Source organism: Mytilus trossulus, chromosome 9 (assembly GCF_036588685.1).
Source record: "Mytilus trossulus isolate FHL-02 chromosome 9, PNRI_Mtr1.1.1.hap1, whole genome shotgun sequence".
NCBI lineage: Eukaryota > Metazoa > Mollusca > Bivalvia > Mytilida > Mytilidae > Mytilus > Mytilus trossulus.
The window spans coordinates 64,384,885-64,529,063 of NC_086381.1; the positions used below are offsets into that span (position 1 = coordinate 64,384,885).

A 144,179-nucleotide genomic window follows, 5' to 3' on the forward strand; every position below is an offset into this window, starting at 1 on the left:
TTACTGACACCATATATATCGTATTAGGTCACTAGCACAGCGTGTAACGAATTTATCTTACTGATTATCTTCACAAGTGGTATTTTGACTAGCGGCCTATCAAAGTGATCAAGTCTTCAATACTTAGTATTCAGATCCTAGTTCTATTTGTCTATTTGTATACAGAAAACAAATGCCAACCATATAAACAACTCATTTGCTTTAAATTTGTTTTATGAATTTATTTCAATCGTTCACTACATGTATTATTTTCTTTGTCTGTAAATCCTTTCAAGGCAGATTTCTTTTTAGCTCACCTGGTCCAAAGGGCCAAGTGAGCTTTTCTCATCACTTGGCGTCCGTCGTCGTCCTGCGTCCGTTGCCGGCATCCGTCGTCCGGTGTCCGTAAACTTTTACAAAAATCTTCTCCTCTGAAACTACTGGCCCAAATTTAACCAAACATGGCCAAAATCATTATTAGGGTATCTAGTTTAAAAATTGTGTCCGGTGACCCGGCCAACCCAACCAAGATGGCCGCCATGGCTACAAATAGAACATAGGGGTAAAAGGCAGTTTTTTGCTTATAACTCAAAAACCAAAGTATTTAGAGCAAATCTGACACGGGGTAAAATTGTTAATCAGGTAAAGATCTATCTGCCTTTACATTTTCAGATGAATCGGACAACCCGTTGTTGGGTTGCTGCCCCTGAATTGGTAATTTTAAGGAAATTTTGCTGATTTTGGTTATTATCATGAATATTATTATAGATAGACATAAACTGTAAAGAGCAAAAATGTTCAGCAAAGTAAGATTTACAAATAAGTCAACATGACCGAAATGGTCAGTTGACCCCTTTAGGAGTTATTGCCCTTTATAGTAGATTTTTAACCATTTTTCGTAAATCTTTAATTATCTTTTACAAAAATCTTCTCCTCTGAAACTACAGGACCAAATTGAACCAAACTTGGCCACGATCATCATTGTGGTATTTAGTTTGAAATTGTGTCCGGTGACCCGGCCAACCAACCAAGATGGCCACCATGACTAAAAATAGAACATAGGGGTAAAATCAGTTTTTGGCTTATAACTCAAAATCCAAAACATTTAGAGCAAATCTGACACGGGGTAAAATTGTTTATCAGGTCAAGATCTATTTGCCCTGACATTTTCAGATGAATCGGACAACCCATTGTTGGGTTGCTGCTGCTGAATTGGTAATTTTAAGGATATTTTGCCGTTTTTGGTTATTATCTTGAATATAAGTATAGATAGAGACAAATTGTAAACAGTAAAAATATTCAGCAAAGTAAGATTTACAAATAAGTCAACATGACCGAAATGGTCAGTTGACCCCTTTAGGAGTTATTGCCCTTTATAGTCAATTTTTAACCATTTTCCGTAAATCTTAGTCATCTTTTACAAAAATCTTTTCCTCTGAAACTACTTGGCCAAATTAATTCAAACTTGGCCACAATCATCTTTTTGGTATGTAGTTTAAAAAATGTGTTTGGTGACCCGACCATCCAACCAAGACGGCTAAAAATAGAACATAAAGGTAAAACGAGTTTTTGGCTAATAACTTCAAAACCAAAGCATTTAGATCAAATTTGATTGTGATTAAATTGTTTATCAGGTTAAGATCTATCTGTCCTGAAATTTTCAGATGGATTGGACAACCTGTTGTTAGGTTGCTGCCCCTGAATTGGTAATTAAAAGGAAATTTTGCAGTTTTTTGTTATTTTATTTTGTATCTTGAATATTATTATAGATAGAGATAAACTGTAAACAGCAATAATGTACAGCAAAGTAAGACCTAAAAATAAGTCAAGATGACCAAAATGGTTAATAGACCTCCTAAGGATTTTTTTCCCCCTTTATAGTCAGTTTTTAACAATTTTCATAAAATTTGTGAATTTTTATTGACATTTTCCACTGAAACTACTGGGCCAAGATCATTATAGATAGAGTTAATTGTAAGCAGCAAGAATGTTCAGTAAAGTAAGATGTACAAACACATCAACATCACCAAAACACAATTTTGTCATGAATCTATCTGCGTCTATTGTTTAATATTCACATAGACCAAGGTGAGCGACACAGGCTCTTTAGAGCCTCTAGTTTTTGTTTTGAAAGGAAATAATTCCTTTATGCCAATAATAACAACAAAAAATTGAATTCTTGGGCTTCTTTGATATGCTGAATCTAATCATGTACTTAGATTTTTGATTATGGGCCCAGTTTTCAAGTTGGTCCAAATCAGGATCCAAAATTATTATAATAAGTATTGTGCAATAGCAAGAAATTTTCAATTGCACAGTACTCAGCAATAGCAAGAAATCTTCAATTGCGAAGTATTGTGCAATAGCAAGAAATTTTCAATTGCACAGTATTGCGCAATAGCAAGAAATCTTCAATTGCACATTATTGTGCAAGAGCAAGTATTTTCAATTGCACAGTATTGCGCAATAGCAAGAAATATCTAATTGCACAATATTGTGCAATAGCAAGAAATTTCAATTGGAGTTATCTTTCTTTGTCCAGAATAGTAGTTGAATCAACTTAAATCATTGTTTTATACAATGTATATTCACTTTTACTACCAACTGATAAATTAAAACAATCTTTACCATTCAGTGATAACAAGCACTTTTTTTACATTTTAATATTTTATGATGTATTTAAATGAGTAATTATTGTTGCAAACGCCATTAGAAATTTGAATTGAGATCGGTTTTGGAATAAAGGAAAGGGGGATATGAAAAAAAAAATTGGGGGGGGGGGGGGGGGTCAATTTTTCTCATTTCAGATTTCATAAATAAAAAGAAAATTTTTTCAAACATTTTTTTGAGAGGATTTATATTCAACAGCATAGTGAATTGCTCAAAGGCAAAACAAAAATTTTAAGTTCATTAGACCACATTCATTCTGTGTCAGAAACCTATGCTGTGTCAACTATTTAATCACAATCCAAATTTAGAGCTGAATCCAGCTTGAATGTTGTGTCCATACTTGCCCCAACCGTTCAGGGTTCAACCTCTGCGGTCGTATAAAGCTGCGCCCTGCTGAGCATCTGGTTGTGTTTTTGTCTGTTTTTCTCATACTTTATGAAATAGGTCTACTGTATTTGTTGTAATGAATGATTGTAAGGTGTACATGTCTAGCGAGCAGATGTCATCTGACCTTGACCTCATTTTCACGGTTCAATGGTCAAAGTTAAGTTTTTTTATTTCTTGTCTTTTTATCTAATACTTTATGCCATAGGTCAACTATATTTGGTGTATGGCAATATTTTATGATTTATATGTCAGTGATGCAGGTTTTATTATACGTGACCTCATTTTCATGGTTCATTGCACAGTGTTAAGTTTTTGTGTTTTGGTCTATTTTTCTTAAACTATAAGTAATATGTCAACTATATTTATTGTATGGAAGCATTGTTAGCTGTACATGTCTGCCTGGCATGGGTTATCTGACTTTGACCTCATTTTTATGGTTCATTGGTCTTTGTTTAGTTATCTTGGTTAATGTTAAGTTTATGTGACAGTTGTAATAAAGCTTTATACTTAGGACTATCAACATAATATCAATGATTAGTAAAGAAGGCGAGACATTTCTGTGTGTGCACTCTTGTGAAGGGTTGTGGCATCTTTTTTGTTTTGAAAGGGAAGTTACTCCTTACTAACCCATTTGGTTACTTACCATGTATGGTGACTAACCATATGTGTTTAGGGCACCCTTTAATATCAAATATACATGGTCACCAGGTGTAGTCCTTTAACCAATCATATCTCTATAAACCTGTAGGAGGAAAGATAATAGGTAATATAGATATGCTAAGAGAACAACAACCGTTTCAAATTAAAAAAGTATACAGTTCATCTATTTATTATTTTATATGATGCAATTAATCAACGGTAGTGGAATTTCAAATATGTCTTTACAAATGAAAATATACTTATTCTTAAATTCATATTCTGAAATATACTTCCATATACTAAAAGAATACCTACAATAAGCTATCATTTCATAATTTTCAGATGGGATCGAGTCAATCCACCATTTCTAAAAATGTGAGTAAAATATGTAGATAGTGCTATTTACTATAACAGGTAATATATGTAATGATATTGATAATTGATTACAAATGAAGGTGTTGACAGTTATTGTTTAAAGTACTATATTTTATTTAAAGTCTTTTAATATCATTTTCTCCTTAAATACTCAATTGATCTTTTGATGTTTTGAAAACGGTTCTCGTGAAATTTTGTATTTTAAAGGAGTTTGAGGTCACGTATTTGACCAACAGCTGTATATAGTTTTTGTTTGAATATGGTCAAAGCTAGACAATCTAAGATACGAGTAATTCAATAATAACAAGCTACATATAATCAACATTTAACATAATTTTCAGTTTGAAATATTACTTTATTTCGAAAAAAGATGTTAAATATTAATATTCAAAAAGAAGAATATGGTACTGTGATAGGAACTAGGAAGCAGAAAATAAAAAAATTACAATAACTAATTTTTTCATTCAACGACAATATTAAGACCATTCTCTCCTGGAAATAGACGGCCCTGCGTGATTTTTGATATATAGAAAATTAACAGATCAATATCTAAGACAGCATATCACAAGATAGACAGTTCCATCATTGGTGTTTTTGTGCCCCCGCCGTTTCGGGAAACTTATACACAATGCTTATTACCACATACCACATATAAAATTTGAGTTTTGGTGGCGTCACTTTTATCATGTCTGATTTTACCCCTTTACAAATGGAAAAAATGCTGAATTTTTGTTCCCGTTCACTAACATAACTTTACCTCGACCAAAAAATAATGAAAATTATACACAATTTGAATTTTGGTACCGCTTTTGAGTATTGTCTCTTTAAAGTATTTAATACATGCGGTGGCATCATCTGTGTCCCGTAAACACGTTCCCCATTTATTTTAGTTTAATTTAGTTATCAACTTACTACAACGATTCATATCGCTTATACATTTGTAGTGTTGCATTTTCAATAAATATGAAGTTTTGTCTAATTTTGACGACATTGATTAATCATTCTCCTAATTACGTGTTGAATGTATTAAATATGACTAAGATTATATACTGAAAAGAACACAGTTAGGAGAAGTAAAATACCGTTTATACGAGTATAATAAGTTATATATGTGCTTCATTAGTTTATATGATGCAATTAATCAATAATCTGTACAAATGAAAAGATACGTCTCTACCTGTTTTTAATGTGCTATTTTTTGGCATTTTATAGCTAGCTATGCGCTGTTGGTATTACTCATTGTTGAAAACCGTACGGTTACATATAGCCGTAAACTTCTATGTCATATTGTCCCTGGTAGAGAATTGTCTCATTGGTATTTATGGAGCATATTCTGATTGTTATATCCGTAAGTTCATTTTCTGTGTTTACAACAAAATTTATGCATGTTTAAAACCTATATAAAATCTCGGATTTTATCATTTTCAGATGGAAGAGTTAAGGCAAAGATTTTTGGCAAAAAACAAGGTGAGTAATGTATAGTAATACTATATACTATAATAGGTAATATAGATATGAAAGATAACTGATTGTAAATAAAGGTATTTAAAGTTATTGTACATTGGCTATATATTATCTAAAGGTAGTACAACAGTCGAACTCCGACCAACAGTCGAAAAACATTTATCTCGACTTAATTTGCACCATAGATCTCGACAATCTTTTACTTATTCTATAGCTGAAAAAGTATTCTCTCTTATAGATATAAAGATACGATGTCTTTTTGCGGTGTTGCATTTGCAATAAAAACGGTAAAAAGGGATTTATTTTAACCTTTCCGAATACTTATATTTTATGGAAAAACAATGAAGTCAAAATATTAATCAATATTTCATAAACTTTTAAGGTCTTGTGTATACATTTTTCTTGTTACAGACGTATCCACGAGGCCTTATGTTTTACCCTTGTCTGTCCGTACGTTCCAAAGTTGGTTTCCGATCTCTTTATGTTATAAAACTTATACAAAATGCTGATTAACAAAAAAAAAACATGTTGATATTGAAATTTGGTGGCATCACTTTCACCGTTCTTGAGTTATTACCGTTAAAAATAACCGTCGAGTTGTTTGTTTTAGTTTTCTATCTTAAGTTTACCTCAACCCTCAACCAAATGTTATGAAATTTGTTCACAATGCTTATTACCACGAAGTACAGACCAGATTTGGATTTTTGTAGTATCACTTATACTTTTCTAGAGTTATGCCTCTTTATAAACAGAAACATTGCTGAATTCTCGTTTCCGTTCACTAACTTAAGTTTGACTTAAACAAAAATTATAAAAATTTTACACAATGCTTATTATCACAAAACACATATAATATTTGAATATTGGTACCGTTTTTGAGTCTTGTCCTTTTAAAGTGTTTGCATGTGGGGACTCTTCTATGTTCAATGGTAACTTTCCCTATATGTTTTTGTTTAATTTAGTTATCACCTTACTACAACGATTCATATCTTCTTTTAAAGTGGTAGTGTTGCAATATAATAAATATTGAGTTTTGTATGATTTTGATATTGATAAATCATTCCCCTAAAAATATGTAGATGTATTTAATATGAATAAGAACTTATAATGAAAAGAACACGGTTATGATTAGAAGAATACCGCTTATACGAGTATTATAAGTAATATATATGTGTTCAGAGAACGGAAATTGTTTGTAAATAAAGATGTAAACCGTCAAAATATTCGACGGAGTGCTCCATTAGTTTATATGACGCAATTTATTAGAATAAGCACAGTTTCAACTGTTTCTATACAAATGGAAAGATACGCATCTATTTGTTTTTAATGTGTAATTATGGGGCTTTCATAACTGACTTTGCGGTGTTGGTTTTACTTATTGTTGACAACCGTATTGTGACCTATAGCTGTTAAATTTTATGTCATTTGTAAATGGAAGAAAGATGTCTCATTAGTAATTATAGCACATGCAATTGTTTTTATATCCGTAAATTCATTTTCTGAATGAGTGTGTTTAAAACAAAACTTATGCATATTAAAAACCTATATAAAATCTCTGATTTTATCATTTTAGATTGAAGAGTTAATACCTAGGTGTTTGATCGTAAAAAAAGTGAGTAATGTATAGTAATACTATATACTATAAAAGATAATATGATATGAAAAATAACTGATTGCAAATATAGGTGTTTAAAGTTATTGTAAAATTGGCTAATTGTTAATGTTTGTGTCATTTTGGTCTTTTGTGGATAGTTGTCTCATTGGCAATCATACCATATAAATCAATATTTTATATATTTTATCTAAAGGTAGTATTACAGTCGGGCTCAGACCAATAGTCGTAAAACATTTATTTGTACTTAACTGGTCCATAGATCTGGACAATCTTTTATTTTTTTTATAGCTGAAAAAGTATTCTCACTTATAAAGATACGATCACTTAAAAAATATATAGGCTCATTAACTTCCAAAAGCTTTGTCTTCCAACTAAGATAAGAATGGCACATTCAGGGCAAATAGTTGTATATTATGGAACAATAAATTCCGGAAACGGGACGCTGTTTTTCAGAATATCTTCCTTTTAACCACATATACCAAAGCCACGTCAAAGGAGACATTATTAAGATTCTGTTTTCAGTTTTTCATAAAGATTCTCATGTCAAATTATAAGAATATAGGTGTTTAAAGTTATTGTAAATTGGCTACTAGTATATATTATCTAAAGGTAGTATTACAGTCGGACTCAGACCAACAGTCGTAAAACATTTATTTCTACTTAACTGCTCCATAGATCTGGACAATCTTTTATTTTTTTATAGCTCAAAAAGTATTCTCACTTATAAAGATACGATCTCTCTAAAAAAATATAGGCTCATTAACTTCCAAAAGCTTTGGCTTCCAAACTAATATAAGAATAGCACATTCAAGGCAAATGGTTGTATATTTTGGAACAATAAATTCCAGAAACAGGACGCTATCTTTCAGAATATCTTCCTTTTAACCACATATACCAAAGCCAAGTCAAATAAGGTATTAATAACATTCTGTTTTCAGTTTTTCATTAAGATTCCCATGTCAAATTATAAGAATATAGGTGTTTAAAGTTATTGTAAATTGGATACTAGTATACTAGTATATTATCTAAAGGCAGTATTACAGTCGGACTCAGACCAACAGACGTTAAACATTTATTTGTACTTAACTGGTCCATAGATCTGGACAATCTTTTATTTTTTTATAGCTGAAAAAGTATTCTCACTTATAAAGATACGATCACTTTAAACATATAGGCTCATTAACTTCCAAAAGCGTTCTCTTTCAACTAAGATAAGAACAGCATATATTCAGGGCAAATGGTTGTATATTATGGAACAATACATTCCAGAAACGGTACGCTGTTTTTCAGAATATCGTCCTTTTAACCACATATTCCAAAGCCAAGTCAAAGGAGGTATTAATAAGATTTTTTTTCAGTTTTTCATAAAGATTCTCATGTCAAGTTATAAAAATATAGGTGCTTAAAGTTATTGTAAAATTGGCTATATATTATCTAAAGGTAGTATTACAGTCAGACTCAGATCAACAGACGTAAAACATTAATTTCTACTTAGATTGTCAAGATTATGTTTTCAGTAAGCGGTTATGATCAGAAGAATACTGCTTATACGATTATTATAAGTAATATATATGTGTTTATAGAACGACAATTGTTTGTAAATAAAGACGAAAACCGTCCAAATATTCGACGGACTGCTCCGTTAGTTTATATGACGCACTTTAATAGAATTAGCGTAGTTTCAACTGTATCTATACAAGTGGAAAAAAGTGCATCTAAATGTTTTTAATGGGTAATTTTGGGGCTTTCATTGCTGACTTTGCGAAGTTGGTTTGCTTTATTGTTGACAACCGTATGGTGACCTATAGCTGTTAAATTTTATGTCATTTGTAAATGGAAGAAAGATGTCTCATTAATAATTATGGCACATGCAATTGTTTTTATATCCGTAAATTCATTTTCTGAACGAGTGTGTTTAAAACAAAACTCATGCATATTAAAAACCTATATAAAATATCTGAGTTATCATTTTCAGATGGTACAGTTAAGGCAAGGATTGTTGGCAGAAAACAATGTGAGTAATGTATAAAAATACTTTATCCCGTACGAAAAACTTGATACATACTCAAACCGGACAGTAGCCGTACTGTAACCGTACTTATAATAATCATTTAGACTTTTCTTTGAATTGCTTATAATGGATAACCCGGCTGGACTTTCAGCGAAATTAGCCGTAAACCGGCTCGAAATATTTAAATTAGCAGGAGTCCGGTGCAGAAAGTCCAGCTGGACTTTCATAAAAGTACGTCTGAAAAAATTCAGCCGGCATTTCTGGCAAAAATATGGCCTCTATATAGTTCAACCGGACTTTACAAAGCCCGGCTAACTTTAAGAAGTCCATCTGAACTGTTAAATGTCCAGCTGGAGTTCAGAAAGTTCTGTTTGACCTTTAAAGATGACCTCAACAAGGGCTGATCCACACAAAAAGGGGGGTCCGTCCTGACAGAACCCTCTCTCTTGAACCACTTCTGCTTAGTTTTTCTTCAGATGGTGGATTCTTCTGATTTGATATGCATTCCTTGTAAGAATCTGAAAATAAAAAAAAAAAAAAAAAAAAATCAGATGCCATTATGCATATATACTGCTTATTTCTTTTTCTTTTTTCTACTGTCTTACTGGCAAAACCAAGAAATTTGGAATTGTGAAGCTAAATGCTTACTCCTAAAAACTTGTGGTGATAATTATCATGATTATACATGTATAATAAGACTAAATAACTTTAAAGTGCATACAAATTAAGTAAAGCTTTGAAAATCACTAAAACTGATTTTTTTGCATGAATAACTATTTAATGTAGTATTTTTTTAATTCTTTTTACTCTTCAAAAATTAAAATAAGCAATTTATAACGTTGTAATTATTTCATAAATAAGTTGAAGAAAAAAAGAGCATCCGACTTATAATTATAAAGATACGATGTCTTTTCGCGGTGTTGCATTTGCAATAATAACGGTAAAAAAGGATTTATTTTAACCTTTCCGAATACTTATATTTCATGGAAAAACAATGAAGTCCAAATATTAATCAATAGTTTAGTCTTGTGTATACATTGTTTTTCTTGTTACAGACGTATCGGCGGGGCATTATGTTTTACCCTTGTCTCTCCGTACGTTCCAAAGTTGGTTTCCGATATCTTACTATAGTTTGCCTCAACCAAATGTTATTAAACTTATACAAAATGCTGATTAACACAAAAACCATGTTGATATTGAAATTTGGTGGCATCACTTTCACCGTTCTTGAGTCATTACCGTTAAAAATAACCGTCGAGTTGTTTTTTTTAGTTTTCTATCTTTAAGTTTACCTCAACCCTCAACCAAATGTTATGAAGTTTGTTCACAATGCTTATTACCACGAAGTACAGACCAGATTTGAATTTTGGTAGTATCACGTATATTTTTCTAGAGTTATGCCTCTTTATAAGCAGAAACATTGCTGAATTCTCGTTTCCGTTCACTAACTTAAGTTTGATTCAAACAAAAATTATGAAAATTTTACACACTGCTTATTATCACAAAACACATATAATATTTGAATATTGGTATCGTTTTTGAGTCTTGTCCTTTTCAAGTGTTTTGCATGTGGGGACTCCTTTATGTTCAATGGTAACTTTTCCAATTTGCTTTTGTTTAATTTAGTTATCACCTTACTACAACGATTCATATCTTCTTTTAAAGTGGTAGTGTTGCAATATAATAAATATTGAGTTTTGTATGATTTAAATATTGATAAATCATTCTCCTAAAAATATGTAGATGTATTTAATATGAATATGAACTTATAATGAAAAGAACACGGTAATGATTAGAAGAATACCGCTTATAGGAGTATTATATATTTGTTCAGAGAACGGAAATTGTTTGTAAATAAAGATGTAAACCGTCCAATTATTCGACGGAGTGCTCCATTAGTTTATATGACGCAATTTATTAGAATAAGCACAGTTTCAACTGTTTCTATACAAATGGAAAGATACGCATCTATTTGTTTTTAATGTGTAATTTTTGGGCTTTCATAACTGACTTTGCGATGTTGGTTTTACTTATTGTTGACAACTGTACGGTGACCTATAGCTGTTAAATTCTATGTCATTTGGTAAATAGAAGAAAGATGTCTCATTAATAATTATGGCACATGCAATTGTTTTTATATCCGTAAATTCATTTTCTGAATGAGTGTGTTTGAAACAAAACTTATGCATATTAAAAACCTATATAAAATCTCGGATTTTATCATTTTCAGATGGAAGAGTTAAGGCAAAGATTTTCGACAGAAAACAAGGTGAGTAATGTATTGTAATACTATATACTATAATAGGTAATACAGATATGAAAGATAACTGATTGTAAATATAGGTATTTAAAGTTATTGTACATTGGCTATATATTATCTAAAGGTAGTACATCAGTCGGACTCCGACCAACAGTCGAAAAACATTTATGTCGACTTAATTGCTCCAGAGATCTTGACAATCTTTTACTTTTTCTATAGCTGAAAAAAGTATTCTCTCTTATAGATATAAAGATACGATGTCTTTTGGCGGTGTTGTATTTGCAATACAGTGTTCCCGCCTGCCCTAAATAGAAGGGCGCCCCGCCCTTGGTGCCCTTACCCCCGCCCTTCTGCCCTCCAAAGCCAAAGAATGCCCCCTTCTGCCTTTTCAAAAGATACATTTTACAAATTTCCTGCCTTCTGGCGTTTCCGGTAAAATTGTTACCTGATTGTGTAACACTAATTAACTGACAATAGGATTAAGTTAAATACCTAATGCCTTTGGCAGTTTTATCACCTCTGCTAATGATTGTTCACTGCTAATTAGTGGATTTAAGATAATTGAACAAATACTAGATATTTATTACAGAATGAAATTCCAACATGGTAGCCATTTGTAATGTTTACGTATCATAGCATATGAACACATAAAAAAAAAAAAATTTAAAACAATTTAAAAGGCATACTACATGTAAGTTTTGACTAAATTGGTAGAGTGGTAAAAACGTTTTGTTTTATAACCACTAGTATGAAATTAAAAGAAGACCCAGGGAAATTTGTATTTGAACATAATAAGATTGCACCACTTCCTGTTTTAGTTCTTGTATTATAATCCTCCTTACATAGGAGCGCTTAACAAATGCTTTTATTTTTTTAACCATAATGGAGTTTATACCTACTGTAATATATGCAATTTATTATTGCATCATTATAATATAATCATCTCTTGTATCACCTGTTATATTTATAAAACTCCCTACTTAGGAGCACTTTGGTGTGCACTTCTTAATACTTTTTTGTAACAATTTAAATGATTACAAGTTAGGTAACTTTCAATAACACAAATACTATATGTCTAAACAAGTAATTTTAAAGTAAATAATTTAATTACATAACAAATTCAATTTTGTTTAGCTCAATCTTTCAGAACTACTTGTTTATTTTTTATAGACTTGTATAATTAAGTTATATAAATTATAAAATTAAAAAAAAAAAAAATTCTAAGGGTTTTTTTCCTGATCAAAATGCACAGTTTGCATAAATTTACATCAATTAAAATGATATGCTTTGTGTCTTGGTATGATAATTTGATAATAAAAAAATCTTACTGGAACCAACACTTGGAACACATTAATTTTTGAATAAGGTTAAAATACAAGTAATGTTCTGCAGCTGAGCCTTGCAATATATACATGTATTCAAGGTTATTAATACACTGCCAAACAGTGCCCTTACAATTTGGGTTATTGCGCTAAAGTGCCCTTTCAGACAAGTAGCACCCTTCTGCCCTGAGATTCAAGCTGGAACACTGCAATAATAACGGTAAAAGAATTTAATTTAACCTTTCCGAATACTTATATTTCATGGAAAAACAATGAAGTCCAAATATTAATCAATATTTTAGTCTTGTGTATACATTGTTTTTCTTGTTACAGACGTATCGGCGGGGCATTATGTTTTACCCTTGTCTCTCTGTACGTTCCAAATTTGGTTTCCGATCTCTTACTTTAGTTTGCCTTAACCAAATGTTATTAAACTTATATAAAATGCTGATTAACACAAAAACCATGTTGATATTGAAATTTGGTGGCATCACTTTCACCGTTCTTGAGTTATTACCGTTAAAAATAACCGTCGAGTTGTTTGTTTTAGTTTTCTATCTTAAGTTTACCTCAACCCTCAACCAAATGTTATGAAATTTGTTCACAATGCTTATTACCACGAAGTACAGACCAGATTTGGATTTTGGTAGTATCACTTATATTTTTCTAGAGTTATGCCTCTTTATAAACAGAAACATTGCTGAATTCTTGTTCCGTTCACTAACTTAAGTTTGACTCAAACAAAAATTTTGGAAATTTTACACAATGCTTATTATCACAAAACACAAATAATATTTGAATATTGGTATCGTTTTTGAGTCTTGTCCTTTTCAAGTGTTTTGCATGTGGGGACTCCTTTATGTTCAATGGTAACTTTCCCCATTTGCTTTTGTTTAATTTAGTTATCACCTTACTACAACGATTCATATCTTCTTTTAAAGTGAAAGTATTGCAATATAATAAACATTGAGCATGTTGAGTTTTGTATGATTTTGATATTGATAAATCATTCTCCTAAAAATATGTAGATTTATTTAATATGAATAAGAACTTATACTGAAAAGAACACGGTTATGATTAGAAGAATACCGCTTATACGAGTATCATATGTAATATATATGTGTTCAGAGAACGGAAATTGTTTGTAAAAAAACGGAGTGCTTCATTAGTTTATATGACGCAATTAATTAAAATTAGCGCAGTTTCAACTGTATCTATACAAATGGAAAGATAGGCATCTAATTGTTTTTAATGTTTAAATTTGGGGCTTTCATAGCTGACTCTGCGATGTTGGTTTTAATTATCGTTAACAACTGTACGGTGACCTATAGCTGTAAAATTCTATGTCATTTGGTAAATGGAAGAAAGATGTCTCATTAATAATTATGGCACATGCAATTGTTTTTTATATCCGTAAATTCATTTTCTGAACGAGTGTGTTTAAAACAAAACTTATGCATATTAAAAACTTATATAAAATCTCGGATTTTATCATTTTCAGATGGAAGAGTTAAGGCAAAGATTTTCGACAGAAAACAAGGTGAGTAATGTATAGTAATACTATATACTATAATAGGTAATACAGATATGAAAGATAACTGATTGTAAATATAGGTATTTAAAGTTATTGTACATTGGCTATATATTATCTAAAGGTAGTACATCAGTCGGACTCCGACCAACAGTCGAAAAACATTTATGTCGACTTAATTGCTCCAGAGATCTCGACAATCTTTTACTTTTTCTATAGCTGAAAAAAGTATTCTCTCTTATAGATATAAAGATACGATGTCTTTTGGCGGTGTTGCATTTGCAATAATAACGGTAAAAGAATTTAATTTAACCTTTCCGAATACTTATATTTCATAGAAAAACAATGAAGTCCAAATATTAATCAATAGTTTAGTCTTGTGTATACATTGTTTTTCTTGTTACAGACGTATCGGCGGGGCATTATGTTTTACCCTTGTCTCTCCGTACGTTCCAAAGTTGGTTTCCGATCTCTTACTTTAGTTTGCCTTAACCAAATGTTATTAAACTTATATAAAATGCTGATTAACACAAAAACCATGTTGATATTGAAATTTGGTGGCATCACTTTCACCGTTCTTGAGTTATTACCGTTAAAAATAACCGTCGAGTTGTTTGTTTTAGTTTTCTATCTTAAGTTTACCTCAACGCTCAACCAAATGTTATGAAGTTTGTTCACAATGCTTATTACCACGAAGTACAGACCAGATTTGGATTTTGGTAGTATCACTTATATTTTTCTAGAGTTATGCCTCTTTATAAACAGAAATATTGCTGAATTCTCGTTCCGTTCACTAACTTAAGTTTGACTCAAACAAAAATTATGGAAATTTTACACAATGCTTATTATCACAAAACACAAATAATATTTGAATATTGGTATCGTTTTTGAGTCTTGTCCTTTTCAAGTGTTTTGCATGTGGGGACTCCTTTATGTTCAATGGTAACTTTCCCCATTTGCTATTGTTTAATTTAGTTATCACCTTACTACAACGATTCATTTCTTCTTTTAAAGTGAAAGTATTGCAATATAATAAACATTGAGCATGTTGAGTTTTGTATGATTTTGATATTGATAAATCATTCTCCTAAAAATATGTAGATTTATTTAATATGAATAAGAACTTATACTGAAAAGAACACGGTTATGATTAGAAGAATACCGCTTATACGAGTATCATATGTAATATATATGTGTTCAGAGAACGGAAATTGTTTGTAAAAAAAGATGTAAACCGTCCAAATATTCGACGGAGTGCTTCATTAGTTTATATGACGCAATTAATTAAAATTGGCGCAGTTTCAACTGTATCTATACAAATGGAAAGATAGGCATCTAATTGTTTTTAATGTTTAAATTTGGGGCTTTCATAGCTGACTCTGCGATGTTGGTTTTAATTATCGTTAACAACTGTACGGTGACCTATAGCTGTAAAATTCTATGTCATTTGGTAAATGGAAGAAAGATGTCTCATTAATAATTATGGCACATGCAATTGTTTTTTATATCCGTAAATTCATTTTCTGAATGAGTGTGTTTAAAACAAAACTTATGCATATTAAAAACTTATATAAAATCTCGGATTTTATCATTTTCAGATGGAAGAGTTAAGGCAAAGATTTTCGACAGAAAACAAGGTGAGTAATGTATAGTAATACTATATACTATAATAGGTAATACAGATATGAAAGATAACTGATTGTAAATATAGGTATTTAAAGTTATTGTACATTGGCTATATATTATCTAAAGGTAGTGCATCAGTCGGACTCCGACCAACAGTCGAAAAACATTTATGTCGACTTAATTGCTCCAGAGATCTCGACAATCTTTTACTTTTTCTATAGCTGAAAAAAGTATTCTCTCTTATAGATATAAAGATACGATGTCTTTTGGCGGTGTTGCATTTGCAATAATAACGGTAAAAGAATTTAATTTAACCTTTCCAAATACTTATATTTCATGGAAAAACAATGAAGTCCAAATATTAATCAATAGTTTAGTCTTGTGTATACATTGTTTTTCTTGTTACAGACGTATCGGCGGGGCATTATGTTTTACCCTTGTCTCTCCGTACGTTCCAAAGTTGGTTTCCGATCTCTTACTTTAGTTTGCCTTAACCAAATGTTATTAAACTTATATAAAATGCTGATTAACACAAAAACCATGTTGATATTGAAATTTGGTGGCATCACTTTCACCGTTCTTGAGTTATTACCGTTAAAAATAACCGTCGAGTTGTTTGTTTTAGTTTTCTATCTTAAGTTTACCTCAACGCTCAACCAAATGTTATGAAGTTTGTTCACAATGCTTATTACCACGAAGTACAGACCAGATTTGGATTTTGGTAGTATCACTTATATTTTTCTAGAGTTATGCCTCTTTATAAACAGAAATATTGCTGAATTCTCGTTCCGTTCACTAACTTAAGTTTGACTCAAACAAAAATTATGGAAATTTTACACAATGCTTATTATCACAAAACACAAATAATATTTGAATATTGGTATCGTTTTTGAGTCTTGTCCTTTTCAAGTGTTTTGCATGTGGGGACTCCTTTATGTTCAATGGTAACTTTCCCCATTTGCTATTGTTTAATTTAGTTATCACCTTACTACAACGATTCATTTCTTCTTTTAAAGTGAAAGTATTGCAATATAATAAACATTGAGCATGTTGAGTTTTGTATGATTTTGATATTGATAAATCATTCTCCTAAAAATATGTAGATTTATTTAATATGAATAAGAACTTATACTGAAAAGAACACGGTTATGATTAGAAGAATACCGCTTATACGAGTATCATATGTAATATATATGTGTTCAGAGAACGGAAATTGTTTGTAAAAAAAGATGTAAACCGTCCAAATATTCGACGGAGTGCTTCATTAGTTTATATGACGCAATTAATTAAAATTGGCGCAGTTTCAACTGTATCTATACAAATGGAAAGATACGCAGCTAATTGTTTTTAATGTTTAAATTTTGGACTTTCATAGCTGACTCTGCGATGTTGGTTTTAATTATCGTTGACAACTGTACGGTGACCTATAGCTGTAAAATTCTATGTCATTTGGTAAATGGAAGAAAGATGTCTCATTAATAATTATGGCACATGCAATTGTTTTTTATATCCTTAAATTCATTTTCTGAACGAGTGTGTTTAAAACAAAACTTATGCATATTAAAAACCTATATAAAATCTCTGATTTTATCATTTTCAGATTGAAGAGTTAATACCTAGGTGTTTGATCGTAAAAAAAGTGAGTAATGTATAGTAATGCTATATACTATAAAAGATAATATAGATATGAAAAATAACTGATTGCAAATATAGTTGTTTAAAGTTATTGTAAAATTGGCTAATTGTTAATGTTTGTGTCATTTTGGTCTTTTGTGGATAGTTGTCTCATTGGCAATCATACCATATAAATCAATATTTTATATATTTTGTCTAAAGGTAGTATTACAGTCGGGCTCAGACCAATAGTCGTAAAACATTTATTTGTACTTAACTGGTCCATAGATCTGGACAATCTTTTATTTTTTTTATAGCTGAAAAAGTATTCTCACTTATAAAGATACGATCACTTAAAAAATATATAGGCTCATTAACTTCCAAAAGCTTTGTCTTCCAACTAAGATAAGAATGGCACATTCAGGGCAAATAGTTGTATATTATGGAACAATAAATTCCGGAAACGGGACGCTGTTTTTCAGAATATCTACCTTTTAACCACATATACCATCGCCACGTCAAAGGAGACATTATTAAGATTCTGTTTTCAGTTTTTCATAAAGATTCTCATGTCAAATTATAAGAATATAGGTGTTGTATAAAGTTATTGTAAATTAGCTACTAGTATATATTATCTTAAGGTAGTATTACAGTCGGACTCAGATCAACAGACGTAAAACATTAATTTCTACTTAACTGCTCCATAGATCTGGACAATCTTTTATTTTTTTATAGCTCAAAAAGTATTCTCACTTATAAAGATACGATCTCTCTAAAAAAATATAGGCTCATCAACTTCCAAAAGCTTTGGCTTCCAACTAATATAAGAATAGCACATTCAAGGCAAATGGTTGTATATTACGGAACAATAAATTCCCGAAACGGGACGCTGTCTTTCAGAATATCTTCCTTTTAACCACATATACCAAAGCCAAGTCAAATAAGGTATTAATAACATTCTGTTTTCAGTTTTTCATTAAGATTCTCATGTCAAATTATAAGAATATAGGTGTTTAAAGTTATTGTAAATTGGCTACTAGTATATATTATCTAAAGGCAGTATTTCAGTCGGACACAGACCAACAGACGTAAAACATTTAATTGTACTTAACTGGTCCATAGATCTGGAAAATCTTTTATTTTTTTATAGCTGAAAAAGTATTCTCACTTATAAAGATACGATCACTTTAAACATATAGGCTAATTAACTTCCAAAAGCGTTCTCTTCCAACTAAGATAAGAACAGCATATATTCAGGGCAAATGGTTGTATATTATGGAACAATACATTCCAGAAACGGGACGCTGTTTTTCAGAATATCGTCCTTTTAACCACATATTCCAAAGCCAAGTCAAAGGAGGTATTAATAAGATTTGTTTTTCAGTTTTTCATAAAGATTCTCATGTCAAGTTATAAGAATATAGGTGCTTAAAGTTATTGTAAAATTGGCTATATATTATCTAAAGGTAGTATTACAGTCTGACTCAGATCAACAGACGTAAAACAATAATTTCTACTTAACTGCTCCATAGATCTGGACAATGTTTTATTTTTTTTATAGCTGAAAAAGTATTCTCACTTATAAAGATACGATCACTTAAAAAATATAGGCTCATTAACTTCCAAAAGCTTTCTCTTCCAACTAAGATAAGAATAGCACATTCAGGGCAAATGGTTGTATATTATGGAACAATAAATTCCAGAAACGGGACGCTGTTTTACAGAATATATTCCTTTTAACCACATATACCAAAGCCAAGTCAAAGGAGGTATTAATAAGATTCTGTTTTCAGTACGCGGTTATGATCAGAAGAATACCGCTTATACGATTATTATAAGTAATATATATGTGTTTATTGTTTGTAAATAAAGACGAAAACCGTCCAAATATTCGACTGACTGCTCCATTAGTTTATATGACGCACTTTAATAGAATTAGCGTAGTTTCAACTGTATCTATACAAGTGGAAAAAAAAATGCATCTAATTGTTTTTAATGGCTAATTTTGGGGCTTTCGTTGCTGACTTTGCGAAGTTGGTTTGCCTTATTGTTGAAAACCGTATGGTGACCTATAGCTGTTAAATTTTATGTCATTTGTAAATGGAAGAAAGATGTCTCATTAATAATTATGGCACATGCAATTGTTTTTATATCCGTAAATTCATTTTCTGAACGAGTGTGTTTAAAACAAAACTCATGCATAGTAAAAACCTATATAAAATATCTGAGTTATCATTTTCAGATGGAAGAGTTAAGGCAAGGATTGTTGGAAGAAAACAATGTGAGTAATGTATAATAATACTATATCCCGTACGAAAAACTTGATACGTACTCCAACCGGACAGTAGCCTTACTGTAACCGTACTTATAATAATCATTTAAACTGTTCTTTGAATTGCTTATAATGGATAACCCGGCTGGACTTTCAGCGAAATTAGCCGTAAACCGGCTCGAAATATTTAAATTAGCAGGAGTCCGGTTCAGAAAGTCCAGCTGGACTTTCATAAAAGTACGTCTGAAAAAATTCAGCCGGCATTTCTGGCAAAAATATGGCCTCTATAAAGTTCAACCGGACTTTACAAAGTCCGGCTAGCTTTAAGAAGTCCATCTGAACTGTTAAATGTCCAGCTGGAGTTCAGAAAGTTCTGTTTGACCTTTAAAGATGACCTCAACAAGGGCTGATCCACACAAAAAGGGTGGTCCACCCTGACAGAACCCTCCCTCTTGAACCACTTCTGCTTAGTTTTTCTTCAGATGGTGTATTCTTCTGATTTGATATGCATTCCTTGTAAGAATCTGAAAATAAAAAAATAAAAATAAAAAAATCAGAAGCCATTATGCATATATACTGCTTATTTCTTTTTCTTTTTTCTACTGTCTTACTGGCAAAACCAAGAAATTTGGAATTGTGAAGCAATTTAATAAAAGAATTTAACTTAACCTTTAACCTTTTCGAATACTTATATTTCTTCGAAACACAATTAAATCCAAATATTAATCAATAGTTTAGGCTTGTGTATGCATTGTTTTTCTTGTTACAGACGTATCGGCGGGGCATTATGTTTTACCCTTGTCTTTCCGTGCGTTCCAAAGTTGGTTTCCGATCTCTGACTTTAGTTTTCCTTAACCAAATGTTATTAAACTTATTTAAAATGCTGATTAACACAAAAACCATGTTGATATTGAAATTTGGTGGCATCACTTTCACCGTTCTTGAGTTATTACCGTTAAAAATAACCGTCGAGTTGTTTGTTTTAGTTTTCTATCTTAAGACTTCAACCCTCAACCAAATGTTATGAAATTTGTTCACAATGCTTATTACCACGAAGTACAGACCAGATTTGGATTTTGGTAGTATCACTTATATTTTTCTAGAGTTATGCCTCTTTATAAACAGAAACATTGCTGGATTCTCGTTTCCGTTCACTAACTTAAGTTTGACTCAAACAAAAATTATGAAAATTTGACACAATGCCTATTATCGCAAAACACATATAATATTTGAATATTGGTATCGTTTTTCAGTCTTGTCCTTTTAAAGTGTTTTGCATGTTGATACTTCGTCTCTGTTCAATGGAAACTTTCCCCATTTGTTATTGTTTAATTTAGTTATCACCTTACTACAACGATTCATATCTTCTTTTAAAGTGGTAGTGTTGCAACTTAATAAATATTGAGGTTTGTATGATTTAAATATTGATAAATCATTCCCCTAAAAATATGTAGATGTATTCAATATGAATAAGAACTTTTAATGAAAAGAACACGGTAATGATACTTATACGAGTATTATATATTTGTTCAGAGAACGGAAATTGTTTGTAAAAAAAGATGTTAACCGTCCAAATATTCGACGAAGTGTTCCATTAGTGTATATAACGCAATTAATTAAAATTAGCGCAGTTTCAACTGTATCTATACAAATGGAAAGATACGCATCTAATTGTTTTTAATGTGTAATTTTGGAGCTTTCATAGCTGACTCTGCGATGTTGGTTTTACTTATTGTTGACAACCGTATGGTGACCTATAGCTGTTAAATTCTATGTCATTTGGTAAATGGAAGAAAAATGTCTCATTAATAATTATGGCACATGCAATTGTTTTTATATCCGTAAATTAATTTTCTGAACGAGTGTGTTTAAAATAAAACTTATGCATATTAAAACCTATATAAAATCCCTTTGATTTTATCATTTTCAGAATGAAGAGTTCAGATTAAGGTGTTTGGTCCACAACAAGGTGAGTAACGTATAGTAATACTATAAACTATAATAGATAATATAGATATGAAAAATAACTGATTGCAAAATTAAGGTGTTTAAAGTTATTGTAAAATTGGCTATATATTATCTAAAGGTAGTATTACAGTCGTAAAACATTTATTTCTATTTATCTGCTCCATAGATCTGGACAATCTTTTATTTTTTTATAGCTGAACAAGTATTCTCACTTATAAAGATACGATCACTTAAAAAGTATAGGCTTATTAACTTTCAAAAGCTTTGTCTTCCAACTAAGATAAGAATAGCACACTGGGCAAATGGTTGTATATTATGGAACAATAAATTCCAGAAACGGGACGCTGTTTTGCAGAATATCTTTCTTTTAACCACATATACCAAAGCCAGGTCAAAGGAGGTATTATTAAGATTCTGTTTTCGGTTTTTCATAAAGATTCTCATGTCAAATTATAAGAAATAGGTGTTTAAAGTTATTGTAAAATTGGCTACTTGTATATATTATCTAAAGGTAGTATTACAGTCGGACTCAGACCAACAGTCGTAAAACATTTATTTCTACTTGACTGCTCCATAGATCTGGACAATCTTTTATTTTTTCATAGCTGAAAAAGTATTCTCACCTATAAAGATTCGATCACTTAAAAAATATAGGCTCATTAACTCCCAAAAGCTTTCTCTTCCAACTAAGATAAGAATAACACATTTTTGGCAAATGGATGTATATTCAGAAACAATTAATTCCAGAAACGAGACGTTGTTTTGCAGAATATATCCCTTTTAATCACACAAAGCCAAATCAGTGGCGGTATTATGAAGATTCTATATTCATTTTTTCATAACGATTCGCATGTCAAATTGTCATAAGAAATCACCTGAAAATTTACTGAAAAGAAGCATATGGTACTGTTAAATGGTAAAGAAAACAGAAACGTAAAAAAGTACAATACCCCATATTTTCATTCAACGACAATATTAAAATAATTTAATTTTTGATTTTGACTGTCCTGCATAATTTTTGAGGTAAAAGAAATTAAAATAAAATCTTGGACAGCATGGCAAGAGAGTCTAATGGATGTTTTCGTTTGATTAAGTGATCACCTAAAAAGTGTATCATATCATGTCTAGCTCACCTGGCCCGAAGGGTCATGTGAGCTTTTCTCATCACAATGCGTCCGTCGTCCATCGTCGTCCATTATCGTCGTCGTCCGCCGTCGTCGTCGTCCGTCATTTGCTTTCACAAAAACCTTTCCTCTGAAAATACTGGGCCAACCAAACTTGGCCACAATCATCATTTGGATATATTGTTTAAAAAAATGTGTGGCGTGATCCGGCCAACCAACCAAGATGGCCGCCATGGCTTAAAATATAACATAGGGGTAAAATGCAGTTTTTGCCCTATAACTCAAAGCATTAGGAGCAAATCTGACAGGAATTGAGTTTTAATCAGGTCAAGATCCATCTGCCCTAAAATTTTCAGATGAATCGGACAACCCGTTATTAGGTTGCTGCTCCTGAATTGATAATTTTTAGGAAATCTTACTGTGTTTTGTTATTATCTTGAATATTATTATAGATAGAGATAAACTGTAAACAGCAATAATGTTTAGCAAAGTAAGATTTACGAATAAGTCCATATGACTGAAATGGTCAGTTGACCCCCTAAGGAGTAATTGTCCTTTATAGTCAATTTTCATTAAAGTTGTAAATTTTTACTAACATTATCCACTGAAACTACTGGGCCAAGTTCATTATAGATAGAGATGTTAGTAAGTAGCAAGAATGTTCAGTAAATTAAGATTTAAAAACACATCACCATCACCAAAACACAATTTTGTCATGAATCTATCTGCTTCCTTTGTTTAATATTCACATAGATCAAGGTGAGCGATACAGGCTGTTTAGAGCTTCTAGTTTAAATTTGCTGTGCTGCATTTACAATAATGGTCAAACGGAGGCCTCATCTGTGTCCCATGAACACATCCCAAATGCATTTCATTATGCCGTTTCCGCTACAAGACTGGAAAAATTATGTTGGGTCACATAGAGGAATTTGCTTTTGTCAAATATTTTATTATATTTTCTTCACTATTTTGTATTCTTTTTGTTTATTATAAATACTCCCTTTATGATCTACATTTCATAAAGAGAATTCGAATAAGTACAATTCATATTTAGAAACCGTATTCTCATGTTATGCCATAAAACTTATAGATACTAAATTATTACCTTCACTAAAGCTTTGACCTCATCAATTTTAGATGCAGTCTGGTGAAAGCATAAATGTAATGTCTAGAGAATTTGCAGTACGGAGACCAGTGAGTAAAGTTTTGAGAAGTAACAGTTATGAACACTTTAACGATCGAAATGAGAGAGAGTTCATGATAGGAGAGAAAGTTCGTTTTGATGGTCACCAAAGTAACATTGAAACCCCTGAGAAAATGGGAACCATTCATTTAGAGCAAACCGCAACTAAGGCAAAACTCGAAGCCATGGTAAGCAAAATACCGTAATACTACGACAGCAATTAATTGAAATATGACAGATATTAAATCAAGAATTAAATAGAGAGTCATAATTTTCAGTATTGCAATAATACACAGTAACACGCTATTTCAAATATATTCAGACAAATAAATATTTACAAATCCGTCAATAAAACATAGTTATAGCAATAACTAAAGCAGCTTTTCAAGATTGACTCTTCTAAATGTGTGTTTTTGTTTGATTTAGTGATCACCATGATGCATTAATTATTTCTTTTCTTAAATATTTGTAATGTCAAATTTAAAATAAATTGTTGTTGAATTTAATTTGATTGAACCTTTCCAAATTTTTATTCCTCTTTCCGACATATGAGATTCCATCATTTTAAATTATTCTGGATAACACCTCAATATCATATCAAAGTCACATGTAAGCATTAAATTTTCACTCATAACCCCCCCCCCCCCTTTTTTTTTCAAAAATATTTTCAATATCAAACATTGAAACCATATTGTTTTTATTTTTAAATACAAATGTGTCATGCGTTATAGCATTTTTCACAATTTAAACTGTTAATGAATATTCGTAAATATGGTGAGTAAAATTCCGTTGATAAAGCTATTAAAGGTAGTACAAGTTTTAAGTGATACAATGATACACAGGTAAATGTAATTTATAATATTTATTTTCAATTCACAAATTTATGCATTTCCGAAATATGTTCTTATTCAATACTTAAAACGAACATTTACTGTTGGATAGGCGAACCTCGAATGACAATTCTTGACTATAATATTACAATTTAAGCGCTAAAATTCTAGCATAAAGTTATCATAATTGATATAACTTCAACCGGTAATAACCAATGTCTAGTCAAATTAAACAAAAACATGTTTTGATATGAACACATGTGCTTAAAGTCAACAAATACATGGTTCCCAAGTGACCTTTCTAAATACATATACAACATAGTTTTATTTGATGTACGATTTCAAGATTGACTATTTCAAAATGAGTTTTTTATGTGTAAGATTTATTTATCACCTAGTTAACTGTAAACTTATATATAAATTACCCTTAAACACTTGCAGTGATAAATTTTTAATATTGTTGAATTTAATTTTAGCTACCTCTACAAATACTTAATACTTCTGGTAACTTATGATGTCCCAAGTTTAGTACTCGTTTCAAATTTGTCACGATTATATCTTATCATTTTATTTATGACACCAAAGTTACACAGAAAACACATCCACTCTTTACCTTAATATTTTGAATTTTAAAACATTTAGAAAATAATTCTTCGTAAGTTTAAAAATAAATTGTGGCATTTCTGTACATATTTTCTATCTAACTATTAATATTTCATACAAAAACAGGTTGTCTTGCACTGTTTTATATGTCAATTTTGTTCTTTAGGATTTCCTTAATTGTGCCCCCTCTGTTGTGTTATTTGGTGAACAAACAATGGTTTTGTGATATTTGGCAGATATCTTCGCAGATTTGTTATAATATTTTCTTTAATATTTTGTGTAAATATTGATAAATATGATTAACTACCTTTTTCAGGTAAATTCACACTTAAATATTAACAATATTAAATGTATCAATTCATCTATTCTAGATGGATACAGATGTACTCAGAATTGTATTGCTAGGAAAAACTGGAACAGGGAAGAGTAGTGTGGGTAATACTTTGATAGGTGAAAGTATTTTTCCAGATTCAAGTAATTTTCAACCCTTGTCCAATCTAGCAGCGAGGAAGTCCATACAAGCGGAGAACAGTCGTTTTGGTCGTAAGATTTGTGTGATCGATACCCCTGGTCTTTTTGACAGTCGTTTTCCTACAGAACAGGTCAAGAACGAAATTAAGAGATGTTTTTCATTGGCGACACCGGGACCACATGCTATACTGCTCACAGTAAAGGCAAGTCGATTAACAAAAGAGGACATTGAAGTTTTCGAGACATATACCGATATGTTTGGTGAATCTTTTTTGAATTACACTGTTGTCGTTTTTACCCATTTTGATCACTCGAAACAAATTGAAGGAAAAACTAAAGATGAAGCAATTGAAGACTTTACCAAGTCTTTTCCTGAAACAGTGAATCGGTTCTTAAACAGAATCAAAAATAGATATTTAATGCTAGACACAAGAGGAAATGATGTAGAGGATGAATCGAAAGCATTAATTTTTTCAATTAAGCAGATGATAACAGATAATAAAAACGGCTTCTACTCCTACCAACACTTTATTGATTCAAGGAAATCTCAAACTACAGCGGAAGGTATGGTCGCAGATGAAAACAGAAGGCAAAAGAAGAAAAAAACCAGGAGACAGCTAACAAGCAGCTTTCGTCAGAAGGCAACGAAGAGAACACATTCTAGATTAGAAAATGAAACCGGCGCTTCGATGGTTCACGATTCCAAAAGAAGGTACAATTGTCGTGCATAGAACGTTTATGAATAGAACACTGCTGTACAGAAATTGCACACGATTTACATATTTTAGTAACAAAATATGATAAGATATATTGTGTAACTGTGTTGTTTCTCTCCTTTACAGTTTGAACACTTTTTTTTTGTCTTTTATGATTTATTTTCTTCTGATTGATAAAACAAACTATATAAATATATACGTTCCGAGCGGTTTTATTCCTTATTTTTGATGTCGTGTTACAGTTTTAATAAGATTAACATGTATTCATTTTATTGGTGTTGGTTTTATGATGAGTTTATTTGCAAGAGAACTAATAAAAAACAATGCAAACAAAACATATTCATGCAGTAAAAACCATCGGAAATATATCATTTATGTTTATGAATATTGGCTTCATTTTACATCAATTTATAATTTACTTTTGTGTGTTATACATATTGAATATGTAAGGTTCATTATTTTGCTGATATGGAATGGTATGTTGACTTTAAATTGACATTGGCAAACAGGAAACATGGCTTATAACACGCAAAGTGAAACCGAGTTGACGTCACTGCTGTACAATAAATGATTGTATCCTGATTTAGAAAAAGTTTTCGCAATTTGATTGGTTGATATTGTCTTTATAGATTGCACTGATTTTGTTTATCAATTCAATTTGAATTATCTCCCTTATTCCATTGACTCATTAAAAAAAAACTTTTCAATATTTTTACATTTATCACGGTTTATATTTGGTATCTTAGTACATTTGATTGATACTGTCCAAATGATTAATACTTCAAAAACTATTTCAATACCGAAAACAAAACCAATAGATATATAAATTCCTGTGTTTGGACAATTGCACACTGTGTGACTAATAATATATCTAACTGATGTTCTAACGAAACATTAAACGTTTAAAGAATATAAAAAATGGCAATATGAATGGACATTTGCCATAAAAGAAAATAAATAAATCTGACTCTAAAATAATTATCATTTATAAAGTAAAATAACAAAAATACTGAACTCCCAAGAAAATTCAAATGATAAAACACATCAAACAGATGAACAACAACTATCATATTCCTGACGTAGTACAGGCATTCTCAAATGTAGAAAATGGTAGATTGAACCTGGCTTTATAGTTAACTTAACCTGTCACTTGTACAACAGCTGCATCAAACTTTGTTGTATCAACAACGATGCCTGAACAAAATGTTACAAATAGGGGACAACAACAACACGAAATCCACCTAAAACAGGGGATCAATTCAGGTACTCCGGAAGTGTAAGCAGATCATGCTCCACATGTGGCGTCCGTCGTGTTGCTCAAGCTATTACAAAGCCGGTAAATAGTCTAATTCAGAAGGCCACAAGCGTGAGAAGGAAACAGGATTGTAGTGACGTCATAAGGAACATATCTGTATAACGGTCAACCGACTCGTGATGGTTTCAAATTCACCATTTGGAACTCTTCAATAAAAAATGAAAAATGCACAATTGGGCAGCTAAAATCATCTCTAATGTCGTGAAGTTTTGTTTTCAACCAATCCTCATAGTCTATTTCTAGTTATAAGTCATAACCAAATGGCAAAATGAAATGCTTAAACACATCAAATGATTGGATAACAACTGTCATGTTCCTGACTTGGTACAGGCATGATATTATGTAAAAAAAAAGGTGGATTGAACCTAGTTTTATAGCTCTAAACCTCGGACGTGTATAACAGTCGCATCAAATTTCATTATATTTATAACGATGCGTAAACAAGACAGACATAAAAGGTAAAATTGTTAAAGTATGAATACATCCATCAATACCGATCTGAATCAAAACAAAACAAAGAAATATATAACCAAGAAGCACAAAAAAGGTAATATAAAATTGAACAACCACATGTGTTACTACTTATATAATATTCATTTAAAATTTAAATTGAACCCAAATGTCTGCATATGGTTCCGCGTGTCTGATGTTGGAATGACACGTCACGCAGGAAGAGATATAAAACATTTTTGTCGTTCAAAGTATTTTCAATTTTATAATAATGCAATAACATAATGACATTATAATAGAACAATAACATATATAGTGGAAGTTAACTACAAATAAAGGCAACAGGAGTATACAAAAAACAAAATCGGGGTAACAAACTAAAACCGAGGGAAACGCATTAAATATAAGAGGAGAACAACGACACAACACTGACATGTAACACACACAGAAACAGACCAAGCATCAGACAAAATCCCAGGAGAATAACAAACATAACATAACAACCAAATACATGAATATGGGATAGACAAGTACCGTGACACGTCTTATCGCAATGTGAATTCACACTAAAAAATATGAGAAGACAAACGACGCAACGTTAAAATGTAACCATACAGAAAGGAACAATTAAATAACAATGGCCATCTTCCAGCTGACTTGGTACAGGGCATTTCTAATGGAAAAAATGGTGGGTTAAACCTGGTTTTGTGGCATGCAAAACCTCGCACTTTAATGGCGTAGTTAAAAATAATAAATGTCAATGTACAAAACCACGTCACATGTACCAAAGAAACACAAAAAGTAGCACACACAAAGCACTAAAGCAATAATGATAGACACCACACACAAGACATTTAGATTTTTACTTGCTAACGGGGACAGTTGAAGTCTTCCTCACGAGCGGGAATTTTTGCTGACCTTTTGGTGGCATTGTGATGTTTTCAGTTCTTAAGGTCAATTCGTTGTCCATTTGAAATCTTTCGTGGTTTTTACACTCAATTTTATAGTTAAGATATAGATTGGAATGCCATTTCAAATCAAGCAGAGTGCGATTATTTTTGCAATTTTTAAAAAAGCTGCGATAATCATTCAAATGTGTAGATCTGGGTTACACCAATGTTAACCTTTCTTTTATGTTCAATTACATCACAATTAAGGATGTTCGCTTTTAATGTTTTTGGAATTTTTGTCAGATTTTCGGAAACCTCTGGTTTTATCCATTTAAATGGATTAACAAAAAGTGACCCATTGACCCCCATGTTTCTTTTATAAATTTTTTACATGTATAATAATAAGCCATCTGTGAAAGTATTATGAACTTATTTTTTTTTGAATAGTTTTTAGAACTTTAACCTGTTAATTATAAAGCTAAGAGAGAACATTTCCCGCCAAAATTTCCCCTATCAAAATATACTAATGTGATGGAAATCTTGTTATTTTGAAACTGAGTGGCGAACTTCCTTAAGAAAGAGTCAAGGACCAATATTGCGATAAACAGTTTTATTTAATTATACCGTGATATTTCATATTGTGGTATCTTATTGCCGTAAAAGAAGAGATGCGAATGACAACAAAAAGGCTTTCAAATTCATAAATCGAAAATTAACTGACAAAGCCATAGCTTAAGGAACCAACCAACAAACAAAACAATAGTACATAAACTAAAGATTTAGCAACAAGAACCCATCAAAAACTGGAAGTGAAAGGGGTGTATCAAATCTTAATATCTTTTCTGGGCGGCTATTATGAATAGATACACCGCTTTACCATTGTTTACTGATCATCAGTAACAAACATTATGTGGTCTGTAGCAATTTTTTTACGGCTAAGAATGAATATAGGTTTACAAAATTGCAACTTTACATTTAAGAAACATTGTAACCATTTTTTGGGAAAGACGGCGTCAAGCCGTCAATCCCCTATGGGGTTGACCAGAGTGACATTCCCTCACATCATTCATTTTGTTTTTATAGTGTGGAAACCCCCAAACAAATCTTACTGAGATTGATGAGATGGAGAGACACAAATGAAGAGATTTACTTTTAACACTTTTTTGCACATTTCCCTTCTATTTCTCTAGAAATTATCGTATATTGAGCTCTCCTTTACACTATTTACGTTACTTTCACAATCCGGAAAAATCAGTATGACGAGATTTTCTAAATATATTCAACCTACATTATATTTTATAGTGACGTCATTGTTGGAATGCCAAACTACGCAGAAGCAGGGGTATCCTTCACTGGTTATTTAAATCACTTTCAAAGATTGTGCAATAATTAAAAAAAATGTTTTTGTTAAATTTAAACATAATTATGTTTGCTGTAGATGAATCAAACATCAACATGCAATACTTTAATTTGTAGTTCAAACAACTTTCAAAGTCCGAGGGGCTAAAAGAGATTGGGGAGAGAAACGATTTTTTTTGGATTTTTTTCCGTAAAACTCTGTTTTAATAATCTTCCTCCAAATCAGGAGCACCTCAATTTATGAGTAATTATCCACTAAAATAATCACTTAAAATGAAAAATTTGGTATATGATAAGTAGTCTTCCATTAAAACTAAATTTTGTGTACCAACATAATCATTGTAATGGTAACAAAAAAATTACAAAATATTGTATTTTGCAGTTTAAATCTATTTATTCCTGAAATTTTACAAATATTTCAAAATGTAGGATTTGGAAACAAGCTTCACACAGTTAACATCAATCATTTTGTCTTGTATTAGTACCTGTATCCCTGTGATGAGAGTTGTAACTGCGAACTTAATCATTGGAAATTTGAAACCGAATAGATTTTTCAGTCCTAACTTTCTTAAGAAAAAAATTAAAAAATCTTAAGAGTACTGTCACAAATCACAAATAAAAAAAGGAAATGGCCCTAGCCTGCAGTTCAGTGGTACACATTTAAGATTTAAAAAAATATTGTAGTTGTTGTTAAATGACAGAATTCAACTAGTTGAAATTTAGATAATTAACTATCAACTTTAATTGAATGTTTATATGTTTATATTTAGAAGGTGCAGATCTCTTCCATTGGTCTAAATTGAATCCGAAACAAAATTACATTAAACAACAATTGATTTCAATATTGTCAACCTTTCTACATGTTCTAGCTGTTCTTTTTTTTCATTCTTTATATGAGGACTATCAAAAGATACCCCCCCCCCCCCCGAAAAAAATAAAATATAAACAAGCACCGTCTTTCCCCTCAGAGCTATTCAGCTCTTTGATTTTGTAAGATGCTGAAAGCTTTAGATGTTTTTTGCAAAAAATACCAACCACATGAACCAGTCAGAAATATCTTTCGTCAACATTTATAGATTCAACTAACATTTTTTAACAGATCGAAAAATTATATTTTTGAGAGGGGGATCAAGGGCTATAAAATTACTTTCACCGGCTAAAACAGTGCTTTTTAATCAAACGGAGCCTTTGTGAAATAGAACAACAGGATGATGTGAATTTATAATAACTTTGACTTCAAACTGGATTTTCCGAAGAGAAAAAAAGCTATACTTACTCTTTAATCTCGTTCTAATTTGTTGGTATTTCGGAATTTGATGCTACTTTAAATATTTCCCCTACTGTTTATCATATACATGGTTTCTTATATTTGAACATATGTTCTTAATCGCACTGATGAAAAAAAGAACCGTCAAGGTAACATTAAGAATGCATGCCATTATTTCAAGACGATGATTGTTCCTTCAATCTTGCTTCAAAGGACTAGCTGGAGAACATAAAAATAATCAAAGCCATGAATGAATTGTTTTTTATTTAATCACTTGAAATGTTGTGAATGAACTGACATATTTTGAGTCATAGTTGTATATTAAAAATCGTAAAAATGTCTCGAACAGCTAAAAAATAGTAGACAAAATATCGAACATGCTATAAACAAGAATTGTCGTCTGTTTCATTTAGGTCCTTTCAACGTTTAGATCGATGTATTTGAAGATTTTATTACATAATCACTTAGATATTAAGGTAAAACATGCCAATGATTTAGAGGAAAATGTTGTTTTCTGATGTCCGAATATAATATAATATAATACAAATATGATTAAAACTCAATACTTTAAGGAATTGCAAAAAAATCAAAAGCTCAAGGAGCGTCTCCTAATATTCATTCGAATCCACACTCAGTACTAGGTAACATCGCTCTGAACATGTTGCCAACCAAGAAAGAAAAAAAAAAGAAAAGAGAAAAAACTAAAATCAAATTACAATTTTAGATTTTGCAACTTGAATCTTGATATAACATTAGTAAACGAACTCAAGTGCTCTAGGAGGGTAAGAATTTACTGTTCATTAAGTATAACCTCTCAGATATTTTCAAGAAAAGATGTGTTCGCCCGCAGTAATTTGTTGTCACAGTAGCAGATAAAAAGTATATAATGAAGCTACAATAAACTATAACAAAATTACAAAACAACGGTACCAGCTCCCTGAGCTTATATCTTATGTCACGTCTCTTTTCTCCTTCAAATATTGGAGCATTCCTGATGAAGGTGAGTACAGAAAAGCACGTCAGACGCACGAAATTGAAACAAAGAACAAAAGTTATACTTGCTTTTAATGAAAGACGGGAGATAACAGAGACGAACGCAGAGAAATAGGCAGAGATTGTTAAAAATGGATATCGAAAACAATATACCATTTTCACAAATCAAAAGCAAATTTATCAAAACCCACCAAAGAGATCTGCAGTTTTGCGAAACTCTGATGTTTTGATTTATTCATTGACATGTTCCTCTTATCACTATTGATATAAAGTTTGCAAATAACTGCGATGGTGATTCGTTAAACTTGTTATATTAATACCATATAGCGCATATTTGACTTTTTCGCCTTAACATGTATATAACATGTATAATAACAATAGTAATACTCATCGGCCATATACTCAATTCTAGTTTTAAGGAGGTGTGCATTTTGTTTATTAGAACTAAGTAAAGTAATCAACAAATTTCGACTGACACTTTATTACTACAAGCAAGACTTATGATAATAAGTTTGATATGAATATAAAAAAAGTAATAAAAAACACAAACATTCCAAGAAGTCATTCTTTTTAAAATACGTTTTAAAACCTCATCAAGCTTTTAAACATCAAATTCCATGATTGTTACAAATCTGTCGAAGTTTTTGTTAATTATCACTGTACTCATTCTTTTTCGTTAAGCAAAGTCTCTTAAAATAATCCTGCCAATGCTCCAGAAAGCAAACACAAAAATATATCAAATACATCTGAAGATTTCATTGATTATAGTTGTAATTTAGACTATTTGCTTTACAGTTGATTCATACCTAACAGTAGTCATCTTACGTTTTTTGTATCTATTTAGCCTATTCTTATATATCTGCTATACAAAGGAAGGAATAAAATAAAGCATTCAGTATGATATTTCATTCTAAAACTCATGTGTTGTTCTCTTGTAACTGTTGTCAAACAAGTTGATACGTTTTGTGAATTATATTAATCAAATTAACTGACATTTGCTTATATGGTTTAATATAGTTATATTTAGACAAATATATATAAATAGATGGTTATATATTGAACGGTTTATATAATCTGATTATATATCAGTTTTTAACAGATTATGGAAAATATGAAATCCTTTGTTTTTGTTTCATCCCAAAATCTCAAAGTTAAATCTATTACGCAGTATAAATAGTTAATAGATTGTTTTTGACATTTCATATTTTGATTTAAGAAAATTTATTTATTTTAGTTACTGATGAATGATAAACACGAAATAATTTATTTTTGAATTTAAATTCTGATTACCAGAATATTCACAAAAAAACCTGACCCTTTGTCATTTTTTATTTTCAATATACTTGTAGACAGATTAGACATAAAGTAAACTAAGCAATACAAAAGCAGTGTTTTTTGTAATAAAAGATCATGATGGGTTTTGCAGTCATGATATAGTTCATAAGAGATAGCTGATTATGGTTGATATTCTGGAAGTTCAAGTTTTGTCATTTGCTTCTCGTTGTCAACGAGTTGCTCACTTCTGGCTTCTTTGTCTTTCTTCTAAAATATATAAAGATCGAAAATGGTCATTTGTTCATGTTTCAAGTGAGCATCACAAACTGCCATTACTAATTTGTATGAATTATAGTTTCTTCGTCAAGATTCGAAAATTACATTAAGACGAATTAAACAGCTTTCGTCTTTTCTTTTTCGTATTGCTAACAATAACTAGCACATTGGTCTTAGTGGCAAAACATTTCGATATGATTAAGTTGTCAAAATACACAATAAATCTAAACGCATAGAGAGACAAGAAGGTCGGTAAAATTGTACACTGTTATTTATGATAGATGCAACATAAAAAATACATTTTACGTAGAATCAAATGATGAAAAGTTCAGAAAAGTTCGAATATTGTCCCTTTTTTCATAATGAAGTAGTATTTAGGAAATAATCAATCAACACACAAACATTGTTTTGCTCTATGGTCGGGTGGATGTCTCTTTGACACATTCCTCAATTTGCCTTCTCAATTTTATTTTAAATTAAACAATCATACCGCTAGTTTGCATGGAGCCCATGGTGATGCACAGCAATAAAGTGACGCAGCAACAGATACAAGGAATTCTAGGAGGCATATAAAGCCAGTTATGACAAGCAATTCCCTGTTGCTATCACGCTACAAGTTAAATAAAACAAAAAAACAAATGAAGACACAAATATTCCAATTCAAATTGAAACTAATGATAGATATATATAAAAGGTTTGTAAATACACAGAGAAATGTTGGAATTCCTGCATTCAATATAAGATAAGTAAACATGATATGAGCATAATGAGTGTAAAGGAGAAAACTTTCTATCCATGTCATAATGTATAAAAAGTCAACAATTATAGGACGCTATTCAATACGTTCTATCGGTTTGTGCGAATTTACCCAATGAAAAAAAATACGTTCATTTAAATTGCAGTGGAATTCCTAAACACATATTTTGTTTGAAACTCTTAAAAATGTTGGTTTATAGGAAAAAGGTAAATATGGATCATATATTGACAAGTTAATGATAAAAAGTATTTCTAGCTCATGTTTCGTGTATTTTGCAAGAAGTAATTGCACGAATTGTACTTAAACATAATGATAGTGCATGACAAACAATTAAAATATTATGATTTGATCTCTCTAAATATAAATAGCATATCTAAATGCCATGACGATTAAATGTTGAAAATATGTTTGAACTTACCAGTATATAGTTAGTTGTTGCTGCACCAATAATAATGGGTACGAACAATGATGTCGCCATAATGCTAAAAACCATGAATACCACTTTCTATGAAAAAGAAGGAAATAACAATCAGATGTATCTTTTGATATTCGTGTCTGCTGTTGTTTTATTTGCAGCTTTCAATATCATAAACCAATTTGTAAATAAATGTCGGATTTCTTCCTCCATTTTTTGTGACCAGCATTCCAAAGAAAATTATTTTAATATTTGATTTACTTACTTATTTTTTTTAAAAATGCAGACATTTATAATATGCACTAAAACATTATGCCGTTATTTAATGGTTTGTTTTTGGTAATCATATTTGTTTTTAATTTATTGTGTTGAAAATCAATCATACAGTTAGTTTTCTCGTTTGAATATTTTATGTTTGTCATTTCAAGTCCGTGAAATACTATGGGAATAGGTCATCATCGTACGATGCCCTATACTTGCTAACTTCTACACCAATTGGTTTAAATTGGAGAGTTGTAATTTCATAACCAGTCACATCACATCTTGTAATCTTATTAGAACATTTTTTTTTCCTAGTAGGAATTATCTATGATTTACAATAACTTACAGTTCTTATCAAGCTGTAGTCTGCATTTCTTGCCATATAAGCTGGGACAATTCCTGTGACAACAATCTATAATAAATAGAAACATGAGAAATAATACATTTATACATTTCATGACGAAAGATTGTACACCTAGGATTACGATTTACAAAAGTTGCCAATCTTTTCCAAACATCAAATATGTAAACCCACTATCTAAGCTAATGTTTTTGTATGAAAATCACTGTTTCTTTTCATCTTGGTTAACAGATTTATTGATATAAAAAAGCGTTCTCATAATTAGGCGCTGCATTTCCTGTTATTAAAAACTCAAATAATAATAATAATAATAATAATAATAATAATAATAATAATAATAATAATTAAACTGTCAATTGTTCTTGAACAATTGAGAGGTCTTTCCTTTTTTAATGTAAGATACATGTTCCAACAGATGTAGAATGTATTGAAAAGGTCAAGGTGAACCTTAAAAAGCTCGAAAACACACTAAAAATCCTTTAAATAAGGTTAAAAACACTAAATTCGCTATCCTGGACATGACCTTGACCTTTGACCTTTGTCAAGGTCATTGGTTCCAAATGCCATTACTGAAGACCCCATGGGTCTAGGACCTTTGGTTATATAGTAAAAGCTAATTTTGTCTTTTCAGAAACCTAAAACAGGCTTTATGCCCCTTAAAAAAAGGTCAAATCTCTTCGGTCAAAATGTAACAAAGTTGCGCCGTAATGACCCAAACATTTTCCACTATTTGAATTCTCTGTAAGTATTAAGGTTGCTGAGATTATACCATAACAAGGTGTTAGGTCAAAGGTCAAGGTCAACATATAAATTTGACCTTGAGATATTTTTCGAAGATACATGAATTGATGATGATTGGTGAAGATCCTAGGTCTCTACGACTTACGGTTTCTGAGTTTTGGTGGTCAACCGACACCGGTTAATTTTCATAGGGGCATAACCCTACCAATGAGTCGTTGAATCTTTTCGATCCAAATGTAACGAAGAACCGGGGTCTGGTCCTGAACAAATTTCACCCTTTGTTTTTTCTCTACCTTTTACGGTTACGGTGTTGGAACGATAACAAGGTTTTTTGGTTTCGGAGGGATAACTCCGAACCGACAAAATTTTTCGACTAACAGGGTGAGTTCCGGATAGGTATTCATGACACGAATACAAAGTGTGAATATGAAAGCGACACGTCTTACGGTTACGGAGGCTAACTTCGTCAAAGTTTGGCGGAACAAAAAGAATAATAATAATTAAACTGTCAATTGTTCTTGAACAATTGAGAGGTCTTTCCTTTTTTAATGTAAAATACATGTTCCGACAGACGTAGAATGTATTGAAAAGGTCAAGGTCAACCTTAAAAAGCTCGAAAACACACTAAAAATCCTTTAAATAAGGTTAAAAACACTAAATTCGCTATCTGGGACATGACCTTGACCTTTGACCTTTTGACCTTTGTCAAGGTCATTAGTCTAAAATGTCATTGCTGAAGACTCCATGGGTCTAGGACCTTTGGTTATATAGTAAAACCTGATTTTGTCTTACAAGAAACCTAAAGCAGGGGTTATGCCCCTTAAAAAAAGGTCAAATCTCTTCGGTCAAAATGTAACAAAGTTGCGCCGTAATGACCCAAACATTTTCCACTATTTAAAACTTCTGTAAGTATAATGGTTTCTGAGATTATCCCATAACAAGGTGTTAGGTCAAAGGTCAAGGTCAACATACAAATTTGACCTTGAGGTATTTGACAAAGATACATCAATTGATGATGAATGGTGAAGATCCTAGGTGTCTACGACTTACGGTTTCTGAGTTTTGGTGGTCCACCGACACGGGTTAATTTTCATAGGGGCATAACCCTACCAATGAGTCGTTGAATCTTTTCGATCCAAATGTAACGAAGAACCGGGGTCTGGTCCTGAACAAATTTCACCCTTTGTTTTTTTTCTACCTATTATGGTTACGGTGTTGGAACGATAACAAGGTTTTTTGGTTTCGGAGGGATTACTCCGAACCGACAAAATATTTCGACTAACAGGGTGAGTTCCAGATAGGTATTCATGACACCGATACAAAGTGTGAACATGAAAGCGACACGTCTTACGGTTTAGGCTGCTAACTTCGTCAAAGTTTGGCGGAAGAATAATAATAATAATTAAACTGTCAATTGTTCTTGAACAATTGAGAGGTCTTTCCTTTTGCAATGTAAAATACATGTTCAAATAGACGTAGAATGTATTGAAAAGCTCTAAAACACACTGAAAATCCTTTAAATAGGGTTAAAAACACTAAATTCGCTATCTTGGACATGACCTTGACCTTTGACCTTTTGACCTTTGTCAAGGTCATTAGTCCCCAATGTCATTGCTGAAGACCCCATGGGTCTAGGACCTTCGGTTATGTAGTAAAAGCTGATTTTGTCTTTTCAGAAACGTAAAAGAGGCTTTATGCCCCTTAAAAAAAGGTCAAATCTTTTCGGTCAAAATGTAACAAAGTTGCGCCGTAATGACCCAAACATTTTCCACTATTTGAATTCTCTGTAAGTATTAAGGTTGCTGAGATTATACCATAACAAGGTGTTAGGTCAAAGGTCAAGGTCAACATACACATTTGACCTTGAGATATTTTTCGAAGATACATGAATTGATGATGAATGGTGAAGGTCCTAGGTCTCTACGACTTACGGTTTCTGAGTTTTGGTGGTCCACCGACACCGGTTAATTTTCATAGGGGCATAACCCTACCAATGAGTCGTTGAATCTTTTCGATCCAAATGTAACGAAGAACCGGGGTCTGGTCCTGAACAAATTTCACCCTTTGTTTTTTTTCTACCTATTATGGTTACGGTGTTGGAACGATAACAAGTTTTTTTGGTTTCGGAGTGATTACTCCGAACCGACAAAATATTTCGACTAACAGGGTGAGTTCCAGATAGGTATTTATGACACCGATACAAAGTGTGAACATGAAAGCGACACGTCTTACGGTTTAGGCTGCTAACTTCGTCAAAGTTTGGCGGAAGAATAATAATAATAATAATAATAATAATAATAAACAGAAGAAATACAGTAAGGTCTTTCCCTTTTGTAAAAGGAAAGACCTTAATAATAATAAACAGAAGAAATACAGTAAGGTCTTTCCCTTTAGTAAAAGGAAAGACCTTAATAATAATAATAAACTGTCAATTGTTCTTGAACAATTGAGAGGTCTTTCCTTTTATAACGTAAAATACATGTTTCAATAGACGTAAAATGCATTGAAAAGCTTTAAAACACACTGAAAATCCTTTAAATAAGGTCAAAAACACATAATTAGATATATGGGAATTGACCTTGACATTTGACCTTTTGACCTTTGTCAAGGTCATTAGTCCCCAATGTCATTGCTGAAGACCCCATGGGTCTACGACCTTTGGTTATGTAGTAAAAGCTGATTTTGTCTTTTCAGAAACCTAAAACAGACTTTATGCCCCTTAAAAATAGGTTAAATCTCTTCGGTCAAAATGTAACAAAGTTGCGCCGTAATGACCCAAACATTTTCCACTATTTAAAACATCTGTAAGTATAATGGTTGCTGAGATTATTCCATAACAAGGTGTTAGGTCAAAGGTCAAGGTCAACATACAAATTTGACCTTGAGGTATTTTTCAAAGATACATGAATTGATGATGATTGGTGAAGATCCTAGGTGTCTACGACTTATGGTTTCTGAGTTTTGGTGGCCAACCGACACCGGTTAATTTTTATAGGGGCATAACCCTACCAATGAGTCGTTGAATCTTTTCGATCCAAATGTAACGAAGAACCGGGGTCTGGTCCTGAACAAATTTCACCCTTTATTTTTTTTCTACCTATTACGGTTACGGTGTTGGAACGATAACAAGGTTTTTGGGTTTCGGAGGGATTACTCCGAACCGACAAAATATTTCGACTAACAGGGTGAGTTCCAGATAGGTATTCATGACACCGATACAAAGTGTGAACATGAAAGCGACACGTCTTACGGTTTAGGCTGCTAACTTCGTCAAAGTTTGGCGGAAGAATAATAATAATAATAATAATAAACAGAAGAAATACAGTAAGGTCTTTCCCTTTAGTAAAAGGAAAGACCTTAATAATAATATTAGTAATAATATAATAATATTATTAATAATATAATAATTATAAAAATAAAAATAGTAATGATAATAATAATAATAATAATAATAATAATAATAATAATAATAATAATAATAATAAAAATAATAAAAGAAATATTAAATACAAATATGAAAATTTTGTTTTTGTTGTTATATAGATAGAGGAATAGTGGTGTGAGTGCCAATGAGACAACTCTCAATCCAAATAACAATTTAAAAAAGTAAACCATTATAGGTCAATGTACGGCCAGAGCACAAAGCCTTGGCTCACACCGAACAACAAGCTATTAAGGGCCCCAAATTACTAGGGTAAAACCATTCAAACGGGAAAACCAACGGTCTCATCTGTATAAAAAACAAGAAACACGTATAAATTACATAAACAAACGACAACTACTGTACATCAGATTCCTGACTTAGAAAAGGTGCAAACATTTCATATTTACATTTTTGGCAGAACACAGCTTTTATAAGTTATTTTTAACACGAAAATATAACTGTCTTGGTGTACTCACCTATACCTACGTTATTACATTTCTGTAATTACAGAGTTTGACGTTTGCTAAAATTCTTATAAACGTCGTTTAAACCTACCCAAATAGCAGACACCACGGATCCTCCATCTAGTCCGAGCATAATGGTTTTCTTATCAAACGTAAATGTAGGTATAGTGGCATTTGTAATAACAACTTCTATATAAAAAAAATGTAATGTATCAATTTGTATGATAACAAATAATTATCGGTGAGATATAACTTATCTTCATGTGTGTATATTTACATTTATTGCAACGATTTACACCAATTACATATATTAAACATCATTTCTAATGTTCCAAGTCCCTGTATATTGCATGATGATAGATTTTGAATACTGTAAATTCCGAAATTATTGAGTGCAATTATTATTGCGATTTGTCATTTTAGACTAAAAAGCAATTCGAATTTTTGCAATTTTGTTAACAAAATCCTGTTTTATTCATATAAAAAAAATTAGAATGCGAGTTAGAATTATTGCAGATATAACCCTGTCGCATTTAACTGTAAAAATCGTATAATTCTGAATGTATTGTACCATTAAAGAAAAACAAACCGATGCGTATTGGCGAAAAAAAAAATCTCCATTCAATTTTCATTTATACATTCGTACATTTGTTTAAATATTAAACAGCGACCAACTAATGTAATAAACAACAATTATTATGATATTCAAGTGAAAAAAGATATACCTTTCTTCCCTAAATTGTCACAAAATTTCTTGTCGATTCCTATTGAAACGAATGCCATGATTAAACAGCCTAAGCCAAGAAGTATCTGTATTGCACCATATCTTTTGAGAGTAGCACCCAATCGTTCCTTTGCAGTGACAACTTTCGATTCCATGGTATAGAACTTCATAACTAGGCTTTTTCAATCCTATTAAAATGAATCAAATTCTCTTCATCTTTATACTTTTTTGCTTTACAAATGTTTTGATATGAGCGTCACTGATGAGTCTTGTGTAGACAAAACGCGCGTCTGGCGTACTAAATTATAATCCTGGTACCTTTGATAACTATCTATATCTAAATAAAGTGATAGATTACAGGATTGAAATTTGTATTTGCGCCAGACGTGCGTTTCGTCTACAAAAGACTAACTTATGACGCTCGAATAAAAAAAAACAGTTAAAAAGGCCAAATTAAGATCGAAGTTGATGAGCATTGAGGACCCACTATTCCTAAAAGTTTTACAGATAATATGATATATTCCTGAGGTAAAGAAAGCCTTAGTATTTCAAAAATTCTAAATTTCGTAAACAGTTAATTTGTATTTATGACCATACCAATGATAATTCATGTCAGCACAGAATTGACTACTGAGCTGGTGATACCCTCGGGGAATAAAAACTCCACTACCAGGAGCATCGACCTAGTGGTTGTAAAGAAACTCATCGTAGATACCAGGACAAAAATGTTATATTTATGCCGATTGCCCGTTTTAACCAGAAAGGACTGAAAAAAATAATATTATTGATTGAAATTTTCAGATTTAAGAATATATTATAGTATGGGTTACGGCAATAGCAAAATACCGGTATGGTAGGGCATACAAATCCTGAACATAAAAAAAGTAAAATTTCAAGAAATGATTTAATATTTAAATACAAGAAAAATAAAATCTTAAAAAGATAATGGCAAAAAAGGACATAATTGTTGGGAAAGAAATGGAAGACAAACGTAAGGGTGGACTTGTTTTCATGAGCAAAAACACATCTCTGTAAAGTTATCGTTAATGGACAAAAATTCAAAATCAAACTGTTTGAAAATCAAACGTTTAGCAGAGAACGTATTATGCTATTTAGTAATTGCGTTTGGTATTAACTCGGACATGTAAACATGGTAAATACCTAGAATTAGATACATTATCAAAACGTTAAATGGAATGTTTACCAAACTTTTATTTTTTTTGGAAATACTAAGGATACTTTAAGGAGTAGATACCCGTTGCTGTTTTTTTTTTAAATTTTCGGAATTTCGTGTCGCTTTTCACTTTCGTTCTTTATTTGGCCTTTTTTTTATGTGTATCATTGAAGGATAAAAACTATTTTTTATCTTATTTTCCAATTTGAATGCATGATAAAGACTTGGTAAAATCGAAAAAAAAACTTTTTGAAATCCTTCTTTCTTACTGTCAATAAAAATTCTTGTTTTCATATCAAATGAAAAGACTAGATCATATTTTACATTCCTTAGAAAACATCCAAATAATCATTTTATAGATCGAAGTGGAAATTGATATGCATTTGTCCAGAGAAGAAAAGAACATACAATGTGCTTCGTTCCTAACCAAAGCATTTTTTATGTATCACATCGATCTTTGACCCTATGGTAATAATGTCTACTATATCATGCTAAGAATTTTAAATAATGATTTCTGGATATATAAAATTGGAACAGTTATAATAAATATATATGATATAATAAAAAAATAACCTGGGTTAGCACTTTAGAAAAGGCAAAACAATCAGATGGACAACTGCATTACTTAAGCACTTCTCATATCTAAATTTTTCTTTTTTTACTTTTCTTGATACCTTTACTTGGTTTTAGACCGATGTAAAATTTTGTCACAATCATAAATATTGGAATCTCCTGCTCAAGTATTTTATATCGATTTTGTTTACGGCAGCGATGTTTAAATACCGAACAACTGTTTAAACAGTAACAGAACACCACCTTTTATTGTTCAGAGATTTCAGATCAGAAATTTAAATGGTCATTAAATCTTTCTAAATCGTTCGTGTTTTCACCTTTATCTCTTGTTAAAATATTTAATTGAACAATTTAGTAATATTCAGTTAAACAATTATTTATCTTTGTCCTTTATTAAGACTTACCGATTGGCTAGCTCAATGTCAATCTGGATCTGGAATTGCAGGATGGATTCTTATCTTTAAAACTCATCCGCAGTACATGCTATTTTATACAGGCATCAATATCCCGTGACCAGGCTTCTTGACATGTTTTCAAACCCGTGAAGTTTCAGTTCACAGGCCCTAAAAAGTTATATAAGTAGTTATGTAATAAAAATTAACATATATTCGCACATTTTATAAACTGCTCTAAATAACTTATTTTTTCACCAGATTTTACCACTCGTCAGCATTTTTTCATTCGATTTTAATATTATGACATGAGAAACTAACCGAATAAATGCAACTATGTGATGGAAATATAAATGAGAATTGTTTGCATACTAAATAGACTTAATTACATAACTAGTATTTGATAAAGCATGTTCAAAACCTCAAATTAAAATTTGAGTTTTAATATTTGAAGTTTGAATTTGATATTTAAAGATTCCTGATAGAATTATAAGGGGGCATTAAATTTTTTTCCCCATTTTGTTATTGAATTGTATTGTAGGATTTGAACATGCCTGCTGCCGATTATGACAAAAACGGTTGCTTCCGACAATCATATCACTAGCATTTTAATATTATTGATTAAAATCATACATTAACACCAAAAAGTATAAATTTCCATTCAAAAATATATTCTTGAGAACGATGGAAAAAAAAATATTTTGGTAGAATGCATACATGTCTTCAAATTTAATTGCATACGAATAAGAATAAGAAAAAGAATATTTATCTAATCCAATTAAAGGGCCCGTTTCCGAGCATATACATATATATAATATTAATTATACAGTAAATTTTAAATAACTATACGCTTACTAGATGGTGTTTGAAAATAGATAATAAAAGCGGATTAATATTTTATGTGAACATGATCCCAATTATTGCAATAACAGTAAAGTTGTTTGAGATACACTTAACGAATGCACGTAATTTACATATGATTGTATCTTGTACTACAAATAGTAACAAGCTTTCATTATATCATTTTTCACGTTAATAACATTAACGGTACCAATTGTCCTGCACCATAAGCGCATTACCATAATACATGTCTCTTCAGTAATGCTCGTGGCCACAATATTTGAAATCCAAAGCTTATATAAAGGATGAAGAGCTATAATCCAAAAGGTCCAAAAGGTATAGCCAAATCCGTGAAAGGAATCAGAGCGTTGCATGAGGGAGATCCATTCCTTAATTTATAATAATTTCTAACATTTTGTAACAGCAAATTTTAATAACACCAAAAAATCCGTATTTTCATGCAAGTACCGAAGTACTGGCTACTTGGCTGGTGATACCCTCGGGGACTAACAGTCCACCAGCTAAGGCATCGACCCAGTGGTAGTAATAACATTTACGGTACCAAAATATTTGAAATCAAAAGCTTATACTGGCTACTGGGGTGGTGATACTATAATGTTGGAATCAGCTAGAGGTGACAATGATTATTTTAGCTATCTAAACTATTATATTGAAATATTGCTACGATTACTTAGAAAAGGCTTGTATATTATTTTTTTCTTGTTTGCTTGAGGAACGAGATGGGGGACCTTATTGTATTTTTAAGCCTGTTTCAAGACAATATCAACATTAAAGCAGAGAGTTTCTGTCTAGAGAACAATACCCGCACCATTGATTCTCTCATGCAGGAAATCTTCCCCAGCGTTTACATTTACCCAGTAAATTAACTCAACATAGATACTAGGATTACAATGTTGCAAGTGTTGTACGCAAGACGCTTGTGTTGTCTTAAAACAGACTAATCAATTGAGCTCGAACCAGAACGTCAGTACGACGCTGATGAGCATTGAAAACCAGCCAATCTTATCTTTTCCTTTCTGGCGTAGAAAATCCTTAGTATATCGAATAATTTAAAGTTTAGTCAAAAGCTAGTTGATAATTTTGACCATTACAATGATAACTCATGTCAACACAACGTCCTTACTTCTGGGCTGGCGATACTCTCTGTACAGAAAGCTCCACCAGCAGCGGCTAAAAACAAGTGGTTATAAATATATTCACTATAGATATCAGGATTTCTATGTTGTACGCCAGAAGCGCTTCTTCTTAAAACGTCAGTGAAGTAAAGTACGAATTCGTAGAGCATTGCGGACCTAGATTTGGAACTGTGTACCTCTCCTTGCCGACCTCTTTGTATTTTCATATGAGTCGGAGTTCCTTCATGCACTTGTCAAAAACAAGAAGATATAAGAACCCAGATCATTTAATTTCACATTCAGATATATTGATGATGTTCTTTCCATTTACAAACATATGTTTCTGATTGGATTCCAGTAATATATCCACCAGAACTAGAAATAAAAGAAACAACAGACACGGCTTTCTCTGCTTCATGTTTAGGCTTATATCTCGAATTTAACACTAGCTGTTATCTCAGTATTAGAATCAATGACAAACGTGACGATTTTAATTTCCTCCACCTTATTAGCAATATACTTTCACCTGCATATCGGATAAACATTGCCTAACTCATTCGGTATTCAAAAGCTTGCAACTGCTACCCAGACTTTGTAAAACGTCACCAGTGTCTGAGCAAAAAGTTGAAGAACCAGGGGTATGTTAAAGAACGTCTTATCAAAGTTGTAATTTTAGCGGTATATTTATCATTGCCATAACGCATGAGGTTTAGCTAGCCACAAAACCAGGTTCAACCCACCATTTTTTTCATAAAATGTCCTGTACCAAGTCAGGAATATAGCACTTGTTATCTAATAGTTCGTTTCTATGTATGTTGCACTTCATGTTTCTGTTGTTTCGTTGTTTTCCTTTTAAAGGTGATGTGTTTCCCTTAGTTTTAGTTTGTAACCCGGATTTGTTTTTTTCTCAATCGATTTATGACTTTGAACAGCGGTATACTACTGTTGCCTTTATTCATCGGAAGATATCAAGCCCTTATTGATAAATATTTCGCATAAACTACACAAATAATACACGATGGTCTTGAAGTAAAGATTCAAACTATAGTATTCTATTCTTGTCTTTTTAAATATAACTTTTACTGTTTATTCTATTTTTGTTGATATCAATTTGACGTGCCTCGGTATTTATACATCCCGTAATTGTATTATTGTGCAATGGTAAATTTTTGTACTCTAGTCTTTCGAATTGCTAATGTTTGTTTTAAAGCTTTTGTTGCTTTTCTTTGTTGACATATTTGTTTGTTTTTATAGTTTTTATGAGTATAGCACAATGTTTATTGCTGTCCCCCTATTTTTGACATTTTTACCAATAATGTTTGTTTGTTTTCCTCACACAAAGTTGTCAATATAATGGAATTTATGCGACTGTCGTACAAGTGAGAGGTTTAGCTAGCTATAAATTCAGGTTTAATCCATCATTTTCTACATAAGAAAATGCCAGTACCAAGTCAGGAATATGACAGTTGTTATCCATTCATCTGATGTGTTTGAGCTTTTAATTTTGCAATTTGCTTAGAAACTTTACATTTAGCATTTTAGATGTTGTTATTTTACTTTTTACGATCGAATTGGCACATGGACATTCATACAATTGAACGAACAAACATTTTGTCGATCTCTTTTTTTTTTCTTGTTACAGAGGAATAACAATAACTAGAAAACATATACGCGGGGAAATAATTTCTATACAAATAAGGGTTTTGTTATATAGGGTTAATTTCAAAACATTATTTACTGTATGAATCATGTGCAGACAATCTTTTTGATACATGTATGTCAATATGAGGGATACAGTGAAGTACGTCTCATAACTTGACATCAGCTGGAAATTGAAAAGAATTCAACTTAGCTAAGATTTTTTTGGCTTTCCTATTTTCAGTCTTCAAATAGCGCTTTATATAGATATAAAACTGCAGAGATGTGTTATGATTGCCAATTCAATAGTTATCCAACAGGTTCTGATTGACTATAGATCAACATACGGACGAAATTCGGAGTATATATATCCCAGTTGATATGATATTTCATAGCGTTAGTTTCCTTTCATGTTTCTGTGATGGGAGGTTGCTGTTTTTAAATAGCTTACTTGGATAATAAAATATGTGGATCGTTGAGGTATCAGAATCCTGTTCTTTTTATTTATTAAGTAGTATTTTGTAAACTTTCTTTTTCTTTCAGCAACTTTTTGTTTTGTTTTGCCTGGTATTGTTGGGTGTCTTCTGCTAGTGATTTTGTCATTGTCCCACTGCCACTTCTGTAGTGTAGCCATTTAAATAACATTGACAAATATGTAAATAATTCTTCATTAAAGTTTAAATAGTATACATGTTACAGTAACTGCTGATAAGATCCATATGCACGTCAGTAAATAATAGTCACGTTATCAGACAACTATAAAGCTATCTAATAATTATGTTTGAGAGTATGAAAAGTGTGGGGTTATCTTGTCATAGGCTATTTAGTATAACGATTGTTAATTTGATAAAGTATCACATATCGATATAATACAATTATGAAATGTCAAGAAGTACATAGAAAAACGAATAAATTATGTCTATTTATACAAATTGAAGTCATTATTTTGTCCGATAGTAAAGGAATAAATAAATTCAATCCAATAACGTCCATAAACTACAAAATCGTTTAAATGCAAGTATAACTAATAATTTATGGTTAAATAGCATTTTATCGTCAGTTATATGAGCCCTTTTATATTCAAAAAGTATTATCCAATTTGGATTTCATAATCCCCGAGATACTTTGTCGCCTTGCTTAGTACTTTCTGCTTGATTCAGGTAACTGTCTTTGATGCGGTTACAAGTTAATGAATTTAAGCCTTAGCATTTTGAACTTAACATCGGCTAAAAGTCTGAAAAGTCTTAGTAAAGAAATAGCTATCAAAGTACCAGGATTATAATTTAATACTCCAGACGCGCTTTTCGTCTACATAAGACGCATCAGTGACGTTCATATAAAAATAATTATAAAGCAAAACAAGTACAAAGTTGAAGAGCATTGAAGAAAACGTTAAGCCTTGTTAAGAGCTTATTTTTGCAGATATTTTCCACTTGAAAATGCAGTACTGTTTAGACGCTTTGCTGGCAGTCAATCAATTATTGATCATGCAGTATGTTTTCAAAAGTTCAGTATGTTGATGTTTCGTACTGGTGATTTCTGGACATTCTGAACCAAGACTAAATAGGTCTTAATTGACCGCAAACGAATTGTCTGAACAGTACTGTAGATAAGATTGACAAATAAATAGGAAAAAACTGGTTTTTTTTTTTAGAGCTGTTGAAATTAAAATAACAATTTTTTTTTTTAAAGAGGGTATTATATCAGTGTTTAATTTTACCTATGGTGTTTCGATTGTTTTTGTTTTTACATTATTTGTAAGTACCTTTTTACCATTTATTGTTCGTTGATGTATGTTCAGTTCATATTTTAACTGGTCGTTGAAAGAAGTTAATCTGAGATTTGGAATAACTAGTTAGCTCCACATGCTTGTGTGTCTGTTTTAATGAAAATACGAATATTGTGTTTTTAAAATTTGATGTTTACATATTTTTTGAAAATGTTTTAAATTTAGGAAAATATATCCCTCATGCAAAGATCTGATTCCTTTCACGACTATGGCTATACTTTTGTCGTTTTTGGTTCATAATCCCATATTTTTTTTAATAAGTTTATGGATTTTCAAATATTCTTGTTCGGGCATCACCGAAGAGACATTAATTTTTGCAATACGCAACTGGTCCAATATTGAATGTACCGTTAATTTCATTATCGGTCAGTATTTAGTAACGTATTTTGTGATTAAGATGACAGCTCAGTTACATATGCCTAGTTCTGAAAGTACTGATAATAATATGGATATTTTGTTACCCTTCCATTATTCCTTTTAATTTTAAAATCTTGTACATTGAGATAGCTTTTAACAAAAACAATTAGAAACAAAATATTGTCTATAAACTCATCATAGATACCAGAACTTAATTTAGTATACGCCAGATTTGTCGACACTTTGTATACGTAGGTTGTATTTCGTTTTAAAAAGTTAGATTTTCTTCGTTTTCTAGGCGAACCACTAGTTCTTTGTTAACTATTGTAACAAAACACACAACTGGTGCCATTATTCTGTTACCTGATAATAGATTTGATTGGTTATTAGATATAATATAACTCTTTGAAAAAGAAGTAAAAATAGCAAACAAATAATGTATGGATTGTATGGCCAACATGGCAACAATGATTAATTTTTAATAAAATATGAAACGTTTTATTTATTTTGATATCAACATGTTCCATTAGTATCTTAATGGTTCTAAATGCTTTGTAGCTAGATTAGTTTTCCAAATTGTTTGATTCGAACGACAATTTTGAGTCTTAGCGAACTAAAGAATCAGCTTTGCATTCAATTCAGTATTGTTAAGTTGCATTTGAGACAATTCAGTACGATGTTGAAGTCTGCAGGTAAAATACAACTATTGGACATAGACTGGATAGATCATAATTGACTGCAAGGGAATTCACTGCACAGTATTGAATTATCGCAGTGGATAAGTCTTATAACTGACTGAAAAATTTAATAGGATTTTATAATTAATTGTTCAGTCTTTCAAGAGCTGTTCAGATTAAGTTAATAGTTTCAGATCAAAATTGGTTTGCTAGTGACATTTATGATTGGTTTTGATAAACAGTCAAACTATAGAGCCAAGCAATACTAGACGAGTTAAAAAAAAGTTTGAATTTTCTCTACATTTTACAAATAAATTTCTTAAAATACGTACACTATTGTTATCATGGTTATAATATATTCCAGAAACTCTGAACGATGAAAGCTTTTCAGATTTGTGAGGACCTCTGCCCCCAGACACATGACCATTCCAGCAGCTACAATGTATTTAAATTAAAACCAACAGAAAATCAATGTCCACTGATGAAACTAAGACTATTGATCAGAATGGGGACATTTGCGGATTGCTGTACACATTTGCTTCGATCATCTGTTAACTTGCAACTTCTTACACTCTGTTGTATAATATAGGGAAACAAAGAAGACAAAACCAAAATAAATAAATATATATTATTAAGTGATTAAACAAATACATTGGAACTAAATTGCAACTAATCAGTCTCTACTCAAATCTATAAAACAGTTCTATATATTTATCCTATCTTGATTAGCAAATCAGCATAATTTATTTTCATTGAATACACATGTTATTTTAAGTAAGAATCTTTTAAACGTATACAATAGTTTTGATTGAGACACTACTCAAATAGGATGTGGTGGGTTTTCAGGCACAGCATTACTTTTGTATATAACTATCTAAATTTAAAAATACAAGACGATTATTCAAACTAGAAAAGTATATACGAAAGATATAATTTTTGTTTTAACTTATACTAAGTCACGTTTTCTTTTAAATTATGTATTATCATCAAACCAGAAGAAATATTTATTATATTCAATTAGAAAATTAGAAAAGAAAAATAACGTAAAAAGATCGGTGTTGTTGTCCAAAAAAAAAGAAATTAATCACGAAATACAAAGTAATATTAATCTAATTCGCTAAATGCGAAATATAACTTTCCGACTATATCATAGTATATCAAAGTTTTGATTTGTTCATGTTATAGATAAATAGAAAAAAAACGCCAAATAATCAAAACATTGCATCTTGACTGATATTGCATTCTGTATTATCCATAGAATATGATGATGTTCGTATTTATGTGATAGTTACTGAGTTAAGTCAGAAAATAATTGAATTTGATATGGAAAAGTCATCGGCTGTATGTGATTGTTTGACCAATTTATTTGTTCACCGATTTATATGAGAATGTTGAATAAAGCCACATATTACCACTATTTATAGCAGTATTGGTTTTTAATAGTAGCAGCGTTCTTTTTAGGACGTTATTATAAACATCAATTTTTATTTTCCACCAAATTTACTTAAACCATTTACATGTCAATAGGTTTTTTTGGACCGCGAACATATAGCGCATGCGTTAACGTCAAACGTTTTACTGATTAAATGATTCAACTAAGGACATTGTCCGCATTTAATAATATAAACAGTATGTCTTATTCTCTATTCATGGCTTTTTTCTTTATGACCATTAAATTATTGATAAAATCAGTATTTTGAAAACGCCAAATATATTTAAAAAAATAGTGAAGGTGATAAAAGGAAACAATCATTGACACATTTATTTTGAATGTACTGATAATTTATTTGGTGGCACCTAAATGGTATAAAGAAGGTTAAGCATAAAATTATGTAAAAAATAAGTCAGATATAACTAAGTGTCCATGATTTCAAAGTGACTTAGCAAAATATGAGTTTCGTTGTATGTAACAAAATAAATTACTATCAATTTAACATGAACATGACAAAATTTTACGGATAACACAGAATGCAATATAAGTCAAGATGCAATGTTTTAATGATTTGTCAATGCTCTGCTATTAATGCATATTTACGAAGGAAAACTATTCAGGCCAAGTTGCAAGATAATACAGTAGTTTAAGGATGTTCGCTCTTCTGTTTTGAAATAACAAGTTATGTTATCCGTGATCTACTTTTTGAGATATAATCAATTGAAAATTTGGCGAGAAATAGTTCTCTCTAGATTTTTCATATATTTAACATCGACAACTTTTTCCTTTCCAAAACTATAAAAAAATAACAAAGATTCTATAAAATTTTCAGAAATGACTTTTAAAACTATATGCAATTAAATTATGAAAGGAAAAGTAGGGGTCTGTTGGCAAATTTTTTATTGGCACTATATGGATAAAACAAGAGGATTCCGAAAATCTGACAAAAAGTCAAAGACAAGAGTAGCGAACTTCCTTAACTTCCTGTTACAGCGCAAATAAAAGTAAACTCTTTCAAATTCATATTGACAAGAAAAAAACACCACCATAAAAAAAAAAACAAAAAAATAAAAAATAAAAAAAACGTGTATTAGGTTTTTTTTTAATATTCATCTTTAAATTAATTTTTAAATGATCATAGCTTGAGAAATTGAGAGGAATAAATGAACAAATGATATCAGCAATGAATATAAAAAGCATTCTCTCCCAGCATCAAAATATGAGACTGGTTACTCATAATGGTTGATTATTATCATGTGCTCAAAGACTCGTGCAATTTAAACAATAATTTTAGTATTTTATGATTAGAAAAACCATGAAGCCCACCCAGGAGCGATAATTTTACATTTTTTTTTTATTATTTCCCTCTTTCACTTTTTAACGATTGATTAACATATTTTACAGAAAATGAAAATGATGCATGAATTTGCATTTAATCTTTAGTAATGAATTCCTCCAGTATCTAAATTCATTTATTTTTGAGAAACGCGTGAAGTATGTCACCCATGAAAACATTTTTGCGAGGTGTGAACGAGCTTTTTCGTCGATATAAAAACATAAAAAAATCTTCATTTCATCATATGATCTTAAAAAAAATACCCAAACTAAATAGTCCTATGTCTAGAAAAGTTTTAAATTTTGAATTAAATCGAGGCGCTAACATGCAACAAGAATAATGCCAAATTCGTTAAAGTAGAATCAACATGTGCATATTATTAAAGACAACGTCTGACGACGTTCCGAATTTTGGATTGACACACTATTTATGTTCAAGGTTCAGACTATATTCGAGTACCGAAACACCCCTCAATTGGCGGAACAAAACAAAATAACATTAACGTGGAAAGCACACTTCACTGTACAATATCTGTTTAGAAAAAAGACAGGAACAATTTACTAGAATATCTATATTTTATTAAATTACATAACATTAATGCATAGAACTTATTCTCAGTAATTAAGTTTTTTTTCTGAATTGTAAAGTTCGAAACTGCAGTATGGCGTCTATTTTTACTAATTTTGAAATAAAATAAATTGCGTACATATTGCGCGAGATGCATTCTGAAAGAAGACAATAGTAAGGGAGAAATAAAACACAAAAAATCAACACTTGCGAACAAATGATTTACATAAATTTACAGAACTCCGGTACCTTAAAACGTTCCTGACTATTTTGTTGCGTCCTGTCTGTAACCTGGTAAGTAAAATTCAGTAACGAGTTGCTTTTTATGTTTTTATAGTAAAGAGGACACCGCAAATGAAAATAAAAGTATTAAAAAAACAACATAATTTCAACGTTTATTCAAAATCTAACACTTTTAAATATTTCGACAAAAAGAACGAATAGAACACAACCGACATATTTTTTCGCTTGGTACTGCATCAAATGGTGGCTTAAATCCGGTTTTATTGCAAGCCAATTGATTAATGTGACATCAATTGATATCACAAGCAGCAGCCACAATTGTTCAAACATACATCTCAAACATACAACATAAAAAACTTTAAAATTCAAACAAACATGTAAATTGATCTGACTAAGATACTAAAAAGAAAAAGTTTTTGTTATCGATATTGCATACAGTATATTAAAACAAACTGACATATACTATTCCCAATAATGTAAAATTTAAGTAAAATTTAAACAGAAGGGTATACAAAATGAAAACAACACTATAAAAAAACTCATGCGTTATAATCACACATCTGAGCCAATCTGCATTAGAAACACCCAAGCTGAAACCAAAAAAGTGGATGCACAGATACCGTTCCAAGACCAACTGGAACTTTGTAGTTCAACAACAACAAAAAAACAAACTATAAAGTAAACATAATTATACACATCGTAAGCACTTATAATTTATCACTAAAAATCTCCATGTATAATCATGGTTTTTGTAAAGTATCTATTTAACGCTTGTAAATTAGATAGCGACTAACAGTTTTTTTTAAACAAATTTGATACTTAAATCTTTATAGGCTATTTCAAATGTAAACACCAGGTGGCAAAGTGCAATCAGGTGTGCTCACTAGGAAATTAACGAAAATTAATGTAGCATATAATTTAATCCAGGTATAAATGACAGATTACTTTTTATGTGTATCAAACGACAACGTCAATTCAAGTCTGTAAAGCTTTTAATCAGAAAAATCAATTATACTGTGTAAAAAATGTTTAGCAACCAATATTTTACATTTTAAATTTATCTAAATAAATAGTTTATACTTCAATAACAAACAACACTGAACTGAATAAAACATCGATTTTAAAGATTTCAACTTTGACAAAAATGTCAATGAGTTTTTTTTCAAAATTAAATGGTACGTTTTCAACTCTTTTGGTCTCTCACTATTCTAGAAGTAGATGGTGAATCATTTGACATGAATATCAATAATGTGGTCATTTTTATAAATTTCCTGTTTCATTGTGTTTATAAAACTTTGAATTTTTCGAAAAAAAACTAAGGATTTTCTTATCCCGGGCATATATTACCTTAGACGTATTTGGCACAACTTTTTGGAATTTCGGATTTTAAATGCTCTTCAACTTTTTTCTTGTTTGGCTTTATAAATATTTCGATATGAGCGTCACTGATGAGTCTTATGTAGACGAAACGTGCGTCTGGCGTACTAAATTATAATCCTGGTACCTTTGATAACTATTGCTACCAATTTGTATATTTTCTGTTATTCAAAAACCTCTGGATTTTTACACAGCTATGGTCAATTTGTGAAGACATATCATAAGGCTTCTGCATTCAATATACGTAACTTACAGGTATTTATATAAAATGTGTTCAACATACCTTAAAAAATAATTGATAATAATAGGATTTTTCAATAGGCGTAAGGATGTACACCTCTGAGGAGCCACACATTTCAAGAATTAAACGTTTTTTTGCTAACCTGATTTTTTGGTTTATATGACTGTAAAAACATAATCGGTGTTGAAAAAAATATATGGTGGTGCACTTCTTTTTTTGCTACGGCAATAGGTAGGTGTTGATATAAGAAAGGTTAATAAATTTTCGTTGCATTTTCGTGTCAAATGTACAACGCCGTCAAATTTTGGAAATATGGGATTTTTCTCTTCTTTTTTTAGAACAAAAAACATATTATTTCAACTTTTTGTTATAAATGTTTGAAAAAATACATAATTTATCTAAGCAATTTGAAAAAAAAAATATACACTTTACATTTTCAACATGAGCTGTAAAGCATGTTTAAGCCAAGTTAAAGCTATGGATAAACATACTGTACAGTTCAAAATTAATAAAATTAAAAATGATATGGGTTAAGCCTTTTAAACCCTGCGGTGACATATAGTAGTTAACTTCTATTTCGATTTGTATCTGGTGGAAGATTGTTTTATTGGCAATCATATCACATCTTCTTATCTAGATTTTGTTTGATTTTTAAAAATAAAAATAATTCACGTAATACGGTATAACATGTATAAACAGGCTTTGTCATGTCCTTTCTTTTATTTGAGGTTCCATAAACGGCCCAGCATTTTGTAATTCTAAGTTAAATTCAAAATGATGTATGTTAAAACTGTGTTTATAAACAGTATTTAATGATATAGCGCTAATAAATAATTTTAAAAACGATGCACATAATCATGATAACGTAAACATGTAAAAGAAATAGTTTATGTTTGCAATCTTAAAATATCCCAGTCTGAATATCCTTTATATTAAATAAATTAAGATTAAGGTTTCGGCATAAATTAATGTGTTCAGATTACTGGAATGCTATATCTTCCCAAGTTCTACACAGTATGATAAAACACAATATTCAACTGATTTTACATTCAAGATGTAGTGAGCCTATGATTATTTTTATCTATGATTATTGTCTACGTATGATACACAAAGTTTGTAGCAACTGTAAATGAACAGTATACTATATTCTACAAAGCCCATTTAGACCGGTATAGTTGTTTCATATTTTCAAATTATACTCAGAAATAAACTTTCGATTGATATTTTACGTCTCAGTTCGTAATCGAGTCTCGTTTAAATGAATATTTATCTTTTGTTTAGCCTCAAGCAGAGAAATAATCCAGTCTGTTTTATGTGTTTTGTCTTGAAATCAGAATTTGGTGAATAAAAGAAAAAAACTTATTTCAGATGAATTGTTTTTAACATAAGGAGAAAGCTAGTGTGGAAACGACCACTTGGTTCGAGGTCACATTTATTGTCCTTTGATATTCGTGGTTCACATATAAAGTCCATAGTGTGGACAGAGTATAACTTTTTTATATACTTTCCTTAATAATTTTTCATATATTCTGCATGAAATATTAAGCAGGGTATGCTTTTACATGTTAAACTTAGGTGATCGACTTTAAAATAAAGGTAAAAAGTTAAAATGTCTTAAGATGTCAAACTGAATTATATATTCCCTTAACTTTGAACTGTCCGATTTTGAGGGAGGACTGGTAGTCTTTTTTATAATTTTGATTTAATTTGTCCTTAAAATAGTACACTACACAAAAACCTTTTCAAGATACTTTCAAAATGAAATAGAAATCAGAACCCGCGGAACAAATATGATGAATATGATACTTGTTTTTAGTTGCATTTACAAATTAAACAGACCAAACAGGAATCACGAGATTTGTTGATAGAAATAAAAAGAATGGACATGCAACTACATGTGTAGATAAAGATAAATCTATTGTAATATACACCACGAGACAGCAACTATAAGCATTGTCACTAAAACATCCGCATAAACATTAATAAGGCAAGGGCCAGTAAACATGACAGAAGTCTGCTTAAATTATAATTTGTCGATGTTTAAATACAGTTAAATTTACATATTAAACCGAACAATATAGTTAACAGATATGTCGATAAGATAAGAAAAAATAAAAAAAGCACTTTGTACGTGCATGTGAACAAGAATAGTTATTTAATATCTTATATGATACTTTTTGCATATTTTAGAGTGCTGTTTCGAAAATGTTTGTAAAACAAAGACAATTTTGATAATTTCATGTTAAATGTAATTTGTTTATTTTGAAATGAAATAGAAATGAAATTTGCATCATGATTTACGATTTATTTTAAAATAGAATGAATATAAAATTTACATCATTATATGATTGATGGATTATGTTTTATTAACGATGAAAATATTTTCGATTTTTGAATGTTGTGCTTTAGAAGCGCTTTTCTGGAATTTTTTTCACAGATAATATAAAACCAAACACTTTAAAGTCCAAGGATTTATATAACAGGGGGAAAATAGAACATCCACACACATGGAAAATTCACATTTTTCTGTAAATACAATGTTAAATATCAACAGTTAAAAAAAATCTAAATAACTGGAGAGGTTTTAGACTTTTTTTTCATATTTCAGCAGAAATCTGTTGGTCTAAAATGGTATAGTTTATGGACATCAAGATGTTTTGGGAAAGAGTTGTTACGTATTTCAAGATGAAACACAACACTCGAATGTGAACTGAAAACTGTAGATATTTGACATTGTATTTATGGATAAATGTGAATTTTCAATTGAATCTCAAAACTTAATTTTTCAAACCAAATGTATCAGAGCTCACCAATACATAGATTATTCGACCAAATTATTAGACAAAAATAACTACACAGTTGTTGATTAAATATAATTTCAAAGACAGTTTATTTGAAATTATGCACTGAATTTATCAAGCCATATGAAAGAGGGAATAATGGGAAAACATGGCTGTGGGATTATGAACGAAAATGGAGAACATCTAGTAGACTTTTGTGGACTGAACAATCTTGTAATAGGTGGAACATTGTTCCGACACAAGGATGTCTATAAGCTGACTTGGGTATCACCTGGAGGCAGAGATAAAAACCAGATCGACCACATAGCAATTAATGGCAAATGGAGGAGATCCTTGCAGGATGTGAGAGTAAGGCGAGGCGCTGATGTTGGAAGTGACCATCATCTTGTCACAGCAAACATCAAACTCAAACTAATGAGAGCATCAGAACCTTGCAGGGTACAGAGATTCGACACAGGGAAACTCAGACACATGAAAACCAACCATGACTTCAAATTTGAACTGAAGAATCGCTTTCAACTCTTAGAACAAATAAAAAGTAACAACACTGAAGAAAGTGTAACAGTAGATGAACAATGGCATGAAGTGGAAGATCTGTTTAAAAAGACCAGTGAAAAAATATTGGGTTTCAAACGCCAAAAGCACAAAGAATGGATCAAACAAGAGACATGGACGCTGATTGACAACAGGAAAGAGCTAAAGAAAAAGATCTGCAACACTCACTCTGATAGACTAAAAGACAGACTAATGGGCCAATACTCCAACTGTAATAAGGACGTTAAGAAAGCCACCATAAAAGATAAAAAAAAGATTTCATCAAGGGATTAGCTCTAGAGGCTGAAAAAGCTGCGTCTGAGCAAACAATGGGCGACCTTTACCAAATTACAAAGAAACTTTATGGTCAAAAAAGAAACACCAACATGCCAGTAAAAGACAAACAGGGTAATATAATAACATCTGAAAGAGAACAAGAGAATAGATGGAATGAGCACTTCAAAGAAGTATTTAATAGGCCAGAACCAGAAACAACAGCAAACATACCCATAGCAGAGCACGACCTTGATGTAAATATAGAAATTCCATCAAGATCGGAGATTATCAGAGCAGTAAAGAGTCTTAAAAACAATAAAGCCCCTGGAAACGATAAACTATCAGCAGAACTATTTAAATCAGATCCAACCTTAACAGCAAACATTCTTCATACACCATTCAAAAAGATTTGGCAAAACATCAAGATACCTAAAGACTGGTCAAAGGGTAATAAAATTAACGGTACCAATTTTCTTGCACCAGATGCGCATTTCGACAATATATGTCTCTTCAGTGATGCTCGTGGCCAAAATATTTGAAATCCAAAGCTTATATAAAAGATGAAGAGCTATAATCCAAAAGGTTTAATCCAGCAGATTAACATCATAAGACTGGCTAAGAAAGGCGATCACACAAACTGCAATAACTGGAGAGGAATCACCTTATTACCAATCCCAAGTAAAAATTTTACCAAAATATTAATAGACAGAATTAAAACAGCAGTTGATTACAAACTCAGAAAAGAACAGGCAGGCTTTAGAAAAGGAAAGAGTTGTTGTGACCACATATTTGTGCTACGAAACATCATTGAACAGTGCACAGAATGGCAGAGACAATTAATAATCAACTTTATAGACTTTGAAAAAGCCTTTGACAGCATACACAGAGAAAGCTTATGGAAGATTTTACGATGCTATGGAATACCAGCAAAAATAGTACAACTTATCAAAATGTTCTATACAGAATTCAGATGCACTGTGGGAACTTCATCAGACATCAGCTTTCTAGTAAAATCTGGAGTTAGACAAGGCTGTGTTATGTCTTCCCTTCTATTCATTATAGTTGTCGATTGGGTAATGAATTCCACCATCAGTAACAGCAACAACACAGGCATTAGGTGAACTCTTTTTAACTACCTAGAAGATCTGGACTATGCAGATGATCTGGCCTTATTGTCGCATCTAGAAACATACATGCAAGACAAAACCACCAAGTTACAAAAGAATGCAAGTTTGATTGGATTAAATATCAACATCAAGAAATCAGAAGTCATGCCTCTAAACACAACAGAGCCCCCTTTAATAGATTTAAATGGGACACCCCTAGACTGCACTTCATCTTTCACCTACTTGGGCAGCATAGTAACATCTGAAGGAGGAGCAGACAAAGACATCAGAGCCAGAATAGGAAAAGCAAGAACTGCATTTTTAAAACTTAGACACATCTGGAAGACAAGCAACATCAGTAAGAACACCAAAATTAGATTATACAACAGTTGTGTACTAGCAGTGCTACTATATGGGGCGGAATGCTGGAGAATGACAGAAAAAGACATCAACAAGCTCTCCAGTTTTCACAACGGTTGCCTTAGAAAGATATTAAGGATATTCTGGCCGCGTAAGATCACCAACAAAGACCTCCATGAAACAACAGGATCCAACAACATGGAGACTTTATTGAAACAGAAAAGATGGAGATGGATTGGCCATGTTCTTAGAAGACCAGCAGAGGACTTGATCAGAGTAGCCCTAAGATGGACACATGAGGGGAAAAGGAAGAAAGGATGCCCTAAAACAACTTGGAGAAGAACAGTTGAAGCTGAAATGAAAGAACATGGAATCAGCTGGGGTGTAATAGAAAAGAAAGCACAGAACAGAGATGAGTGGAAAGAACTAGTCCTTGCCCTATGTGCCCCCGGGCATAATAAGGACTAGGTAGGTAGGTAGGTATGAAAGAGGGGCAAAAGATACCAGAGGGACATTCAAACTGATAGATAAAACATAAACTGACAATGCCATGGCTAAAAAAGAAAAAGACAATCAGAAAAACAAGAGTACACAAGACAAAACATAGAAAACAAAAGACCAAGCAACACGAACCCCACCAAAAACTGGGGGTTATATCAGGTGCTTCGGAAGGGTAAGCAGATAACTAATACAAATTAAAAAAATCAATGAGACTCGGAATTAGTATATTTCAAAATCAGCAATGGATCTAATAATGAGGTTTCCACATCGCGAAAGGGATAATAGTACTAGTCGCAGATAATGTCAAATTTAAAAAGGAAAAGAAGTAAAAAACACAAATAAGTATTTTGCATGGTCGACAAAGGAATGCGACATTTTGGACAACCTTATGAATAAATTCAAGTTCAAATGTTATAATATGAGTATAGTTAAAGGGGATTTTCAATCTTCTAAACAAACTGACGAAGTCATGGGATAAAAGAAAATCAACCAAAAGGCCTACAACATTTTACAAAACACAACATTAAAAAATAAAGACATAGCAATTCGAACCCAACTAAAAACCCGGGATACCCGATCAGATACCCCTGAAGAATAAGCAAATCTTCAATAGAAAGTAAATTTTTGGTAGGCTCTTGTCATTCTTATAAAACATCTACACGTGCTACTTACCAGGGAAAAAAAAAATTATAAATCAATTGTCAATTACATATTTCTAACTGATTACATTTTCGAAAATTATACTAGTTATCAAATAAAACAAACACGAGGTATCTTGTAATCCCTAAACGAAGTCGGCCTTTATATTTTATGTCGACAGGAAAAAGCGTTTGTCTTAAAATAAATATTGTAGATGATGTGAAATTCTTGTCAACCAAAAACAAATTTAAAAAAACGGGTACACAGTTCTTGCTAAAACACTTTAAGTTCACATTTTTTTCATTCATTTTGGTTTCTTCGGATGAGAAACAGGACATCAATCTCACAACAAAATAATGCAACAAAATTGTAAAATATATATCACACACCATGTTATAATTACAAACTTTGCTAACATTAAACGGATTCTCTATGATAGAATATTATGTATGAGATAAATTTTGATAATTGTTTTAGAATATCATAACAATACTATTATTTTATGTATCACGGTAACCGTCTTTATAAACAGAACATAATCTATTAATTATTATATTTCTAAATGCTCATCTTACAGTTAATAAAAAATATTATGAAGTAGAATGTGCGATTCATATCTGATTTGATAATATGAAATATCATTAAATCTCATATTCATACAATATTCAATACAATCGGTTATTATTTAGATATGGAGGTATTTGCCGTATCATATTACTGCTTTAGGAATTTGCATTTTAATTATGTACGTTATTTAAAAGATAGCATGGTTGATTAAGCGAAAGTCAACTCAATAACCTTTTTAATGTTGATGCTCTAGCGCGCATGAATTTCAAATATGAAATGTACCCTACAATATTATACAAGAGGTTTTTCAATTCAATTTCTAAAGCAATAAAGTATGGATAATATGTAAATACCAGATTTTTAATTTTGACAACTTCTTCATGCCATACTGGTGAAACTGCGTTGTAAGCGTAGTTAATATAAGTTACATTTTTGCAAACATTTTTTGAGACAGTAAAAAAGGACAAAAGAAGTATGGCAGAGAAGACCCAATTCGATAATAATTTACTAGATATAAATATTAAAAACATTTTGAATCGTATTCCCTTTAAAGGCATTATCGAAATATGATCTTGTAACCTATCCGCTCTTTGACATTACAATGTAACTAAATATTCTTTAGGGATATGTCGACATAGGTGACTAGAACAAAAATTATACTCTCTAAAAATTGATTTTGATCCAAATAAGGAAATGTGGTTTGGTTTGGACAAATTATATTTACCATGCCTCCTTTTCAGAATTCTCGTGAAATTTGATATAGGAAAATAAACTGTTTGAAAAACGATGATGATCAAACATTAAAATTTTAAATAGTTTTTAAGTTATTTTTTTTCATTTCAATGTTTTTTTGGGAGAAATCTTTTTTATAAATTCTTTTTTTCGGTTTCCATAATCATAATCATAATATTTGACTTTTGACAATGTGCAGGATACAACTGCAGAGGAATTTATGCCACATAAAAAAATCCTATCTGAACAACTATGCCAATTTGTGCCTTAATAGTAATTTCTCACCTTTTTGTAGTATAAATATATCCCAGTAGACACTTTGATGGTCAAATAATTGTATTATAGTCAGAATGTAATTACTTATAACGATTGATTTCAAGAATGTTTTTTTTTACACAAATGGTTCGGTACACTTGAATTTCCAACATTGTCAGTTATTATCTTACTATCCGATTATTTTAATTCTAAGTCATTGTTTTAAAGCAACATTTTCAAAGTTCACTGGTAAAAGAGGACATACATGCTTTATTTAAGTATTACATTTTGTCTGTAAAGAAACCATTCCTTTCCCATGAGTTCATACCCGGTCATGGCCTTTACTGTGAAGTCGTCATTAATATTCAATGCATTGCACTATTTTTTATGTGAAAGAGGGCCTTTTGGGATAAATGTTGAATAAAAATTAAGAGGTAAGAAAAAAAAAAAATACAAACTTCGAAGAATTAATTTTGTATATCAGATATATTATTTGTTTGAACAAATACAATATACAAAATGTTTTAGTCGACTTATGCTCTATTATAACACCAATATAGATTGACAGTTTTTTAATTGTGTAGAAAATTGAAATTTGTTTTACTTTGGACGCTATTAAAAACACGGGTACATATATTTTCAAATAGAATGTTGTCATTGTTTAATTATGTTTCATTGCAATGCTACCCATTTAATATTTATTTGAATTTTTTACAAGGGATAATATTAAATATGATCACAGTTGCTTCTATGTACTAATAAAAGTGTAATGTTTATATCCAGGTTAGGAGTACACGTCAATAATCTAGCAATTCAATGACAAGTTATCGCCCCTTTTTGATTATAATAAATAGAATAGAAAATAAATGGAATTTGAGTAAAACACTTAACTGTTAAGTAATTTTAGTATCGCTATAATAATCTTTCAATATAAGATACAAGTTTTAAAAAAGTGTACCAACGATCCTTGCAGTAACTGAAAGTAAACTCTTAAACGTATTAAAATGTTGGAAGACGTTCTGGTCTCTCCCATCAGCAGGTGTACTTCGCAATTCTGATTTCTTGTTATTCACTTACTTTATAGTATAGAATGATACGATCATATTTAATGACGCGTCAATTGGTAAGGAATCTCAATGCTATTTACGTCTTGTTTCAAATTAAAAAAAAAAAGAATTGATTTTTATCCTCCCCTCCCCAGAAGAAGAAGCAATGACCGAGCATTACAGTATTTCTTGTCTTATTACAAGACCTGAAAAAATGCAAACGTTATGGTGTCCAATAACTATAGAAAAAATGTATATATCTTCCATGTTTCTTTCAGTAGAAGTAATGGTTTGAAAGTACGATAATTCGTTATACCTATTTGAATATCGAGGGGTTAGGTCCTCATTTAAAACAACAACATACTTAACCCTTTGTCAATAGGAACAGCACACGAGGGATATGTCCAACGATGCTTCTCTCGTGTTTCCATTTTCGTTATTTTCATTGTGTTTTATCTTTCTATGTTTTGTTTTTATATTGTAACCCTTTAAAGGCTATTTTAGAAACACATGAACAACTACTGCGGATGGTAACTTTAGGTTTCATTACTTTTCAGAAACTCCTGTCGTGGGTCATGCGTCTGTAATTGATTGGTTTATCGATTTTTTTACAGAAATTAGCGTCGTGCTTCTAAAATTTGTACCATACGTTTATATCTATACGGTTTGAATGATTGATATGATCTAATGGTATCATTTAAAAGTTAAGTTCGTTCAATGTGGATATGACAATATTTTCTTAAATACGTGGTCTCTACACTGATAATTGAATCCGTTTTTTTACATGTCCCTTGAAATGTGTGTATGATGTTAAGGATACATGGAAAGTAATTTTAAAATATGATATATCAAATATCTAACATGGATCAAGGTTAAGGTTTAAGGTCGATGAACAAGGATATAGTCTGCATGTCATTCTGTTACCAGTAAGTTATGGATTATTTTTTAAAAATAGCCTAAAGTAAATAGTACATTTAAATCTTACTATTTACAATAATTACACATAATTTTTATAAGATTTCGTAAAATACATTCGTGTTTAAGAATAAAGAAATTTAAAGACCTATGCTGAAGTTTTGATCAAAAACAATGCACGTTGTTCTGTGTTGAGAATTATCGCAAACGTGACAACAACTTTTTGCAGCTGATGTATTTAATGTTTAAGTTCTTATGATACTCAAGTGTATTTCTATTCTCATTGACCTAATTGAATACTGATGTTGTTTTTTTACTTCATGACTTGAAATTAGTTGACTGTTCTGAACTTGTCTTTCTCAGTACATAAATGAAAATTTTACGAAATTTACATACTAAAAGATTTATTCGCGAATCATGATATTTTCAGAATAGGTGCTAAAACTTGTAATTCTCTTTTGGAAAGACTGTGAGAAGTTTTATATTGTTAATAATTCACAATTAGGTTGTATATTTTCATAATTCATATTTGAAACTAATGAATATGCATGTTGTTTAATTTGCATGGTCTGTCATAAATCTGTATAGAGGGGCTCATAAATAAAAATTTATATTCTATGATTGTATAGTATGTTTGTCAGCATAGGGTTAGACAATAATAAAAAATATTTCAATTTGTTCTCAAATGACAAATATTACATACACCGTTAAATCGGTCGATAACAAATATCAATATAGAATAACCTTGCCAAGGAGTTGCAACTATAATTGCTATTCAATCAATTGTTTGTCATCACTTGTGGTTGAATGAAAGTACCCCATGATATTGCAGTCTCCTAACCAACGCATCTGGTAGGACAAACGTTAACCAGACAATGTAGTCTTGTTTGTTTTTAGGAGCTAATAATTTTTATGAAAAATATTTGTAAATAAGTTTAAAAGAGGGGAAAGATACCAGAGGGACATTCAAACTCATAAATCGAAAATAAACTAACAACGCCGTGGTTAACCATGCTAAAAAAGAAAAAGACAAACAGACAAACAAAAGTACACAATACACAACATAGAAATTAATTTAAACTGTTCCCTTGTTTTAGGGATTTTTTGCTGTGCACATACTGATTTTGTGTCATGGATGGATACCCCATTTCCTTTCTTGATCTGATTTTGATAATTCTGGTGTTTTTTGTAATTTTTTTTAGAAATAATGGTATAGCGACTTATGGTTCTTCTGCACTTATCTAAAAATTAATGCAAATTCTCAAATGTTCCTATTCAAAAGTAAAAGAACAAAAATACCGAACTCCAAGGAAAATTCAAACAGAAAGTCCCTTAACAAATGGCAAAATCCAAAGCTCAAACACATCAAACGAGTAGCAAACCAACTGTCATATTCCTGACTTGGTACAGGCATTTCCTCGTGTAGAAAATGGTGATTTAAACCTGATTTTTTGCTACCACTTGTATGACAGTTGCTTAATACCATTATATTGAAAAAAAATGTGTGAGCAAATAAAACGGACATACTATGGTAAAAATGTCAACATTTCGGTTACAGCAGTCACTTATTATTATCTTAATCACTATAATAACAACTATGTCAACAAAGAAAAAAAAATGTCGTATAGACACTATATAGATCTTTAAATACCCAGCCACGCCAAAAGGATATTACTAAAAATGGACTTAACAGTAAAGGTTAAAAATATACAAAGACAAATAAAAAGAACACTATTACAAGTTATTAAGATGACAAACAACGTCAGTACCTATAATCTATACTTCAAGACCATCATGTAGTATTTGCGAAGTTGATACTGAATATTTATCAACAAGGTCTTCGTATCTTCCGATTAACTTAAAAAAAAATCGTTTTTTTTGTCATTTTTTCACCGATAATATAAAACCAAACAATTTAAAGTTCAAGGATGCATAATCATTGATGAGTTTAATAAGCAACAAAAGCTGCCAATAAAATGATTAATAGACCAAATTATTTGACAAAATAACTACACAATTGTTGATTTGAGATTGTTTCAAAGACAGTTTATTTAAAGTTTACCACTGAATTTATAAAAAATTTTTTTTTTTTATAATTTCCACATAAATAATACAAATAATAAAACAAATGTGACTCGGTATACTTTTATTTAGAAAAAAGCATTTAAATCCATATGCAGGTTTCCACAACGCGAAAGGGGTGACAAAACTATTTACAGATAATATATATCAAATTTATAAGATAAAAAGAAAAACACGAAAAAGCATTTTTCAATGTCGACAGATACAATGTATGCTTATCAAGATTCAAGTTCAAGTTGCATCATATGATTATAGTAAAATACGATATTCAACCTAGTCAAAAACAAACTATAGAAGTTATGGAAAAAAAAGAAAAAAAAAGGCCTACAACATTTTACAAAACACAACATTAAAAAATAAAGACTTACCAACAAGAACACCACCAAAAACCTGGGTTGATATCAAATGCCCCGGCCCGGAAGGATTAGCAAATCTTCAATTGAAAGTAGATTTTTGGTAGACCTTGTCATTCTTTCAACACATCTACACGTGTTAACAGATGAATATAGTTCTGTTAAAATTGTCAAATAACTATGTCTTACTAATTTCAAACGAGTAAGTTTCCGTGAACGAACAACTGAAAGAAAATTAAATTCATCATGCACTTGAAATGTTACTAAAAGATAAAATGTACGTTTTAAATCCTTTCTTTCATTGGAATTGTGAAACCCGGATCGCCCATGACAGATTATAAGGATATATGAAATCGTAAATGAATAAGTTGAATTTGGATTAGTCTTTAGAATATGATAATGATAAAATTATTATAGTTATATAATGTTAACCGAATTTATAAGCAGAAATATGAGCTGCTAAGATGTTTTTGAGTATTATTATTTTTTCAAATGCTCATATTACCACTAATGGAAAATATTATGATGCAGAATTTGAGATTCATATCTAATTCAATAGTATAGAATATCAACAAATATCTTTTTTTATACAATTTGTACATGCAATTGATTATTTTTTAGATATGGAGGTATATGTCGTATCATAATATGTGCTTTAGGAATAAGCATTTTAAACATGTACGTTGTATGAAGGATAGCAGGGTTGTATAAACGAAAGTCAACTCAATAACCTTTATAATGTGTATGTGCTAGAGCTCATGCATTTCAAATATAAAATGTACCCTACAATTTCAAACAAGAGGTAATAAAATTCAATTGCTAAAGCAATAAAGTGTGGATAATATGTAAATACCAGATGTTAAATTTTTATAATTTATTACATGTCATACTGGTGAAATTTCGTTTTAAGCATATTTTATATTAGTTACATTTTTGAGGCAGTAAAAATAGACACAAGAAGTATGGCAGATAACAATCAATTCAATGATAGTTTTGATAAAATTATATTCAAAAACAAACATTCTGAATCTGATGCCTTTTACAGACATTATCGAGGTATGATCATATATCATATCCGCTCTTTGACGTTACAATGATCCTATATATTATTATGGAATATGTTGACATAGGTGTTTAGAACAAAAGCATTCTCTCGAAAATTTAATATGATCCAAATAAGGACAAATATTCTTTAACATGTCTCCTTTGGTGACTTCTCATGAAATTTAATACAAGAAAATAAACTGTCGGTAAAACGATGATGATTAAACTTGAAAATTTCAAATAATGTTTTCGTTTTTTTTGGATATCAATGTTTTTTGGGATAAATCTTTGTTATGACTTTTTGTCGGAAAAATATTGGAAATACTCGAAGTTGCTTCCATGTACTTGTGAAAGTTTAATGTGTATATCCTGACAGGTTAAGAGTAGACGACAATAATCTAGCAATACAATGACACGTTATCGCTCTTTCTTGATACAATACATAGAATTTTAAAATAAAATAAAAACGAATTTGAGTTATTATATCATATCCGCTCTTTGACATTACAATGATCCTATATATTATTGTGGAATATGTTGACATAGGTGTTTAGAACAAAAACATTCTCTCGAAAATTTAATATGATCCAAATAAGGACAAATATCATTTAACATGTCTCCTTTGCTGACTTCTGCAGTTACTGAGAGTAAACTCTGGTATTTCGTTCTGGTCTCTCCCATCATCTGGTGTACTTCGCAATTCTGATTACCTTTTATTCACTTACTTCATAAACAGTATATATTGGTTCGATGTGCGTGCTTTGTGTTTCCCCATATTTATTTTCCGTGTTTCATGTCGATACTCTTAATTTCTCGTGCTTGTCCCGCATTTGATTAAAAAGTAAACCGGGACTAATTCAAAGTCAGCCCTACTACTGTTTTTAATTATGTATTAATGAACTGGTGGCTTCGTGGTCTAGTGGTTAAGACCGATGGTTACAGTGCTGAAGGTCCCGGGTTCAAATCTGACTTGGGGTGCTGGAAATTTAGAAGGGTGATTTTCACCCTCCCACCAATTTCTCTTGTACCCAGGCCGAAGTTTATACTAGAAAGGATACTTTGGGGGCCCGGTAGGTCAAAGTTGCCCCTTACTTTGCCCTTGAGATCAATCTGCTGATATCTCTTCTGTTTGTATGTTCCCGTCGAGTGTACCGGTGGTTCTCTCCGAGTACTTCGGCTTCCTCCACCATAATACCAGTCTTCCCGGTGTCCTATCACTTCCTTACGTGTTGGAGTGGGGATTGTCCTTGTAAATATTGTTGTTAATACGTTAGTGACAAATCTCCATTAATCCTGAAAGAGAGTGTACACGGATTCTGCAGTACCGTGATAAGTGCATGCTTCAAAGTTTGTATTTTAGATGCTTTATAGAACGTTTGTGTTGCATGTATACATATTAATATGAACTCTTGCTTTCTATGTTTCATTGTATGTGTGCATGACTTGATATGTTTGTTTTGCTTGTTGTGTCGGTTTTTAAAGGTCTTCAAAGCTTATGTTTTTAATTGTATTGCTTATACAGACTCTAAATAAATTATGTCTTATGTCCTCGTATCTCTCGAAGGGTGCTCCGAATAACGCAGGAATTTACCAATACATACATACTGGTTCCCAGGATATTAATTGCCCTCTTCGTTAATAGCCTATAAGTACTTAAATAACAGTATCTATTCTATTGTATATGTATGGTATGTAATGAAGTCCATCAAATTAATAAAAATAATATATTTTTTTTTCAAATCAGATGCAACTGGTGGACGCTTGAATGTGACCGCAGGGTCTTCGTGTCCTTTAATAGTGAGTGCATGATCTCCAAGAACGGTTGATCAATAACGTTTAGTACTTTTTTCTTTAAAATTTTCGATTTTGTTTCTCGTGCTTCGTTATTCCGATTTTTATTTCATGTGCTTCCGTGTTGAGACCCCCCCCCTGTTACCACCCTCTGCTAAGAACGAGTCATTCTTCCAAATATTTTCCTCGATTCTATAAAATTTCTTGATATTACTCTTCGAACTAACAATACCAACATGTAAGTATTCGAAATCTTATCTAAAAGAATATCCGATGACAATTTTCGCTTAGTAAGAACGTACAAGTATTTATAAAGTCTTACTATATAAATCCTTGATACACGTAGCTTTGCTTATAGCTATTATTAAGGATTTGTTTGTAATTGCAAATTTTGCATAATATAGGCACAGCATAACGATTTCCTCTGTCAATTTTAGAGGGCTGATAAGGATCGAGGAGTGATACCCGGGCCGATATGGAAAGGTCAGATATATAAATACAGTAAAAACAGCTTATTTTGTTAATTTTTTTGACAACAGGCCAAAGTTTTGACTTTTTGTCCAATTACTGATAGGTGTGTTAAATGATGTCTAAGGTAATCCTTCGGTAAATATATGAAATGTTTGTTCCTGTTTGAGTTACACACTTTTGTGGATTCGGAAAGAATTAGAGTTTAACATATTAGAGGTCATATTATCATGATTATAGAGATTGTATCTGTCTAATATTGAAGTCATTTTTAAATTGCCTAAATGCATTTTTGATATTTTTGTCGTTAGGTTGCTGAAACAGCAATCTAACGACATAACTGACCTAGTTAATAATTTATACCTCACGTCTCATTTTTTTCACATTTAGAAAATCTTCCGAAATTCATGAAATTAAAATTTTTAAGAGTACTTGTGAAAAAGTCGCTTTTATGCTTTTCATAAACCTTTTTCTGATAAATATTTCCTATCGGCAGGGTAGTCGAAATGATTACGTTTGACATACTTGGAGAGGCTACTACGAATGATTCCGACAACAAATGTAGGCGTGTTATAAATCAATTTAGATTTACGGCGTTATAAGTTTGAGTGGGGTAGAAAACAGTGAAATCGAAATATAACAAATGCCTGTGGTTATTACACAACATTGAGGAATCTTGTCCCAAGCAATGCATGATATTCCTCAATACTAATGTAATAATTATGTTATACATAGAAATTAAAAGTACAAAGCTTGAAAACCACTTCATAACATGTTTAATATAGTTCTGAATATTTCAGCAAAATTGACGATGGTGACATAACAGAATTAGATTCATACACACCATAAAATAAAGCTGTAAAACGGCACAAAGCGGGCAAACAAATACGTTAAGTCGTAGGTTAAGATCGCCAAGAGACAAAAACGACATAGAGAAAAATAACAGCTCAAAGCACATTATACAGAAACGAAAGATTAAACAAGAGGAATCCGGATATATATGTAAACACGAGGTGAATAAATCGCAGGGGCTTCAAATTCTGTTATTTTAGTGACACCAATTGAGTTGCACGGAGCAAGTTACAATAAACAGATTAAAAGAAATGAAAATTGATTTATACTGCAACTGTGTTAGTTTTCGCAGTCAAATTGCATTGATGTTCAACAGTTGAATGCATCGAAGTATAAAGACAAAAACCATGAATTGTCTCGAAATATAAATTTTATTTGTAATAGGATCGAAACAGGATATAAATGGTCGGCACATCCTTGCATTCTACTTGTTTTGACTTGATTTTGATTTTTGTTGTTTTAACGCCACTTTTAAGCACCGCTTTGGGCTATTTCGTGGCGGCCAGTTTTTATTGCTGGAGGAAGCCTGAGTGCCCAGAGAAAACCACCGACCTTCGATAGGAAAACTGAAAATCCTAGTCAATTAAGATTGGAGTCGAGTGCACCCGCACGAGCGGGATTCGAACTCACAACCTCAGTGTTGACTGGCTAGTGATTGCAGTAGTAACTAATTAGACCACTCGGTCAACGAGGCCCCTACTTGTTTTGAAGCCACGTGCAAATAGTTTTTCGAGACAATATATATTTATTCTCTCTATATATATTCGATCAAATTCATTTTAAAAGGAATAAATAGACATAACTAAGGACGTTCAAGTGCAGGTTGGGGTAATTTAATGATTATTTGCATTGACATATTCCTTATATCTCGATTAATACATTTTTCAAAAAAAAATGATGCAATTGTGACTCGGGTTGTCTTTTTTGTTGTGTAAAGCTGACATTAGAGCCATGAGATGAAATACTCCAAACATGCATATATGTATCCCAATGCCTTATATAGTTTTCAAAGAAGAATGAATGTTGTTTTGGGAACTTACAAAATACTCAACAAATTTCAAATGAAAATTTATTATTACAAGCAAGCACATCTAGTCTTCTTATGATATGAATATACAGAAATATAAATCAAAATTACATTTAAAGTACAAAGAAGTCACTGTTGTTTTCCATCTGATTTCCCTGATACACAAAAATTCATTTAAATTCCATCATTGTTACAAATTGACTTAGAGTTCCTTATTTACTTTACCGTTTAGTCCCTGTATAAGTCTTGCCGACAATAAACAATTCTGAAGATTTCATTGCTTTTGGTTGTAATTAAGTCTATTTTCTTTTATACTTGATTCATACTTAACAGTAGCATGGAGAATCTTAGGCATGTATTTAAACTATATTATACTCTATATGTCGAAAGGAATAAAAAATATATATAATTTTGTTAGATAGTTATATTTAGACAAATATATATGTAAATAATCATATAATTGTATGTTGAAGGTTTATATAATCTGATTATATATCAGTGTTAAGCAGATAAGGGAATATATGAACACCTATGTTTTTTGTTTCTTCCAAATTCTCAAAGTTTAATATACTATGCAGTAGAAATACTTGATAAAATAGTCAATGGATTGTTTTTGTCATTTCCTATTTTGATTTAAGAAAATAAATTTATTTTAGTTAGTGATAAATGATACACACGTAAAAAAATGTTTTTAATTTAAATTTTGATTACAAGAATATTAAAAAAAAACCTGAACCTTAGCCATTTTTTGTTTTTAAATCCTTTAAGACAGATTAGACACAAAGTAAACTAAGCAATACAAAGGCAGTGCTTTGGTTAATAAAAGATCATGATAGGTTTTGCAGTCTTTGTATAGTCCATTGGAAATAGCTGATTATGGTTTATATTCTGGAAGTTCTAGCTTTGTCATTTGCTTCTCGTTGTCAACGAATTGCTCACTTCTTACTTCTCTGTCTTTCTTCTGAAATATATAAAGATCGAAAATGGTCATTCGTTCATGTTTTCGAGTTAGCAATACAAACAACCATTATTATTTGGTATGAATTCTAGTTTCTTCGTCAAGATTTGAAAGATTACATTAAAACGAATTAACCAGCTTTCGTCTTTCTTTTTTGTCTTTTTAACTATAACTATCACATTGGTTTTGGTGGCAAAACATTTCGATATGATTAAGTTGTCAAAATACATAATACATCTAAACGCATAGAGTAACGGGAAAGGTCGGTTAAATTGTACAGTATAATTTATGATAGATGCAACATAAAAAACATGAAACATGTTACATTTTACGTAGATCAAATGATGAAAAAAGAACATTTCGGATAAGCTCGAATATTATCCTTTTTTCATAATGAAGTTGTATAAAAGAAATCATCGATTAACACATAAACATTGTCTGCTCTATGGTCGGGTGGTTGTCTCTTTGACACATTCCCCAATTTCCCTTCTCAATATTGTTATAAAATTAAACAATCATACCGCTAGTTTGCATGGAGCCCATGGTGATGCACAGCAATAAAGTGACGCAGCAAAAGACACCAGGAATTCTAGAAGGCATATAAGGCCAGTTATGACAAGCAATTCCATGTGGCTATCACGCTACAAGTAAGAAAAAACCAAAAACAAATGAAGACACAATTATTCCAACACGTATGGAAACTAATGATAGAAATACAAATGGTTTGTAAATACACAGAAAAATGTAAGAATTCCTGCATGCAATATAAGATAAAAAAAAATGTGGTATGAGCATGATGAGTGTCAGTGAGAAAACTTTCTATCCATGTCATTATTTATAAAAAGTGGATAATTATAGGTCAATGAACGGTATTAAATACAATTTATCGGCTTGGGCGAATTATTAATAAAAAATATGTACATAAAGATTGGACTAGAACTCTTTGACATATATTCTGTTTGAAACTCTTAAAAGCTTTGGTATATAAGAAAAGTAAATTTGATGATATATTGACAAGTTAAATGATATTAAAATGTTCATGTTTCGTTTAGTTTTCCACAAAAGAATATATTTTTTTAGAATTGTACTTATAAATGATGATATTGCATGACAAACAGTTTAATTACTATAATATTTTCTGCCTTTAAAAAAACACATTTAAATGCCATACTGTAAAGATTGGGAAATGTGTTTGAACTTACCAGTATATAGTTAGCTGTTGCTGCACCAATAATAATGGGTACGAACAATGATGTCGCCATAATGCTAAAAACCATGAATACCACTTTCTATAAAAAAAAAAAAGAAAGAAAAGTCAGATGTATCTTTTGATATTCGTGTTCAGCATCAAAAAGGCAAACACTAAAGACATATCATTAATTTTTTCCCTCCTTTTTTTGTGACGAAAATTCCAATTAAAATGATTTAAACCACGAGATTTAACAATATTTGATTTATCAAAATATATATTTAAAATATTCAGACAGGTATAAGATGCACTAAGTCACGAGCCTGTTATTTAGTGGTTTTCCTTAGGTAATGATGATCATACCTGCTTTTCATTTATTGTGTGGTAAATCAATTTGGCCGTTAGTTTTATCGTTTGAATAGTTTTACATTGGTCATTTCGAGTCCTTGAAATGCTTGATATTAGGTTAGGGAATAAGTCATTGCCGTACTGTTACCTATACTGGCTTACTTCTACACCAATTGGTTTAATTGGAGAGTTGTAATTGCATTACTAGTCACATTACATTTTATAATCTAATGCTTTTTTATTTTCCTAGTAGGAAGTTATCTATGAATTACAATAACTTACAGTTCTTATCAAGCTGTAGTCTGCATTTCTTGCCATATAAGCTGGGACAATTCCTGTGACAACAACCTATAATGAATAGAAATAACACATTTATACATTTCTTGACAAATGATTGTTCACCTAGGATTACGATTTACAAAAGTTGGCAACCTTTCCCAAACATCATACACATACACATAAACCCACTATCTAGAATATATATTTTTTTTTATCAGAATCTCTGTTTCTTATCATCTTTTTCAGAAGATTTATATATAAAATAAAATGCGTTGAATTTCCTTTTATTACAAATTCAAATATTATGATAATAATAATAATAATAATAATAATAATAATAATAATAATAATAATAATAATAATAATAATAATAATAATAATAATAATAATAATAAAAAAAAAAAAAAAAAAATAATAATAATAATAATATTATAATGATAATAATAATAATAATAATAATAATAATAATAATAATAATAATAATAATAATAATAATTATTATTATTTTGTACTGATATCTTTTTTTTTGGTAAAACACAGCTTTTATTAATTATTTTTAACACGAAAATATAACAGTCTTGGTGTACTCACCTATACCTACGTTATTACATTTCTGTAATTACAGAGTTTGACGTTTGCTAAAATACTTATAAACGTCGTTTAAACCTACCCAAATAGCTGACACCACGGATCCTCCATCTAGTCCGAGCATAATGGTTTTCTTATCAAACGTGAATGTAGGTATTGTGGCATTTGTAATAACAACTTCTATAAAATAAAATGTAATGTAACAATTTGTGTGATTGATAAAATAATTATCGGTGAGATATAACTTATCTTCATGTGTGTATATTTACATTTATTGCAACGACTGACATCAATTTCATATATTAAACATCATTTCTAATGTTCCAAGTCCCTGTATATTGCATGATGATAGATATTGAATACTGTAAATTCCGTAATTATTGAGTGCAATTATTATTGAGATTTGTCTTTTTTGACTAAAAAGCAATTTGAATTTTAGCAATTTTGTCCAAAAAAATCCTGGTTTATTCATATAAAAAAAATTAAAATGCGAGTTAAAATTATTGCAGATATAACCCTGTCGCACTTTACTTTAAAAATCGTATAATTCTGAATGTATCGTACCATTAAAGAAAACAAAACCGATGCGTATTGTCGAAAAAAATAATCTCCATTCAATTTTCATTTATACATTTGTACATTTGTTTAAATATTGAACAGCGATCAACTAATGTTATAAACAACAATTATTATGATATTCAAGTGAAAGAAAATATACCTTTCTTCCCTAAATTGTCACAAAATTTCTTGTCGATTCCTATTGAAACGAATGCAATGATTAAACAGCCTAGGCCAAGAAGTATCTGTATTGCACCATATCTCTTGAGAGTAGCACTCAATCGTTCCTTTGCAGTGACAACTTTCGATTCCATGGTATAGAACTTCATAACTAGGCTTTTTCAATCCTATAAAAAGAAATGAATCAAATTCTCTTCATCTTTGAACTTGTTTGGCTTTACAAATGTTTTGATATGAGCGTCACTAATGAGTCTTGTGTAGACAAAACGCGCGTCTGGCGTACTTAATTATAATCCTGGTACCTTTGATAACTATCTATATCTAAATAAACTGATAGATTACAGGATTGAAATTTTGTATTTGCGCCAGACGTGCGTTTCGTCTACAAAAGACCATTTATTGACGCTCGAATAAGAAAGCAGTTAAAAAGGCCAAATTAAGATCGAAGCTGATGAGCATTGAGGACCCAATATTCCTAAAAGTTTTACAGGTAATATAATATATTCCTGAGGAAAAAAAGCCTTAGTATTTCAAAAATTCTAAATTTTGTAAACAGTTAATTTGTATTTATGACCATACCGATGATAGTTCATGTCAGCACAGAACTGACTACTGAGCTGGTGATACCCTCGGGGAATAAAAACCCCACTACCAGGAGCATCGACCTAGTGGTTGTAAAGAAACTCATCGTAGATACCAGGATAAAAATGTTATATTTATGCCTATTGCTCGTTTTAGCAAGAAAGGACTGAAAAAATTGTATTAGTGATGGAATTTTTTATATCATAAGTATGGGTTACGGCAATAGCAAAATACCGATATGTTAGGGCATAAAAATCCCGAACATAAAAGAGTATAATTTGATGAAACGATTTTTAATATTTAAATACAAGAAAAATAAAATCTTATGAAGATAATGACAAACAACGACATAATTGTTGGGAAAGAAAAGGGAGACAAACGTAAGGGTGAACTTGTTTTCATGAGCAAAAACACATCTCTGTAAAGTTATCGTTAATGGACAAAAATTTAAAATCAAACTGTTTGAAAATCAAAAGTTTAGCAGAGAACGTATTATGCTATTTAGTAATTGCGTATTAACTTGGACATGTAAACATGGTAAATACCTAGAATTAGATGCATTATCGAAACGTTAAATGGAATGTTTACCAAACTTAATTTTTTTTGGAAATACTAACTAAGGATACTTTAAGGAGTAGATACCCGTTGCTATTTTTTGAAATTTTCGGAATTTCGTGTCGCTTTTCACTTTTCACTTTTCACTCGTACTTCATTTGGCCTTTTTAACTTTTTCATTGCAGCATTACTGATACGGTTCATGTTAACAAAACGCGAGTGTGACGTCTAATTTTTTTTATTTTGGTTTCTATGAATTTGAGGTTTTTTTATCAGTTGATCAGTTCCAGTTTTTGGAAGCATGCGATGTTGTATGAACTTTTTTTAATTTATTCCGTAATTACTTGCTATATTTATTCAGTTTGCAATTATGAAGATCATGTTAATTACTAAACACCGTTTTTTATGTGTATCATTGAAGCATAAAAACTATTTTTTATCTTATTTTCCAATTTGAATGCATGATAAAGACTTTGTAAAATCGAAAAAAAAACTTTTTGAAATCTTTCTTTTTTATTGTCAATAAAAATTCTTGTTTTCAAATCAAATGAAAAGACTAGATCATATTTTACATTCCTTAGAAAACAGCCAAATAATCATTTTATAGAATGAAGTGGAAATTGATATGCATTTGTCCAGAGAAAAAAAGAACATACAATGTGCTTCGTTCCTAACCAAAGCATTTTTTTTGGTATCACATCGATCTTTGGCCCTATGGTAATAATGTCTACAATATCATGCTAAGAATTTTAAATAATGATTTCTGGATATATAAAATTGGAACAGTTATAATAAATATATATGAGATAATAAAACAATAACCTGGGTTAGCACTTTAGAATAGGTAAAACAATCAGATGGACAACTGCATTACTTAAGCACTTCTCATATCTAAATTTTTCTTTTTTTACTTTTCCCGATACCTTTACTTGGTTTTAGACCGATGTAAAATTTTGTCACAATCATAAATATTAGAATCTCCTGCACCAGTATTTTATATCGATTTTGTTTACGGCAGTGATGTTTAAATACTGAACAACTGTTTAAACAGTAACAGAACACCACCTTTTATTGTTCAGAGATTTCAGATCAGAAATTTAAATGGTCATTAAATCTTTCTAAATCGTTCGTGTTTTCACCTTTATCTCTTGTTAAAATATTTAATTAAACAATTTAGTAATATTCAGTTAACAATTTTTTGTCTTTGTCCTTTATTAAGACTTACCGATTGCCTAGCTCAATGTCAATCTGGATCTGGAATTGCAGGATGGATTCTTATCTTTAAAACTCATCCGCAGTGCATGCTCTTTTATACAGGCATCAATATCCCGTGACCAGGCTTCTTGACATGCTTTCAAACACGTGAAGTTTCAGTTCATAGGCCCTAAAAAGTTATATAAGTAGTTATGTAATAAAAATTAACATATTTTCGCACATTTTATAAACTGCTCTAAATAACTTATTTTTTTCCAAGATTTTACCACTCGTCTGCATTTTTTCATTCGATTTTAATATTATGACATGAGAAACTAACCGAATAAATGCAACTATGTGATGGAAATTTAAATGAGAATAGTTTGCATACTAAATAGACTTAATTACATAACTAGTATTTGATAAAGCATGTTCAAAACCTCAAATTAAAATTTGAGTTTCAATATTTGAAGTTTGAATTTGATATTTAAAGATTCCTGATAGAGTTATAAGGGGGCATTACATTTTTTTCCCCATTTTGTTATTGAATTGTTTTGTAGGATTTGAACATGCCTGCTGCCGATCATGACAAAAACGGTTGCTTCCGACAATCATATCACTAGCATTTTAATATTATTGATTAAAATCACACATTGACACCAGAAAGTATATATTTCCATTGAAAAATATATTCTTCAGAACGATGGAAAAAAAAATATTTTGGTAGAATGCATACATGTCTTCATATTTAATTGCATACGAATAAGAATAAGAAAACGAATATTTATTAAATCCAATTAAAGGGCCCGTTTCCGAGCATATACATATATATAATATTAATTGTACAGTAAATTTTAAATAACTATACGCTTACTAGATGGTGTTTGAAAATAGATAATAAAAACGGATTAATATTTTATGTGAACATGATCCCAATTATTGCAATAACAGTAAAGTTGTTTGAGATACACTAAACGAATGCACGTAATTTACATATGATTGTATCTTGTACTACAAATAGTAACAAGCTTTCATTATATCATTTTTCACGTTAATAACATTAACGGTACCAATTTTCCTGCACCAATAGTGCATTACGATAATACATGTCTCTTCAGTGATGCTCGTGGCCAAAATATTTGAAATCCGAAGCTTATATAAAAGATGAAGAGCTATAATCCAAAAGGTCCAAAAAGTATAGCCAAATCCGTGAAAGGAATCAGAGCCTTGCATGAGGGAGATACATTCCTTAATTTATAATAATTTCTAACTTTTTGTAACTTACAGCAAATTTTAATAACACAAAAAAAGCCGTATTTTCATGCCAGTACCGAAGTACTGGATGCCAGTACCGAAGTACTGGCTACTTGGCTGGTGATACCCTCGGGGACTAACAGTCCACCAGCTAAGGCATCGACCCAGTGGTAGTAATAACATTAACGGTACCAATTTTCCTGCACCAGATGCGCATTTCGATAATACATGTCTTTTCAGTGATGCTCGTGGCCAAAATATTTGAAATCAAAAGCTTATACTGGCTACTGGGCTGGTGATACTATAATGTTGGAATCAGCTAGACGTGACAATGATTATTTTAGCTATCTAAACTATTATATTGAAATATTGCTGCGATTACTTAGAAAAGGCTTGTACATTATTTTGTTCTTGTTTGCTTGAGGAACAAGATGGGGGACCTTAGTGTATTTTTATGCCTGTTTCAAGACAATATCAACATTAAAGCAGAGAGTTTCTGTCTAGAGAACAATACCCGCACCATTGATTCTCTCATGCAGGAAATCTTCCCCAGCGTTTACATTTACCCAGTAAATTAACCCACCATAGAAACTGGGATTACAATTTTGTAAGTGTTGTACGCAAGACGCTTGTTTTGCCTTAAAACAGACTAAACAATTGAGCTCGAACCAGAACGTCAGAAAAAAAAACATAGTAAGACGTTGATGAACATTGAAAACCAGCCAATCTTATCTATTCCTGTCTGGCGTAGAAAATCCTTAGTATATCGAATAATTTAAAGTTTAGTCAAAAGCTAGTTGATAATTTTGAACATTACAATGATAACTCATGTCAACACAACGTACTTACTTCTGGGCTGGCGATACTATCGGTATCGGTACAGAAAGCTCCACCAGCAGTGGCTTAAAACAAGTGGTTATAAATATATTCACTATAGATATCAGGATTTCTATGTTGTACGCCAGAAGCGCTTCTTCTTAAAACGTCAGTGACGTAAAGTACGAATTCGTAGAGCATTGCGGACCTAGATTTCGAACTGTGTGCCTCTCCTTGCCGACATCTTTGTATTTTCATATGAATCGGAGTTCCTTCAGGCACTTGTCAAAAACAAGAAGATCAAAGAAGCCAGATCATTTAATTTCACTTTCAGATATATTGATGATGTTCTTTCCATTAACAAACAAATGTTTCTGATTGGATTCCATTAATATATCCACCAGAACTAGAAATAAAAGAAACAACAGACACGGCTTTCTTTGCTTCATTTTTAGACTTATATCTCGAATTTAACACTAGCTGTTATCTCAGTATTAGAATCAATGACAAACGTGACGATTTTAATTTCCTCCACCTTATTAGCAATATACCTTCACCTGCATATCGGATATACATTTTCTAACTCATTCGGTATTCAATAGCTTGCAACTGCTACCCAGACTTTGTAAAACGTCACCAGCGGTATATTTAACATTGCCATAACGCACGAGGTTAAGCTAGCCACAAAACCAGGTTCAACCAACCATTTTTTTCTTAAAATGTCCTGTACCAAGTCAGGAATATAGCAGTTGTTATCTCATAATTCGTTTCTATGTATTATGTATGTTGCACTACAGTGTTTCTGTTGTTTCGTTTTTTTCCTTTTATAGGTGATGTGTTTCCCTTGGTTTTAGTTTGTAACCCGGATTTGTTTTTTCTCAATCGATTTATGACTTTTGAACAGCGGTACACTACTGTTGCCTTTATTCATCGGAAGATATCAAGACCTTATTGATAAATAAATATTTCGCATAAACTACACAAATAATACACGATGGTCTTGAAGTAAAGATTCTTACTATAGCATTCTTTTTAAATGTAACTTTTACTGTTTATTCTATTTTTGTTGATATCAATTTGACATGGCTCGGTATTTATACATCCCGTAATTATGTTATTGTGCTATGGTAAATTTTTGTACTCTTGTCTTTCGAATTGCTTATGTGCTTTGTTTTAAAGCTTTTTTTGCTTTTCTTTGTTGACATATTTGTTTGTTTTTTATAGTTATTAAGAGTATAACACATTGTTTATTGCTGTCCCCCTATTTTTGACATTTTTACCTATTATGTCTGTTTGTTTTCCTCACACATCGTTGTCAATATAATGGAATGCTATGCGACTGTCATACAAGTGAGAGGTTTAGCTAGCTATAAATTCATATTTAATCCACCATTTTCTACATAAGGAAATGCCAGTACCAAGTCAGGAATATGACAGTTGTTATCCATTTATATGATGTGTTTGAGCTTTTGATTTTGCCATTTGCTTAGAGACTTTTCATTTAGCATTTTCCTCGGAGTTCGTTTTTTGATGTTGTTAATTTACTTTTTACGATCGAATTGACACATGGACATTCATACAATTGAACGAACAAACATTTTGTCGATCTCTTTTTTTTTCTTGTTACAGAGGAATAACAATAACTAGAAAACATATACGCGGGGAAATAATTTCTATACAAATAAGTTTTTTGTTATATAGGGTTAATTTCAAATCATTATTTACTGTATGAATCATGTGCAGACAATCTTTTTGATAGATGTATGTCAATATGAGGGATACAGTGAAGTACGTCTCATAACTCGACATCAGCTGGAAATTGAAAAGAATTCATCTTAGCTAAGATTTTTTTGGCTTTCATATTTTCAGTCTTCAAATAGCGCTTTATATAGATATAAAACTGCAGAGATGTGTTATGATTGCCAATTCAATAGTTATCCAACAGGTTCTGATTGACTATAGATCAACATACGGACGAAATTCGGAGTATATATATCCCAGTTGATATGATATTTCATAGCGTTAGTTTCCTTTCATGTTTCTGTGATGGGAGGTTGCTGTTTTTAAATAGCTATACTTGGATAATAAAATATGTTGATCGTTGAGGTATCAGAATCCCGTTCTTTTTATTTATTAAGTAGTATTTTGTAAACTTTCTTTTTCTTTCAGTAACTTTTTGTTTTGTTTTGCCTGGTATTGTTGGGTGTCTTCTGCTAGTGATTTTGTCATTGTCCCACTGCCACTTTTGTAGTGTAGCCATTTAAATAACATCGACAAATATGTAAATAATTCTTCATTAAAGTATAAATAGTATACATGTTACAGTAAATGCTGATAAGATCCATATGCACGTCAGTAAATAATAGTCACGTTATCAGACAACTATAAAGCTATCTAATAATTATGTTTGAGAGTATGAAAAGTGTGGGGTTATCTTGTCATAGGCTATTTAGTATAACGATTGTTAATTTGATAAAGTATCACATATCAATATAATACAATTATGAAATATCAAGAAGTACATAGAAAAACGAATAAATTATGTCTATTTATACAAATTGAAGTCATTATTTTGTCCGATAGTAAAGGAATAAATAAATTCAATCCAATAACGTCATCAATAAACTACAAAATCGTTTAAATGCAAGTATAACTAATAATTTATGGTTAAATAGCATTTTATCGTCAGTTATATTAGCCCTTTTATATACAAACAGTATTATCAAATTTGGATTTCATAATCCCCGAGTTACTTTGTCGCCTTGCTAAGTACTTTCTGATTGATTCAGGTAACTGTCTTTGATGCGGTTACAAGTTAATGAATTTAAGCCTTAGCATTTTGAACTTAACATCGGCTAAAAGTCTGAAAAGTCTTAATAAAGAAATAGCTATCAAAGTACCAGGATTATAATTTAATACGCTAGACGCGTGTTTCGTCTACATAAGACGCATCAGTGATGTTCAGATAAAAATAATTATAAAGCCAAACAAGTACAAAGTTGAAGAGCATTGAAGAAAACGTTAAGCCTTGTTAAGAGCTTATTTTTGCAGATATTTTCCACTTGAAAATGCAGTACTGTTTAGACGCTTTGCTGGCAGTCAATCAATTATTGATCAGTATGTTTTCAAAAGTTCAGTATGTTGATGTTTCGTACTGGTGATTTCTGGACATTCTGAACCAAGACTAAATAGGTCTTAATTGACCGCAAGCGAATTGTCTGAACAGTACTGTAGATAAGATTGACAAATAAATAGGAAAAAACTGTTTTTTTTTTAGAGCTGTTAATGTGAATTACCGCAGTGGATAAGTCTGCTAACTGACTGAAAAATTTAATAGGATTTAATAATTAATTGTTCAGTCTTTCAAGAGCTGTTCAGATTAAGTTAATCGTTTCAGATCAAAATTGGTTTGCTAGTGACATTTATGATTGGTTTTGATAAACAGTCAAACTATAGAGCCAAGCAATACTAGACGAGTTAAAAAAAAGTTTGAATTTTCTCTACATTTTACAAATAAATTTCTTAAAATACGTACACTAATGTTATCATGGTTATAATATAATCCAGAAACTCTGAACGATGAAAGCTTTTCAGATTTGTGAGGACCTCTGCCCCCAGACACACGAACATTCCAGCAGCTACAATGTATTTAAATTAAAATCAACAGAAAATCAATGTCCACTGATGAAACTAAGACTATTGATCAGAATGGGGACATTTGCGGATTGCTGTACACATTTGCTTCGATCATCTGTTAACTTGCAACTTCTTACACTGTGTTGTATAATATAGGGGGAAAAAAGAAGACAAAGCCAAAAAAAATGAATATAGATTATTAAGTAATTAAACAAATACATTGGACCTAAATTGCAACTAATCAGTTTCTACTGAAATCGAAAAAACAGTTCTATACATTTATCCTATCTTGTTTAACAAAATCAGCATAATTTATTTTTGATGAATATACATGTTATTTTAAGTAAGAATCTTTTAAACGTATACAATAGTTTTGATTGAGACACTACACAGGCAAATTTCACTCACATCAATTTCACGTGAATTTAAATTCATGTGAATCTCACGTGAAATTCACTCCAAATTCACCTCAAACGAGCTTATACGTGAAACTCACGTGAAAACAATTTTTTTGAGTTTTACGTGATTCTCATGTGAAACTCATGTGAATTTCACATGTAAATCACGTAAAATTTTTCATGTGAAATTCACATGAATTTTCAAAATAGAGTAATTCAAATAACATATAAATTTTCGAATTTAATTAAAATCATGAAAAATATAATTTTTCTTGGTTGTAAATTTCACGTGAAATTCATGTGAAAAATTTCACATCAAAATCATGTGAATCTCAATTCACGTGAAATTCACATGAAAATTTTCACGTGAGTTTCATGTATAAGCTCGATTGAGAAGAATCTCACGTGAACATTTTCATGTGAATTTCACGTGAGATTGATGTGAAATTCATGTGAGCAAATTTTGCCTGTGTACTCAAGGACAGCATTACTTTTGTATATAACTATCTAAATTTAAAAATACAAGACGATTATTCAAACTAGAAAAGTATATACGAAAGATATAATTTTTGTTTCAACTTATACTTAGTCACGTTTTCTTTTAAATTATGTATTATCATCAAACCAGAAGAAATATTTATTATATTCAATTAGAAAATTAGGAAAGAAAAACAACGTAAAAAGATCGGTGTTGTTGTCCAAAAAAAAAGAAATTAATCAAGAAATACAAAGTAATATTAATCTAATTCGCTAAATGCGAAATATAACTTTCCGACTATATCATAGTATATCAAAGTTTTGATTTGTTCATGTTATAGATAAATAGAAATAACCGCCAAATAATCAAAATATTGCATTTTGACTGATATTGCATTCTGTATTATCCATAGAATATGATGATGTTCGTATTTAAGTGATAGTTACTGAGTTAAGTCAGAAAATAATTGAATTTGATATGGAAAAGTCACCGGCTGTATGTGATTGTTTGACCAATTTATTTGTTCACAGATTTATATGAGAATGTTGAATAAAGCCATATATTACCACTATTTATAGCAGTATTGGTTTTTATTAGTAGCAGCGTTCTTTTTAGGACGTTATTATAAACATCAATTTTTATTTTCCACCAAATTTACTTAAACCATTTACATGTCAATAGGTTTTTGGGACCGTGAACATATAGCGCATGCGTTAACGTCAAACGTTTTACTGATTAAATGTTTCAACTAAGGACATTGCCCGTATTTACTAATATAAACATTCTGTCTTATTCTCTATGTGGCTTTTTTTTCTTTATGGCCATTAAATGATTGATAAAATCAGTATTTTGAAAACGCCAAATAAATTTTAAAAAAATAGTGAAGTTGATAAAAGGAAACAATCATTAACACATTTATGTTGAATGTACTGATAATTAATTTGGTGGTATAAAGTAGGTTGAGCATAAAATTATGTAAAAGATAAGTCAGAAATAACTAAGTGTCCATGATCTCAAAGTGACTTAGCAAAATATGAGTTTCGTTGTATGTAACAAAAATAAATTACTATCAATTTAACACGAACATGAATTTTTTTTACGGATAACACAGAATGCAATATAAGTCAAGATGCAATGTTTTAATGATTTGTCAATGCTCTGCTATTTATGCATATTTACGAAGGAAAACTATTAAGGCCAAGTTGCAAGATAATACAGTAGTTTAAGGATGTTCACTCTTCTGTTTTGAAATAAAAAGTTATGTTATCCGTGATCTACTTTTTGAGATATAATCAATTGAAAATTTGGCGAGAAATAGTTCTCTCTAGATTTTTCATATATTTAACATCGACAACTTTTTCCTTTCAAAAACTATAAAAAAAATAACAATGATTCTATAAAATTTTCAGAAATTACTTTTAAAACTATATGAATATAAATAGCATTCTCTCCCAGCATCAAAATATGAGACAGGTTACTCATAATGGTTGATTAGTATCATGTGCTCAAAGACTCGTGCAATTTCAACAATAATTTTAGTATTTTATGATTAAAAAAACCTTGAAGCCCCCCAGGAGCGATAATTTTCCAATTTTTTATTTTTATTTTCCTTTATAACTTTTTAACAATTGATTAACATATTTTACAGAAAATAAAAATGATGCATGAATTTACATTTAATCTTTAGTAATGAATTCCTCAAGTATCTAAATTCATTTATTTTTGAGAAACGCGTGAAGTATGTCACCCATAAAAACATTTTTGCGAGGTGTGAACGAGCTTTTTCGTCGATATAAAAACATAAAAAAATCTTCATTTCATCATATGATCTTAAAAAAAATACCCAAACTAAATAGTCCTAAGTCTAGAAAAGTTTTAAATTTTGTATTAAATCGAGGCGCTAACATGCAACAAGAATAATACCAAATTCGTTAAAGGAGAATCAGCATGTGCATATTATTAAAGACAACGTCTGACGACGTTCCGAATTTTGGATTGACACACTATTTATGTTCAAGGTTCAGACTATATTCGAGTACGGAAACACCCCTCAATTGGCGGAACAAAACAAAATAACATTAACGTTTTGGAAAGCACACTTCACTGTACAATATCTGTTTAGAAAAAAGACAGGAACAATTTACTAGAATATCTATATTTTATTAAATTACATAACATTAATGCATAGAACTTATTCTCAGTAATTAAGTTTTTTTTTTCTAAATTGTAAAGTTGGAAACTGCAGTATGGGGTCTATTTTTACTAATTTTGATATAAAATAAATTGCGTACATATTGCGCGAAATGCATTCTGAAAGAAGACAATAGTAAGGGAGAAATAAAACACAAAAAAAAAACAACTTGCGAACAAATGATTTACATTAATTTACAGAACTCCGGTAGCGTAAAACGTTCCTGACTATTTTGTTGCGTCCTTTCTGTAACCTGGTTAGTAAAATTCAGTAACGAGTCGCTTTTTATGTTTATGGTAAAGAGGAAATTGCAACGTTTATTCCAAATCTAACACTTGACTATTTCGACAAAAAGAACGAATAGAACACAACCGACCTTTTTTTTTCGCTTGGTACTGCATCAAATGGTGGGTTACATCCGGTTTTATAGCAAGCCAATTGATTAATGTGACATCAATTGATATCACAAGCAGCAGCCACAATTGTTCAAACATACATCTCAATCATACAACATAAAAAACTTTAAAATTCAAACAAACATGTAAATTGATCTGACTAAGATACCAAAAAGAAAAAGTTTTTGTTATCGATATTGCATACAGTATATTAAAACAAACTGACATATACTATTCCCAATAATGTAAAATTTAAGTAAAATTTAAACAGAAGGGTATACAAAATGAAAACAACATTATAAAAAAACTCATGCGTTATAATCACACATCTGAGCCAATCTGCATTAGAAACACCCAAGCTGAAACCAAAAAAACTGGATGCATATATACCGTTCCAAGACCAACTCGAACTTTGTAGTTCAACAACAACAAAAAAACAAACTATAAAGTAAACATAATTATACACATCGTAAGCACTTATAATTTATCACTAAAAATCTCCATGTATAATCATGGTTTTTTGTAAAGTATCTATTTAACGCTTGTAAATTAGAAAGCGACTTACAATTTTTTTTTTAAAACAAATTTGATACTTAAGTCTTTATATGCTATTTCAAATGTAAACACCAGGTGGCAAAGTGCAATCAGGTGTGCTCACTAGGAAATTAACGAAAATTAATGTAGCATATAATTTAATTCAGGTATAAATGACAGATTACTTTTTATGTGTATCAGACGACAACGTCATTTCAAGTATGTAAACTTTTTAATCAGAAAAATCAATTATACTGTGTAAAAAATGTTTAGAAACCAATATTTTACATTTTAAATTTATCTAAATAAATAGTTTAAACTTCAATAACAAACAACACTGAACTGAATAAAACATCGATTTTAAAAATTTCAACTTTGACAAAAATGTCAATGAGGTTTTTTTTAAAATTAAATGGTACGTTTTTCAACTCTTTTGGTCTCTCACTATTCTAGAAGTACATGGTAAATAATTGGACATGAATATCAATAATGTGGTCATTTTTATAAATTTCCTGTTTATAAAACTTTGAATTTTTCGAAAAAAAACTAAGGATTTTCTTATCCCAGGCATATTTTACCTTAGACGTATTTGGCACAACTTTTTGGAATTTCGGATTTTAAATGATCTTCAACTATGTTCTTGTTTGGCTTTATAAATATTTCGATATGAGCGTCACTGATAAGTCTTATGTAGACGAAACGCGCGTCTGGCGTACTAAATTATAATCCTGGTACCTTTGATAACTATTGCTACCAATTTGTATATTTTCTGTTATTCAAAAACCTCTGGATTTTTACACAGCTATGGTCAATTTGTGAAGACATATCATAAGGCTTATGCATTCAATATACGTACCTCACAGGTATTTATATAAAATGTGTTCAACATACCTTAAAAAATAATTGATTATAATAGGATTTTTCAATAGGCGTAAGGATGTACACCTCTGAGGAGCCTCACATTTCAAGAATAAAACGTTTCTTTTGCTAACCTGATTTTTTGGTTTATATGACTGTAAAAACATAATCGGTGTTGAAAAAAATATATGGTGGTGCACTTCTTTTTTTGCTACGGCCATTTGAAAGTACCTAATTTTGATGATTTACACATTATCATCGAGTTTTAACCATTTTTGGGCTATTACATGAAAAAAAAATCACATTTTCACAAATTACTTTTAGTACAAAATGAAGTGCACCAATGTGTATAAATTTGACTTAAAACACTATAGGTAGGTGTTGATATAAGAAAGGTTAATAAATTTTCGTTGCATTTTCGTGTCAAATGTACCACGCTGTCAAATTTTGTAAATATGGGATTTTTCTCTTTTTTTTAGAACAAAAAACATATTATTTCAACTTTTTGTTATAAATGTTTGAAAAAATACATAATTTATCTAAGCAATTTGAAAAGAAGAAAAAAATATACACTTTACATTTACAACATGAGCTGTAAAGCATGTTTAAGCCAAGTTAAAGCTATGGATAAACATACTGTACAGTTCAAAATTAGTAAAATTAAAAATGATATGGGTTAAGCCTTTTAAACCCTGCGGTGACATATAGTAGTTAACTTCTATGTCGATTTGTATCTGGTGGAAGATTGTTTTATTGGCAATCATATCACATCTTCTTATCTTGATTGATTTTTAAAAATAAAAATCATTCACATAATACGGTATAACATGTATAAACAGGCTTAGTCATGTCTTTTCTTTTATTTGAGGTTCCATAAACGGCCCAGCATTTTGTAATTCTAAGTTAAATTCAAAATGATGTATGTTAAAACTGTGTTTATAACCAGTATTTAATGATATAGCGCTAATAAATAATTTTTAAAACGATGCACATAATCATGATAACGTAAACATGTAAAAGAAATAGTTTATGTTTGCAATCTGACAATATCCCAGTCTGAATATCCATTATATTAAATAAATTAAGATTAAGGTTTCGGCATAAATTAATGTGTTCAGATTACTGGAATGCTATATCTTCCCAAGTTCTACACAGTATGATAAAACACAATATTTAACTGATTATACATTCAAGACGTAGTGAGCCTATGATTATTTTTATCTATGATTATTTTCTACGTATGATACACAAAGTTTGTAGCAACTGTAAATGAACATTATACTATATTCTACAAAGCCCAATTAGACCCGTATAGTTGTTTCATATTTTCAAATTATACTCAGAAATAAACTTTCGATTTATATTTTACTTTTCAGTTCGTAATGGAGCCTCGTTTAAATGTATATTTATCTTTTGTTTAGCCTCAAGCAGAGAAATAATCCAGTCTGTTTTATGCGTTTTGTCTTGAAATCAGAATTTGGTGAATAAAAGAAAAAAACTTATTTCAGATGAATTGTTTTTAACATAAGGAGAAAGCTAATATGGAAACGACCACTTGGTTCGAGGTCACATTTATTGTCCTTTGATATTCGTGGTTCACATATAAAGTCCATAGTGTGGACAGAGTATAACTTTTTTATACACGTTCCTTAATAATTTTTCATATTTTCTGCATGAAATATTAAGCAGGGTATGCTTTTACATGTTAAACTTAGGTGATGGACTTTAAAATAAAGGTAAAAAGTTAAAATGTCTTAAGATGTCAAACTGAATTATATATTCCCTTAACTTTGAACTGTCCGATTTTGAGGGAGGACCGGTAGTCTTTTTTTATAATTTTGATTTAATTTGTCCTTAGAATAGTACACTGGCCTTTGTTAGTCTTGTATTATTTAAATTTTAGTTTCTTGTGTACAATTTGGAAATTAGTATGGCGTTCATTATCACTGAACTAGTATATATTTGTTTAGGGGCCAGCTGAAGGACGCCTCCGGGTGCGGGAATTTCTCGCTACATTGAAGACCTGTTGGTGACCTTCTGCTGTTGTGTTTTTTTATTTTGATCGGGTTGTTGTCTCTTTGACACATTCCCCATTTCCATTCTCAATTTTACACTACACAAAAACCTTTTCAAGATACTTTCAAAATGAAATAGAAATCAGAACCCGCGGAACAAATATGATGAATATGATACTTGTTTTTTAGTTGCATTTACAAATTAAACAGACCAAACAGGAATCACGAGATTTGTTGATAGAAATAAAAAGAATGGACATGCAACTACATTGTGTAGATAAAGATAAATCTATTGTAATATACACCACGAGACAGCAACTATAAGCATTGTCACTAAAACATCCGCATACACATTAATAAGGCAAGGGCCAGTAAACATGACAAAAATTATAATATGTCGATGTTTAAATGCAGTTAAATTTACATATTAAACCGAACAATATAGTTAACAGATATGGCGATAAGATAAAATAAAATAAAAAAAGCACTTTGCACGTGCATGTGAACAAGAATAGTTATTTAATATCTTATATGATACTTTTTGCATATTTTAGAGTGCTGTTTCGAAAATGTTTGTATTACAAAGACAATTTTGATAATTTCATGTTTAATGTAATTTGTTTATTTTGAAATGAAATAGAAATGAAATTTGCATCATGATTTACGATTTATTTTAAAATGGAATGAATATAAAATTTACATCATTATATGATTGATGGATTATGTTTTATTAACGATGAAAATATTTTCGATTTTTGAATGTTGTGCTTTAGAAGCGCTTTTCTGGATTTTTTTCACAGATAATATAAAACCAAACACTTTAAAGTCCAAGGATTTATATAACAGGGGAAAAATAGAACATCCACACACATTGAAAATTCACATTTTTCTGTAAATACAATGTTAAATATCAACAGTTAAAAAAAATCTAAATAACTGGAGAGGTTTTAGACTTTTTTTTCATATTTCAGCAGAAATCTGTTGGTCTAAAATGGTATGGTTTATGGACATCAAGATGTATGGGAAAGAGTTGTTACGTATTTCAAGATGGAACACAACACTCGAATGTGAACTGAAAACTGTAGATATTTGACATTGTATTTATGGATGAATTTGAATTTTCAATTGTATCTCAAAACTTAATTTTTCAAACCAACTGTATCAGAGCTCACCAATACAAATTATTAGACAAAAATAGCTAAACAGTTGTTGATTAAATATAGTTTCAAAGACAGTTTATTTGAAATTATGGACTGAATTTATCAAGCCATTTGAAAGAGGGGCGAAAGATACCAGAGGGACATTCAAACTGATAGATAAAAAATAAACTGACAATGCCATGGCTAAAAAAGAAAAAGACAATAAGAAAAACAAGAGTACACAAGACAAAACATAGAAAACAAAAGACCAAGCAACACGAACCCCACCAAAAACTGGGGGTTATATCAGGTGCTTCGGAAGGGTAAGCAGATAACTAATGCAAATTAAAAAAATCAATGAGGCTCGGAATTAGTATATTTCAAAATCAGCAATGGATCTAATAAGGAGGTTTCCACATCGCGAAAGGGATAATACTACTAGTCGCAGATAATGTCAAATTCAAAAAGGAAAAAAAGGAAAAAACACAAATAAGTATTTTGCATGGTCGACAAAGGAATGCGACATTTTGGACAACCTTATGAATAAATTCAAGTTCAAATGTTATAATATGAGTATAGTTAAAGGGGATTTGCAATCTTCTAAACAAACTAACGAAGTCATGGGATAAAAAAAAAATCAACCAAACGGACTACAACATTTTACAAAACACATCATTAAAAAATAAAGACATAGCAATTCGAACCCAACTAAAAACCCGGGATACCCGATCAGATTCCCCCGAAGAATAAGCAAATCTTCAATAGAAAGTAAATTTTTGGTAGGCTCTTGTCATTCTTATAAAACATCTACACGTGCTACTTACCAGGGAAAAACAAAATTATAAATCAATTGTCAATTACATATTTCTAACTGATTACATTTTCGAAAATTATACTAGTTATCAAATAAAACAAACACGAGGTATCTTGTAATCTCTAAACGAAGTCGGCCTTTATATTTTATGTCGACAGGAAAAAGCGTATGTCTTAAAATAAATATTGTAGATGATGTGAAATTCTTGTCAACCAAAAACAAATTTAAAAAAACGGGTACACAGTTCTTGCTAAAACACTTTAAGTTCACATTTTTTTCATTCATTTTGGTTTCTTCGGATGAGAAACAGGACATAAATCTCACAACAAAATAATGCAACAAAATTGTAAAATACATATCACACACCATGTTATAATCACAAACTTTGCTAACATTAAACGGATTCTCTATGATAGAATATTATGTATGAGATAAATTTTGATAATTGTTTTAGAATATTATAACAATACTATTATTTTATGTATCACGGTAACCGTCTTTATAAACAGAACATAATCTATTAATTATTATATTTCTAAATGCTCATCTTACAGTTAATAAAAAATATTATGAAGTAGAATGTGCGATTCATATCTGATTTGATTATATGAAATATCATTAAATCTCATATTTATACAATATTGAATACAATTGGTTATTATTTAGATATGGAGGTATTTGCCGTATCATATCACTGCTTTAGGAATTTGCATTTTAAACATGTACGTTATTTAAAAGATAGCATGGTTAATTAAGCGAAAGTCAACTCAATAACCTTTTTAATGTGTATGCTCTAGCGCGCATGAATTTCAAATATGAAATGTACCCTACAATATTATACAAGAGGGTTTTCAATTCAATTTCTAAAGCAATAAGTATGGATAATATGTAAATACCAGATTTTTAATTTTGACAACTTCTTCATGCCATACTGGTGAAACTGCGTTTTAAGCGTAGTTCATATAAGTTACATTTTTGTAAACATATTTTGAGACAGTAAAAAAGGACAAAAGAAGTATGGCAGAGAAGAACCAATTCGATAATAATTTACTTAATATAAATATTAAAAACATTTTGAATCGTATTCCCTTTAAAGGCATTATCGAAATATGATCTTGTAACCTATCCGCTCTTTGACATTACAATGTAACTAAATATTCTTTAGGGATATGTCGACATAGGTGACTAGAACAAAAATTATACTCTCTAAAAATTGATTTGGATCCAAATAAAGAAATGTGGTTTGGTTTGGACAAATTATATTTACCATGCCTCCTTTTCAGAATTCTCGTGAAATTTGATATAGGAAAATAAACTGTTGGAAAAACGATGATGATCAAACTTTAAAATTTTAAATAGTTTTTAAAGTTATTTTTTTTTTATTTCAATGTTTTTTTGGGAGAAATCTTTGTTATGAATTCTTTTTTTCGGTTTCCATAATCATAATCATAATATTTGACTTTTGACAATGTGCAGGATACAACTGCAGTTGAATTTATGCCACATAAAAAAATCCTATCTGAACAAGTATGCCAATTTGTGCCTTAATAGTAATTTCTCACCTTTTTGTAGTATAAATATATCCCAGTAGACACTTTGATGGTCAAATAATTGTATTATAGTCGGAATGTAATTTCTTATGACGATTGATTTCAAGAATGTTTTTTTTTTTAACAAATGGTTCGGTACACTTGAACTCCCAACATTGTCAGTGATTATCTTACTATCCGATTATTTTAACTCTAAGTCATTGTTTTAAAGCAACATTTTCAATGTTCAATGGTAAAAGTAGGACATACATACTATGTTTAAAAAATTACATTTTGTTCGTAAAGAAATCATTCCTTTCCAATGAATTCATACCCGGTCATGGCCTTTACTATGAAGTTGTCATTAATATGTAATGCATTGAACTATTTCTTATGTGAAAGAGGCCTTTTTGGGATAAATGTTGAATAAAAATTAAGAGGTAAGAAAAAATAAAAAAAATCTAAACTTCGAAGAATTAATTTTGTATATCAGATATATTATTTGTTTGAACAAATACAATATATAAAATGTTTTAGTCGACTTATGCTCTATTATAACACAAATATAGATTGACAGTTTTTTTATTTTGTAGAAAATTGAAATTTGTTTTACTTTGGACGCTATTAAAAACACGGGTACATATATTTTCAAATATAATGTTGTCATTGTTTAATTATGTTTCATTGCAATGCTACCCATTTAATATTTATTTGAATTTTTTACAAGGGACACTATTAAATATGATCACAGTTGCTTCTATGTACTAATAAAAGTTTAATGTTTATATCCAGGTTAAGAGTAAACGTCAATAATTTAGCAATTCAATGACACGTTATCGCCCCTTTTTTATTATAATAAATAGAATATAAAATAAATGGAATTTGAATAAAACACTTAACTGTTAAGTAATTTTAGTATCGCTATAATAATCTTTCAATATAAGATACAAGTTTTAAAAAAGTGTACCAACAATCCTTGCAGTAACTGAAAGTAAACTCTTAAACGTATTAAAATGTTGGAAGACGTTCTGGTCTTTCCATCAGCAGGTGTACTTCGCAATTCTGATTTCTTGTTATTCACTTACTTTATAAACAGTATAGAATGATACGATCATATTCAATGGGGCGTCAATTGGTAAGGAATCTCAATGCTATTTACGTCTGATTTCAAATTAAAAAAAAAAAGAATTGTTTTTATCCTCCCCTCCCCAGAAGAAGAAGCAATGACTGAGCATTACAGTATTTCTTGTCTTATTACAAGACCTGAAAAAATGCAAACGTTATGGTGTCCAATAACTATAGAAAAAATGTATATATCTTCCATGTTTCTTTCAGTAGAAGTAATGGTTTGAAAGTACGATAATTCGTTATACCTATTTGAATATCGAGGGGTTAGGTCCTCATTTAAAACAACTACATACTTAACCCTTTGTCAATAGGAACAGCACACGAGGGATATGTCCAACGATGCTTCTCTCGTGTTTCCATTTTCGTTATTTTCATTGTGTTTCATCTTTCTATGTTTTGTTTTTATATTGTAACCCTTTGAAGGCTATTTTAGAAACACATGAACAACTACTGCGGATGGTAACTTTAGGTTTCATTACTTTTCAGAAACTCCTGTCGTGGGTCATGCGTCTGTAATTGATTGGTTTATCGATTTTTTTACAGAAATTAGCGTCGTGCTTCTAAAATTTGTACCATACGTTTATATCTATACGGTTTGAATGATTGATATGATCTAATGGTATCATTTAAAAGTTAAGTTCGTTCAATGTGGATATGACAATATTTTCTCAAATACATGGACTCTACACTGATAATTGAATCCGTTTTTTTGCATGTCCCTTGAAATGTGTGTATGATGTTAAGGATACATGGCAAGTAATTTTAAAATATGATATATTAAAAATCTAACATGGATTAGGGTTAAGGTTTAAGGTCGATGAACAAGGATATAGTCTGCATATCATTCTGTTACCAGTAAGTTATGGATTATTTTTTAAAAATAGCCTAAAGTAAATAGTACATTTAAATCTTACTATTTACAATAATTACACATAATTTTTATGAGATTTCGTAAAATACATTCGTGTTTAAGAATAAAGAAATTTAAAGACCTATGCTGAAGTTTATGCAAATAAAACGGACATAATATGGTAAAAATGTCAACATTTCGGTTACAGCAGTCAATTATTATTATCTTAATCACTATAATAAAAACTATGTCAACAAAGAAAAACAAAATGTCGTATATACACTATATAGATCTTTAAATACCCAGCCACGCCAAAAGGATATTACAAATATACAAAGACAAATAAAAAGAACACTATAACAAGTAATTAAGATAACAAACAACGTCAGTACCTATAATCTATACTTCAAGACCATCATGTGTTATTTGCGAAGTTGGTACTGAATATTTATCAACTAGGTCTTTGTATCTTCCGATTAACTTTAAACAAAAAATCGGTTTTTTTGTCATTTTTTCACCGATAATATAAAACCAAACAATTTAAAGTTCAAGGATGTATAATCATTGAGGAGTTTAATAAGCAACAAAAGCTGCCAATAAAATGGTTAATAGACCAAATTATTTGACAAAATAACTACACAATTGTTGATTTGAGATTGTTTCAAAGACAGTTTATTTGAAGTTTATCACTGAATTTATCATTTTTTTTTTTATAATTTCCACATAACTGATACAAATAATAAAACAATGTGACTCGGTATACTTTTATTTAGAAAAAAGCATTTAAATCCATATGCAGGTTTCCACAACGCGAAAGGGGTGACAAAACTATTTACAGATAATATATATCAAATTTATAAGATAAAAAGAAAAACACGAAAAAGCATTTTTCAATGTCGACAGATACAATGTATGCTTATCAAGATTCAAGTTCAAGTTGCATCATATGATTATAGTAAAATACGATATTCAACCTAGTCAAAAACAAACTATAGAAGTCATGGGGGAAAAAAAAAGGCCTACAACATTTTACAAAACACAACATTAAAAAATAAAGACTTACCAACAAGAACACCACCAAAAACCTGGGTTGATATCAAATGCCCCGGCCCGGAAGGATTAGCAAATCTTCAATTAAAAGTAGATTTTTGGTAGACCTTGTCATTCTTTCAACACATCTACACGTGTTAACAGATGAAAATAGTTCTGTTAAAATTGTCAAATAACTATGTCTTACTAATTTCAAACGAGTAAGTTTCCGTGAACGAACAACTGAAAGAAAATTAAATTCATCATGCACTTGAAATGTTACTAAAAGATTAAATGTACGTTTTAAATCCTTTCTTTCATTGGAATTATGAAACCCGGATCGCTCATGACAGAATATAAGGATATATGAAAACGTAAATGAATAAGTTGAATTTGTATTAGTCTTTAGAATATCATAATGATAAAATCATTATAGTTATATAATGTTAACCGAATTTATAAGCAGAAATATGAGCTGCTAAGATGTTTTTGAGTATTATTATTTTTTCAAATGCTCATATTACCACTAATGGAAAATATTATGATGCAGAATTTGAGATTCATATCTAATTCAATAGTATAGAATATCAACAAATATCTTTTTTATACAATTTGTACATGCAATTGATTATTTTTTAGATATGGAGGTATATGTCGTATCATAATATGTGCTTTAGGAATAAGCATTTTAAACATGTACGTTGTATGAAAGATAGCAGGGTTGTATAAGCGAAAGTCAACTCAATAACCTTTATAATGTGTATGTGCTAGAGCTCATGCATTTCAGATATAAAATGTACCCTACAATTTCAAACAAGAGGTAATAAAATTCAATTGCTAAAGCAATAAAGTGTGGATAATATGTAAATACCAGATGTTAAATTTTTATAATTTATTACATGTCATACTGGTGAGATTTCGTTTTAAGCATATTTTATATTAGTTACATTTTTGAGGCAGTACAAATAGACACAAGAAGTATGGCAGATAACAATCAATTCAATGATAGTTTTGATAACATTATATTCAAAAACAAACATTCTGAATCTGATGCCTTTTACAGACATTACCGAGGTATGATCTTATAACATATCCGCTCTTTGACGTTACAATGATCCTATATATTATTATGGAATATGTTGACATAGGTGTTTAGAACAAAAACATTCTCTCGAAAATTTAATATGATCCAAATAAGGACAAATATCATTTAACATGTCTCCTTTGCTGACTTCTGCAGTTACTGAGAGTAAACTCTGGTATTACGTTCTGGTCTCTCCCATCAGCTGGTGTTCTTCGCAATTCTGATTAACTTTTACTTCATAAACAGTATACATTGGTTCGATGTGCGTGCTTTGTGTTTCCCCATATTTATTTTCCGTGTTTCATGTCGATACTCTTAATTTCTCATGCTTGTCCCGCATTTGATTAAAAAGTAAACCGGGACTAATTCAAAGTCAGCCCTAATACTGTTTTTAATTATGTATTAATGAACTGGTGGCTTCGTGGTCTAGTGGTTAAGACCGATGGTTAGAGTGCTGAAGGTCCCGGGTTCAAATCTGACTTGGGGCGCTTGAAATTTAGAAGGGTGATTTTCACCCTCCCACCAACTTCTCTTGTACCCAGGCCGAAGTTTATACTAGAAAGGATACTTTTGGGGCCCGATAGGTCAAAGTTGTCCCTACTTTGCACTTGAGATCAATCTGCTGATATCTTTTCTGTTTGTATGTTCCCGTCGAGTGTACCGGTGGTTCTCTCCGAGTACTTCGGCTTCCTCCATCATAATACCAGTCTTCCTGGTGTCCTATCACTTCCTTACGTGTTGGAGTGGGGATTGTCCTTGTAAATATTGTTGTTAATACGTTAGTGACACATCTCCATTAATCCCGAAAGAGAGTGTACACGGATTCTGCAGTACCCTGATAAGTGCATGCTTCAGTGTTTGTGTTTTAGATGCTTTATAGAACGTTTGTGTTGCATGTATACATATTAATATGAACTCTTGCTTTCTATGTTTCATTGTTTGTGTGCATGACTTGATATGTTTGTTTTGCTTGTTGTGTCGGTTTTTAAAGGTCTTCAAAGCTTATGTTTTTAATTGTATTGCTTATACAGACTCTAAATAAATTATGTCTTATGTCGTCGTATCTCTCGAAGGGTGCTCCGAATAACGCAGGAATCTACCAATACATACATACTGGTTCCCAGGATATTGATTGCCCTCTTCGTTAATAGCCTATAAGGACTTAAATAACAGTATATATTCTATTGTATATGTATGGTACGTAATGAAGTCCATCAAATTTATAAGAATAATATATATTTTTTTTAAATCAGATGCAACTGGTAGAAGCTTGAATGTGACCGCAGGGTCTTCATGTCCTGTAATAGTGACTGCATGTTCTCCAAGAACGGTTGATCAATAACTTTTAGTACTTTTTTCTTTAAAACTTTCGATTTTGTTTCTCGTGCTTCGTTATTCCGATTTTTATTTCATGTGCTTCCGTGTTGAGACCCCCCCCCCCCCCTGTTACCACCCTCTGCTAAGAACGAGTCATTCTTCCAAATATTTTCCTCGATTCTATAAAATTTCTTGATATTACTCTCCGAACTAACAATCCCAACATGTAAGTATTCGAAATCTTATCTAAAAGAATATACGATGACAATTTTCGCATAAGTACGTACAAGTATTTATAAAGTCTTACTATATAAATCCTTGATACACGTAGCTTTGCTTATAGCTATTATTAAGGATTTGTTTGTAAATGCAAATTTTGCATAATATAGGCACAGCATAACGATTTCTTCCGTCAATTTTAGAGGGCTGATAAGAATCGAGGAATGATACCCGGGCCGATATGGAAAGGTCATATATATAAATACAGTAAAAACAGCTTATTTTGTTAATTTTTTTCACAACAGGCCAAAGTTTTGATTTTTTGTCCAATTACTGATAGGTGTTTTAAATGATGCCTCAGGTAATCCTTCGGTAAATATATGAAATGTTTGTTCCTGTTTGAGTTACACACTTTTGTGGATTCGGAAAGAATTAGAGTTTAACATATTAGAGGTCATATTATCATGATTATAGAGATTGTATCTGTCTAATATTGAAGACAATTCTAAATTGCCTAAATGCATTTTTGATATTTTTGTCGTTAGGTTGCTGAAACAGCAATCTAACGACATAACTGACCTAGTTAATAATTTATACCTCACGTCTAATTTTTTTTCACATTTAGAAAATCTTCCGAAATTCATGAAATTTAAATTTTTAAGAGTACTTGTGAAAAAATCGTAGTCATGCTTTTCATAAACCTTTTTCTGATAAATATTTCCTATCGGCAGGGTAGTCGAAATGATTACGTTTGACACACTTGGAGAGGCTACTACGAATGATTCCGACAACAAATGTAGGCGTGTTATAAATCAATTTAGATTTACGGCATAATACGTTTGAGTGGGGTAGAAAACCGTGAAATCGAAATATAACAAATGCCTGTGGTTATTACACAACATTGAGGAATCTTGTCCCAACCAATGCATGATATTCCTCAATACTAATGTAATAATTATGTTATATATAGAAATTAAAAGTAAAAAGCTTGAAAACCACTTCATAACATGTTTATTGTAGTTCTGAATATTTCAGCACAATTGACGTAACAGAATTAGATTCATAGACACCATAACATAAGGCTGTAAAACGGCACAAAGCGGGCAAACAAAGGCATTAAGTCGTAGGATAAGATCGCCAAGAGACAAAAACGACATAGAGAAAAACAACAGCTCAAAGCACATTACACAGAAACGAAAGATTAAACAACAGGAATCCAGATATATATGTAAACATGAGGTGAATAAATCGCAGGGGCTCCAAATTCTGTTATTTTAGTGACACCCATTGAGTTGCACGAAGCAAGTTACAATAAACAGATTAAAAGAAATGAAAATTGATTTATACTGCAACTGTGTTAGTTTTCGCAGTCAAATTACATTGATGTTCAACAGTTGAATGCATCGAAGTATAAAGACAATAACCATGAATTGTCTCGAAATATAAATTTTATTTGTAATAGGATCGAAGCAGGATATAAATGGTCGGCACATCCTTGCATTCTATTTGTTTTGATTTGATTTTGATTTTTGGTGTTTTAACGCCACTTTTAAGCACCGCTTTTGGGCTATTTCGTGGCGGCCAGTTTTTATTGCTGGAGGTAGCCTGAGTGCCCGGAGAAAACCACCGACCTTCGATAGGAAAACTGAAAATCCTAGTCAATTAAGATTGGAGTCGAGTGCACCGGCACGACCGGGATTCGAACTCACAACCTCAGTGTTGACTGGCTAGTGATTGCAGTAGTAACAACTTAGACCACTCGGTCAACGAGGCCCCTACTTGTTTTGAAGCCACGTGCAAATAGTTTTTCGAGACAATATATATTCATTCTCTCTTTATATATTCGATCAAATTCATTTCAAAAGGAATAAATAGACATAACTAAGGACGTTCAAGTGCAGGTTGGAGTAATTTAATGATTATTTGCATTGAAATATTCCTTATATATCGATTAATACATTTTTCTAAAAAAAATGATGCAATTGTGACTCGTGTTGTCTTTTTTGTTGTGTAAAGCTGACATTAGAGCCATGAGATAAAATACTCCAAACATGCATATATGTATCCCAATGCCTTGTATAGTTTTCAAAGAAGAATGAATGTTGTTTTGGGAACTTACAAAATACTCAACAAATTTCAAATGAAAATTTATTATTACAAGCAAGCACATCTAGTCTTCTTATAATATGAATATACAGAAATATAAATCAAAATTACATTTAAAGTACAAAGAAGTCCCTGTTGTTTTCCATCTGATTTCCCTGATACGCAAAAATTCATTTAAATTCGATCATTGTTACAAATTGACGTAGAGTTGCTTATTTACTTTACCGTTTAGTCCCTGTATTAGTCTTGCCGACAATAAACAATTCTGAAGATTTCATAGCTTTTGGTTGTAATTAAGTCTATTTTCTTTTATACTTGATTCATACTTAACAGTAGCATGGAGAATCTTAGGCATGTATTTAAACTATATTATACTGTAGGTGTCGAAAGGAATAAAAAATATATATAATTTTGTTAGATAGTTATATTTAGACAAATATATATGTAAATAATCATCTTCCTATATCTATATAATTGTATGTTGAAGGTTTATATAATCTGATTATATATCAGTGTTAAGCAGATAAGGGAATATATGAACACCTATGTTTTTGTTTCTTCCAAATTCTCAAAGTTTAATATACTTTGCAGTAGAAATATTTGATAAAATAGTCAATGGATTGTTTTTGTCATTTCCTATTTTGATTTAAGAAAATTTATTTATTTTAGTTAGTGATAAATGATACACACGTAAAAAAAAAATTTTTAATTTAAATTTTGATTACAAGAATATTAAAAAAAACCTGAACCTTAGCCATTTTTTGTTTTTAAATCCTTTAAGACATATTAGACATAAAGTAAACTAAGCAATACAAAGGCAGTGCTTTGGTTAATAAAAGATTATTGTGGGTTTTGCAGTCTTTGTATAGTCCATTTGGAAATAGCTTGATTATGGTTTATATTCTGGAAGTTCTAGTTTTGTCATTTGCTTCTCGTTGTCAACGAATTGCTCACTTCTAAGTTCTCTGTCTTTCTTCTGAAATATATAAAGATCGAAAATGGTCATTCGTTCATGTTTTTTAGTGAGCAATACAAACAACCATTATTATTTGGTATGAATTTTAGTTTCTTCGTCAAGATTTGAAAGATTACATTAAGACGAATTAACCAGCTTTCGTCTTTTCTTTTTTGTATTTTTTACTATAACTAGCACATTGGTTTTCGTGGCAAAACATTTCGATATGATTAAGTTGTCAAAATACATAATACATCTAAACGCATAGAGAGACGGGAAAGGTCAGTAAAATTGTACATTGTTATTTATGATAGATACAACATAACAAATACATTTTACGTAGATCAAATGATGAAAAAAGATTTTTTCGGAAAAGTTCGAATATTATCCGTTTTTTTTCATCATGAAGTCATATACAGGACATCATCGATCAACACCTAAACAACGTTTGCTCTATGGTCGGGTGGTTTTTTTTTGACACCTTCCCCAATTTCCCTTCTCAATTTTATTCTAAATTAAACAATCATACCGCTAGTTTGCATGGAGCCCATGGTGATGCACAGCAATAAAGTGATGCAGCAAAAGACACAAGGAACTCTAGAAGACATATCAGGCCAGTTATGACAAGCAATTCCCTGTGGCTATCACGCTACAAGTAAAAAACACAAAAAACAAATGAAGACACAAATATTCCAACACGCTTGGAAACTAATGATAGATAAATAAGCAAAAAAAAAATACGTTCATTACAATTGCAGCATATTTCGCGGACATATATTATGTTGGAACGCTTTAGTATACATTTGGATGATAAACTGACAGTTACATGATCTAAATTTCGTTTATATTTTCAGAGATAGTTGCACGTAATGTACTTAAACATGCAGGTAGTGCATGACAAATTTTATTTTAGATATTATGATTAGATCTCTCTAAATCTAAATAGCATATTTAAATGCCATGACGGTAAATTGTTGAAAATATGTTTGAACTTACCAGTATATAGTTAGTTGCTGCTGCACCAATAATAATGGGTACGAACAATGACGTCGCCATAATGCTAAAAACCATGAATACCACTTTCTATGAAAAAAAAAAATTACAATCAGATGTATCTTTTGATATTCGTGTCTGCTGTTGTTGTTTTTTTTGCAGCTTTCAATATAATAAAGCAATTTGTAAAGAAATATCGGATTTTTTCCTCCATATTTTTGTTACCAACATTCCAAAGAAAATTATTTCAATATTTAATTCACCTACTTATATATTTAAAATATGCAGACATTTATAATATGCATTTAATCAGTATCCCGTTATTCAGTGGTTGTTTTTTGTTGATGTTGATCATATTTGTTTTTCATTTATTGTGTTGTATATCAATCAGACAGTTACTTTTCTCGTTTGAATTGTTACATGCATGTCATTTTAAGTCCGTGAAATGCTTGATATGAGGTATGGGAATATGTCATTGTCGTACGGTAACCTATACTTGCTAAAGTCTACGCCAATTGGTCTAAATTGGCGATTTGTAATTTCATTACCAGTCACATCATATCTTGTAATTTAATTGGAAGAGTTTTATTATTTTCCTAGTAAGAAGTTATCTATAAATAACAATAACTTACAGTTCTAATCAAGCTGTAGTCTGCATTTCTGGCCATATAAGCTGGGACAATTCCTGTGACAACAATCTATAATAAATAGAAACATGAGGAATAATACATTTATACATTTCTTGACGAAAGATTGTACACCTAGGATTACGATTCACAAAAGTTGCCAACCTTTTTCAAACATCAAATATATAAGCCCACTATCTAAGCTAATGTTTTTGTATAAGAATCACTGTTTCTTATCATCTTGGTTAGCAGATTTATATATATAAAAAAGCGTTCCCACAATTAGGCGCTGCATTTCCTTTAATTAAAAACTCAAATTATAATAATAATAATAATAATAATAATAGTAATAGTAATAATAATTATGATAATGATAATAATAATAATAATTATAGTAAAAGAAGTATTTAATACAAATATGAAAATTGTGTTTTTGTTGTTATTTAGATTTAGGAAGATGTGGTGTGAGTTCCAATGAGACAAATCTCCATCCATATAACAATTTAAAAAAGTAAACCATCATAGGTCAATGCACTGCCTTCAACACGGAGCCTTGGCTCTCACCGAACAACAAGCTATAAAGGGCCCCAAAATTACAAGTGTAAAACCATTCAAACGGGAAAACCAACGGTCTAATCTATATAAAAAAACGAGAAACACGTATAAATTACATAAACAAATGACAACTAAAGTACATCAGATTCCTGATTAAGAACAGGTGCAAAAATTTCATATTTACTTATACCTACGTTATTACATTTCTGTAATTACAGAGATTGGCGTTTGCTAAAATACTTATAAACGTCGTTTTAACCTACCCAAATAGCAGACACCACGGATCCTCCATCTAGTCCGAGTATAATGGTTTTCTTATCAAACGTGAAGGTAGGTATAGAGTCATTTGTAATAACAACTTCTATAAAAAAAAAATGTAGTGTAACAATGTGTATGATTGAAAAAATAATTATCGGTGAGATATAACTTATCTTCATGTGTGTATATTTACATTTATTGCAACGACTGACACCAATTACATATATTAAACATCATTTCTAATGTTCCAAGTCCCTGTATATTGCATGATGATAGATTTTGAATACCGTAAATTCCGAAATTATTGAGTGCAATTATTATTGCGATTTGTCATTTTAGACTAAAAAGCAATTCGAATTTTTGCAATTTTGTTAACAAAATCCTGTTTTATTCATATAAAAAAAATTAAAATGCGAGTTAAAATTATTGCAGATATAACCCTGTCGCATTTAACTGTAAAAATCGTATAATTCTGAATGTATTGTACCATTAAAGAAAACATAACCGATGCGTATTGGCGAAAAATAATCTCCATTCAATTTTCATTTAAACATTTGTACATTTGTTTAAATATTAAACAGCGATCAACTAATGTAATAAACAACAATTATTATGATATTCAAGTAAAAGAAGGTATACCTTTCTTCCCTAAATTGTCACAAAATTTCTTGTCGATTCCTATTGAAACGAATGCCATGATTAAACAGCCTAGGCCAAGAAGTATCTGTATTGCACCATATCTTTTGAGAGTAGCACCCAATCGTTCCTTTGCAGTGACAACTTTCGATTCCATGGTATAGAACTTCATAACTAGGCTTTTTCAATCCTATTAAAATGAATCAAATTCTCTTCATCTTTATACTTTTTTGCTTTACAAATGTTTTGATATGAGCGTCACTGATGAGTCTTGTGTAGACAAAACGCGCGTCTGGCGTACTAAATTATAATCCTGGTACCTTTGATAACTATCTATATCTAAATAAACTGATAGATAACAGGATTGAAAACAGTTAAAAAGGCCAAATTAAGATCGAAATTGATGAGCTTTGAGGACCCAATATTCCTAAAAGTTTTACCGGTAATATAATATATTCCTGAGGAAAAAAACCCTTAGTATTTCAAAAATTCTAAATTTTGTAAACAGTTAATTTGTATTTATGACCATATCAATGATAGTTCATGTCAGCATAGAAGAGCTAACTACTGAGTTGGTGATACCCTCGGGGAATAAAAACTCCACTACCAGGAACATTGACCTAGTGGGTGTAAAGAAACTGATCGTAGATACCAGGATAGAAATGTTATATTTATGCCTATTGTCCGTTTTAACCAGAAAGGACTGAAAAAATAGTATTGTTGATTGCAATTTTCAGATTTAAGTATACATTATAGTATGGGTTACGGCAATAGCAAAATACCGGTATGGTAGGGCATAAAAATCCCGAACATAATAAAAATAATAAAATTTGAAAAAAAAAATCTTAAAAAGATAATGACAAACAAGGACATAATTGTTGGGAAAGAAAAGGAAGACAACGTAAGGGTGAACTTGTTTTCATGAGCAAAAACACATCTCTGTAAAGTTATCGTTAATGGACAAAAATTCAAAATCAAACTGTTGAAAATCAAAAGTTTAGCAGAGAACGTATTATGCCATTTAGTAATTGCGTTTGGTATTAACTTGGACATGGTAAATACCTAGAATTAGATGCATTATCAAAACGTTAAATGGAATGTTTACCAAACTTTTATTTTTTTGGGAAATACTAAGGATACTTTAAGGAGTAGATACCCGTTGCTATTTATTGAAATTTTCGGAATTTCGTGTCGCTTTTCACTTTTGTACTTTATTTGGCCTTTTTAACTTTTTCATTGCAGCATTACTGATACAGTTCATGTTAACAAAACGCGAGTGTGGCGTCTAATTTTTTTTTCTTGGTTTCTATCATGAGTGTTTTTTTATCAGTTTATCAGTTCCACTTTTTGGAAGCATACGATGTTGTATGAATTTTCTTTAATTTATTCCGTAATTGCTTGCTACATTTATTCAGTTGTTTGCAAGAATGAAGATCATTGTTAATTACTTAACACCGTTTTTTATGTGTATCATTTGAAGCATAAAAACTATTTTTTATCTTATTTTCCAATTTGAATGCATGATAAAGACTGGGTAAAATAAAAAATTTTTTTTTTTGAAATCCTTCTTTTTTATTGTCAATAAAAATTCTTGTTTTCATATCAAATGAAAAGACTAGATCATATTTTACATTCATTAGAAAACAGCCAAATAATCATTTTATAGAATGAAGTGAAAATTGATATGCATTTGTCCAGAGAAAAAAAGAACATACAATGTGCTTCGTTCCTAACCAAAGCAATTTTTGTGTATCACATCGATCTTTGGCCCTATGGTAATAATGTCTACTATATCATGCTAAGAATTTTAAATAATGATTTCTGGATATATCAAATTGGAACAGTTATAATAAATATATATGAGATAATAAAACAATAACCTGGGTTAGCACTTTAGAATAGGCAAAACAATCAAACTGCATTACTTAAGCACTTCTCATATCTAAATTTTTCTTTTTTTACTTTCCCCGATACCTTTACTTGGTTTTAGACCGATATAAAATTATGTCACAATCATAAATATTGGAATCTCCTGCACAAGTATTTTATATCGATTTTGTTTACGGCAGCGATGTTTAAATACCGAACAACTGTTTAAACAGTAACAGAACACCACCTTTTATTGTTCAGAGATTTCAGATCAGAAATTTAAATGGTCATTAAATCTTTCTAAATCGTTCGTGTTTTCACCTTTAACTCTTGTTAAAATATTTAATTAAACAATTTAGTAATATTCAGTTAACAATTATTTATCTTTGTCCGTTTAATAAGACTTACCAAATGGCTAGCTCAACGTTTATCTGGAACTGGAATTCAAGGCAGGAATCCTTATCTTTAAATCCCCTCCGCAGTGGATTCTCTTTTATACAGGCATCAATATCCCGTGACCAGGCTTCTTGACATGTTTTCCAACCCGTGAAGTTTCAGTTCATAGGCCCTAAAAAGTTATATAAGTAGTTATGTAATAAGAATTAACATATTTTCGCACATTTTATAAACTGCTCTAAATAACTTACTTTTTTCCAAGATTTTACCACTCGTCAGCATTTTTTTCATTCGATTTTAATATTATGACATGAGAAACTAACCGAATAAATGCAACTATGTGATGGAAATATAAATGAGAATTGTTTGCATACTAAATAGACTTAATTACATAACTAGTATTTGATAAAGCATGTTCAAAACCTCAAATTAAAATTTGAGTTTCAATATTTGAAGTTTGAATTTGATATTTAAAGATTCCTGATAGTATTATAAGGGGCATTACATTTTTTTCCCCATTTTGTTATTGAATTGTTTTGTAGGATTTGAACATGCCTGCTGCCGATTATGACAAAAACGGTTGCTTCCGACAATCATATCACTAGCATTTTAATATTATTGATTAAAATCATACATTAACACCAGAAAGTATATATTTCCATTGACAAATATGTTCTTGAGAACGTTGGAAAAAAAAAATATTTTGGTAGAATGCATACATGTCTTCAAATTTAATTGCATACGAATAAGAATAAGAAAAAGAATATTTATTAAATCCAATTAAAGGGCCCATTTCCGAGCATATGCATATATATAATATTAATTGTACAGTAAATTTTAAATAACTATACTCTTACTAGATGGTGTTTGAAAATAGATAATAAAAACGGATTAATATTTTATGTGAACATGATCCCAATTATTGCAATAACAGTAAAGTTGTTTGAGATACACTAAACGAATGCACGTAATTTACATATGATTGTATCTTGTACTACAAATAGTAACAAGCTTTCATTATATCATTTTTCACGTTAATAACATTAACGGTACCAATTTTCCTGCACCATAAGCGCATTACTATAATACATGTCTCTTCAGTGATGCTCGTGGCCAAAATATTTGAAATCCAAAGCTTATATAAAAGATGAAGAGCTATAATCCAAAAGGTCCAAACAGTATAGCCAAATCCGTGAAAGGAATCAGAGCCTTGCATGAGGGAGATACATTCCTTAATTTATAATAATTTCTAACTTTTTGTAACAGCAAATTTTAATAACACAAAAAAAGCCGTATTTTCATGCCAGTACCGAAGTACTGGCTACTTGGCTGGTGATACCCTCGGTTACTAACAGTCCACTAGCGAAGGCATCGACCCAGTGGTAGTAATAACATTAACGGTACCAATTCTCCTGCACCAGATGCGCATTTCGACAATACATGTCTTTTCAGTTATGCTCGTGGCCAAAATATTTGAATTCAAAAGCTTATACTGTCTACTGGTGATACTATAATGTTGGAATCAGCTAGACGTGACAATCATTATTTTAGCTACTATAGTATCTAAACTATTATATTGAAATATTGCTGCGATTACTTAGAAAAGGCTTGTATATTATTTTTTTCTTGTTTGCTTGAGGAACGAGATGGGGGACCTTAGTGTATTTTTATGCCTTGTTTCAAGACAATATCAACATTAAAGCAGAGAGTTTCTGTCTAGAGAACAATACCCGCACCATTGATTCTCTCATGCAGGAAATCTTCCCCAGCGTTTACATTTACCCAGTAAATTAACTCACCAAAGATACTAGGATTACAATTTTGTAAGTGTTGTACGCAAGACGCTTGTTTTGCCTTAAAACAGACTAACCAATTGAGCTCGAACCAGAACGTCAGAAAAGAAAACACAGTAAGACGCTGATGAGCATTGAAAACAAGCCAATCTTATTTATTCGTGTCTGGCGTAGAAAATCCTTAGTATATCGAATAATTTAAAGTTTAGTTAAAAGCTAGTTCATAATTTTGAACATTACAATGATAACTCATGTCAACACAACGTACTTACTTCTGGGCTGGCGATACTATCGGTACAGAAAGCTCCACCAGCAGTGGCTTAAAACAAGTGGTTATAAATATATTCACTATAGATATCAGGATTTCTATGTTGTACGCCAGAAGCGCTTCTTCTTAAAACGTCAGTGACGTAAAGTACGAATTCGTAGAGAATTGCGGACCTAGATTTCGAACTGTGTGCCTCTCCTTGCCGACATCTTTGTATTTTCATATGAATCGGAGTTCCTTCAGGCACTTGTCAAAAACAAGAAGATCAAAGAAGCCAGTTCATTTAATTTCACATTACTTTGCTTCATTTTTAGACTTATATCTCGAATTAAACACTAGCTGTTATCTCAGTATTAGAATCAATGACAAACGTGACGATTTTAATTTCCCCCACCTTATTAGCAATATACCTTTACCTGCATATCGGATATACATTTCCTAACTCATTCGGTATTCAATTGCTTGCAACTGCTACCCAGACTTTGTAAAACGTCACCAGTGTCTGAGCAAAAAGTTGATGAACCAGGGGTATGTTAAAGAACGTCTTATCAAAGTTGTAATTTTAGCGGTATATTTAACATTGCCATAACGCACGAGATTAAGCTAGCCACAACACCAGGTTCAACCCACCTTTTTTTTCCTAAAATGCCCTGTACCAAGTCAGGAATATAGCAGTTGTTATCTCATAATTCGTTTCTATGTATTATGTATGTTGCACTACAGTGTTTCTGTTGTTTCGTTTTTTTCCTTTTATAGGTGATGTGTTTCCCTTGGTTTAAGTTTGTAACCCGGATTTGTTTTTTCTCAATCGATTTATGACTTTTGAACAGCGGTATACTACTGTTGCCTTTATTCATCGGAAGATATCAAGACCTTATTGATAAATATTTCGCATAAACTACACAAATAATACACGATGGTCTTGAAGTAAAGATTCTTACTATAGCATTCTATTCTTGTCTTTTTAAATATAACTTTTACTGTTTATTCTATTTTTGTTGATATAAATTTGACATGGCTCGGTATTTATACATCCCGTATTTGTGTTATTGTGCTATGGTAAATTGTTGTACTCTTGTCTTGTCGAATTGCTAATGTGCTTTGTTTTAAAGCTTTTTTTGCTTTTCTTTGTTGACATATTTGTTTGTTTTTATAGTTATTAAGAGTATAACACAATGTGTACTGCTGTCCCCCTATTTTTGACATTTTTACTCATAATGTCTGTTTGTTTTCCTAACACATCGTTGTCAATATAATGGAATTTTATGCGACTGTCATACAAGTGAGAGGTTTAGCTAGCTATAAATTCATGTTTAATCCACCATTTTCTACATAAGAAAATGCCAGTACCAAGTCAGGAATATGACAGTTGTTATTCATTTATATGATGTGTTTGAGCTTTTGATTTTGCCATTTGCTTAGAAACTTTTCATTTAGCATTTTCCTCGGAGTTTTTTGATGTTGTTAATTTACTTTTTACGATCGAATTGACACACGGACATTCATACAATTGAACGAACAAACATTTTGTCGATCTCTTTTTTTTTCTTGTTACAGAGGAATAACAATAACTAGAAAACATATACGCGGGGAAATAATTTCTATACAAATAAGTTTTTTGGTATATAGGGTTAATTTCAAAACATTATTTACTGTATGAATCATGTGCAGACAATCTTTTTGATACATGTATGTCAATATGAGGGATACAGTGAAGTACGTGTCATAACTTGACATCAGCTGGAAATTGAAAAGAATTCAACTTAGCTAAGATTTTTTTGGCTTTCCTATTTTCAGTCTTCAAATAGCGCTTTATATAGATATAAAACTGCAGAGATGTGTTATGATTAGTTATCCAACAGGTTCTGATTGACTATAGATCAACATACGGACGAAATTTGGAGTATATATATCCCAGTTGATATGATAGTTCATAGCGTTAGTTTCCTTTCATGTTTCTGTGATGGGAGGTTGCTGTGTTTAAATAGCTATTCTTGGATAATAAAATATGTTGATCGTTGAGGTATCAGAATCCTGTTCTTTTTATTGATTAAGTAGTATTTTGTAAACTTTCTTTTTCTTTCAGTAACTTTTTGTTTTGTTTTGCCTGGTATTGTTGGGTGTCTTCTGCTAGTGATTTTGTCATTGTCCCACTGCCACTTTTGTAGTGTAGCCATTTAAATAACATCGACAAATATGTAAATAATTCTTCATTAAAGTATAAATAGTATACATGTTACAGTAACTGCTGATAAGATCCATATGCACGTCAGTAAATAATAGTCACGTTATCAGAGAACTATAAAGCTATCTAATAATTATGTTTGAGAGTATGAAAAGTGTGGGTTATCTTGTCATAGGCTATTTAGTATAACGATTGTTAATTTGATAAAGTATCACATATCGATATAATACAATTATGAAATATCAAGAAGTACATAGAAAAACGAATAAATTATGTCTATTTATACAAATTGAAGTCATTATTTTGTCCGATAGTAAAGGAATAAATAAATTCAATCCAATAACGTCATCATTAAACTACAAAATCGTTTAAATGCAAGTATAACTAATAATGTATGGTTAAATAGCATTTTATCGTCAGTTATATTAGCCCTTTTATATACAAAAAGTATTATCAAATTTGGATTTCATAATCCCCGAGTTACTTTGTCGCCTTGCTAAGTACTTTCTGATTGATTCAGGTAACTGTTTTGTGATGTGGTTACAAGTTAATGAATTTAAGCTTTAGCATTTTGAACTTAACATCGGCTAAAAGTCTGAAAAGTCTTAATAAAGAAATAGCTATCAAAGTACCAGGATTATAATTTAATACGCCAGACACGCGTTTCGTCTACATAAGACGCATCAGTGACGTTCAGATAAAAATAATTATAAAGCCAAACAAGCACAAAGTTGAAGAGCATTGAAGAAAACGTTAAGCCTTGTTAAGAGCTTATTTTTGCAGATATTTTCCACTTGAAAATGCAGTACTGTTTAGACGCTTTGCTGGCAGTCAATCAATTATTGATCATGCAGTATGTCTTCAAAAGTTCAGTATGTTGATGTTTCGTACTGGTGATTTCTGAACATTCTGAACCAAGACTAAATAGGTCTTAATTGACCGCAAGCGAATTGTCTGAACAGTACTGTAGATAAGATTGACAAATAAATAGGAAAAAACTGGTTTTTTTTTTAGAGCTGTTGAAATTAAAATAACAATTTTTTTTTAAAGAGGGTATTATATCAGTGTTTAATTTTACCTATGGTGTTTCGATTGTTTTTGTTTTTACATTATTTGTAAGTACCTTTTTACCATTTATTGTTCGTTGATGTATGTTCAGTTCATATTTTAACTGGTCGTTGAAAGAAGTTAATCTGAGATTTGGAATAACTAGTTAGCTCCACATGTTTGTGTGTCTGTTTTAATGAAAATACGAATATTGTGTTTCTAAAATTTGATGTTTACATATTTTTTGAAAATGTTTTAAATTTAGGAAAATGTATCCCTCATACAAAGATCTGATTCCTTTCACGACTTTGGCTATACTTTTGTCGTTAGGGTTCATAATCCCATATTTTTTTTATAAGTTTATGGATTTTCAAATATTCTTGTTTGAGCATCACCGAAGAAACATTCATTTTTGCAATACGTAACTAGTCCAATATTAAATGTACCGTTAATTTCATTATCGGTCAGTATTTAGTAACGTATTTTGTGATTAAGATGACAGCTCAGTTACATATGCCTAGTTCTGAAAGTACTGATAATAATATGGATATTTTTTTACCCTTCCAGCATTCCTTTTAATTTTAAAATCTTGTACATTGATAGCTTTTAACAAAAACAATTAAAAACAAAATATTGTCTATAAACTCATCATAGATACCAGGACTAAACTTAGTATATGCCAGATTTGTCGACACGATGCTTTGCACCTTAACTGTTGTGGGTTGTATTTCGTTTTAAAAAGTTAGATTTTCTTCGTTTTCTAGGCGAACCACTAGTTCTTTGTTAACTATTGTAACAATACACACAACTGGTGCCATTATTCTGTTACCTGACAATATATTTGATTGGTTATTATATATAATATAACTCTTTGAAAAAGTAGTAAAAGTAGCAAACAAATAATGTATGGATTGTATGGCCAACGTGATAATGATTAATTTTTAATCAAATATGACACGTTTTATTTATTTTGATATCAACATGTACCATTAAAATGGTGGTTTTAATTCATATCCATTAGTTTGTTAATGGTTCTAAATGCTTTTGAACTAGATTAGTTTTCCAAATTGTTTGATTCGAACGTCAATTTTGAGTCTTAGCGAACTCAATAATCAGCTTTGCATTCAATTCGTTTCAGATCAAAATTGGTTTGCTAGTGACATTTATGATTGGTTTTGATAAACAGTCAAACTATAGAGCTAAGCAATACTAGACGAGTTAAAAAAAATTGAATTTTCTCTACATTTTGCAAATAAATTTCTTAAAATACGTACACTAATGGTATCATGGTTATAATATATTCCAGAAACTCTAAACGATGAAAGCTTTTCAAATTTGTGAGGACCTCTGCCCCCAGAAACATGACCATTCCAGTAGCTACAATGTATTTAAATTAAAACCAACAGAAAATCAATGTCCACTGATGAAACTAAGGTTATTGATCAGAATGAGGATCATTTGCATGCGGATTGCTGTACACATTTGCTTCGATCACCTGTTAACTTGCAACTTCTTACACTGTGTTGTATAATATAGGGGGAAAAAAGAAGACAAAGCCAAAAAAAATGAATATAGATTATTAAGTAATTAAACAAATACATTGGACCTAAATTGCAACTAATCAGTTTCTACTGAAATCGAAAAAACAGTTCTATACATTTATCCTATCTTGTTTAACAAAATCAGCATAATTTATTTTTGATGAATATACATGTTATTTTAAGTAAGAATCTTTTAAACGTATACAATAGTTTTGATTGAGACACTACACTGGCAAATTTCACTCACATCAATTTCACGTGAATTTAAATTCATGTGAATCTCACGTGAAATTCACTCCAAATTCACCTCAAACGAGCTTATACGTGAAACTCACGTGAAAACATTTTTTTTGAGTTTTACGTGATTCTCATGTGAAACTCATGTGAATTTCACATGTAAATCACGTAAAATTTTTCATGTGAAATTCACATGAATTTTCAAAATAGAGTAATTCAAATAACATATAAATTTTCGAATTTAATTAAAATCATGAAAAATATAATTTTTCTTGGTTGTAAATTTCACGTGAAATTCATGTAAAAAATTTCACATCAAAATCATGTGAATCTCAATTCACGTGAAATTCACATGAAAATTTTCACGTGAGTTTCATGTATAAGCTCGATTGAGAAGAATCTCACGTGAACATTTTCATGTGAATTTCACGTGAGATTGATGTGAAATTCATGTGAGCAAATTTTGCCTGTGTACTCAAGGACAGCATTACTTTTGTATATAACTATCTCAATTTAAAAATACAAGACGATTATTCAAACTAGAAAAGTATATACGAAAGATATAATTTTTGTTTCAACTTATACTTAGTCACGTTTTCTTTTAAATTATGTATTATCATCAAACCAGAAGAAATATTTATTATATTCAATTAGAAAATTAGGAAAGAAAAATAACGTGAAAAGATCGGTGTTGTTGTCCAAAAACAAAGAAATTAATCAAGAAATACAAAGTAATATTAATCTAATTCGCTAAAAGCGAATTATATCTTTTCGACAATATTATAGTATATCAAAGTTTTGATTTGTTCATGTTATATATAAATAGAAATAACCGCCAAATAATTAAAGCATTGCATCTTGACTGATATTGCATTCTGTATTATCCATAGAATTTGATGATGTTCGTATTTAAGTGATAGTTACTGAGTTAAGTCAGAAAATAATTGAATTTAATATGGAAAAGTCACCGGCTGTATGTGATTGTTTGACCAATTTATTTGTTCACCGATTTATATGAGAATGTTGAATAAAGCCATATATTACCACTATTTATAGCAGTATTGGTTTTTATTCGTAGCAGCGTTCTTTTTAGGACGTTACTATAAACAACAATTTTTATTTGCCACCAAATTTACTTTAACCATTTACATGTCAATAGGTTTTTGGGACCGTGAACATATAGCGCATGCGTTAACGTCAAACGTTTTACTGATTAAATGATTCAACTAAGGACATTGCCCGCATTTAATAATATAAACAGTATGTCTTATTCTCTATTTATGGCTTTTTTCTTTATGACCATTAAATTATTGATAAAATCAGTATTTTGAAAACGCCAAATATATTTAAAAAAACAGTAAAGTTGATAAAAGGAAACAATCATTAACACATTTATGTTGAATGTACTGATAATTTATTTGGTGGTATAAAGTAGGTTGAGCATAAAATTATGTAAAAAATAAGTCAGATATAACTAAGTGTCCATGATTTCAAAGTGACTTAGCAAAATATGAGTTTCGTTGTATGTAACAAAAATAAATAACTATCAATTTAACACGAACATGAAATTTTTTTACGGATAACACAGAATGCGATATAAGTCAAGATGCAATGTTTTAATGATTTGTCAATGCTCTGCTATTAATGCATATTTACGAAGGAAAACTATTAAGGCCCAGTTGCAAGATAATTCAGTAGTTTAAGGATGTTCGCTCTTCTGTTTTGAAATAACAAGTTATGTTATCCGTGATCTACTTTTTGAGATATAATCAATTGAAAATTTGGCGAGAAATAGTTCTCTCTAGATTTTTCATATATTTAACATCGACAACTTTTTCCTTTCCAAAACTATAAAAAAATAACAAAGATTCTATAAAATTTTCAAAAATGACTTTTAAAACTATATGCAATAAAATTATGAAAAGAAAAGTAGGGGTCAGTTGGCAAAATTTTTATTGGCACTTTATGGATATAAAAAGAGGATTCCGAATATCTGACAAAAGGTCAAAGACAAGAGTAGCGAACTTATTAAATACCTGTTACGGCGCAAATAAAAGTAAACTCTTTCAAATTCATATTGACAAGAAAAAAACACCACCATAAAAAAAAACAAAAAAAAAATAAAAATAAAAAAAAATAAAAAACGTGTATTAGGTTTTTTTTTTAATATTCATCTTTAAGTTAATTTTTAAATGATCATAGCTTGAGAAATTGAGAGGAATAAATGAACAAATGACATCAGCAATGAATATAAATAGCATTCTCTCCCAGCATCAAAATATGAGACTGGTTACTCATAATGGTTGATTATTATCATGTGCTCAAAGACTCGTGCAATTTTAACAATAATTGTGATATTTTATGATTAGAAAAACCTTGAAGCCCACCCAGGAGCGATAATTTTCCAATTTTTTTTTATTTTCCTTTATAACTTTTTAACAATTGATTAACAAATTTTACAGAAAAATAAAAATGATGCATGAATTTGCATTTAATCTTTAGTAATGAATTCCTCCAGTATCTAAATTCATTTATTTTTGAGAAACGCGTGAAGTATGTCACCCATAAAAACATTTTTGCGAGGTGTGAACGAGCTTTTTCGTCGATATAAAAACATAAAAAAATCTTCATTTCATCATATGATCTTAAAAAAAATACCCAAACTAAATAGTCCTAAGTCTAGAAAAGTTTTAAATTTTGTATTAAATCGAGGCGCTAACATGCAACAAGAATAATACCAAATTCGTTAAAGTAGAATTAACATGTGCATATTATTAAAGACAACGTCTGACGACGTTCCGAATTTTGGATTGACACACTATTTATGTTCAAGGTTCAGACTATATTCGAGTACAGAAACACCCCTCAATTGGCGGAACAAAACAAAATAACATTAACGTTTTGGAAAGCACACTTCACTGTACAATATCTGTTTTGGTAAAAGACGTGAACAATTTACTAGAATATCTTTATTCTATTTAATTACATAACATTAATGCATAGAACTTATTCTCAGTAATTAAGTTTTTTTTCTGAATTGTAAAGTTGGAAACTGCAGTATGGGGTCTATTTTTACTAATTTTGACATAAAATAAATTGCGTACATATTGCGCGAGATGCATTCTGAAAGAAGACAATAGTAAGGGAGAAATAAAACACAAAAAATCAACACTTGCGAACAAATGATTTACATAAATTTACAGAACTCCGGTAGCGTAAAACGTTCCTGACTATTTTGTTGCGTCCTTTCTGTAACCTGGTAAGTAAAATGCAGTAACGAGTCGTTTTTTATGTTTTTATAGTAAAGAGGACACCGCAAATAAAAATAAAAGTATTAACAAAACAACATAATTTCAACGTTTATTCAAAATCTAACACTTAAATATTTCGACAAAAAGAACGAATAGAACACAACCGACATTTTTTTTCGCTTGGTACTGCATCAAATGGTGGGTTAAATCCGGTTTTATAGCAAGCCAATTGATTAATGTGACATCAATTGATATCACAAGCAGCAGCCACAATGGTTCAAACATACATCTCAAACATACAACATAAAAAACTTTAAAATTCAAACAAACATGTAAATTGATCTGACTAAGATACCAAAAAGAAAAAGTTTTTGTTATCGATATTGCATACAGTATATTAAAACAAACTGACATATACTATTCCCAATAATGTAAAATTTAAGTAAAATTCAACAGAAAGGTATACAAAATGAAAACAACACTATAAAAAAACTCATGCGTTATAATCACACATCTGAGCCAATCTGCATTAGAAACACCCAAGCTGAAACCAAAAACCTGGATGCACAGATACCGTTCCAAGACCAACTGGAACTTTGTAGTTCAACAACAACAAAAAATCAAACTATAAAGTAAACATAATTATACACATCGTAAGCACTTATAATTTATCACTAAAAATCTCCATGTATAATCATGGTTTCTTGTAAAGTATCTATTTAACGCTTGTAAATTAGATAGCGACTAACAATTTTTTTTTAAAACAAATTTGATACTTAAGTCTTTATATGCTATTTCAAATGTAAACACCAGGTGGCAAAGTGCAATCAGGTGTGCTCACTAGGAAATTAACGAAAATTAATGTAGCATATAATTTAATCCAGGTATAAATGACAGATTACTTTTTATGTGTATCAGACGACAAAGTCATTTCAATTCTGTAAACCTTTTAATCAGAAAAATCAATTATACTGTGTAAAAAATGTTTAGAAACCAATATTTTACATTTTAAATTTATCTAAATAAATAGTTTATAATTCAATAACAAACAACACTGAACTGAATAAAACATCGATTTTAAAGATTTCAACTTTGACAAAAATGTCAATGAGGTTTTTTTAAAAAACTAAATGGTACGTTTTCAACTCTTTTGGTCTCTCACTATTCTAGAAGTAGATGGTGAATCATTTTACATGAATATCAATAATGTGGTCATTTTTATAAATTTCCTGTTTATAAAACTTTGAATTTTTCGAAAAACTAAGGATTTTCTTATCCCAGACACATATTACCTTAGACGTATTTGGCACACCTTTTTGGAATTTCGGATTTTAAATGCTCTTCAACTTTGTTCTTGTTTGGCTTTATAAATATTTCGATATGAGCGTCACTGATGAGTCTTATGTAGACGAAACGCGCGTCTGACGTACTAAATTATAATCCTGGTACCTTTGATAACTATTGCTACCAATTTGTATATTTTCTGTCATTCAAAAACCTCTGGATTTTTACACAGCTATGGTCAATTTGTGAAGACATATCATAAGGCTTATGCATTCAATATACGTAACTTACAGGTATTTTTTTTTAGAACAAAAAACATATTATTTCAACCTTTTGTTATAAATGTTTGAAAAAATACATAATTTATCTAAGCAATTTGAAAAGAAAAAAAAATATACACTTTACATTTTCAACATGAGCTGTAAAGCATGTTTCTCTAACTCTATGGAAATTTATCCCTTTCCGAACCCATTGTATAAAAAAATTTAATCAACGTGTGATTGCTGGTGATCTCAAAAGATCATTGGATGATTTTAAGGGTCGTGACCTTTTTAGCTAACTGAATGAAGCAAAATATGATAACAGGTGTTAATGAAATTGACAACTTCGTGCAATGTGAAAGGCACTCGAAGGGGATTTTCGGTTAACAAAAAAAAAGAAAATGTATTTTTAATCATTAGAGAAACAGATTCTTACAAAGTTACTCGTGGATTATCGGATTTATCCAATCTCGATAGTTAAATTATAAATTTTAAAGTCCTCGCCGAGGCGGCTTGGACTTTAAAATTGATAATTTAACTATCTCGATTGGATAAATCCGATAATCCACTGGTATCAATGTAAGAATCTATATTTAACCCAAGTTAAAGCTATGGATAAACATACTGTACAGTTCAAAATTAATAAAATTAAAAATGATATGGGTTAAGCTTTTTAAACCCTGCGGTGACATATAGTAGTTAACTTCTATGTCGATTTGTATCTGGTGGAAGATTGTTTTATTGGCAATCATATCACATCTTCTTATCTTGATTTTGTTTGATTTTTAAAAATAAAAATCATTCACGTAATACGGTATAACATGTATAAACAGGCTTAGTCATGTCCTTTCTTTTATATGAGGTTCCATAAACGGCCCAGCATTTTGTAATTCTAAGTTAAATTCAAAATGACGTATGTTAAAACTGTGTTTATAAACAGTATTTAATGATATAGCGCTAATAAATAATTTTTAAAACGATGCACATAATCATGATAACGTAAACATGTAAAAGAAATAGTTTATGTTTGCAATCTGACAATATCCCAGTCTGAATATCCATTATATTAAATAAATTAAGATTAAGGTTTCGGCATAAATTAATGTGTTCAGATTACTGGAATGCTATATCTTCCCAAGTTCTACACAGTATGATAAAACACAATATTCAACTGATTATACATCCAAGACGTAGTGAGCCTATGATTATTTTTATCTATGATTATTGTCTACGTATGATACACAAAGTTTGTAGCAACTGTAAACGAACATTATACTCTATTCTGTAAAGCACATTTAGACCCGTATAATTGTTTTATATCTTCAAACTATACTCAGAAATAAACTTTCGATTTATATTTTACCTTTCAGTTCGTAATGGAGCCTCGTTTAAATGTATATTTATCTTTTGTTAAGCCTCAAGCAGAGAAATATACCAATCTGTTTTATGCGTTTTGTCTTGAAATCAGAATTTGGTGAATAAAAGAAAAAAGCTTATTTCAGATGAATTGTTTTTAACATAAGGAGAAAGCTAGTGTGGAAACGACCACTTGGTTCGAGGTCACATTTATTGTCCTTTGATATACGTGGTTCACATATAAAGTCCATAGTGTGGACAGAGTATAACTTTTTTTATACACTTTCCTTAATAATTTTTCATATTTTCTGCATGAAATATTAAGCAGGGTATGCTTTTACATGTTAAACTTAGGTGATGGACTTTAAAATAAAGGTAAAAAGTTAAGATGTCTTAAGATGTCAACAGTCAAACTGAATTATATATTCCCTTAACTTTGAACTGTCCGATTTTGAGGGAGGACTGGTAGTCTTTTTATAATTTTGATTTAATTTGCCCTTAAAATAGTACACTACACAAAAACCTTTTCAAGATACTTTCAAAATGAAAGAGAAATCAGAACCCGCGGAACAAATATGATGAATATGATACTTGTTTTTTAGTTGCATTTACAAATTAAACAGACCAAACAGGAATCACGAGATTTGTTGATAGAAATAAAAAGAATGAACATGCAACTACATGTGTAGATAAAGATAAATCTATTGTAATATACACCACGAGACAGCAACTATAAGCATTGTAACTAAAACATCCGCATAAACATTAATAAGGCAAGGGCCAGTAAACATGATAAAAGTCTGCTTAAATTATAATATGTCGATGTTTAAATGCAGTTAAATTTACATATTAAACCGAACAATATAGTAAACAGATATGGCGATAAGATAAGATAAAATAAAAAAAAAAGCACTTTACACGTGAATGTGAACAAGAATAGTTATTTAATATCTTATATGATACTTTTTGCATATTTTAGAGTGCTGTTTCGAAAATGTTTGTATAACAAAGACAATTTTGATAATTTCATGTTTAATGTAATTTGTTTATTTTGAAATGAAATAGAAATGAAATTTGCATCATGATTTACGATTTATTTTAAAATGGAATGAATATAAAATTTACATCATTATATGATTGATGGATTATGTTTTATTAACGATGAAAATATTTTCGATTTTTGAATGTTGTGCTTAAGAAGCGCTTTTCTTGATTTTTTTCACAGATAATATAAAACCAAACACTTTAAAGTCCAAGGATTTATATAATAGGGGAAAAATAGAACATCCACACACATTGAAAATTCACATGTTTCTGTAAATACAATGTTAAATATTAACAGTTAAAAAAAATCTAAATAACTGGAGAGGTATTAGACTTTTTTTCATATTTCAGCAGAAATCTGTTTGTCTAAAATGGTATAGTTTATGGACATCAAGATGTTTGGGAAAGAGTTGTTACGTATTTCAAGATGGAACACAACACTCGAATGTGAACTGAAAACTGTAGATATTTGACATTGTATTTATGGATAAATGTGAATTTTCAATTGTATCTCAAAATTTAATTTTTCAAACCAAATGTACCAGAGCTCACCAATACATAGATTATTCGACCAAATTATTAGACAAAAATAACTACACAGTTGTTGATTAAATATAGTTTCAAAGACAGTTTATTTGAAATTATGCACTGAATTTATCAAGCCATATGAAAGAGGGGCGAAAGATACCAGAGGGACATTCAAACTGATAGATAAAAAATAAACTGACAATGCCATGACTAAAAAAGAAAAAGACAATCAGAAAAACAAGAGTACACAAGACAAAAGATAGAAAACAAAAGACCAAGCAACACGAACCCCACCAACATCTGGGGGTTATATCAGGTGATTCGGAAGGGTAAGCAGATAACTAATGCAAATTAAAAAATCAATGAGACTCGGAATTAGTATATTTCAAATTCAGCAATGGATCTAATAAGGAGGTTTCCACATCGCGATAGGGATAATAGTACTATTCGCAGATAATGTCAAATTTAAAAAGGAAAAAAAGTAAAAAACACAAATAAATATTTTGCATGGTCGACAAAGGAATGCGACATTTTGGACAACCTTATGAATAAATTCAAGTTCAAATGTTATAATATGAGTATAGTTTAAGGGGATTTTCAATCTTCTAAACAAACTGACGAAGTCATGGGATAAAAGAAAATCAACCAAAAGGCCTACAACATTTTACAACACACAACATTAAAAAATGAAGACATAGCAATTCGAACCCAACTAAAAACCCGGGATACCCGATCAGATACCCCTGAAGAATAAGCAAATCTTCAATAGAAAGTAAATTTTTGGTAGGCTCTTGTCATTCGTATAAAACATCTACACGTGCTACTTACCAGGGGAAAAAAAATTATAAATCAATTGTCAATTACATATTTCTAACTGATTACATTTTCGAAAATTATACTAGTTATCAAATAAAACAAACACGAGGTATCTTGTAATCCCTAAACGAAGTCGGCCTTTATATTTTATGTCGACAGGAAAAAGCGTGTTTCTTAAAATAAATATTGTAGATGATGATTCAATACAATTGGTTATTATTTAGATATGGAGGTATTTGCCGTATCATATCACTGTTTTAGGAATTTGCATTTTAAACATGTACGTTATTTAAATGATAGCATGGTTAATTAAGCGAAAGTCAACTCAATAACCTTTTTAATGTGTATGCTCTAGCGCGCAAGAATTTCAAATATGAAATGTACCCTACAATATTATACAAGAGGTTTTTCAATTCAATTTCTAAAGCAATAAAGTATGGATAATATGTAAATACCAGATTTTTAATTTTTACAACTTCTTCATGCCATACTGGTGAAACTGCGTTGTAAGCGTAGTTCATATAAGTTACATTTTTGTAAACATATTTTGAGACAGTAAAAAAGGACAAAAGAAGTATGGCAGAGAAGAACCAATTCGATAATAATTTACTAGATATAAATATTAAAAACATTTTGAATCGTATTCCCTTTAAAGGCATTATCGAAATATGATCTTGTAACCTATCCGCTCTTTGACATTACAATGTAACTAAATATTCATTAGGGATATGTCGACATAGGTGACTAGAACAAAAATTATACTCTCTAAAAATTGATTTTGATCCAAATAAAGAAATGTGGTTTGGTTTGGACAAATTATATTTACCATGCCTCCTTTTCAGAATTCTCGTGAAATTTGATATAGGAAAATAAACTGTTGGAAAAACGATGATGATCAAACTTTAAAATTTTAAATAGTTTTTAAGTTATTTTTTTTTTATTTGAATGTTTTTTTGGGAGAAATCTTTGTTATGAATTCTTTTTTTAGGTTTCCATGATCATAATCATAATATTTGACTTTTGACAATGTGCAGGATACAACTGCAGAGGAATTTATGCCACATAAAAAAATCCTATCTGAACAAGTATGCCAATTTGTGCCTTAATAGTAATTTCTCACCTTTTTGTAGTATAAATGTATCCCAGTAGACATTTTGATGGTCAAATAATTGTATTAAAGTCGGAATGTAATTACTTATGACGTTTGATTTCTATAATGTTGATTTGTTTTTACACAAATGGCTCGGTACACTTGAACTCCCAACATTGTCAGTGATTATCTTACTATCCGATTATTTTAACTCTAAGTCATTGTTTTAAAGCAACATTTTCAATGTTCAATGGTAAAAGTAGGACATACATACTATGTTTAAAAAATTACATTTTGTTCGTAAAGAAATCATTCCTTTCCAATGAATTCATACCCGGTCATGGCCTTTACTATGAAGTTGTCATTAATATGTAATGCATTGAACTATTTCTTATGTGAAAGAGGCCTTTTTGGGATAAATGTTGAATAAAAATTAAGAGGTAAGAAAAAATAAAAAAAATCTAAACTTCGAAGAATTAATTTTGTATATCAGATATATTATTTGTTTGAACAAATACAATATATAAAATGTTTTAGTCGACTTATGCTCTATTATAACACAAATATAGATTGACAGTTTTTTTATTTTGTAGAAAATTGAAATTTGTTTTACTTTGGACGCTATTAAAAACACGGGTACATATATTTTCAAATATAATGTTGTCATTGTTTAATTATGTTTCATTGCAATGCTACCCATTTAATATTTATTTGAATTTTTTACAAGGGACACTATTAAATATGATCACAGTTGCTTCTATGTACTAATAAAAGTTTAATGTTTATATCCAGGTTAAGAGTAAACGTCAATAATTTAGCAATTCAATGACACGTTATCGCCCCTTTTTTATTATAATAAATAGAATATAAAATAAATGGAATTTGAGTAAAACACTTAACTGTTAAGTAATTTTAGTATCGCTATAATAATCTTTCAATATAAGATACAAGTTTTAAAAAAGTGTACCAACAATCCTTGCAGTAACTGAAAGTAAACTCTTGAACGTATTAAAATGTTGGAAGACGTTCTGGTCTCTCCCGTCAGCAGGTGTACTTCGTAATTCTGATTTATTGTTATTCACTTACTTTATAAACAGTATAGAATGATACGATCATATTTAATGACGCGTCAATTGGTAAGGAATCTCAATACTATTTACGTCTTGTTTCAAATTAAAAAAAAAAACGAATTGGTTTTTATCCTCCCTACCCCCCAAAAAAATTAATGAATGAGCATTACAGTATTTCTTGTCTAATTACAAGACCTAACAAAAATGCAAACGTTATTGTGTCCAATAACTATAGAAGAAATGTATATATCTTCCATGTTTCTTTCAGTAGAAGTAATGGTTTGAAAGTACGATAATTCGTTATACCTATTTGAATATCGAGAGGTTAGGTCCTTATTTAAAACAACAACATACTTAACCCTTTGTCAATAGGAACAGCACACGAGGGATATGTCCTACGATGCTTCTCTCGTGTTTCCATCTTCGTTATTTTCATTATGTTTCATCTCTCTGTGATTTGTTTTTATATTGTAACCCTTTGAAGGTTATTTTAGAAACACATGAACAACTACTGCGGATGGTAACTTTAGGTTTCATTACTTTTCAGAAACTCCTGTCGTGGGTCATGCGTCTGTAATTGATTGGTTTATCGATTTTTTTACAGAAATTAGCGTCGTGCTTCTAAAATTTGTACCATACGTTTATATCTATACGGTTTGAATGATTGATATGATCTAATGGTATCATTTAAAAGTTAAGTTCGTTCAATGTGGATATGACAATATTGTCCTAAATACATGGACTCTACACTGATAATTGAATCCGTTTTTTTACATGTCCCTTGAAATGTGTGTATGATGTTAAGGATACATGAAAAGTAATTTTAAAATATGATATATTAAAAATCTAACATGGATTAGGGTTAAGGTTTAAGGTCGATGAACAAGGATATAGTCTGCATATCATTTTGTTACCAGTAAGTTATGGATTATTTTTTAAAAATAGCCTAAAGTAAATAGTACATTTAAATCTTACTATTTACAATAATATCACATAATTTTTATGAGATTTCGTAAAATACATTCGTGTTTAAGAATAAAGAAATTTAAAGACCTATGCTGAAGTTTTGATCAAAAACAGTGCACGTTGTTCTGTGTTGAGAATTATCGCAAACGTGACAACAACTTTTTGCAGCTGATGTCTTTAATGTTTAAGTTCTTATGATACTCAAGTGTATTTCTATTCTCATTGACATAATTGAATACTGATGTTGTCTTTTTACTTCATGATTTGAAATTAGTTGACTGTTCTGAACTTGTCTTTCTCAGTACATAAATGAAAATTTTACCAAATTTACATACTAAAAGATTTATTCGCGAATCATGATATTTTCAGAATAGGTGCTAAAACTTGTAATTCTCTAATGAACTAATGAATATGCATGTTGTTTAATTTGCATGGTCTGTCATTAATCTGTATAGAGGGGCTCATAAATAAAAAAATATATTCTATGATTGTATAGTGTGTTTGTCAGCATAGGGTTAGACAATAATAAAAAATATTTCAATTTGTTCTCAAATGACAAATATTACATACACCGTTAAATCGGTCGATAAATAAAGGCAACAGTAGTATACCGCTGTTCAAAACTCATAAATCCATGGACAAAAAACAAAATCGGGGTAACAAACCAAAACCGAGCGAAACGCATTAAATATAAGAGGAGAACAACGACACAACACCGAAACAACGAACAACGCCGTGGTTAACCATGCTTAAAAAGATAAAGGCAAACAGACAAACAAAAGTACACAATACACAACATAGAAATTAATTTAAACTGTTCCCTTGTTTTAGGGATTTTTTGCTGTGCACATACTGATTTTGTGTCATGGATGGATACCCCATATCCTTTCTTGATCTGATTTTGATAATTCTGGTGTTTTTTGTATTTTTTTTTAGAAATAATGGTATAGCGACTTATGGTTCTTCTGCACTTATCTAAAATGCAAATTCTCAAATGTTCCTATTCAAAAGTAAAAGAACAAAAATACCGAACTCCAAGGAAAATTCAAAAAGTCCCTTAACAAATGGCAAAATCCAAAGCTCAAACACATCAAACGAGTAGCAAACCAACTGTCATATTCCTGACTTGGTACAGGCATTTCCTTGTGTAGAAAATGGTGATTTAAACATGATTTTTAGCTATCACTCTTACGACAGTTGCTTAATATTGACAACAATGTGTGAGCGAATAAAACGGACATAATATGGTAAAAATGTCAACATTTCGGTTACAGCAGTCAAGTATTATTATCTTAATCATTATAATAACAACTATGTCAACAAAGAAAAACAAAATGTCGTATAGACACTATAAAGATGTTTAAATTCCGAGCCACGCCAAAAGAATATTACTAAAAATGGACTTAACAGTATAGGTTAAAAATATACAAAGACAAATAAAAAGAACACTATAACAAGTGATTAAGATGACAAACAACGTACTATAATCTATACTTCAAGACCATCATGTATTATTTGTGAAGTTGATACTGAATATTTATCAACAAGGTCTTGGTATCTTCCGATTAACTTTTAAAAAAAATCGCTATTTTGTAATTTTTTCACCGATAATATAAAACCAAACAATTTAAATTTCAAGGATGTATAATCATTGAGGAGTTTAATAACCAACAAAAGCTTGCCAATAAAATGGTTAATAGACCAAATTATTTGACAAAATAACTACACAATTGTTGATTTGAGATTGTTTCAAGGACAGTTTATTTGAAGTTGTGTGACTCGGTATACTTTTATTTAGAAAAAAGCATTTAAATCCATATGCAGGTTTCCACAACACGAAAGGGGTGACAAAACTATTTACAGATAATATCAAATTTATAAGATAAAAAGAAAAACACAAAAAAGCATTTTTCAATGTCGACAGATATGCTTATCAAGATTCAAGTTCAAGTTGTATCATATGATTATAGTAAATGAGGATATTCAAACTAACCAAAAACAAACTATAGAAGTCATTGAAAAAAAAATCAACAAAAAGGCCAACAACATTTTACAAAACACAACATTAAAAAATAAAGACTTACCAACAAGAACACCACCAAAAACCTGGGTTGATATCAAATGCCCCGGCCCGGAAGGATTAGCAAATCTGGTAGACCTTTGTCATTCTTTCAACACATCTACACGTGTTAATAGATGAAAAAATGTACTTTTTAAATCCTTTCTTTCATTGGAATTGTTAAACCCGGATTGCCCATGACAGAATATAAGGATATATGAAAACGTAAATGAATAAGTTGAATTTTGATTGGTCTTTAGAATATCATAATGATAAAATTATTATAGTTATATAATGTTAACCGAATTTATAAGCAGAAATATTAGCTACTAAGATGTTTTTGAGTATTATTATTTTTTTTAAATGCTCATATTACCACTAATAGAAAATATTATGATGCAGAATTTGAGATTCATATCTAATATGATAGTATAGAATATCAACAAATATCTTTTTTATACAATTTGTACATGCAATTGATTATTTTTTAGATATGGCGGTATATGTCGTAGCATAATATGTGCTTTATGCATTTAAGGTAGCACAATACAAAGATTCGTTTACTTCCCATCACTAACCTTTGAAATGCTGTAACTTTCTTATGAATGAATAGAAAATAATAAAAGAGGTATATAAAGATAGATAAAAGATTAATCTTTTAAAGGAATGCAATATTTTTATTATGCAATCATTATGTAATCAATTATTATGTAATTAGTGGCAAAATCTGGGTAAGATCACTGAAATGGATTTAGCTCTATCGTCTCTTTAACTATATAGAAAATTTTAAAGAAATCTTAATCAGCACATCCTGGGCTTCAAAAGGGTGTCTCAGATTGTCTCTATGGTATTCCATTTTCTCATCAATCTCTAATTAGTGTAAACATCCCAACCACATAAAAGAAGATAATGTTTAATAAGTTGTAACATTTGTTCTATACATTCTATCTGAAATCTGAGACACCCTTTTGTAGATAATGGCCAGAGGAACAATATATAATAAAACCAACCCTCTAGAGATACCTATGCAGAAGCTAATTTCATTTGAAAGTGGAAATTCGGTGAAAAATATTTTAGACACAGTTAACATCATAATTGGTTACATAATTGTTGCATAATACTAATATTGCAATAATTTGAAAGAGTCATCTGCCAGCTATTAAAAACTACTACTTTTTTTTAATTTTCAAGCAATATTAAGAAAGTTACAGTATTTTAAAACTTGGGGGTTGGAGTTATGAAATCTTTGTATTGTGCTACTTTAAGCATTTTAAACATGTGCGTTGTTTGAAAGATAGCAGGGTTGTATAAGCGAAAGTCTACTCAATAACCTTTATAATGTGCATGTTCTATAGCTCATGCATTTCAAATATAAAATGTACCCTACAGTTTCAAACAAGAGGTAATTTAATTCAATTTCTAAAGCAATAAAGTGTGGATAATATGTAAATACCAGATGTTAAATTTTTATAATTTATTACATGTCATACTGGTGAAATTTCGTTTTAAGCATATTTTATATCAGTTACATTTTTGAGGCAGTAAAATTAGGCACAAGAAGTATGGCAGATAACAATCAATTCAATGATATTTTTGATAAAATTATATTCAAAAACAAACATTCTGAATCTGATGCCTTTTACAGACATTATCGAGGTATGATCTTATATCATATCCGCTCTTTGACGTTACAATGATCCTATATTTTATTATGGAATATGTTGACATAGGTGTTTAGAACAAAAACATTCTCTCGAAAATTTAATATGATCCAAATAAGGACAAATATTATTTAACATGTCTCCTTTGCTGACTTCTCATGAAATTTAATACAGGAAAATAAATTGTCGGTAAAACGATGATGATTAAACTTGAAAATTTCAAATAATGTTTTCGTTTTTTTTTTGGATATCAATGTTTTTTGGGATACATCTTTGTTATAACTTTTTGTCGGAAAAATATTGGAAATACTCGAAGTTGCTTCCATGTACTTGTGAAAGTTTAATGTTTATATCCTGACAGGTTAAGAGTAGACGACAATAATCTAGCAATACAATGACACGTTATCGCTCTTTCTTGATACAATAAATAGAATTTTAAAATAAAATAAAACGAATTTGAGTTATTATATCATATCCGCTCTTTGACGTTACAATGTTCCTATATATTATTGTGGAATATGTTGACATAGGTGTTTAGAACAAAAACATTCTCTCGAAAATTTAATATGATCCAAATAAGGAAAAATATCATTTAACATGTCTCCTTTGCTGACTTCTGCAGTTACTGAGAGTAAACTCCGGTATTTCGTTCTGGTCTCTCCCATCAGCTGGTGTTCTTCGCAATTCTGATTACCTTTTATTCACTTACTTCATAAACAGTATAGATTGGTTCGATGTGCGTGCTTTGTGTTTCCCCATATTTATTTTCCGTGTTTCATGTCGATACTCTTAATTTCTCGTGTTTGTCCCGCATTTGATTAAAAAGTAAACCGGGACTAATTCAAAGTCAGCCATACTACTGTTTTTAATTATGTATTAATGAACTGGTGGTTTCGTGGTCTAGTGGTTAAGACCGATGGTTACAGTGCTGAAGGTCCCGGGTTCAAATCTGACTTGGGGCGCTGGAAATTTAGAAATGTGATTTTCACCCTCCCACCAACTTCTCTTGTACCCAGGCCGAAGTTTATACTAGAAAGGATACTTTGGGGGCCCGATAGGTCAAAGTTGCCCCTACTTTGCCCTTGAGATTAATCTGCTGATATCTCTTCTGTTTGTATGTTCCCGTCGAGTGTACCGGTGGTTCTCTCCGAGTACTTCGGCTTCCTCCACCATAATACCAGTCTTCCCGGTGTCCTATCACTTCCTTACGTGTTGGAGTGGGGATTGTCCTTGTAAATATTGTTGTTAATACGTTAGTGACAAATCTCCATTAATCCTGAAAGAGAGTGTACACGGATTCCACAGTATCCTGATAAGTGCATGCTTCAGTGTTTGTGTTTTAGATGCTTTATAGAACGTTTGTGTTGCATGTATACATATTAATATGAACTCTTGCTTTCTATGTTTCATTGTATGTGTGCATGACTTGATATATTTGTTTTGTTTGTTTTGTCGGGTTTGAAAAGTCTTCAAAGCTTATGTTTTAATTATATTGCTTATACAGACTCTAAATAAATTATGTCTTATGTCCTCGTATCTCTCGAAGGGTGCTCCGAATAACGCAGGAATCTACCAATACATACATACCGGTTCCCAGGATATTGATTGCCCTCTTCGTTAATAGCCTATAAGTACTTAAATAACAGTATCTATTCTATTGTATATGTATGGTATGTAATGAAGTCCATCAAATTAATAAAAATAATATATATTTTTTTCAAATCAGATGCAACTGGTGGACGCTTGAATGTGACCGCAGGGTTTTCATGTCCTTTAATAGTGACTGCATGATCTCCAAGAACGGTTGATCAATAACTTTTAGTACTTTTTTCTTTAAAATTTTCGATTTTGTTTCTCGTGCTTCGTTATTCCGATTTTTATTGCATGTGCTTCCGTGTTGAGACACCCCCCCCCCCCCCCCTGTTACCACCCTCTGATAAGAACGAGTCATTCTTCGAAATATTTTCCTCGATTCTATAAAATTTCTTGATATTACTGTTCGAACTAACAATCCCAACATGTAAGTATTCGAAATCTTATCTAAAAGAATATCCGATGACAATTTTCGCTTAGTAAGAACGTACAAGTATTTATAAAGTCTTACTATATAAATCCTTGATACACGTAGCTTTGTTTATAGCTATTATTAAGGATTTGTTTGTAAATGCAAATTTTGCATAATATAGGCACAGCATAACGATTTCTTCCGTCAATTTTAGAGGGCTGATAAGGATCGAGGAATGATACTTGGGCCGATATGGAAAGGTCAGATATATAAATACAGTAAAAACAGCTTATTTTGATAATTTTTTTGACAACAGGCCAAAGTTTTGATTTTTTGTCCAATTACTGATAGGTGTTTTAAATGATGTCTAAGGTAATCCTTCGGTAAATATATGAAATGTTTCTTCCTGTTTGAGTTACACACTTTTGTGGATTCGGAAAGAATTAGAGTTATGGTTTTCATAAACCATTTTCTGATAAATATTTCCTATCGGCAGGGTAGTCGAAATGATTACGTTTGACATACTTGGAGAGGCTACTACGAAAGATTCCGACAACAAATGTAGGCGTGTTATAAATCAATTTAGATTTACGGCATGATAAGTTTGAGTAGGGTAGCAAACCGTGAAATCGAAATATAACAAATGCCTGTGGTTATTACACAACATTGAGGAATCTTGTCCCATGCAATGCATGATATTCCTCAATACTAATGTAATAATTATGTTATACATGTATAAAGAAATTAAAAGTACAAAGCTTGAAAACCACTTCATATCATGTTTAATGTAGTTCTGAATATTTCAGCAAAATTGACGATGGTGACATAACAGAATTAGATTCATACACACCATAACATAAAGCTGTAAAACGGCACAAAGCGTGCAAACAAATGCAATAAGTCGTAGGATAAGATCGTCAAGAGACAAAAACGACATAGAGTAAACCAACAGCTCAAAGCACATTATACAGAAACGAAAGATTAAACAACAGGAATCCGGATATATATGTAAACATGAGGTGAATAAATCGCAGGGGCTCCAAATTCTGTTATATTAGTGACACCCATTGAGTTGCACGAAGCAAGTTACAATAAACAGATTAAAAGAAATGAAAATTGATTTATACTGCAACTGTGTTAGTTTTCGCAGTCAAATTGCATTGATGTTCAACAGTTGAATGCATCGAAGTATAAAGACAATAACCATGAATTGTCTCGAAATATAAATTTTATTTGTAATATGATCGAAACAGGATATAAATGGTCGGCACATCCTTGCATTCTACTTGTTTTGATTTGATTTTGATTTTTGGTGTTTTAACGCCACTTTTAAGCACCGCTTTTGGGCTATTTCGTGGCGGCCAGTTTTTATTGCTGGAGGAAGCCTGAGTGCCCGGAGAAAACCACCGACCTTCGATAGGAAATCTGAAAATCCTAGTCAATTAAGATTGGAGTCAAGTGAACCCGCACGAGCGGGATTCGAACTCACAAACTCAGTGTTGACTGGCTAGTGATTGCAGTAGTAACTACTTAAACCACTCGGTCAACGAGGCTCCTACTTGTTTTGAAGCCACGTGCAAAAAGTTTTTCGAGACAATATATATTCATTCTCTCTATATATATTCGATCAAATTCATTTCAAAAGGAATAAATAGACATAACTAAAGACGTTCAAGTGCAGGTTGGAGTAATTAAAGATTATTTGCATTGAAATATTCCTTATATCTCGATTAATACATTTTTCAAAAAAAAAATTATGCAATTGTGACTCGTGTTGTCTTTCTTTATTGTGTAAAGCTGACATTAGAGCCATGAGATAGAATACCCCAAACATGCATATATGTATCCCAATGCCTTATATAGTTTTCAAAGAAGAATGAATGTTGTTTTGGGAACTAACAAAATACTGAACAAATTTCAAATGAAAATTTATTATTACAAGCAAGTACATCTAGTCTTATTATAATATGAATATACAGAAATACAAATCAAAATTACATTTAAAGTACAAAGAAGTCCCTGTTGTTTTCCATCTGAATTCCCTGATACACAAAAGTTAATTTAAATTCCATCATTGTCACGAAATTGACGTAGAGTTCCTTATTTACTTTACCGTTTAGTCCCTGTATTAGTCTTGCCGACAATAAACAATTCTGAAGATTTAATTGCTTTTGGTTGGAATTAAGTCTATTTTCTTTTATACTTGATTCATACTTAACTGTAGCATGAAAAATTTAAGGCATGTATTTAAACTATATTATACTCTATTTATTATACATATGTCGAAAGGAATAAAAAAGTTATATAGTTATATTTAGACAAACATATATGTAAATAATCATATAATTGTATGTTGAAGGTTTATATAATATGATTATATATCAGTATTAAGCAGATAAGGGAATATATGAACACCTATGTTTTTGTTTCTTCCAAATTCTCAAAGTTTAATATACTATGCAGTAGAAATACTTGATAAAATAGTCAATGGATTGTTTTTGTCATTTCCTATTTTGATTTAAGAAAATTTATTTATTTTAGTTAGTGATAAATGATACACACGTAAAAAAAAAATTTTAATTTAAATTTTGATTACAAGAATATTAAAAAAAACCTGAACCTTAGCCATTTTTTGTTTGCAAATCCTTTAAGACAGATTAGACATAAAGTAAACTAAGCAATACAGAAGCAGTGTTTTGGTTAATAAAAGATCATGATGGGTTTTGCAGTCTTCGTATAGTCCATTTGGAAATAGCTTGATTATGGTTTATATTCTGGAAGTTCTAGTTTTGTCATTTGCTTCTCGTTGTCAACGAATTGCTCACTTCTAAGTTCTCTATCTTTCTTCTGAAATATATAAAGATCGAAAATGGTCATTCGTTCATGTTTTCAAGTTAGCAATACAAACAACCATTATTATTTGGTATGAATTCTAGTTTCTTCGTCCAGATTTGAAAGATTACATTAAGACGAATTAACCAGCTTTCGTATTTTCTTTTTTGTCTTTTTAACTATAACTAGCACATTGGTTTTGGTGGTAAAACATTTCGAAATGATTAAGTTGTCAAAATACATAATACATCTAAACGCATAGAGTAACGGGAAAGGTCGGTTAAATTGTATAGTATTATTTATGATAGATGCAACATAATAAATACATGAAACATGTTACATTTTACGTAGATCAAATGATGAAAAAATAACTTTTCGGAAAGTTCGAATATTATCCGTTTTTTTTTATAATGAAGTTGTATATAGGAAATTATCGATCAACACACAAACATTGTCTGCTCTATGGTCAAATTAATGTCTCTTTGACACATTCCCCAATTTCCCTTCTCAATTTTATTATAAAATCAATCAATCATACCGCTAGTTTGCATGGAGCCCATGGTGATGCACAGCAATAGAGTGACGCAGCAAAAGACACAAGGAATTCTAGAAGGCATATAAGGCCAGTTATGACAAGCAATTCCATGTGGCTATCACGCTACAAGTAAGAAAAAAAAACAAAAACAAATGAAGACACAAATATTCCAACACGTATGGAAACTAATGATAGAAATACAAATGGTTTGCAAATACACAGAAAAATGTAAGAAATCCTGCATTCAATATAAGATAAAAACAAATGTGGTATGAGCATGATGAGTGTCGATGAGAAAACTTTCTATCCATGTCATTATGTATAAAAAGTAGATAATTATAGGTCAATGAACGGTATTAAATACAATTTATCGGCTTGGGCGAATTTAAAAAAAATGAAAAATATGTACATTAAGATTGGACTAGAACTTTTTGACATATATTCTGTTTGAAACTCTTAAAAGCTTTGGTATATAAGAAAAGTAAATTTGATGATATATTGACAAGTTAAATAATATTAAAATGTTCATGTTTCGTTTAGTTTTCCACAGAGAGTTGCTAGGAAGAGATTTTTTAGAAATGTACTTATAAATAATGATATTGCATGACAAACAGTTTAAATACTTTAATGTTTTCTGCCTTAAAAAAAAACCATTTAAATGCCATGACTGCTAAGATTGGGAAATTTGTTTGAACTTACCAGTATATAGTTAGCTGTGGCTGCACCAATAATAATGGGTACGAACAATGATGTCGCCATAATGCTAAATACCATGAACACCACTTTCTATAAAAAAAGAAAGAAAAGTCAGATGTATCTTTTGATATTCGTGTTGGCTGATTTTTTCAGTGCTCTCAGCATCAAATAGGCAAACAGTAAAGACATATCATTAATATTTCCCCTCCTATTTTTGTGACGAAAATTTTAATTAAAGTGATTTAAACCACGAGAATAAACAATATTTGATTTATCAAAATATATATTAAAAATATTCAGACATGTATAAGATGCACTAAGTTAGTTACGAGCCTGTTATTTAGTGGTTTTCATTAGGTAATGTTGATCATACCTGCTTTTCATTTATTGTGTGGTAAATCAATTTGGCCGTTAGTGTTTTCCTTTGAATAGTTTTACATTGGTCATTTCGAGTCCTTGAAATGCTTGATATCAGGTAAGGGAATAAGTCATTGCCGTACTGTTACCTATACTGGCTTACTTCTACACCAATTGGTTTAATTGGAGAGTTGTAATGGCATCACTAGTCACATCACATTTTATAATCTAATACTTTTTTTATTTTCCTAGTAGGAAATTATCTATGAATTACAATAACTTACAGTTCTTATCAAGCTGTAGTCTGCATTTCTTGCCATATAAGCTGGGACAATTCCGGTGACAACAACCTATAATGAATAGAAATAACACATTTATACATTTCTTGACAAATGATTGTTCACCTAGGATTACGATTTACAAAAGTTGGCAACCTTTCCCAAACATCATATACATAATCCCACTATCTGGGATAATTTTTTTCATCAGAACTTCTGTCTCTTATCATCTTGGTTAGAAGATTTATATAAAAAAAATACGTTCTCACAATAAAGGCGCTGGATTTCCCTTTATTACAAATTCAATAATAATAATAATAATAATAATAATAATAATAATAATAATAATAATAATAATAATAATAATAATAATGATTATAATAATAATCATAATAAAAAAAATAAAAAAATAATAATAATCATAATAATAATAATAATACCAAAAGAAATATTAAATACAAATATGAAAAATTGTGTTTCTGTTTCTATGAACATTTCATATGTACTGATACCTTTTTTTGGCAAAACACAGCTTTTATTTTTAACACGAAAATATAACTGTCTTGGTGTACTTAACAATAATTCTGTTATAACATTTCTGTAATTACAAATTTGGCGTTTGCTAATTAAAAATACTTCTAAACTTACCCAAATAGCAGACACCACGGATCCTCCATCAAGTCCAAGCATGATGGTTTTCTTATCAAACGTGAAGGTAGGTAGAGTGGCATTTTTAATAACAATTTCTATAAAAAAACAAAATGCAACGTATTATTTATAGGATTGAAAAAATAATTATCGGTGGGATATAACTTATCTTCATGTTTGCATATTAACATTTAGTACGTCGAGGGCCATCTATCGCATTTATTGAACAACATTTCTATTGTTCTGAATCCCTGTATAGAGCATGATGATAGATACTGAATACTGTAAATTCCAAAATTATTGAGTGCAATTATTATTGCGATTTTGTCATTTAAGACTAAAATGCAATTTTAATTTTTGCAATTTAGTTAAAAAAAATCCTGTTTAATTCATATAAAAAATTTAAAATGGGAGTTCAAATTATGGCAGATATTACCTTGTCGCATTTTACTTTAAAAATCGTATTATTCGGAATGTATTGTACTATTAAAGAAAAAAAAAGCGATCATTTAATTTTCTTATTTTTACCGAAGCGCAGTGGCGAAAAAAAAAATCTCCCTTCAATTTTCATTTATACATTTGTTTAAATACTATACAGCGATCAACTAATGTAATATACAACAATTATTATGATATTCAGGAGAAAGAAGATATACCTTTCTTCCCTAAGTTGTCACAAGATTTCTTGTCGATTCCAATTGAAACGAATGCCATGATCAAACAACCTAGGCCAAGAAGTATCTGTATGGCACCATATCTTTTGAGAGTAGCACCCAATTGCTCCTTTGCAGTGACAACTTTCGATTCCATGGTATAGAACTTCATAACTAGGCTTTTTCAATCCTATAAAAAGAAATGAATCAAATATATCTAAATAAACTCATAATAGATTCCAGGAAAGAAAGTTTGTATTTGCGCCAGACATGAGTTTCGTCTACAAAATACTATTTATTGATGCTTGAATCAAAAACAGTTGAAAAGGCAAAATTAAGTACGAAGTTGATGAGCATTGAGGACCCAAATTTCATAAAAAATTGTCAATTACAGGTAATGTAATATATTCCCAAGGTGAAAACAGCCTTAGTATTTTATCAGATTCTAAATTTTGTATACAGTTAATTTGTAATTATGACCAAATCAATGATAATTCATGTCAGCACAAAAGTGCTGACTACTAGGCTGGTAATACCCTCGGGGAATAAAAACTCCAGTACTAGGAGCATCGACCTAGTGGTTGTAAAGAAACTCATCATAGACACAAGGATAGAAATGATATATTTATGCCTATTGCTCGGTATAAACAGAAAGGACTGAAAAAATAGTATTGTTGACGGAATTTTTCAGAATTAAGTATATATTATAAGTAAGGGTTACGGCAATAGCAAAATACCGGTATTGTAGGGCATAAAAATCCAGAACATAAAAAAGTTAAAAATAAAACTTGAAGAAACGATTTAATATTTAAAAACAAGAAAAAATCAAATCTTATAAAGATAATGACAAACAAGGACATAATTGTTGGGAAGGAAAAGGAAGACAAACGTAAGAGTAAACTTGTTTTCATGAGCATAAACACATATCTGTCTAGTTATCGTTAATGGACAAAAAGTTCAAAATCAAACTGTTCGAAAATCAAATGTTTAGCAGAGAACGTATGATGTCATTTAGTAATTGCGTTTGGTATTAAACTTGGACATGTAAATACCTAGAATTAGATGCATGATCAAAACTTTAAATGAAATGTTTACCATTTATATTTTTTGGAAATACTATAGATACTTTAAGGAGTAGCTACCCGTCGATATTTTCTGAAAAATTTCGGAATTTCGTGTTCCTTTTTACTTTCGTACTTTATTTGGCCTTTTTAACTTTTTCATTGCAGCATTACTGATGTGTTTCATGTTAATACAATAGTTTGGCGTCTTCAATTTTTATTTTAGTATCTATGATGTTTTTTTTATCAGTTTATCAATTCCAGTTTTTGGAAGCATACGATGTTGTATGAATTTCCTTTAATTCATTCCGTAATTGCTTGCTATATTTTTTCAGCTGTTTGCAATTATGAAGATCAAGTTAATTACTAAACAACGTTTATTTTATGTGTATCATTGATGAATAAAACTAATTTTTATCCTATTTTCCGATTTGAATGATAAAGATAAGGTAAAATCGAAAAAAAAACAAAAAAACTTTTTGAAGTCTTTTTTTTTTATTATTGTCAATCAAAAATGTGTTTTCATATCAATGAAAATACTAGATCATATTTTACATTCCTTAGAATATAGCAAAATAATCATTTTATAGAATGAAGTGGCAATTGATTTGACTTTTTCCAGAAAAAAAAGAGAACATACAATGTGCTTCATTCTAACGAGAACGTTTTTTTTTTCATCACGTCGATCTTTGGTCCTATGATAATAATGTCTACCATACCAAACTAAGAATTTTAAATAATAATTTCTGGTTATATTAATGGGAACAGTTATAACAGAAAAATCCCTGTGTTATAAAAAAAAATTAACTAATGGGTAGGCACTTTACAATGACAAAAATTATCAGATTGACAGCTACATTACTTAAGGCGCTTCTCATATTTCAAAAAGATCGTTAAATTGTTTTCACTTTTTCCGATAAAATAACTTTGTTTTAAACCGATGAAAAATTATGTAACAACCATTAATATTAGAATCTCCTCCAAAAATATCATGTATCGGTTTTGTTTGCGGTCTCGATGTTTATATTAAACGACTGTTTCAACAGTAACAGAACACCACCTTTTATTGTTCAGAGATTTCAGATCAGAAATTTAAATGGTCATTAAATATTTCTAAATCGTTCGTGTTTTCACCTTTATCTCTTGTTAAAATATTTAATTAAACAATTTAGTAATATTCAGTTAACAATTATTTTTCTTTGTCCTTTAATTAAGACTTACCAAATAGCTAGCTCAATGTCAATCTGGAACTGGAATTGCAGGATGGATCCTTATCTTTAAAACTCATCCGCAGTGCATGCTCTTTTATACAGGCATCAATATCCCGTGACCAGGCTTCTTGACATGTTTTCAAACCCGTGAAGTTTCAGTTCATAGGCCCTAAAAAGTTATATAAGGAGTTATGAAATAAAAATTAACATATTTTCGCACCTTTTATAAACTGCTCTAAATAACTTATTTTTTCCAAGATTTTACCACTCGTCAGCATTTTTTCATCCGATTTTAATCTTATGACATGAGAAACTAACCGAATAAATGCAACTATGTGATGGAAATATAAATGAAAATTGTTTGCATACTAAATAGATCTAATTACATAACTAGTATTTGATAAAGCATGTTCAAAACCTCAAAGTAAAATTTGAGTTTCAATATTTGAAGTTTGAATTTGATATTTAGAGATTCCTGATAGAATTATAAGGGGGTATTACATTTTCCCCCCATTTTCTTATTGAATTGTTTTGTAGGATTTGAACATGCCTGCTGCCGATTATTACAAAAACGGTTGCTTCCGACAATCATATTACTAACATTTTAATATTATTGATTAAAATCATACATTAACACCAGAAAGTATATATTTTCATTGAAAATATATTGTTGAGAAGAAGGGAAAAATAGAAAAAAGAAAATACATTTGTAGAATGCATACACATCTTCAATAAAAATAAGAATAAGAATATTTATAAAATCCAATTAAAGGGCCCGTTTCCGAGCATATGCATATATATATAATATTAATTGTACAGTAATTTTAAAGATATGTTACATAAAATATAAATTAGTGAATAACTATACGCTTACTAAATGGTGTTTGAAAATAATTGATAAAAACGGATTATTATTTTATGTGAAGATGATCCCACTTATTGCCATAACAGAAAAGCTGTTTGGAATAAACTAAACGGGTAAACGTTAGTTTACATATGATTGTATCTTGTACTACAAATCGTTACAAGCTACATTATATCATTTTTTTTAACGTTAAACTATAATGTTGGGAGCAGCTAGACGTACCGATGATCATTTAGGCTATCTTAACAATTATATTGAAATATTGTTTCGACTTCTTAGAAATAGCTTGTATATATTTTTTTCTTTGTTTGATTAAGAAATGAGATGGGAGATCTTAGTGTATTTCAAGACAATATCAACATTAAAGCAGAGAGTTTTTGTCTCGAGAACAATACACGCACCATTGATTTTCTCATGGAGAATCTTCCCTAGGAGTTACATCGACCCAGTCAATTACTAGTAACTCAGCATAAATACTAGCACTAAATTTTGTAAGTGTTTTACACCAGACGCTCGTTTTGTCTTAACAAGACTAATCAATGTAATCTATGCTTGTCTGGGCTAAGAAATCCTCAGTATGCCGAAAATTTGAAAGTTAAGTAAATAGCTAGTTTATTATTTTGACCATTACAATGATAGATATTGTCAACACAGCGTACTTTCACCGAGGCTGATGATACTATGCTGCACAAAAATCCATTCAACAATAGAAAATTGCCGGCTCATCTGCATGTAAGACTTCATTAGAATGACAAAGATTCTGTGTGCAGTGAAAGTGAGTTTTCAGAAATACTGTGAAACTGTTTACTCTCGTAATAGTATTAACCATATGTGGATTCTTTAAAAAAAACAATCGAAAGACCTTCTGGACAATTTTAAATTCAATCTTTCTCTGAAATTAATTTTATCAAAACTTTCGATTTTATCAGCCCTTTATCGCCCATTCCCCATATGAAATTGATTGTTTTTAAATAGAGATAATCAACAATACTCTTCAACATTAAAATGGTAGCATACGCTATAAATGTATTACTTTGGGATGACACATGGCATACTTTAAATTTGTTAAGAGTGAACAAAATATGCAACACAGAGGAACAAGTGATCAGAATTGTGGAGTTTCTGCTTTACCCAAAATTTGTTGAATTCGGAGGTAGACTTTTCAAGAAATTGTCGGCATTCCAATGGGAAAAAACTGCGTATATATTCTAACCGACTTTTTGTATTTTCTTTTGATTCGGAGTTCTTTCGGGAACTTGTCAAAAACAAAAAGATCAAAGAAGCCAGATTATTTATTTTCACACTCCGATTTATTAATGA

The 144,179-nt window shown here is 30.6% G+C and overlaps 7 protein-coding genes and 1 long non-coding RNA gene across 8 annotated transcripts; 4 read left to right on the forward strand and 4 right to left on the reverse strand.

The window, feature by feature from the left end:
• Positions 1-7,085: 7,085 nt before the first annotated feature.
• LOC134683465 (uncharacterized) lies at positions 7,086-11,412 on the forward strand. Its single transcript, XR_010101029.1, has 3 exons — positions 7,086-7,126; positions 9,105-9,143; positions 11,371-11,412. It is a non-coding gene; the product is annotated as an uncharacterized LOC134683465 (long non-coding RNA).
• Positions 11,413-15,855: 4,443 nt separating this feature from the next.
• LOC134684133 (GTPase IMAP family member 9-like) lies at positions 15,856-26,987 on the forward strand. The gene is made up of 4 exons (XM_063543415.1): positions 15,856-15,890; positions 21,696-21,734; positions 23,995-24,228; positions 25,845-26,987. Exons 3-4 carry the CDS (start codon positions 23,995-23,997, stop codon positions 26,673-26,675), a joined length of 1,065 nt encoding a protein of 354 aa, XP_063399485.1. The 5' UTR covers positions 15,856-15,890; positions 21,696-21,734; the 3' UTR covers positions 26,676-26,987.
• A 7,402-nt stretch (positions 26,988-34,389) lies between these two features.
• Positions 34,390-67,860, reverse strand: LOC134684850 (uncharacterized). Its single transcript, XM_063544160.1, has 8 exons — positions 67,587-67,860; positions 43,784-43,942; positions 41,634-41,820; positions 41,000-41,097; positions 36,265-36,330; positions 35,661-35,747; positions 34,976-35,095; positions 34,390-34,476 (listed from the first exon to the last, which is right to left on the reverse strand). Exons 3-8 carry the CDS (start codon positions 41,800-41,802, stop codon positions 34,390-34,392), a joined length of 627 nt encoding a protein of 208 aa, XP_063400230.1. The 5' UTR covers positions 41,803-41,820; positions 43,784-43,942; positions 67,587-67,860.
• LOC134684851 (craniofacial development protein 2-like) lies at positions 58,344-59,033 on the forward strand. The gene has a single exon (XM_063544161.1). The coding sequence runs from the start codon at positions 58,344-58,346 to the stop codon at positions 59,031-59,033; it is 690 nt and encodes a 229-aa protein (XP_063400231.1).
• Positions 60,209-60,949, forward strand: LOC134684852 (uncharacterized). Its single transcript, XM_063544162.1, has one exon. It carries the CDS (start codon positions 60,209-60,211, stop codon positions 60,947-60,949), a length of 741 nt encoding a protein of 246 aa, XP_063400232.1.
• Positions 67,861-72,781: 4,921 nt separating the features above from the next.
• Positions 72,782-98,504, reverse strand: LOC134683239 (uncharacterized). Its single transcript, XM_063542413.1, has 8 exons — positions 98,283-98,504; positions 79,216-79,374; positions 76,834-77,020; positions 76,198-76,295; positions 75,531-75,596; positions 74,914-75,000; positions 74,233-74,352; positions 72,782-73,714 (listed from the first exon to the last, which is right to left on the reverse strand). Exons 3-8 carry the CDS (start codon positions 77,000-77,002, stop codon positions 73,628-73,630), a joined length of 627 nt encoding a protein of 208 aa, XP_063398483.1. The 5' UTR covers positions 77,003-77,020; positions 79,216-79,374; positions 98,283-98,504; the 3' UTR covers positions 72,782-73,627.
• Positions 98,505-103,676: 5,172 nt separating this feature from the next.
• On the reverse strand, positions 103,677-130,170 carry LOC134683238 (uncharacterized). The gene is made up of 8 exons (XM_063542412.1): positions 130,083-130,170; positions 109,275-109,434; positions 107,001-107,187; positions 106,367-106,464; positions 105,555-105,620; positions 104,926-105,012; positions 104,459-104,578; positions 103,677-103,950 (listed from the first exon to the last, which is right to left on the reverse strand). Exons 3-8 carry the CDS (start codon positions 107,167-107,169, stop codon positions 103,864-103,866), a joined length of 627 nt encoding a protein of 208 aa, XP_063398482.1. The 5' UTR covers positions 107,170-107,187; positions 109,275-109,434; positions 130,083-130,170; the 3' UTR covers positions 103,677-103,863.
• Positions 130,171-136,297: 6,127 nt separating this feature from the next.
• LOC134683237 (uncharacterized) lies at positions 136,298-142,163 on the reverse strand. The gene is made up of 7 exons (XM_063542411.1): positions 142,005-142,163; positions 139,726-139,912; positions 139,070-139,167; positions 138,428-138,493; positions 137,790-137,876; positions 137,094-137,213; positions 136,298-136,570 (listed from the first exon to the last, which is right to left on the reverse strand). Exons 2-7 carry the CDS (start codon positions 139,892-139,894, stop codon positions 136,484-136,486), a joined length of 627 nt encoding a protein of 208 aa, XP_063398481.1. The 5' UTR covers positions 139,895-139,912; positions 142,005-142,163; the 3' UTR covers positions 136,298-136,483.
• Positions 142,164-144,179: the final 2,016 nt, after the last annotated feature.

Bases quoted from the DNA above. Each gene is read 5' to 3' on its own strand.
- LOC134683239 (XM_063542413.1), bottom strand. From the start codon at position 77,002: ATGAAGTTCTATACCATGGAATCGAAAGTTGTCACTGCAAAGGAACGA. The intron at 74,353-74,913 runs GTAAGTTCAAAC...TCTTACTTGTAG, and splicing joins CAACAGCTAACTATATACTG to CGTGATAGCCACATGGAATT. The intron at 73,715-74,232 runs GTATGATTGTTT...TATATATTTCAG, and splicing joins GGGCTCCATGCAAACTAGCG to AAGAAAGACAGAGAAGTAAG.
- LOC134684851 (XM_063544161.1), top strand. From the start codon at position 58,344: ATGGGAAAACATGGCTGTGGGATTATGAACGAAAATGGAGAACATCTA.
- LOC134684133 (XM_063543415.1), top strand. From the start codon at position 23,995: ATGCAGTCTGGTGAAAGCATAAATGTAATGTCTAGAGAATTTGCAGTA. The intron at 24,229-25,844 runs GTAAGCAAAATA...CATCTATTCTAG, and splicing joins AGGCAAAACTCGAAGCCATG to ATGGATACAGATGTACTCAG.
- LOC134684852 (XM_063544162.1), top strand. From the start codon at position 60,209: ATGCAAGACAAAACCACCAAGTTACAAAAGAATGCAAGTTTGATTGGA.
- LOC134684850 (XM_063544160.1), bottom strand. From the start codon at position 41,802: ATGAAGTTCTATACCATGGAATCGAAAGTTGTCACTGCAAAGGAACGA. The intron at 41,098-41,633 runs GTATATCTTTTT...TTTTTTATATAG, and splicing joins TGACAATTTAGGGAAGAAAG to AAGTTGTTATTACAAATGCC. The intron at 34,477-34,975 runs GTATGATTGTTT...TATATATTTTAG, and splicing joins GGGCTCCATGCAAACTAGCG to AAGAAAGACAAAGAAGCCAG.
- LOC134683237 (XM_063542411.1), bottom strand. From the start codon at position 139,894: ATGAAGTTCTATACCATGGAATCGAAAGTTGTCACTGCAAAGGAGCAA. The intron at 138,494-139,069 runs GTAAGTTTAGAA...TATTCATTATAG, and splicing joins CCGTGGTGTCTGCTATTTGG to GTTGTTGTCACCGGAATTGT. The intron at 136,571-137,093 runs GTATGATTGATT...TATATATTTCAG, and splicing joins GGGCTCCATGCAAACTAGCG to AAGAAAGATAGAGAACTTAG.
- LOC134683238 (XM_063542412.1), bottom strand. From the start codon at position 107,169: ATGAAGTTCTATACCATGGAATCGAAAGTTGTCACTGCAAAGGAACGA. The intron at 106,465-107,000 runs GTATACCTTCTT...TTTTTTTTATAG, and splicing joins TGACAATTTAGGGAAGAAAG to AAGTTGTTATTACAAATGAC. The intron at 105,621-106,366 runs GTAGGTTAAAAC...TATTTATTATAG, and splicing joins CCGTGGTGTCTGCTATTTGG to ATTGTTGTCACAGGAATTGT.